Source organism: Sorex fumeus, unplaced genomic scaffold, assembly GCF_029834395.1.
Source record: "Sorex fumeus unplaced genomic scaffold, SorFum_2.1 ptg000111l, whole genome shotgun sequence".
NCBI lineage: Eukaryota > Metazoa > Chordata > Mammalia > Eulipotyphla > Soricidae > Sorex > Sorex fumeus.
In genome coordinates this window covers 2534156-2678334 of record NW_026606168.1, presented here as the reverse complement: position 1 = coordinate 2678334, position 144179 = coordinate 2534156, and positions in this window count along the sequence as shown.

The window sequence follows — 144179 nt, the reverse complement described above, 5'->3', positions numbered from 1 at the left end:
TGTATGTTTGTGTATGTCTTTGATTGTGTGCATGTGTTTGTGTCTATGCATATATCTGTGTGTCTGTGTATATTTGTGTTTATTAGTGCTTGTGTATACGCTGTGCCTGTGTATGTCTTTTTTGTTTACCTGTGTATGTCTGTGTCTATATGTCCATGTATGTATCTTTTTGTGTGTTCATATGTCTGGATGTCTATATATGTGTGTGTGTGTGTGTCTGTGGGTGTGTATGTGATTGCGAGTCTCTCTGTGTCTGTGTCTGCACATCTGTTCATCTGTGCTTATGTATCTGGGTTTGTATATCTGTGTGTGTCTGTGTTTTTTGTATGTCTGTGTGTCAGTATGTTTGTGTGTGCATATGTCTATGTATATGGTGTGTGAGTCTAAGTCTATGTGTAAATCTGTGTATGCACTCTGTGTTTGTATAAATGTCTGAGTGTATGTGTGTATGCTTGTATCTGAGTTTATGTGTCCTTGTGTGGGTTTCTTTGTGCATGTGGGCCTCGGTGTTGTGTGCACATCTGTGTCAGTGTATAAGTCTGTGTTCACACGTGTACTGTGCCTAAATACGTCTGTGTGCATGTGTGTGTAAGTCTGTGTATGTCTGTGTGCATATGTGTGCCTATGTTATGTCTCTGTGTGCGTGTTTATATTGTGTCTGTATGTATGTGTCTGATTGTGTGCATGTGTTTGTGTCTGTGTATATGTCTGTGTGTCTGTAGGTGCAAAAGGGTATGTCTAAATATGTGTGTGTCTCTGGGTATGTGTCTGCACATCTGTTTAGTGCATGTGTATTTGTATATATATGTGTGTATTAGTACATATATATCTATATGTGAGTATGTGTGTCTATATGTCTGTGTGTTCATGTGTCTGTGCACATGTGTGTGTTGTGTGTCTAAGTATATATCTGTGTATCTGTCTGTGGTTGCACATGTGTGTGTTGTGTATATGTCTGTGTGTCTATTCTGTATGTGTGTCTGTTATGTGTGCATGTCTATGCATCTGTGTGTTTATATATCTGTGTGTGTCTGTATATCTCGCTGTGTCTGTGTTTCTACGTATATATCTGTATGTAAACTGTGCTCTTGATGTCTCTGTGGGAGTGCACGTGTTTGACTCTGTATATGTTGTGTATGTTTGTGTGTGATACACAGAATTATACACAGATCCCTACACTGAAGACATACAGATTTATGCACAAAAAGACATACAAACATGCCTGTGTCCTTGTGTGCATGTCTTTGTTGTCTGTGTGTGTGCATGTGTGTAGCTCTATGTGTGCAGGTGTCTGAATGTATAGTGTCTGTGTATATGTCTGCGTGTCTCTATGTGTGTCTGGATGTGTTTCTGTGTGTCTGGATGTCTCTGTCAGTGTGTGCGGATTAGGTCTGTGTCTCATTCTGTGTGTGCATGTCTGCTCTGTGTATCTGCATGTGTCTCTCTATCTGTCTGAGTGTATATATATATATATATATATATATATCTGTGTGTGGTTATGTGTGTGTGTGTCTCTGTATATGTCTGTTGTGTCTGTGTGTCTTTTTGTGCACAAGTGTATGCATCTGTGTATAATTCTGTGTATCTATGTGTCTGTGTATATGTCTATATGTGTATTTGTGTCTGTGTAGAAATGTGTCTGCATATATGTCTGTGAGTATGTGTCTTGCACATCTGTGTGTGGATGTCCATATGTTTCTGTGTATATCAATTTTGTATCTGTGTGTGCATGTTTTGAGCCTGCACATAATTTCATGCTGTGACTGTGCTGCATGTGGGAGGATGTCTGTGTCTGTCTGTGTGAGTCTGTCTGTATCTATGTCTATGTGTGCATGTGTGTGTCTTTCTATAAGTCTCTGTGTGTGTATCTGTGCATGCATTGGGTGTGTCTGTGTATATGTCTGTGTGTGTCTGTGTGTCTGTCTGTGTCTGTCTGTGTCTGTCTAGGTGTTTGCTTATGTGTACATGTCTCTGTGTCTATGGATAGATCGTGTGTCTCTGATTGTCTTTGTATATTTGTTTGTTTCTGTGTGCTTGTGTGTGAACTGTGTCTCTGTATGTCTGTGTGGGTCTCTGTGCATATATGTCTGTTTGTGTGCCTTTGCAAATGTCTGTGTGTCTGTCTCCTTTTTTATATGTGTTTGTGTCTGTCTATGTCTGCATGTCTGTGAATATATCTGTGTGTCTGTTCATGCATCTGTATGTTTGTGCAAATATCTGTGTCTGTCTGTATATGACTTTGTGCTTCTGTGTGTGTATATGCCTTTGTATGTCTCTCTATATGCATGTGGGTGTGTGTCTTCTGTATCTGTGTGTGCATGCATGTTTTCACCTCTTTATGTGCCTGTGTTTGTATGTCTGTGTATGTGTGCTTTTGTGTAAATGTCTGTATGTATCAGTATGTTTGTGTGTGCATATGTGAAGGTCCGTGTGTGGCTATGTACAAGTCTGTGTCTATGTGAGTCCATTGTCTCTGAGTCTATATATATGTTTGTGTCTCTGTATCTGTGTATATGTCCGTGCATGTGTGTCTGTGTAGATGTCTATGTGTATATGTGTGTATGTGTATCTGTGTATATGTCTTGTGTGTATCTTGTGTGCGCATGTCTCTATATGTCTGTGTCTGTGCATATCTATGTCATGTATGCATCGGTGTCAGTGTATGTCTGTGTTTGCTCTTGTAGTACATTGTCTGTAAATATGTCTGTTTGAGTCTGTGCGAGCGTTTGTGTGTCTGTATGTAAATCTATCCATCTTCTCTGTGTGTTTGTGTGCGCATGTGTGTTTCTGTGTGTCTGTGTATATGTCTCTGTGTGTATATGTTTGTGTATGTCTTGTGTGTACATATCCATATGCCTCTATCTGAACGTGTCTGTGAGCATGTAGGTGTCTGTGTATATGTCTGTGTGTATGCAAGGGCATGTCTTTATATATGTGTCTCTGGCTGTATGTCTCTAAATCTGTGTAGTGTTTGTGTATTTGCGTATATATCTGCATGTGAGTCTTTTGTGTACTGTTCATGTGTGTTGTGTGTCTATGTATATATCTGGTGTATCTGTGTGTCTGTCTATATGTCTGTGTGCTTTTGTGTCTGTCTGTGCTTTTGTGTCTGTGTGTGCCTCACTGTGTCAGTGGATGTACATATGTTATGTGTCGTGTATATGTTTGTGTATGTCTAATTCTGTATATATGTCTGTTGAATATAAGCATGCTTATTTCTGTGTCTGTGTATACATGTGTGTCTGTGTATATGCTCGCGTGTCTCTAGGTGTGTGTCTGTATGTCTATCAGTGCCTGTTTGCCTGTGTACATATATTTATTTTCTGTGCATGTACTCATGTGTTTCTGTATGTACGTACATATACAGACACACAGACACACACACCAGTGTAGTATGTGTCTGTGTGTCTGTGTCTGTCTGTCTGTGTGTCAGTGTGTGCACATGCATGAGTGTCTAGATATGTCTGTGTCTGATTCTGTGTGTATGTCTGTCGTGTGCCTGCATACGTGTGTTTGTGTATGTATGTGGTGTTTGTGTGCGTGTTTGTGTGTGTCTGTTTATATATCTGTATGTCTGTCTTTTTCTGTGTAAGTGTAGGCATTTGTGCACAATTCTGTGTATATGTGTTTCTGTATATGTTGTGTGTGTCTGTGTGTGCATCTGTGTCTCTGTATAAGTGTGCATCTGTATGTGCCTGTGTATATGTGCCCGGACACTATGTGTATGGCTGTCTCTATGGCTATGTGTATCTCTGAATATGTCCATTTTTATGTGTGTGAATGTTGCGTGTATAAGTACAAGTTGTGACAGTGCTACATGAGGGTGCCTGTGAATCTGTACCTATGTCTACATATGTGTGTGTCTTTTTATATGTCTCATTGTTGTATCTTTGCAAGCACTGGGTGTGTCTGTGTATACATCTATGTTTGTGTATGCTTGTGTGTGTGCGCATGTCTGTGTGTCTGTATATATGTTTGTGTCTGAGGGTACACGCATCGTGAGTCTGTGTATGAATTCGTGTTATGACTGTGTTGCTTGTGGGTGTCGTCTGTGTGTATGCCTGTGCATCTGTGTGTGCACTGGGTGTTTCAGAGTGTATATATCTGTGTCTCTGTGTGTTTAGCTATATATCTGTGTATATGTGTGTCTGTATACACGCTGCTGTCTTTGTACATGGCTTTGTGTCTTTGTGTCTGTGAATGTGTGAACATGTGTATGTCTGTGTATAGGTATGTGTCTGTGTAAGCATGTGTCTATGTATGTCTCTGTGTGTTTGCACATGTGTGTGTCGCTATGTATATTTCTGTGTGCCTGTGTAGATATCTGTTTCTGTCTGTCTGAATGTGCACATGTTGTGAGTCTGTGTATAAGACCCTGTTGTGACATGTTGCATATGGGTATGATTCTGGGTATATGTCAGAGTCTGTGTGTATCTCTGTGCATATGTGTGTCTCTGCATATGCATGTGCATGTGGATTGGGTGTGTCAGTATTAATTTACTGTGTGTCTGTGTGTCTGCTATATGTCTGTGTGTCTGTATATGACTGTGTGGGCTTGCATTCGCACATGTGTGTGTCTGTGTATGCTTGTGTCTTGTGTCTGTGTCTATGTATATATGTGTGTATCTTTGTGTCTATGTGTCTCAGTCGGTATGTGCACATTTGTCTATGAATGTCTTGTATGTCTGTGTGCGTCTGTGTGTGACAGTATCTATGTGTGTGTCTGCATATGCCTATATCTGTGTGTTGGTATGTTATCTGTGTATAAGACCGAGTTGTGTGTTGCATGTGGGGGTCTGTGTATATGTCTGTGTGAGTTTGTGTGTGATGATGTGTATGGTTTCACCTATGCCTGTCTGTGTATCTTTGTGTGCATTGGGTGTGTCTGTGTAAATATATTTGTGTGTCTGTCTATATATCTCTGTCTGTGCATATCTGTGTATACGTCTATGTGTTTGTGTGTGTGGTCTGCATATCTGACTGTGTGTCTGTATGTCTGTATCATTGTGTCTCTATGTATATATGTGTGAAATTGTGTTCGTGAATATGTCTGTGTGTCTTGTGTGTCTGTGTGTGGCACTGTGTGTGCATGTGTGTCAGTTTACATGTCTATGTGTGTGCACATGTGTGACTGTGTCTATTCCTTTGAATGTCTGTGTATATGTCTGCATGTTGTGAGTACATATAAATCCGTGTTGTGACTGTTGTAGTGGGTGTTTGTCTGTGCCATCTGTCTGAGTCTGTGTGTGTGTCTTTACAGATGACTATGTGTATCTGTGTGTATATTGGGTGTTTCTGTGTGTATATATTTGCATGTCTGTTTGCGTGTGTCTACGTATATGCCCATGTGTGTATGTTAGTGTCACTATGGATGTGACTCTGTATATATGTGGCGTCTATAAGTATGTCTGCGTTCGGGTGTCTATGTGACTCGATCAGTGTATGTGCATGTACGTGTCTGTATACGTGTGCGTCTGTGTGTATTTAGTCAGTGTATATGCCTGTGTGTGTACATGTGTGTGTGTGGCTGTGTACATGTCTTGTGCATCTGTGTGTGCATGTTGTGATTGTGTGTATATGAGTTAGTGTGTGTGTGCGGATCTGTTGTCTGTGTGTGCATGTGGCGAAAGTCCGTGTTGTGACTGTGTTGCATGCAATGTGTCTGTGTATATGTTTATGTGAGTCTGTATCTCTGTGTTCATGTGCTTGTGAAAATATGTGTGCATATATCTGTGTTGTCTATGTGTGATTATGTGTATATATGCTTGAGTGTATGTCTCTGTATGTATGTGTTTATGGCTGTATATGTGTTGTGCTTGTGTATATGTCTGTGTGTGCATGTTGCTGTATCTATATATATGTCTTTTGAGTGTATGTATGCCTGGTGTCTGTGTGTAGGTCTGTGTCATTCTGTGTGTGCACGGGTGTGTCACTATATATGTCTGCATGTGTCTCTTTGTGCATGGGTCTGTATGTTTCTGTACACATGTGTCATGCAATTGTGTATCTTCGTATATGTGTGTATGTATACATATATACATATATATGTCACTTGCTTATGTGCATGTGTTTCTATGTGTACATTTGATTGTGTGTCTGTGAGTCTGTGTGTCCATGTATATATCTGTGTGTGCATGTGGCTGTGTGTTTATGTATATGTGTGTTGCTCTCTGTATACATGTGTCTATGTACATGTCTTTGTGTTTGTGTATATGTCTGTGTCTCTGTTTGTGTGCATGTTTGTCTGAATACACCTGTTTGCGTATACATGTGTTTGCTTCTGTGTTTATCAGTGTCTGTGTATATGTCTCTATGTGTTACGGAATCTGTGTGTGTGCATGTGTCTATGTTTGTGTATATGTGTTGTCTGAGTGTGTGCATGTTTGTATCTGTGTGTGTACCTATGACTGTGTATATGAGTTAGTGTGTGTGCGGATCTGTTGTCTGTGTGTGCATGTGTGTCCGTGTAAATGTCTGTATCCATAGCTTTGTATGTCTTTGTGTCTGTGTCAGTATGTGGATATGTGTGTATCTGTATCTATGTTTGTGTGTTTGTATACACATGTGTCTGTACGTATATGTCTGCGTCTGCACATGTCTGTATGTCTGTGTGTGTGGCTACAATTATGTCTGTATGTCTGTGTATATGTCTGTTTCTGTCTGTGTGTGCACACGTTGTGAGTCTGTTTAAATCCCAATGTGAGTTTGTGCATGTGGGTATAGGTCTGTGTATGTGCTGAGTCTTTGCGTGTGCATCTCTATGCATATGTATTTTCCCATATGCCCCTGTGTATCTGTGTGTGCACTGGGTGTGTCTGTATAAATTTATTGAGTGTCTGTGTGTCTATCTATATGTCTGTGTGGGTCTGTGTGTGCACATATGTGTGTCAGAATATAATTCTGTGAATGTTTGTGTCTAGTGTCTGTGACTATGTACATATGTGTGTCTCTTTGTGTCTATGTGTCCCTGTGTCGGTATGTGCACATTTCTGTGTCTTCAAATGTCTACGGATGTTTGTGTATGCACATCTGTGTGACATATTTATATATGTGACAGTCTGTGTCTATGTCTGTATCCTTGTGTACACATGCTGTCTGTGTGTAAGAACGTGTTGTGTGTTGCATGTGGGTGTGTCTGTGTATATGTCTGGGTGAGTCTGTGTGCAATTATGTGTGTGCTTTCCCATATGCCTGTCTGTGTATCTGTCTGTGCACCGGGGTATCTGTGTAAATTTATTGTCTGTCAATAAATTTAAAAAACTGGGGACATTGGTGGTGGGAAATGTAAACTGGCAGAGGGGCTGGCATTGCAACACTGTATGACTGAAACCCATTCAGCAACAACTTTGTAACTGCATCTCAGGGAGATTCGATAACTCAAAAACAACAACAAATTATCCAGGGGGTGGGTCAGAGCAATAGAACAATTGGTGGGATGCCTTGCAGCGGCAGACTGGGGTTTGATGCCCAGCATCCCACCTGGTCCCCCTTGCACTGCCAGCAGTAATACTGAGTGCAGAGCCACGAGTACCCCCTGAGCATGTACCCCCTGAGCACCGCCGACTGTTCACCCTCTGATAACGCCAAAATAATGATCGAGTGTCGAAGCTGAGAAACCTTGACCTCTGGACAAATAGATTCCCTTAAAATGGGAGTTGGAGGAGAAAATACTTCCACTTGTCCCATTCAAAGATTGACTGAAATATCTTTCATGTTAGCGTCATCGACGTTACGCCTCAATAGGACTTTTCTCTGGTCTGGATTAGACAGAACAACGGTGCATGTTACTAACAACTAAGCTACAGGAAGTTATTTGTTTCTGCTCTCAGAAGTACTCCCAGCTCAGTATTCCTCCTGCGAGGCCCCAGAGCCTCAAAGTCTGAGCTTTCAACGTGCAAAGAGTGCCCAAACCTTGTGAGTCTTCTCCCGGGGCCCAAAGGAACTTCTTCCAGCTCGTAAGAGTCACCAAGCTCCGTTGAAAGTTCTTGATTCGTCCCAAACAGAAAGGTTTCCATTCGGAAGGACCCGTGCACGCCTGTGTCCACTGCAGTGCTGAGTCCAGACGTGGAAACCACCCAAAGGCCCAACCACGGACCAAGGGATGAAGAAGTTGTGAGACATAGACACACAGTGGGACCCGCTCTGCTCTACGAACAAAATCATGCAGCCTGCAGCCCCATGAACGGAGCCATGAGCATCATGCGCAGTCCAGCCAATCCGAGGGACAGGGGCTGACACGGTGATCTCTCATGGCAGGACTTACAGTGACACAGCCAGGGAGCAAGAAGGGCCAAAGGCAACAAGCGGATGAACTGAGCCTGGTCCTTGTGGGAGGGAGGTGGATAACCAGTGCCAGATGTGTGTTGGGATGATCTGCACGCAAAGCACCAGTATCTGCCTGTCAATCACAGAAGCTCAAGCAATTAAATAGGGGGAAAAACATTGGAACAGTAAAAGTTAGTTTTTTCTTTTTTCTTTTGCTTTTTGGGTCACACCTGGCGATGTCAGCTGCATGTAAGGCAAACACCCTACCCGCTGTGCTATCGCTCCAGCCCCGCCCCAGTATTCTTAATGCAAAGGAGGCATCAGATAAAATTTCAAATTTCCAACACAAGACCCAGATAATGGCTTGTGCTGAGAGGTCCAGTGGAATATAAGAAATGTCTTTTCTTGTTTCTGCAGAGAGGAAGCAGCATCATGAATAGCTGAGCCTTGGCACGACTAGAAGAAGACACAGCAGAAACTGGCTAAACAACGTCTGAGATGCTGGAAACTCTGAAGGACTTTTCTCTAGGTTTCTCCATGAAGAAGGAGGAGGGTGATGCATATTTCAATATATAGGGACTTGAGGATTAGTCATAGCACTAATTAAGTACTAGCTTACACCAACAGTTTTAGTTTCATACTTAATTAACATGATTGGAGCTCATAGCATTATCCCAGAATGAAAAATAATATTTTTTAATTATTTTTTTATTTTTTAGGATTAATATTCACACTGCCAATATCACTAAGAATAAACAGGAAGGCTGTTGGTCTTGGCAGGCATTGTGTTCAATGGAAGGTAAAGGATGTAGGTAAAACAAAAAACAACTTCAAGTTAAGGGATGATTTATAGTTCTCCAAAATTACATGTTTCCAAATAAAGAAGGCTAAGTCAGAAACGATATCACTGTCACTGTATCCCTGTCATCCCGTTGTTCATCTATTTGCTTGAGTGGGCACCAACCAGTAATGTCTCTATTCGTCCCTGTCACGTGCTATTGTAGCCTGATGGCATATTGGGGGCTCTTTCAGGGTCAGGGGAATGAGGACCATCACTGTTATTATTTTTGGCATATCGAGTATGCCACTGGGAAGCCTGCCAGGCTCTGCTGTGCGGGTGGGATACTCTCGCTGTGTGGGCGGGATACTCTCGGTAGCTTGCCGGGCTCTACGAGAGGGATGAAGGCTTTTGGGGCAGCCTCTACTCACCTTTACAGGCCAAATAAATAAATCAAGTGAAATACTTTAGATAAAATCTCAGAATACATTATATAATCCCTTTAATAAATGGTTCTACTTTGCATACATTTACAAAATTTTGTCTGGTTAGGAGCATGTCAAAGTTGTCTTGTTTTTATGAATTTCTGTTATCAATGACATATTTTGCCCTAATATAATTTGTGATGTGATAAAAAAGTGGACACAAGAACACAAAAATTTTCCACATATATTACCTAATATACATTTTCTGCTTTTTTGAATAAGGCATGAACAGATAAAAATCCATTATCATTGGGTCAGATAATCTAATGCTTGAGGTGTGGATGCCTTTGATGTGGCTGACTCCTGTCTGATCACTAGCACTTCATGGTCTACTCCACTCTCTCCCAGCATCATGGCTGGGTATAGCCCAGGAGTCTCAAGCACTACCAGGAGAGCCCCGTGAACACTAGCACTGTAGGGTTTGAGCAGCACCACATAATCAGGACCCTCGTATCAGAAATGATATAAAGACATAAATAAATGTCTCCCTAATTTTGAAGAGACTACATTGATTAACGGGCTGGAGCGATAGCGCAGCGGGTAGGGCATTTGCCTTGCACGAGGCCAACCCAGGTTCTATTCCTCCGGCCTCTCTCAGAGAGTCCAGCAAGCTACCAAGAGTATCTTACTCACGCGGCAGAGCCTGGCAAGCTCCCACTGACTTATTTGATATGCCAAAACCAGTGACAGACAAGGCGCACAATGGAGACGTTACTGGTGCCCGCTCAAGCAAATCGATGAGCGGGAGGACAGTGCTACAGTGTTACTTTGATTAAAAACAGGAAGCAGAGTCAGGGAGTGGATCGAACAGTTGGATATGCATCGGGCCCTAGGGCTGACCCTTGATATGGCCTGGTCTTATCCCTGATGGCTGGGCCTCCAAAGACCAACAACACCAACAAATCTTGGAAATCTCGGGTCTAACAGTCTCCTAACACCACCTGTTCCACATCAGGGACTTATCCAGGGTACAACTGGCAGCTTGACTTCATGCAAAGGATCAAATGCTCAAATGTTTAAGGTATAAATATCCATTGGTTCTTATTGATAGCTTCCATGGATAGGCAGAAGCTTTTCCGAACTGTACTGAGAAAGTCAGAGACGTGGCTTGGTGTTTCTATGTAGTTTAGACAGATTTGGACACAGGAAGTCATTTTCTATCAACCAAAGGCATGGGTGAAGGAGTTATTACTTTTCATTTTTATGGTAAGACTGGGTATGCCATTATGCTGCTTTGGCGACTGTTGTGTTTGTTAACTTTCATGTTCTCTGAAACGAGAAACCATTTTGCCCTCAGTAAGCCAGAGAAGACCTTCTACTCCTCCAGGGTCTAAGACTCTCTAATAATATTCCTCAGCCTAATCTGTCTGATCTTTTCTTTCAGAGGTTGATGATTCCAGGAACCCAACCCATTCATTGTCTGGCGCCCATTAAAAACTAAGTTATCATGAGGTTTCACCCCTTGTGCAGTCAGGGTCAGCATCCCTTTGTCAGCTGGAAGAAACTCCAGAAGTTGGATCTTCAACCATTTCCCTTTCAAGATTTGTCACACCCAGGGGCATCCCCTGCCTACCCGCAATGGTGCTCTCCAAGCACAAGCCCTGCTGTGCATCCTGGGGAGCCAATTACCAAGCCTACTTTGGACAGCCTGATACCATCTGGAGAGGAAATTCAGCATAGCACAGGGAAGGCGGTCACTCGGGTGGGCAAGGACAAGGCCCCGCATGGATGCCTGTCCAGCACAGCACAGCCGCGCCCGGGGTCCAGCCTGCTCAGGCCACCGCAGGGACAGGCAGGGCAAGTCTCTTCACAGGCGGAACACCCCTCCAGCTCCCGCTGCTCCTGCCTCTCCCCATCATCCACCATCCTCCCAACCCTAGGTCACTAGGAACCTCTGAGGTCCTTATAAAGATCCGAGCCAGGCGCCCTCTCTCACAGAGCCAGATTCAAACTGTCTATGGTAGAAGACTGGGCTCTCAGTGTTCGTTTCCGTGGCTTGGTTGTGCTCATGACTGCAGGGCTCAGTGCTCGGGGATGGCTCCTGACAGTGCTCCGAGGAGCAGGAGGTGACTGGTGCCAGGAAGCAAATGCTGCCTCCCATGCACCAAGTACCCTCCCAGCCTGTGAGCTTTCACCTTCGGGGCTCCGGTGCCTCGAGTCTAAAAGCCTCCTTAGGGTCCAAGGCGGGAAGCCAGGGAACAAACATTGTTTGGAAGAGCCACAGCATGGGATCGAAGTGCAAGCTCAGGTCTCAATAGCGCGGGCTGTGGCGGCCTCCGATCCAAGCCCCTTTCTTTGAGATGTGCGTTAGCCGATCCTAGGGCTTGGCTCTGTCCATCTCATCATAAACACCCAGACCGCCTTGCTTTTTCCTCCATCCGTCTCTGGCCAGACTCACTTGGGACCTTTCCAGACACTCAGTCTGTCTTTCTAAGGTCTTCTGGGCAATCCTGGAAAAGAAGAAGGGCCATAACTGGCCTCCGAACTGTCTTTTTCAGAGGACAGATGGGCATCTGGCTCTCCAGAACTGGGGAAAATGCACACACACACACACACACACACACACACATACATACACACACACACACATACATACACACACACACACGTAATTTGGTGCCACTGCTGAGCCCTATTGTCAGGGCGTTACCGAGGATTATGGGGCCGAGGAAGGAGACGGAGGGTGTCACATATGGAGTCTTGCTCCCTAGACAGGCATATTTTCTCAGAAGCAGGAATTCACGTTCGAGAAAGCCCTGGTGGGAAGCAGCAGCGGCAGCAGGGACCCAGCCTACCCCCTGCACAGTCCCCCGTGAGGGTGCCCCAATGTCGGGGCAGAGCGCCCCTCAGTCTGCTCCCCCAAAAGTGTGCTCCAGCCCCATCTTCCTGGACACCCCAGAGAAGAAAAGGAACTGAGAAGCCAGGAGCACGAGAAGGAAGAGCCACGGGCCCTGGGCTTCTCCCTCCTGCCCTCTCTCCCGCCACGTCTGCAGGTGAGTACAAAGGTGATGCAATTGAACCAAACCCATCGCTGGTGGCCACGGCCATCATGGCCCGCTGCAAGGCAGCCTTTGGACACAGGGAGATTTCTTGTTTCTTCTTTATTTGTTTTTGTGACACACCTGTTAGAGCTCGGGGCATACTTCTGGCTCTGTGCTCAGGGTGGTGGCTGACGGTGCACAGGGGATCCTGTGGAGTGGCCAGGATGGAATTGGTACAAGGTTTTTGTGCATGCTCTTATTTCCGACAAGGAAAGAGATCTTGCAAAGCAGATATTCCCCGAAAGGACCACATCAGCCAGCAACGCAATGAATAGCCTCTTCGGAAACGGTGCAATGCAGGTTTGTGTGTGCACCTGTAGGGCACCAGTCACCAGTCACCAGCCAGCCGGGATCTTTCAAGAGGGATCTTCACTAAGTGCAACAGTATCCAGGTTGAGATGTAGCAGAGGTGCCTCTGCCAGTGACTGCACCAAGTTCCTGAGCCAGGAGAAAACCAGTTTCCAAACGCCTCGAAGTAGGTAGGTTGTCCAGCAGCAGGCTGGCCAGCTTCTACTGCTTCCCAGGAGTTCCCTTCGCATTGCCTTTTACCCCAAATCGCCAGCAATGAGACTGACGTGTTTGGTGCCTAGATTCGGCAGGAAATCTATTCTGTATCAGCATTTCTAGAGTATCCCCAGGGGATTCTCAAGGGGCCAGAGGGGAAGATCATGAAAGGGGGACAGAAGATGACAGCCCTCTCCCAATCGTGAACGACTTTGTCACTGTGTATCTCACCGTCATTAAATGGGGGAAAATAAAGGATTTAAACAAAATTAAATTTAAAACTAAAATTTGAATTAAACAATTAATTAAAATAAAATTAATTTTAATTAAAAAACTAAAAATAAAAAGCTCACAATAAAAAGTTTTAATTTTAAAAAAGATTTTAAATTTTTGTTTTTTGGGTCACACCTGGCGATGCTCAGGGGTTACTCCTGGCTTTGCACTCTGGAATCTCTCCTGGCAGTGCTCAGGGGACCATATGGGATGCTGGGGATCGAACCCGGTTCGGCTGCGTGCAAGGCAAACACCCTACCCGCTGTGCTATCACTCCAGCCTGAAGATTTTAAAATTTTAAAATTAAGATTTTAAAATAAAAAATTAAAAAGCACTAAATTTTAAAGCGTTAAATTCACATCTAAAAATGACTAGGACCCAAGCATCAGGACAGGGCAGGGTCTGGAAGGAAAGTGGGATGAGGCTGTGGGGGATGGGCAGACAGAGCAGGCCACTGTCCAGGCGTCTGCACTGAGGGGGACTCTCGTGGCCCTGGTGCTGGATGGAAAGAACCCCAGAGGATGCCCTTTCTCTGTCCCTGGTCCCCGAGGGGTACATGGTGCCTCGTGGCCCCCTCCTGGGGTCCCTGCAGCTCAGCCCCAGCCTCCTCTCAGAGCTCAGGGATCTCTCCCGAGGGTGCTGGGGAACCCCGCCAGGTGCCAGGACCCCAGTGGGCTTGGCTGCTGGCACTATCCCACTCTCTGGCCTAGTGTCCGGGTCTCGACAGGATTGAAACGTTGCTGGCTCGGTCCCAACCTTCCATTTATAGAAGCCCCAGGCCAGGCAAATCAGAGGAGACCTACATGAGAGGGTCTGGGCTAAATCTGAAAGGACAGACCTTTAAACTTGGCACCTCTCAGCAGCCTACTTGGATGTGGAACAGGTAATGCGTTGTTTATAGAAAATAATATATCTATGGGCCAGAGACACTGGAGCAGGCAAAGTGCTAGCCTTCCACACAGACAACCCCGTTCCGACCCCCAACGTGTCGCTTATCCCCCAAACGCTGTCCTGTGTGATCCCTGAGCACTGAGCCCGTAGGAAGCCCTGAGCACTGCCAGATGTGTTCCCCATTCCCCAAAGTGCCACGATGAAAATGTGACACAGTGACACTTTGAAAGGCATTTTTAAACAAATGCTCTTCAAACCAACATACTTGTGTTCTGGTTTTCGTTCCTAAACATTGAAAGGACTGACAGGTGCTCTTCATAAATATGGATGCTTTGTTCTTTTTAGAAAGCACATGGACCCTCAGGAATTACTCCTGGTAGTGCTCATATAGGATGTTGGGAATCGAACCCGGGTTGGTCCTGCCTGCTGTGCTATCTATCTAGCGCCCTCTCTTTTTTTCTTTCTCTTTCCTTCCTCCTTCCTCCCTTCCTCCCTCCTTTCTCTATCTCTCTTTCTTTCTTTCTTTCTTTCTTTCTTTCTTTCTTTCTTTCTTTCTTCTTTTCCATTCTCTCTCTTTATCTCACTCTTTTTCCATGTTCCTTGAACCTTGGAAATAATAGAATGAAAGAAGCATCAGGAAAAGGTCACAAGCAGCTTTTGGCAGAAACAGCGCCCCCCAGTGTCCACACGGACAAAGAGCTCATACACGGGCAGTAGGTATCTCAGTCACGCTGACCGCCTGGACACTGAGCCCTGTTCACAGTGACCAGCCGCTGGACGGGTTCCAGAGCGGGGGTGGCTTAGTTCCCTGCCTCACTGCGTCACACCGGCCTGAACGGGAAATGGGCTCGGGGCTCTGCACGTGGGTTTCTGGGGGCACCTGGTGGACATGTCTCAGGCTCTTCCCCCTTCACAGCTCCAGAGCCCAGGAGGGCTGCCTGGGGATTGTTCTGGAAGGTGCAGCTTCATTCCAGAACGCCTCTTTGCAGCTCTGGGCTGCTGGCTTCTGAGGAGCCTGCAGGGTCGGGGAACGCAGGTTCAGGCTGTGGCACAAGCATGAAAGTTCCCCTGACCAGAGGGCAGCAATAGCCGCGAGGTCAAACTGAACAAGTGGGAAAGTTTGAGGGGATGCTGTGTACCCTGTGACCCCCAACAGAGATCCAGTGTCATGAAGGCAGCCTGAACTCCCTCCCTCCCTCCTTCCTTCCATCCCTCCCTCCCTCCCTCTTCCTCTCTCCCTCCCGCCCTTCCTTCCTTCCTTCCTTCCTTCCTTCCTTCCTTCCTTCCTTCCATCCTTCCTTCCTTCCTTCCTTCCTTCTCTTCCTTCCTCTTTTTATTGCTTTAGAAATTTTTTAAAGTTACTTTTATTACACTGCCGTTATCCATAAAGTTATTGCTAACAGTTGCTTCTGGCACACAATATCCAAGCGCCAACCCCGCTGTGCTCCCTCCCTGCACCAAGGCCCTCGCCCTCCCCCCTCCCAGCCCACCTCTAACGACCCCTCATGGATTCCACATTATTGCTCCAACACGACTTAAAGCAGCTGCAATGGGATTATCGTGCGATAAATGTCCAGCCCAGTGCCTTCTCACCAGCCCTGGCCTGAGAAAGCTCCCTGGGGCCAGAACGGAAGGGAAAGAGGTGTTTCCAGCTGGACTGCTCCTTGTGGCAGCAGAAGGAGCTGGGGAGGAAACGGGCCAACACAGAGGCCGGTCCTTCCCGACCAGGCCTTGCCTCGGCCCGACAGTGCCCCCGGCTCCCCGCACACCCACGTGCCTCTGCACAGTCTCCACGGCACAGTCCAGAGTGGCCAAGCTCTGGTCCCGACCATGAGCTTCGGTGTCCCCCAGACAGGACGTGGCACAGGGCTCAGGGTCACAGTGCTTGAGGGCAACAGGGCCCATCAGAGGGCGGCAGGAGCGGGGATCTCTTCCTCTGTCCCCGCTGGGTCTGGTGTGGGCACAGGAGGTTCTCACAGTCCCGGGGAAGTGCTCTGCCTGCGGGACCCCACGAGGAGGATCAACACAGGATCCATTTCTCTCCCTTCTGCGAACAACGATCTGTTTCCCCATTGTGTTGACTTATTTCTCAGGGGGATACAACTGACATTGCTCAGGGCTGACTCCTGGCTCAGTGCTCAGAGGTGAGTCCTGGCTCTGTTTTCAGGGCTCCTTCTGGCTCTGTGCTCATGGATGACTCCTGGTCTGTGCTCTAGATTCCTCCTATCTCTGTCCTAAAGGAAAACTCCTGGGTCTGTGCTCCCTAGACCTAGTTTGGCTTCCCTAGACCTCCACTAGAAAATGGGATGTACTAAAACTTTCCTTCGGGATGAGGGTAGCCAGGTTCAAACACAAGACACCCTGTGACTTTGAATTCTATCTTCAAGGGACACATTGCTACTAAAGATCTGTCTGCCATTGACCTGAAAATCGATTTTAACAAAGCATCCTGTATTGGCTCTAACTGGTGAAGTGAGCCATTACCACAATGTTGAAGAGAACGAATTAATATCTGTTTCGAGTCATGAAAACTGTAAATAAAATTTAAAACTAGGACACAAGGAGAGAATGCTATTGGTTGAAAACTCAAGGAAGATTTGGGTGAGAAAAATCCCCTTGATCAAGTGAGATTTGATCAAGCTGCAAATGAAAGATGTGCTCACATCTGGCAAACAGATGCTAAGGGTGATGGCTAGAAGCAAGCGTAGTAAATGTACTAGCCTCAGGAAGCCCTTCCAAAGTCCACGGCGTGGCATCCAAAACCACCTACAGTGAACCCAGCTTTGCCCAGACTCAAGCAACACTACATGCCAGGAGAATCCACGGGAGAAGCTTAAGGCAGGAGCCAGCCAAGGTGTTTTGGAAAGAGGCAGGTCATGCTTGCTAGCCTGTGCTCAAACTGTCCCTATGGCAACTCCTAGCTCCATCACCGAATTACCCACTGACAGCAGAGGAAAGGATAGATGTGGCCGCGTCTCAAGAAAACTTTACTCACAAGAGCAGCAGGCAGGTTGGGTTTCACAGACAGCAGAGAAAGGAATGGATGTGGCTGTGTCCCAAAAAAACTTATTGACAAGTGGCTGTGTCCCACTTAAACTTATTGACAAGAACAGCCAGCAGTTCAAATTGGATGGGACAGAGACAAGTGGATGTGGCTGTGTCTCAATAAAACTTTATTGACAAGAACAGCAGGCAGTTCAGTTATCACAGACAGCAGAGAAAGGAATGGATATGGCTGTGCCTCAATAAATCCTTATTGACAAGAACAGCAGGCACTTTGACTTTAACACTACAGAGAGGAATAGATGTGGCTGTGTCTGAATAAAACTACTGACAAGAATAGCAGACAGTTTGGATTTGATGGACAATAGAGAAAGTCATCGATACAACTGTGTCCCTACAAAACTTTATCAACAAGAACAGTAGGCAGGTTGGATCTGCCCCAAGCTCTAGTCTGGGGACCAAAGGCAAAAGAAAAGATTGTTGGTGGCTCTTAACACTATGGATGAGCTTTCCACTCAACGGAAGAAACAGCAAGGGCAAGAATTATTTACCGCCATCTCCTCTACCTGGGTAGAATTGGCAGGATGTTGAAAGGTTTAAGATAGGGATTGATACCACCAAACTCCATCATCAATGCAGCTCAGACGAGTCGGTTTTCTGACTTGTGAAATCAACTAGCCGGCTGAACAAGACCTAGATTGTGAAAAGATTAAGATGTCTGCTTACCGGAGACAGATTAGCAATGGAGTCACAAAGGTACCTTCTGTCCTAACACAGGGAATACCGTGCTGATTAAATTGCAGCCAGCCTCGCTGTATTTCATCTTATAAAATGCCCCGTATTCTCCTTTCTGTTAAAAACACATAAAGAACACATAAAACGGGAAGGCTTCTGGGGTGATTATATTTCATGTTTGTGTTCTTTATTCACTACAGAGGAAAAGTAAGATCATAAAGTCTCACCGGATTAATGGGACAGTGTCTGAATTTTTATAGATGTCTCCTAATTCCTTCCCGGAGGCCAGAACTAGCAGATACATTTGTTGATAGGGGATATCATTCATCACATCTCTTGTGGGGTAAGAACTTGCAATTCGATTTACAGCACAGCCCATCACTTTATTCAAAATTGAACAATGAGCAACAGGATGTCAGTTTATTCTTCTTTATGCAACCTATGATAAATATGGACACATTCATTCAGTGACCACTTTCTGCTGGGGAGTCAGCAAGCGTACAAATGTCTACAGCAATTTATTCGTCTGTGGTTCAAACCGTCTTCTCTGAGACACATCCTAACTCCTTCAGTACGATGAACTATTTCAGCTGCTTACTTTGCAAGACAGGACATAGGATATGAGGGGTTAGAATTTGGGGGAAAAAAGAGCTGATTTTGTTACACAGTAGAAACTTGCCATGTACCCAGAAAATCTGAAACATACATCTAAGATTCTGACGATAATGTCAGAAAGGCACATTTATTTGTTTTTAATGTGCTGCCTGGGAAGGTTTCTTAGAACCTAATAATAGTTACTGGGTTCAGAAGAGTGCCTTTAGGGGAAAAGTATATGTAAATAATAATGATTTTCTATTGGTTTTTGGGAGTCGCTGGGGCTATGCCCAGCTGACTCCTGGCTCTGCACTCAGTTCTTACCTGCGGGGGGCTCAGGGGACCGTGCGGGGGCATAATATCATGAGGAGCCGTGCTCAGTCCTGTTCGATCTGATTTTGGCTGTGATTCTGAGGCCGTGAATTAAATAGGAAGGACCCACGATGGCGACTGGGAATTGCTGCTCGCACCCGGTCTGCTTGCAGGGAAGAGGAAGGGGAAGGGGAAGTGGAAGGGGAAGGGGAAAGGGAAGGGGAAGTGGAAGGGGAAGGGGAAGGGGAAGTGGAAGGGGAAGGGGAAGGGGAAGGGGAAGGGGAAGGGGAAGGGGAAGGGGAAGGGGAAGGGGAAGGGGAAGGGGAAGGGGAAGGAGAAGGGGAAGGGGAAGAGGAAGGGGAAGGGGAAGAGGAAGGAAGGCGCTGAACCACCAGTCCCACTACCTGGATGGGAGAGTGCACCACTGCCACCGGGTGGAAGAGGGGAGAATTGCTGCCAGTCAGCCCCCAACAAACAACCCACCGGGCCTCAGGGGCTGGGGGAGAGGCAGGGGGACAGAGAAGGGACCACCAGGACAAAGACAGCTGGAAATGGTGACTCTTTGTGCCAAAAGGATGCAAAGGGACACACAGGATAACTCTCAGTACCTGTATCGCAAACCACAATGCCCAAAGGGGGAAGAAACAGAGACAGAGACGAGACAGAGACAGAGACAGAGAAGGAAAGTGCCTGCCATAGAGACAGGCTGGGGGGAGGGTGGCGGGACAGAAACTGGGGACATTGGTCGTGGGAAATGCAACCTGGCAGAGGGGCTGGCATTGCAATACTGTATGACTGAAACGCAATCAGCAACAACTTTGTAACTGTATCTCAGGGAGATTCGATAATTCAAAAACAACAACAAATTATCCAGAGGGTGGGTCAGAGCAACAGAAAATTTGGTGGGATGCCTTGCAGCGGCAGACTGAGGTTTGATGCCCAGCATCCCACTTGGTCCCCCAAGCACGGCCAGCAGAAACTACTGAGTGCAGAGCCACGAGTACCCCCTGAGCATGTTTCCCCTGAGCACGGCCGACTGTTCACCCTCTGAAAACGACAAAAAAATGATCAGGTGTCAAAGCTGAGAAACCTTGACCTCCGGACAAATAGATTCATTTAAAATGGGAGTTGGAGGAGAAAATTCTTCCACTAATCTCATTCTAAGTCTAACTTAAATATCTTTCATGTAAGCGTCATCGATGTTTCGCCTCAATAGGACATTTCTGTGGTCTGGATTAGACAGAACAACTGTGCATGTTACTAACAACCAAGCTAGAGGAAGTTATTTGTTTCTGCTCTAAGAAGTACTCCCAGCTCAGTATTCCTCCTGCGAGGCCCGAGAGCCTCAAAGTCTGAGCTTTCAACATGCAAAGAAGTGCCCAAACCTAGTGAGTCGTCTCCCAGGGCCCAAAGGAACTTTTTCCAGCTCGCAAGAGTCTCCAAGCTACATTGAAAGGTTTTGATTTGTCCCAAACACAAAGATTTCCATTCGAAAGGACCCATGCACGCCTGTGTCCACTGCAGTGCTAAGTCTAGACGTGGAAACCACCCAAAGGCCCAACCACGGACCAAGGGATGAAGAAGTTGTGAGACATAGACACACAGTGGGACCCGCTCTGCTCTACGAACAAAATCATGCAGCCTGCAGCCCCATGAATGGAGCCATGAGCATCATGCGCAGTCCAGCCAGTCCGAGGGACAGGGGCTGACACGGTGATCTCTCACTGCAGGACTTACAGAGACATAGCCAGGGAGCAAGGAGGGCCAAAGGCAACACGCGGGCAAACTGATGCCGGCCCTTGGGGGAGGGAGGTGGGTACCCAGTGCCAGATGTGTGTCGGGATGATGTGCACGCAAAGCACCATTAATTGCCTTTCAATCACAGAGGCTCAAACAATCAAATGGGGGGTAAAAAACTACATTGAAACAGTCAAAGTTACAGTTTTTTCTTTTTTCTTTTGCTTTTTGGGTCACACCTGGCGATGTCAGCTGCATGCAAAGCAAACGCCCTACCCGCTGTGCTATCGCTCCAGCCCCGCCCCAGTATTCTTAAAGTAAAGGAAGCATCCGATAAAATTTCAAATTTCTAACACAAGACCCAGGTAATGGCTTGTGCTGAGAGGTCCAGTGGAATATAAGAAAAGTCTTTTCTTGTTTCTGCCGAGAGGAAGCAGCATCATGAATAGCTGAGCCTTGGCACGACTAGAAGAAGACACAGCAGAAACTAGTTAAACAATGTCTGAGATGCTGGAAACTCTGAAGGACTTTTCTCTAGGTTTCTCCATGAAGAAGGAGGAAGGTGATGGATATTTCAATATATAGGGACTTGAGGATTAGTCATAGCACTAATTAAGTACTAGTTACATTAACAGTTTTAGTTTCATACTTAATTAACATGATTGGAGCTCATAGCATTATCCCAGAATGAAGAATAATATTTTTTAATTATTTTTTATTTTTTAGGAATAATACTCATACTGCCAATATCCCTAAGAATAAACAGGAAGGCTGTTGGTCTTGGCAGGCATTGTGTTCAATGGAAGGTAAAAGACGTAGGTAAAACAGAAAAAACTTTAAGTTAAGGGATGATTTGTAGTTCTCCAAAATTACATGTTTCCAAATAAAGAAGGCTAAACTCTTTAAAGCCAGAAATGTTATACTTGTCACTGTATCGCTGTCATCCTGTTGTTCATGAATTTGCTTGAGTGGGCACCAGTAATGTCTCTCTTCATCCGTGTCATGTGCTATTGTAGCCCGATGGCATATTGGGGGCTCTTTCAGGGTCAGGGGAATGAGGACCATCATTGTTACTATTTTTGTCATATCGAGTACGCCACGGGGTAGCTTGCCAGGCTCTGCTGTGCAGGCGGGATACTCTCGGTACCTTGCCGGGCTCTCCGAGAGGGATGGAGGCTTTTGGGGCAGCCTCTAATCACCTTTACAGGTGAAAGAAATAAATCAAGTGAAATACTTTAGAGAAAAGGTCAGAATACATTATAAAATCCCTTTAATAAATGGTTCTCGGCAGCTCCGGCCGAAACTCACGCATGACTGAAGACCCACAGAACAAGATAAGCGGAACTCTCTGAGACCATGGACTCCAGGCTCAACGGACCCAGGGACAGAGGTTCTCTGCTTGCTCCCACCAACCGCAGGTGATAAAGGGATTATAATCAGGAGCCCCACCATACCCTGCCTGTCTGCTTCCACCAACCACCCAAGACCCAGGGATCGGAATGCGCACAGAAGACCCACCCTACCCCTACCGGGACCATATAAATACCCCACTGGCAGACCTCCACTACCGACACTACCTCCACTACCCAGCCTTCGCCACACTCCAGGACACTTTCCGGACCCGCGCGGCCGCTTCGCGGCCACGGGACCCATCATAAGACACTAAATACCCATCTTCCGGAATTGCCGTACAATATCTGATAGGGTTCAAATATGGTAACACCTACAAGGGCGATTAGAGGTCGCCCCAAAAACCTTAGGTTATGACAGGCCCTAGAGGTCATTAAGGTCCAGCTCCATATGGGGCTTTGAGAGTATGACCAAAGCATCTGTAACTCCTCACCTATACTCCCTGGGAGACCTGGTCTAGGTTCGGTGACATTAGACTACCATCCTTGAACCTCAGTGGAGAGGTCCCTATCCCATGACCCTGATCATGCCGTTCACTCTGAAGGTGGAAAGAATCAAAGCCTGGGTCCATGCTTCACATGTGAAAACTGCCTCCCCCCTTGAAGACAGGACGACAACGGCCAGTGGTGTGTCCTGCCAACTGGAGCCTCTCCCTCCAAGATAAAACTGAAGAAAGTGATTGAAGGGATCCTAGGGAGTGGCACGGGTTATTCTCTGCTTCTGTTTGCTCAGCTGTGAAGCAAACTCACTATGAGCCCAAATTTTGGCACTGGGTACTTTCTGCCACTATGACGGGTAGAATTATAGCCAATGACACCCAGGAAAGACCGAGACTGCACAGTTTCACCTTGGTCTGTACCAGTTATGGCCCATCCTGGGACTTGTGTTTGTTTAGGGACCTATAACTAGTAATATTCCCCCTGCTGAGCCGATTTTAACCCAGAAATATAGGATAGACTCCCAGCAATTGTACCAAGGGTCAGCTAGAAGACTTGGTTTGTTTGCACATATGACCTCCTAACGTCTGGCTTGTCCCCTTCCTATCTCATTGACTCCAGTACAGGCATATTGTTATGGAAGGGGAGCTGGGAAGGTCAACTTCTGACCCTGATCCCACCCCTCATGGGACCCCTAGTGCTCCTGCTTCTGTTCCTGACTGTGGGCCCCTGTTTCCTGGATGAGTTGGTGGCATGGAGTTTGTGAAAGAACGTGTCAGTACCATTCAGCTTAAGGTACTCAGAAAAGTATTTCCCTCTGAAACAATTGTAGGTGTCAAGATTGACCCTGCTCAACCACAGGCATAAAAGAAAAGGGAGGAATGAGAGACAGAGAAGCAAAGGCAGCGCCATGACAGGCTCTTACAGAAGCCAGAAAAAGCTGGGCGTAGGTTTCAGTTCTGGAATTCCTGCGAATTGGGCACAGATACCTGGAACTGAGTCATGATTTCCCTGAAGCGAGATAGCCTGGGTGAGGTCAATGATGGGTTACCAATCAGGTGCAGGTAGGGAAGCTTCCCTATGTAACTCCAACTTATACCCAATCAGCTAAGTACAAGTAGTAAGAAACCCCTCATACTGCAGCTGAAATGGTAGTCTGCGGAAAGTCCCTGTTCCATGATGCTATGGGAGAAAAGTCCTTCAGTTTTGAGACTCGGGGCCACTCGTTCTGAGAAGGCTGCCATTGTGTCGGTGAGCTTGATGAGGGCCCTAGCTTGAGCTAGCCGAGCTAGCTAATAAAAACACTTTGCTTATTGTATCGCAACTTGTCATCGTGTGAGTGCTCTGGGGAGATCTCGGCCCGGTTTGACACCACCAACAATGAAAATTACACCCACAACACTAACACAACAGCACAACCACGAGCAACACAGATACAACCACCAGCACTGACGACACTGTCACTCCCACAAGCACAGCAAACTCAACAGGAAAGCCAGGAAGAATGCCCAGCCACTGGCATACCTGTGAAACCAAGAATCAGCCTAATGAATGCGAGCACCAAAAAGGAAGGAGAACCCACCCCCACATGCCAAGAAACCAGAAGCAATTTACCGTGTCTTGCCAAGAAAGCGATTGGGCCACTACTTGTCTTCAGTGGGAAAAATCCGTGCATGGGGCTGTAAAGGCACTAGATATGGCCCCACATCCATCCTAGGGGGTGTCTCTCCTTGGCTTGTATGTCTGTCTGAGGCAGGGGAGCCCCAACCCCAATTCCAGAAATTCTGGGCCAGCCAGGCCAGCTGAGCCCACCCTGAGCCCTGAGCACTGAGCACTGAGTGTGGCCGGGCCAGCTGAGCCCAGCCCTGAGCACGGAGTACCGAGTGTTTGGGCGCTCCAGCCCTGCTGAGACTCCGGAGCCTGGTCAGCTGTGGGTGGGCGTGTCTGTGCCTTCAGTCCTGCACCCATGGATGAGGATGCTGCGGGTGCTTTCTCGGGGTGTCCGACCCGGCAGTGGCCTCAGAGTCCATGGCGCGGGACCTCTGTGCCCCCGGGTAGGGGGCAGATGGCGGCTGTCTCCACCTCAGCGCGCCCCCGCACACCTGGAGGAGATGCCCGCGCAGGCGCGTTCACTGCCCCCTGAACATCTTGTCCACACACCGTCTGTGCGTTCACTAGCAGGAGCCTTCAGTGGCCTCTGTCCACGCTGCGGGCCTTTTTCCTCCTGCTAGGGCCCAGCGGGGGCGCTGAGCTGGGAACAGCGCCTCCCCTTGAGCCAAGCGGCTCCCCCTTCCCATCAATGCCAAGATATTCCTGTTCCACTGAGCAGCTGCTCAGGTTTGGGGGGGCAGGTTGGGCTGCGTGACTGGTCTACAGGAAACTCAGCATTAAATGACCTTGCAAACACCCCGCATCCAGGCTGCAAAGCGGGAAGAGGCTGCAGCTGGGAAGAGTTAGGCTGTTCTTCCGGTGCCAGGGTTTGTACCTCCCCAGCGCGGGCTGACGGGGAAGGGGATGGGTGCGCCCTCTGCCCTGCACCCCCATGGATGGCTGCCCTTCCCCACCGCACCCAGCATCCGCATGAACCTTCTCACAACGTCCATGATGTTTGTGGGAACACTAGGAACCCACGTCAGACTCTGCACTGTGTGCTCCTGGCATGTTTCCTTAAGGCGATTGCTTCAGAGATGGTTACCTACCCTACACGCTCTTCTCTATAATCACACACAATAGTAGAGAATTTGATTGTCTAGTATTCACAGCAGGTTTATCCTTTTGTAGCCAAAATAATGGTGTCCCTTCCTTCCTTTCTTCCTTCCTTCCTTCCTTTCTTCCTTCCTTCCTTCCTGCCTGCCTTCCTTCCTTTCTTTCTATCCTTTTTCTTTCTATCTTTCTGTCTTCCTTCTTTCCTTCCTTTCTTCCTCCCTTCCTTCCTTCTTTTCTTCCTTTCTTTCGTACTTTTTTAGTCATGGTGAATTGCAAAGTTACTCATCATTGAATTTCAGGCATAGTATATTCCATTCCAGTCCCACCAGTGCTCACATGCCTCCACCAGTGTCCCCAGTTTCCGTCCTGAGCCTGTCTCTCGTGGACGCACTGTCTGACTCTTTTCAGCACTGCATTCTGCTCCAAGTGAACGCTGCCCCCGCCAATGGCCTATTGTAGCCTGTTCTCCCCTGCCCCAGCCCCTACAACTAGTAAGTTTTCTGCTGGAAACTGGTTCTCATTCTCTGTTTCGGTTGCCTTGTGTTATTCCCCGACTCTGTTTCTTCATATCCTGCACGGTAGGAAGACCATTCATGTCTGTGCTTCTTCCTCTGACGCATTTCACTTTGCCTGAAACTCTCCAGAACCACTGATGTGGTAGCACATGACATGACTTCATCTTTCCTATGACAGAGTAGTACTCCACTGTGTATCAGGGTTCCTCGATCCACTCATCGCTCTTGGGCACTTGGGTTGGTTCCACATTTTGGCTCCTGTGAGTGACTAGTGCTGCAATGAACACAGGAGCGTAGAAGTCTTTTCTGCATTGTGGTTTTGGACCCCCGTATATAACCTACTGCTGGGTCATATGGAAGTGCAATTCCTAGTTGATTGAGAAAGGTCCCTGTTGTCTCCCTAAAAGCCCGGGCCAGTAGACACTGCCCCAGCAGTGTGCACGAGGCTTCCTGTCCCCGCATCCACACCAGCACTGCTTGTTCTGGTTGGTTTGCTTGTTTTTGGCTTTCAGGGTTACACCTGGAGATGCAAGGAATAACCTACATCGGCACTCAGGAATTACTGCTCCTGGTGGTGCTCGGGTTATTCCTGGCTCTACACTCAGGAATTACTCCTGGCGGTGCTCGGAGGACCACATGGTTGTGCAGGGGATTAAACCCTGGTCGGCTAACGCCCTCCCCTGTGCTGTCGTTCCAGGCCCGGTTGCTCTCATTCTTCTGGATGTGTGCCAGTCTCTTGGCATCAGATGACATCTTGTTTTGAGTGGCATCTCCCTGATCATGAGCAATGTTGAGCATTTTCTCACACGCCTTTTGGCTGGTTGTATTTCTTCTTTGAGGAAGTTTCTGCTCATCTCTTCTCTCCAGTTTTTGATGAGGTTGGATTTCTTTTTTCTTGTAAAGTTCTACCAGTGCCTTATATAACTTGGAGATGGATCCTAAGTCAGATGAATGGTTTCCACTTGTCATTGGGCCATTTTATTTTTCTTAAATTTTTATTAGTGAAACACCATGAGGTACAGTTGTAGACTTACAAAGTTGTGTGCTTGGGTTTCAGTTACACAATGATCGAATACCCATCCCTCCACCAGTACCCATACTCCAACACCACCAGTCCCAGTATCCCTCCCTCCCCCATCCCCCCCAACCCACTCCACCTCTGTGGCAGGGCATTCCCTTTTGTTATCTTTCTAATTTTGAGTGCCGTGGTTTGCAAAACAGCCATTGAATGGCAATCTTTTTCAGTCTATAGTCTACTCTCATCACGCATTTTCAGTGGGCCAATTTTGTATTCTGGTCATTGTTTCTTTTGCAGTTCAGAAGCTTCTAAATATATGTATGTATGTATGTATTTAGGTTTTTGGGTCACTCGTGGCGATGCTCAGGGGCTACTCCTGGCTCTGCGTGCAGGGATTACTCCTAGCAGTTCTCGGGGAAATATATAGGATGCTGCGGATCAAACCCCGGTCAGCCATATGCAAGGAAAGCAGCCTATCCCTCCGCTCTGGCCCTAAGGTTCTGAATTTCATGTAGTCCCAATTGTTTCTCTTGATTTGTTTGGCGTGGCCAGTGGTCTTGCCTCATTGAGGATGCCGCTAACTTCAATATAACGGAGATTTCTGCTAATCTTTTCCTCTATATACCTTACGGATTCAGGTCTGATATCCAGGTCTTTAATTCCTATTGATTTTATTTTGTTCACGGCATTAGAAATGGGTGAGTTCATATTTTGACAGTGACTGCCAGCTTTTCCAGTACCACGAGTTTTAGAAGGTTTTCCTTGCTCCGCTTTATGTAACATAGAATTTAAACTGCAGGAAATGAGCGTTTATATAAGTTCATATGAGTGCTTACAAAATAACATTTTATTGTTATCCTATAACTATGAATAATTAGCCCACTATATATTTCCTGTGTGTATGCATACAGCAGGTAGGTTGACATATATATTTAGCACATACTGATACAGATATGCAGAGATGTGTTACTTGAAGGCTTTAGTCTTCTCTCTGTAGAGAGAAACAACGGTCCTCAGACTCACATGAAATATAAAAGGCACTAGAGAGAGAGTATAGCACGGATGGAGGGTGCTCGCCTGTTCCAGTCTCACATCATACACGGCCCCTGGCACTGCCAGGAGTGATACCTGAGCACAGAGCCAAGAGTCAGTCCTCAGAAGGGCCCAAAATAAAAATAACATAAAAACAAGTGCCATATTCCTTAGACTTTGTTGCTGTCTTCACCCATGCTAAACACATCACATTGTCACAAACAGTGTTTGAGCTGGAGAGGGCAGGGTGTCACTCACTCAAGGGATTGGGTCATTGTAGCTTTGGACCACGGCTGGACTTGACAGAGACACTTTGCTTGTTGCAAAACACCCACACCGTCATCCTTCCCTACTAGAAAAAGGTACAACGGCAAGACACACTGAAGTTTGTTATCCGCAAAGAGAAATAGGGTCAACTCGTATTCTTCAACGGGAGGGACCCCAACACGGATGCAAACAAAAACTCCCAGCCGCGTGCGGTGCGCCCCTCAGCAACATCTCAGGCCTGGATTCTCTGGCTGGCCGCCAGCTCCCCCGATGTGCGTCGAGTGTCCACTGAAGCCCGTTCCCATAGGGCCTCACCCACGCCCCGACCCCCCAGAGGGTGGGGAGCCTGGGGAGGCTCAACTCTGCGGGCCCCCACGTCCAGGCACCTCGTGGCCGTGCCCAAGCCCACCCGCCCTCCGCTCTGTGCTCCCGACGGTCCCATGTACGCACATGGTGGGGGGTACGGGGAGGTTCCACCACGCAGAATCCCCGAGCCACGAGTCCTAGGTCACGCGCCACGTCACTAAGAGTATTCCGGAAGGAACACTGGTTCCTAGGGACGTGCCGCACCTGCACCCTCCAGCCTGGACGCTAGTTGCCAAAACAGGACTTGAATTCCTCCTATAGACCAGGCCCAGCTTGGTGCCCTGTGCCTGCGGCTGCCCGCTGGCTCTTGCACCGCAGGCCCGCACCTACCCAGAGCTTGATCACCCCCTTTCTGACCCCTCCACCCACGGTGATTGCCCCCACCTCTGAGGGGGTGGCAGAGACCTGCTGCAGCGGGAATGGGGACCCCAGGATACAAAAAGGGGACCAGGGCTCAGGGAAATGGGATGAACCAGAGGGAGGCAGGCCCAAGGGGGGCATGGCAGCCCAGAAGAGGGGGCGTGGCAGCCCCAGGACAGAATGAGGTGGACCCTAAACCATATCAGGACCCAGAGAGATCACAGAGGGTCCCGTGAAATTCCCTCTATGCTGCGGTCCCCTGAATATCTCCGGGGGCAGTGGCCGGTACTGCCCAAACCCTGCCCAAAATCCTAAGAGGGAATCCAAGGGACCAGACTTCAACGACTCCCGTCTTAAACATGCCTATCCGTTGGGCGCACCCTGCACTGCTCGAAGGATGCAAAGAGTGCACAGAGGCGGCCGCAGAGCGTGAGGGCACAAAATTCCTAGTGGGAAGGGGAAGGCCCAGCACGTGCAGGACCAACGGGTCGAAGCCTGACCCGGTACCAGGTGTGTGAGGCTCCCGGGGAAGATTCCAATTCAGTGGGACCCCTCGCCTGGGCGCTCTGTGCACGAGCCCAAGCCCACACGCCCTCTGCTCTGTGCGCCCGACCGTACCATGCGCGCACATGGCAGGGGGGTCATGGGGAGGTTCCACTGCGCGGGACCCCCGTACCCGGAGTTCTGAGGCCACGCCCGACATCACTAAGTGTATCCAGGAAGGAACGCTGGTTCCTAGGGACGCGCCGCACTGGCACACTCCCACTGGGACGCTAGTCTTGGACGCTAGTCGGCAACATGGGACGGGACGTGAATTCCTCCATCAGACCAGACGCAGCTTGGTTCCCAGCGCCTGGTGCTGCCCGCTGACTGTTCTGCGACAGACCCGCACCTGTCCGCAGCTCAATCACCCCCTTTGAGACCCTTCCGCCCACAGTGAGTGCCCAAGGGGGGGACAGAGTCCTGTAGCTGCGGGGATGGGGGACCAGGGTTCAGGGAATTGGGGCCAGTCCGAGGGAGGGAGGCCCCAAGAGAGGGGGTGTGGTAGCCCCTGGACAGAAGGAGGGAAGCCAAGGGAGGAGGGTGGGGAGCCACAAGGGAGGAGGGTAGGGAGACCCTAGAAAAATGATGGGAATTGCGAGACAGAATGGGGAACAGTGAGGGAGGAAGTTGAGAGTCCCCAGGGAGGAGGGTGAGAGACCAGAGGGAAGACTCCAAGGAGTCCCTAGGGAGGAGAGTGGGAGTCTCGAATGAGAAAGGAGGGAAACCCTAGGGTAGGTAGGTGGGATTCCAGAGGGGAGAGTCCAAGGAGCCCCTAGAAAGGAGGGTGAGAGTTCGAAGGAGGAGGGTGTGGACCCCCTAGGAAGGAGGGCGGGAGTCCAGAGGGAAGACGCCAAGGAGTCTCTAGGGAGGAGGGTGGGAGTCCAAGAGGTGGGTAGAGAAGCCCCTATGGAGGAGGGTGGGAGTCTCCATGGAGGAGGGTGGGAAATCCCAAGGGAGGAAGGTGGGAGTCCAGAGGGAGGAGTCCATGGAGCCCGTAGGGAGGAGGATGGGAGTCCCCAGATAGGAGGTGTCTTCTGGGCTGACAGAACTAGACTTGCATGACCCGAACTCGCTCCCGGGCTCCAGAGATGGGCCCCCAGTCCCACCAGGAGGGACCCCTGAGGAAGACCTGGAGTCAGCCCTGGGCACCATGGGACGTGGCCCCAAAGTTGACCAAACAATAAAATGGTTTTTTTGTGACTCCTGGGGACACCAAAGGTGGATAAAGGGCCCCAAAGGCAGGGAGGGGGTGTGCGTCTCTGGGCTGCCAGGGTCTGAGTGTGGCCTGTGATCTGCAGAGCCCTGACCCGGGATGACGCGGAGACCGTGCGACATGTGGTTCTACCGGGACCTGGGGACGCCGCGACCAGCCCAGGCGCCATGTACACGGGGCTACGGTGGGCCCAGCTCTGTGGGGCATCCTCAGCCCCACGCCCCTTATCCCTACAATCCAGGGCCTTATGTCCACGGCCCGCCGACTTACTACCCATGGCCGGGGCCCAGTGGCCAGCACACAGGGGCCTATGGACATGGCTACTATGGCCAGCGGGTTCACCGCCAGGGTCCCCAGTTAGTACCCTCTGACCAGCATGGATGGCCCGTTCGAAAGGAGGAAGACTGGTGCGAGGCTGTGGTCTACTGTCCACAGAAAGACCCCTGCTTCCAGAGGGGCACGCATCACTGTCAGGCCCTGCTAGACCACAAGACCACTCATGGCCGGGCGGTGACCCCTGCCCCAGCCCAGAAGGGGGCCCCAGTGCCCCAGAAGGAGGCCCCTCCGCCTCCGCTCCCGGTGGCAGTGCCCGCCCCAGCTGCACCCGCAGTCATAGGGTGGCCACAAGCTCCTGACGATGGCCAGGTTGTGTCCACCAAGGACACGCAGGCCTGTCTCAGTGACGTGGAATCGATGGAAGTTGTGTCCTGCGGGAGCAGCATTCAGTCCATGGATGCGGAATCCCAAGGGGAACTACTTTGCGACATGGACGCTGAATCCCAAGGGGAACCGCTCAGCGACATGGAGGTGGATCCAAGCAGTGTCCCCATGACCCAGTCACGCGCTGCGATGGCTGCACCCCAGGGCCAGGCGACCCACATCCAGGCCGCAGGGATATCGCAGCAGCGCTCGAAGAGGAAGAGAAACAACTGTGCAAAGCTACAAGGCCCACAAAGAGACACCAGCCGGGTGCTGGACCGGGCCCCAATGTCACCCAGGGCGCCCCTGTGCCTGTGCCTGCCATGCAGCTCCCTTCGGCGCCGAAGCCCGTGCCCCCAAATATTCCGGGACCAAGTGGCACCCAAGGTGCCCCTGCAGGCATTCCAGCCTTCCGATTCGCACCTCCGCGGCAGCTCGGGCCTCCCAACGTGCCGGGGCTAAGTGGTCCCCAGGGCGGACCAGTGTTACACTTTGCACCCCCGAGGCAGTTTGTGCCTCCCAAGGCACCAGGGCCACGCGGTACCCAGGGGGCACCTATGCTTGCACCCGCCACCCAAATCCCACAGATGTCGCACCCTGTGCCCCGCTATGTGCCCGCACCCCAGCAGGGCTTGAAAAGTGCTGCCACCCAGCAGGGCGGGTACCAGCGGCCACTTGTGGCTCCTGCTACTCTGAAGCCTAGGCCCGCAGCCCAGCAGGGCTCAGCCAGTGGTGCCTCCCGGCTGATGTGGTACCAGCAGCCACTTGTGGCGGCCCCCAACCAGGTCCCACCTGCATGGCATCCTGTGCCCCCCCATGTGCCCGCACCCCCAGAGGGCTCGAAAAGGAGTGCCACCCAACACGCACAGCACCAGCAGGCACTTATCAAACATGCCAACCAGGTCCCACCTACGTGGCACCATGTGCCCCCTCGCGTGACCCAGCAGGGCTCGAGCGCCAGTGTCACCCAGCTGGTGTGGCACCAGCAGTCACTTGTTGCCCCCTATGGGCAGCAGCGTCAGGGTGCCCCAGCCCGGAAGCTTAGGCGATAGGGGTCCCAGAGCTCAGGGGCTGCGGTCCTATGGGGCCCTTATGGCCCGAGGCCTCACGGTCAGACACCCCCACTCAGACACCCTGGGCCCCCCAGTCTGAAAGGTTTCTCAGCACCTCCCATTACCATCCATATTGTTCCAGAAATGACTTGGATCAACTGTCTGTATGAGTCACACGATATAATCTGTTCTTTACCTTAGAAAATATGATAGCATATTTTTTTCTCTAAAATAAAGTTGTTGCAAAGTGTGTGGAGCGTGCACTCTGCTTTTCTCTCCGAGCAGGTGAGCGGGCATCGCCCCGTCGGGGTGAGGAAGGGCAAGGAGGAGCCGGTTGCTCTGCAGTGCTCCCCATTCTGAGCGCTGAGAAGCTCAGCACGTCTCCCCGATCCTCCATGCTGAGGGTACTTGCCCCTTTGTGGTAGCCTCAGCTCTACTCAGCCCCATCCCAGGCCAGGCTCCTCCCCCATCTTAAGCACTACTGTGCTCTCCAGCCAAGCAGCAGAATGGCTGGAGACCAGGGGGAGAGACGGGGCGGGGGCTTGGTGGAGGCACCCGCATGGCAGAGACAGCCCTGGGCTCACTCCCCGTGAGCCCCAAATCTAAACACCTCCAACACTGGTACTGAGACATCGGGGGCGGGGCCAGAGCCTGAGGATAGTGGGCGGGCATTGGTCTGGCACAAGGCCCACCCGGGTTCCACCCCGTACCTGCCCCAAGCCCCCAGGAGTAACTCCCGAGACAACAGTCAGAGGTGACCCTGAGCAACACCGGGGCTGGTGCCAAACTTGAAAGTACTTTGATCAACTCCTAGGGGAGGGGGTGGGAGGGATCAATAGCTGTGTTAAAGCCTCTAGGTCGCAGGCAGCAGACCCTAGGGCCGCCCGCCTCTCCCCGAGGACTGCACAGATTTTTGCTCACCATCAGCAGCCCCCACTGCAGGGGCCGGGCTCACTGGGACAAGGGAGCCGGATTCGGTGTGGAGAAATCAAACCCAGGGGCTGGGAGGGACTCAAGGGGGTGACTGCGCACGGCACAGCCACGGCTCATCCTGACCCTGAAGGAACCTGAGTGACACCTGCGGACGGGACACTTGCCTCCTCCTGAAGCGGCCGGCTCCTCTGGGACAAGTGGCCGGTGGGCCATGGTCCTGCCCTCCGGGACCCCGGCAGAAACACGGCTCTGAGGTGGGGTCACACGGGAAGGTGCATGGGATCAGACGTGGGCTCACACAAGTTGGGACACGGGGGCTCTGAGGTGGGCTCACACAGGGAGGGCTACAGGGCTCTGAGGAAGGGTCACACAGGGACGACACGGGGTCTGAGGAAAGGTCACACAGGGAAATACAGGGAACTCTGAGGAGTCAAACAAGTAGGGACATGGTGATCTGACATACAGTCACAGGGAAGGGATTGGGGCTCTGAGGAGAGCTCACACAAGTAGGTTCTCAGACCTCTGGGGGGGTGTCACAGGGTTCTAGGGATGGGTCACAAAATTAGGTGTACGCACCTCTGAGATTGGGTCACAGAGGGGTAACGGGATGGACAGGAGGCTCCGAGGAAGGGTAACACATGGAGGTACACATGCCTCTTAAGAGGCGTCACATAAGTAGGTACATGGCACTCTGAACCTACTTATGACCACTCCTCATAAGAGTGGTCATAAAGGGATACAAAGCTGAGGATCACAAAGGGATGGTCACGGGGGGACACAAAGGAGGGACACAAAGGGACACAAAGGAGGGACACAAAGTAGAGGGTCACAAGGAGATGGTCACGGGCTGTCACAGGGTAGGGCCACAGGGCTCTTAGGTGGGTCACACAAGTAGGGTCCAGCCCTCAGAGGAAAGGTCACAGAGGGAGAGACAAGGGATTCTGAGAACAGGTCGCATAAGTAGAAATACGGGGCTCTGAGGTGTGGTGTGAGGGGAGGGACACAGAGCTCTGAAATATGGTCACAGAGGACAAACCTGGGCTTCTGGGGAGGGGTCACACAAGGACGGTCACGGAGTCTGAGAAGAGGTCACATGGGCAAGGACACAGGCTCTGAGAATGTGTCACACAGGCAGGGACATGGGACTCTGAGAAAGAGGGACACAGGGCTTTCAACAGGGGTCAAACGGGCAGGGACATGGGTTCGGAGGTGAGGTCACACAAGTATGGGCACGGGTCTCTGAAGAGGGGGCACATAGGGAGGGACATGGGTTCTGAAGTGGGGGTCACACAAGCAGGAACACAGGGCTCTAAGATGGAATCACCCGGCAAGGAAGACAAATGGGTGGGGCGGTGGTCACATGATGACTACATGGGGCTCTGAGGTGTGAGGGTTTATGAGTAGAGTAAGAGGCTCTCAGTTGAAGTCACACAATCAGGGACTCAGGGCTCTGAGCAAGGGTCACACAAGCAGGAAGAGAGGGCTCTGTGGACAGGTCACAGGGCCAGGGCCAGGGTTTCTGAGGAAGGATCACACTAGCAGGGTTAACCGACTCAGTGGGGGTCAGTTGTCAGGGAAACAGGTAGCCTCACAGAACAGATCCATCGGACATTTGTGGGTCAGACGAGCAGGAATGTGGTTCTCTGAAGTAGGGACCCGCAAGCAGGGTCCATGGCTCTGTAGTGTAGTTGCACATGAAGGATCATGGGAATCTGAGGTGTGGTCACACAGGCAGGGACACGGGCTTTTGAGATGGGCTCAAGTTTGGAGGGACACAGGGCTCTGAGGAAGGTTCACACACACTGCAACATAGGGCTCTGAGTTTGGATCACATGGTTGGGGACTCATGATCTGTGGAGGGGGCACACAGGTAAGAACAAGGGTCTCTGAGGGTTGGTCACATGTGTGTGACATAGGCCACTGACATCAGCTCTGACACAGAGATCTAAGTTGAGATCACACAGGCAGGGACACAGAACACAGGGGAGGTTACATGTCTAGGATGTGGGACTCTAAGTTGGGGGTCACACGAGCAGGGACATGCGCTCTGATTACGGGCAAAGATCAGGGTACATAGTTCTGAGGTAGGGTCTCTTATGTAGAGTCATGGGAATCTGAGGTCACATGGGCAGGGACACAGGGCTCTGAGGTCAGTCAAAGTAGTGGAGACATGGAACTCTCGCTGGGGGGGGGGGGGTCCCAAAAGCAAGGCTCTGAGGGGTGGCGACACAAGCTGGGACAGGGCTCTGAGGAGATGTCACACAAGCAGGGACATGGGACACTACAGTGGATCACACGGGCAGGGGCAAATGACTCAGGTGGGCCACATGGCAGGAATATGTGCACTGAGGTGTATTCGCAGAACAGGGACCTCAAAGACAAGCAGGGGTGTGGTACTCTAAAGTGGGGATAAACAAGCAGGGTACACGGCTCTGAGGTGAGGTGACACAAGCAGGGACATATAACTCTGAGGTGAGATCATAAAAGCAGGGACATGGGATTCTCAGTTGTGATTTCACAGGCAAGTCTGTGGGGATCAGAGGTGGCATTGACTGGATCTGAGGTGGATGATCACACTGGTAACAACATGAGGGTTGAGTTCCGATAACACAGGTATGGATCCATGGCTCTGATATGGGGACACAACTGCAAGATACGAGGCTCTGAGGTGGGAGGTCACACGAACAGTGAAAAGGGTCTCTGAGGTAGGATCACATGGGCAGGATCACTGGACTCTGAAGTGAGGTCACACAAACAGAGATAAGAAGGTCTGAAGTGGGGTCACACAAGCAGGGTCATGGGGATCTGAAGTGTGTCACCAAAGGTCATGTTCAAAGGTCCTTGTGCAGGTCGCAGAGGCAAAAACATGGGGTCTGAGGGGTTGTGACAAAGGTAAGGGTACGGGTTTTTGAAGTAAGGTCAGGTAAGGGACAGCAAGGACTAAGGTGGGTCACATCAAAGATAGAGTACAAACCTGTGTCACACAGGAAAAGTCTCTGAGGTCGCAGTCACAAAGTCAGGTACGAGGACTCTGAGTTGCCTGTGGGGAGAGGCCTATGGTGAGACCAATTTCTTTTCTGAGATCATGCTGGAATGCAGGGACATGGACACTGGGTTGAGGTCACAAAGTGGAGACCGGGGGCTCTGGGTCAAATTAGTGATGGTCTTATATAGGGTGAGCAGGGCCATGACAAGAAGCTCTGATGTGGGGTTAAAAGAACAGGGGCATGCTTCTGTTGGCTGTCACCCAAGACAGGACGGCAGATTCTGAGCTAGGGAAGCAGGTAGAGGCCTGGGTTCGGTCACAGTAACACACACAGGACAGGGTCACACAAGTGGGACAAGGGTTTGTGAGGTGGGGCACACTGACAGACGTGCGTCCCTGGGAGTGTCCGACCAGCAGCGATAGGGACTCTGGCAGGGCTCACCCATGCAGGAATAAGGGCTTTTTGAGAAAGAGTTCAGGATTGGGGTGTGTGTCTGTGTGAACGTATGCACAAAGGAAAGAGTTCAGGATGTTTGCGGGATTGCATGTTGCAGCGCCCAGGGAGGTGTGTTTCTGTGTATGTACAATGGAAAGAGTTCAGGATTGGTTTGTGAGTTTGTGTGTGTGTGTGTGTGCGCACGCGCGCACAATGGAAAGCCTTCAGGATTGTCCCAGGTTGGAAGTTTGCAGGATTGCATGGTGAAGTGCCCTGGGGACGGTGTGTGTGTTTGTCTGTGTGTTTGTGTGTGCAGTAAACACAATGGAAAGAGTTCAGGATTTGCTGCAGATGGGCAGTTTGCAGGGTTGCATGGTGTAGCACTGTATCTACAAAGATTATGTAGATACAGCCTCACCCTGGCCAGGCCTGGGGGTCAGGGGCCTCTGTTTCAAATCTGCTAAAGCATCAACGTTTCTATCAACACAGTAATATCAAGCTTTAGAACTGCTGCCCCCAATGACCCCTGTGCTGTTGGCAAACTGGGATGCATTCCTTTGGGATCTTCGGGAATTCGGATCTCTGCAGGTGTTACTTGTTTTGGCATCTGGAATTCTGATCTCAGCAGATGTTATTTTTCTCTACCCTCTCTCCAATCCACCCCAAAGTTCCATAAAAATCTAGGGAAAATAATAAAATAAGAACGGGGAGGGGGGGCAAGTACCTTGGGCCTTATTCGTGTTTCTGGTCAAGGAATAAAGATTATAAAAATTGGCACCAATATAGCCATAGCAGATGCATCCTCAGGGGTCAGTTACGGGTCTGTTGTAGCTTTGTGTCTCTCGTGACACTATTGGGTCCAGGTGAGAGAGGAGAAAGTAAATGTTCCCTGCAAAGGTGTGTGTGTGTGTATATATGTGTGTGGAAGGGGCAAGGAGTTGGCAGCTGGGGGCTTCCCAGAGAGTCTTAGTTATTAATTGGGCAGCCTGGGGATGACATTTCCCTTGGGGATGACATTCCCCTGGGGATGACACTCCCCTGGGGATGACAGCTTGAAGCAAAAGATATCAGTTTCAGAAACGTGCCTATGTGTCTCTGTTTATATAAGTGAGTGACTCTGTGTGTGTGTTGTCTGTGAATATGTCTTATTTTTGTGTGTCTAACTATATGTCTGTGCATATGGGTGTACTGTCGATGTGAGCAGTCTGTGTCACTGAATGAATGTATATCTGTGTATAAATATCTGTGTGTATCTGCATGTGTCTGTGTGTCCATATAAATATCTGTGTCTGTGTTCCTTTGTGTACGTCTGTAGGTCTTTGTACGTGTGTTTCTGTGTAAATGTCAGTGTGTGTGCCTATGTTTCTATGGTTTCTATGGTTAGCCTTGTCTGTGTGTCAGTGTATAAATCTGTGTGTATATTTGTGTGTGTCAGAATCCGTGTGTATATATGTCTGATGTCTATGCTAATGTGTCTGTGTGTGCATGTAGGTGTGCTGTGTGTATGATTGTTTCTCTGTGTATAAATGTATGTGTGTCTGTGTATGTTTGTGCATATATCTGTGTCTTGTGTTTACACCATGTGTGTCTGTGTATATATCGGCATGTCTCTGTATGTGTGCATGTGTGTCTGAGTCTGTGTATTTTTCTGTTCTATGTGTGTCTAAATTTGTAAATGTGTATTTCTGTGTTTACATTTGTGTGTCTCTGCATGTGGGTGTTTATGCATTAGTTTTGTGTGTCTGTGTTGGTATACATTCGTTTATAAGGCGTGCATGGTGTATGTGTCTAGTTGATAGTGTCTGTGTTTCTATGTATATATCTGTGTGTCTCTGTATATGACTGTTTGTATAAGTGTCTGTGTCTATATGTGTTTGTATCTATCTGAGTGTATAGCACAGCGGGTAGGGCATTTGCCTTGCACGCTGCCGACCCAGGGTCGATTCCTTCGCCCCTCTTGGCGACCCCGGCAAGCTACCGAGAGCATCTCACCCACATGGCAAAGCCAGGCAAGCTGCCCATGACATATTCGGTATGCCAAAGACAGTAACAACAGGTCTCACAATGGAGGCGTTACTGGTGCCCGCTCAAGCAAATCGATGAACAATGGGAGGAGAGTGCAGTGGCTGTGTGTGTGTACATGTGTGTCTCTCTGCCTGTGTGGATATGCATCTGTGTGTGTCTGAGTGTGCTATTGATGTCTGTGTTTCATGACTGGGTACATGTGTATCTGTATCTATATGTGTGTTTGTGTGTACATGGGTGTGAGTCTGTGTATATGTCTGTGTTGTGTGTGAATATGTGTCTGTTATAAGTCTGAGTTTGCCTATGTCTGTGTGCACATATTTGTGTCTGTGTGTATATGTGTCTGTGTGTGTTAGTGTAACTGTATGTGCGTGTTTTTGTGTCTGTATTTTTGTGTGTCTCTCTGTCTGCATGTGTTTGTGTATATTCTGTGTATACATGTCTGTGTTCACATGTGTGTGCCGCTGAATATGTATTGTATAAGTGTGTCTATGATGTACTTGTGCATATGCCTCTGTGTGTCTGTGTGTGAATATCCATATATACATACATACAGACATATCCGTATCTGCTTATATATCCATATATCTGTGTGAGTCTCTGTGTATACAAGTGTGTATGTCTGTGTATAATTCTGTGTCTCTGTGTGCATGTATGTGTCTATGTATCTGTCTGTTTCTACGTCTATTTGTGTGTCTGCATGTATCTCTGTATGTGTGTCTCTTTTGTGTGCATGTGCATTTGTTGTATGTCAGCATTATTGTGTGCATACAGTGTCTATGAGTTTCTGTATGTATCTGTGTCTCTCTTTACATATGCATCTGTGTATTTGTCTGTGTGGGTGTCTGTATGTCTGTGCATGAGTGTATGTCTGTGAATACGTGTCTCATTGGGTGTGGGACTGTACAGCTGTGTGTGTGTGAACACATGGGTGTGTTTCTGTGTGTAAGTCTGTATGTGCATCATGTGTCTCTGTGTGTCTATCTATTTGTCTATGGGTTCATGTGTCTCTGCTCCTATGTGTCTGTGTATGTTTGTGTCTCTGTACGTCAGTGTGCACATACGTCCACATATGTCTGTGTTATATATCTGTTTCTCTGTGTCTGTGTCTATGTCTCTCTGTATATGCGCATGTGTGTGACTTTATGTAGACATCTTTGTTGTGTCTGTGCGTGTGTGGGTGTGTCTGTGTGTGACTGTGAATGTGTATATGCTTGTGCCTGTGTATGTCTGTGTGTCTCCGTGAATGTGTCTATGATTGTGGAAGTGTATGTCTGTGTGTATTTGTGTGTGTGCGTATCTGCGTTGTGTATATACTATGTGTGACTGTGTGAATTTGTCTATCTGTGTGTGTCTGTTTATGTCTGTGTATGTCTAGGTGAGCATGTGCGTGTGCACTGTGTGTGTTTCTATATATGTCTGTATTGTTTCTCTGTGCTCATGTATTTTACGTGGAAGTCTGTGTCTCTGGACGTGTGTGGGGAATGGTTTTCTGTGCATATGTCTGTGTGACTACCTGTTTGTGTGTCTGTGTACATAAGTGTATGAGTCTGTGTGTGTGTCTGTGTCCACTTGTGTATTTGTAACTTTGAATCTCTAGAAGTATGTGTGTTGTTGTGTGTGTCTGAGTGTCTGAGATTCTGTATTTATGTCGGTGTAAGTGTATGTACGTGTCTGTGTGTGCATGTCTGTGTCTCTTTGTGTGCACGCGTGCTCCGGGTGTGTCTTAGGATGTCTGTATCTCTGCGTGTGAGCGTGTCTGTATGTGACTGTGTCTGTGTCTATAACCGATTGTGTCTACCTTATGTCTGTTCGTGTCTGTTTGGGCATAGGTTGTATGTCTATGTATACATTTATGTGTGTCTATGTGTGATTGTGTCTGCACAAGTTATGTATACATTATGTGTCTCTTTGTATCTGTGTACATGTTTGATTGTGTTGTGTGTCTGTTTATGTCACTGTGTGTATATGTCTGTGTGTATATATGTCTTTATACCTGTGTGCATGTGTATACGCCTGTTTGTGTCTTTGTGTTGCACTAGATGTGTCCTGTGTATGTTTGTGTATCTATCTCTGTGTATATTTGTGTGTATATGTCTGTCTATATGTGCATGTGTGAGCATGTCTGTACATCTGTATGTCTCCGTGTGCACAGGTAGATCAGAGTCTATATCTGTGTATGTACCTGTCTGGGTTTGTGTAAATCTCTGTTTGTGTATCTTCGTGTGTCTGTGTACATGTCTGAGTGTGTCTGTGTATATATGTATCTGTGTATATTTCTGTGTGCACATGTGTATATGTCGTTCAAGTCTGTCTGTGTGCATAGGGGTTTGTGACTGTTGTATCTCTGTGAATACAGTCCATGTCTCTATGTATGTGTGTTTGTGTATATATATTTAGTGTCTGTGTGTGCATGTGCGTGACTATCTGTGTATGTCTCTGTGTGTCTGTGTGTCTACCTATGTATGTGTCTTTGTATGTTTGCTGTCTGTGTGTTCTGGGTATATGTCTATGTGTATGATATGTGCATGTCTGAGTGTATGTTTTCCTGTGTTCGTATGTTTACTATATGTGTATGTCTATATGCGTCTCTACATATGTCAGTTTACCTCTGTGTGTGCACCTGTGTTTGTGTGTCTCTCAGTGTGTGCATGTATTTCTGTGTGTATGTGTGTCTCTGTATGTCTTTGTATGTCTCCATTTATGTGTATGTGATTTGTGTCTGTGCATATATCTGTGTGTATCTCTGTGCGTCACTGTGTATACGTCTATGTGTCTCTGTATATGTATTTGTGTGGCAGTGTGTGCGTGTGTTTGTTGGTATTTGTGTGTATATGTGTCTGTGCATGTCGTCACCTGTCTCCATTTATGTGTATGTGATTTGTGTCTGTGCATATATCTGTGTGTATCTCTGTGCGTCAGTGTGTATACGTCTATGTGTTTAAGTGTCTGTGTTTACGTGTCTGTTTGCATTTATCTGTGTGTCTCTGTGTATACGATTCTGTCTCTATGTGCATGTGTGTATGCCTGTGTGTGCCAATAAATCTGTGTGTCTGTGTGCGCTCGTGTGTTGACACATGTGTCCGCGTATATTTATATGTCTCTGGGTATGTATGCACATGCAAGTGTATTTGTGTGCATGTGTGTCTGTACGTTTATGTGTGTATGTGTGTTTGTATATCTGTGTGTAGAAGTATGTCTATATGTCTGTGTGTCTCTATATATGTCCGTTTGTATCTCCACGTCTTTGTTTGTGTACGTGTCTGTGCATATTTTTGTGTATGTCTATATGTCTGTGTCTGTGTCCTTGCTTGTGTGTGTTTGTCTATGTCTGTTATATATGTGTGGCTGTGTCTGTGCACACGTGTGTCTGTGTGTCTGCATGTGAACAGTGTTTGAGTCTGTCCATATGTCTGTGTGTCTGTATTTGCATTTGTATATATGTCCATGTGTGTCTGTGTGTGCATCTGTATATCTGTGTTTGTGCATGTGTCTGTTTTGGCTTGTGGATGAGTGTCTGTATGTTTGTGTATGTCTGTGTCTGTATTTTCATTCTTGTGTATGTCTCCCTCTCTGTGTCTGCCTATGAGTGTCTGTATTTATGTCTGTGTGTACGTCTCTGTGTATGTGTAAATGTCTCCGTGTATGTATGTCTGTGTGTCTGTGTTCATCTGAGTATATGTCTTTATGTCTATATAGGTGCATGTGTGTGCCTGTGTGTCTGTGTATACATATGTTTGTGTGTCTGTGTGTGTGCAAGTGAGACTCAGTCTGTTTCTATGTGTGTAAGTGTGCTATTTGGGTATGCCTACATCTGTGTTCATGTGTGTGTCTGTGTCTCTGTGTGTATGCACGTGCATGTGCCTGTGTATATGATTGTGTGTCAGTATGTGTCAGTCTTTGTGGACATATGTGTTCATGTTTCTGTGTGTGTGTGTTTTTGTGTATACATCTGTGTCGATATATCTCTGTGTGCGGGTGGATCTGTGTGTGTATATTTTTTTCCTGTGACTGTGTGCATGCGTTTGTTTATATCTTTGTGTGCGTGTGTCTAGGTCTATGTGTTTGCATATGTGTACGTCTGTGTATATACCTGTGTGTAGCAATCTATGTCTGTGAATATGCCAGCGTGCGTGTCTGTGTCTGCATGTGACAGTGTGTTGGGATACAGGTCTGTATGTGCCTGTGTGTCTATCTTTATGCTATGTTTGTCTTAATATCTGTGTTTATGTCCGTGCACCTGTGCATATGTACATGAGTTTTTGTGTGCTTGTGTATATGCATGTGTGTCTTTGTTTCTGTGTATATGTTTGTGTGTACATTGTGTCCCCTGTGTCAACATTTCTCCGTGTGCCCGTGTATATGTTTGTGTGTACATTGTGTATTCTATGTGAACATTTCTCTGTGTGTCTGTGCCTATGTGTGTGTTCAAGACTGTGCATGTGTCTCTGTATAAGTCTGTATGTGTGGTATTGGTTGTGTGTTTGTGCATGTCTATTTTTGTCCAGGTGTGCAGGTGTGTGTCTGTGTGTCTGTCTATGATCATGTATGTGTCTGTGGATATGTGTGTTTCTTTGTATATGTCTATGTCTGTGTGTCTCTGTGTTTAAGTGTGTGTCTGTGTCCGTATATGTCTGCGTAAGTGTGTGTATCCTGAACTGTGCGTCTGTGTATATGTGTGTATATGTGTGTCTGCGTGTGCATTTGTGTGTCTGTATGTCTGTTCTGTGTATACATGCATATCTTTCTGTCCGTGTATGCATGTTTGTGTGTCTTTGTATATATCTCTGTCAGAGTGTGCCTGTGTACATGTCTGTTGTGTATGTTTCTTCCAAATATGTGTCTTTCTCTCTGCTCTGTGAATCTATGTGCACGTGTGTGTACCTGTGTCTATGTTTGTATTAGTATGTTGTGTGTGCATTGGGTACGAGTCTCTGTATATATCTGTTTCTCTGTGTTTCTTAGTGTATGTCTAGGTCTCTGTCTGTGCTGTGTATATGTCTCTGAGTGTGCCTGACTGTCTTTGTGTATATCTTTGTGTGTATATAAAAATATGTGCATGTGTGCTTCTCTGTTATATCTATACGTCACTGTGTCTGTCTGCATGTGTGTGTCTGAATATGTCTGTGTCTCCTTGTGTGTATGTTTATATGTATCTGTGTGTATGCATGTGTGTCTGTGCATGTCAGTGTGTGTACATTTCAACAAGTATATGTCTATGTGCTTATGTAAATATGTGTATATTTGTGTGCGCACGTGTGCATTTCTCTGTTGTGTATGTGTCTGGGTGTATATGCCTCTGCATCTCTGTGTCTATATCTGTACGTGCGTGTAAGTGTGTCAGTGTGTGCATCTGTCTGTGTTTTTGTGCATTTGTGTGTCTGTGTATATATCTGTGTATGTGTGTGTATCTGCATGTCGTGTGCTTCTATATACTGTAAACATCTGTTTCTCTATATGTGTGTCTGTGCCTGAGCTTATGTCTATGTTTGCATATCTGCATGTTTGAGTGTCTGTGTATATGAATGTGTGTATGTCTATGTATATATCTCTCACTATATGTCCGTATCTCTGTGTCTGTGATTGTTTCTGTGTGTGCGCCTGTATATGTCTGTGATTATATGTGTGTATATGTGTGCATGTATGTGCATCTATATGTCTGTGTATGTCTGTGTATATCTCTCTGTGTCTATATCGGTCTGTCATTGTGTGTCTGTGTTCTATGCAAAATCGGTGTCTCTGTATGTGTGTGTGTCTGTATGCCAATTCTGTGTGTTTATGCATATGTCTGTGTGCTTGTGTGTGTGTTGTGTGTATCTGTGTGGCAGCCTGTGTCTCTGTATCATTGTATCTCTATATTTTTCTGTGTCTTTGTGTCTGTGTATATGTCTGTGTGAGTCTGTGTCTGTATCTCCCTGTGATTCTGCATGTGTCTTGGTATATGCCTTATGTGTGCGTGCATTGGTTTGCCTGTGTATATATGTTTGTGTGTCTTTGTGTGTCTACCTATATGTCTGAGTGTCTATGTATCTCTAGATTTCTCACTGTGTCTGTCTTTTATGTCTGTGTGTGCATACATATGTCTCTGTACATGTCTTTGAACCTATGTATAAATCTGCGTATCTATGTGTGAGTCTGTGTCTCTATTTCTGTGTCTCAGTGCGTGCGCATGTGTGTGGCCCTGCGTGTCTATGGCACAGCGCCAGCAGCCGGCGGACGGGGGCGCTCACCTCCGGCAGGGGGCACGGCCGCTGAGCGATTGGCCCGCTGCCAGGGACAATGGGCAAGCCGGTCGCAGGGGCTCGTTTCCCGGTTCCGCTCAGTCCAGCAGCAGAGCCCAGCAGCGGAGACCCCAACGCCTTTGCACAGCTGCAAGCAGCACAAAGTCTCGCGGGCCGGCCCCTCCTGGCCACGCCCCCGGCACCACCCCTTTTCAGTTCTGGACCTATCCGAGGAGGCGCGTGGCGTGGGGAGGCGGGGCCTCGCGGAGGGTCATCCGGCCTCGTCTTTTGCGCAGGCCCAGAAGCCGGCCACAAGGGGGCGGGGCAGGGAAGCGATCCGAGCTCCTATTGGCGGGACGGAGCGCGGGAGCTGCGATGGGCGTGCAGTGAGAACCCAGCACAAAGTCTCGAGGCCGGCCCCTCCTGGCCACGCCCCCTGTCACCACCCCTTTTCCCTTCTGGACCTATCCGAGGAGGCGCTCGGTGTGGGGAGGCGGGGCCTCGCGGAGGGTTGGCCAGGCCCCGCCTTCCGCGCTCCGCCCTTTAGACCAGCCGCAAGGGGCCGGGTACGAAAGGGATCCGAGCGCCTATTGGCCGGGCGGAGCACGTGAGCTGGGCGGGGCGCTCTTGAGTGTGGCTCCGCCGCCCCGGCCGTTTTCCTTGAGGAAAGGGACTTGGGATAGGGCTGGGGCCATAGCACAGCGGGTAGGGTGCTTGTTCTTGCACATGGCCAACAAGGGTTCAGTCCCTGGTACCCTACTTGGTTCCCTGATCTCGCCAGGTGGGATCCCTGAGCACAGAGCCAGGAGTAAGTAAGCCCTGAGCACGGCTAGATGTGACGGCTAATAATAATAAATTCAGGACACACGGCTTCAGAAGGCTCAAATAGGTCGGGTCAGGTTTGGTCCCTGGCCCTATTCAATGCAAGGAGTGGTCCCGTCACACCCGTCCTCAAGCCTAGAGTCGAGTATCCTTGCCCCAAACAGCAAAATAAAGAGGAAGCAAAGTGTTAATATTGTAAGGAGGAGAGGAGGGAGGGAGGGAGAGAGAGATGGAGATAGATATATATATATAGAGAGAGAGAGAGAGGGAGGGAGACAGATATATATAGAGAGAGAGAGGGAGGAAGGAGAGAGAGAGGGGGGGGGGCGCTGCAGAAGGTGGTGGTGGGAGGGAACCTGGGGACACTGGTTCCGGAAATGTGCATTGGCGGAAGGATGCATGTTGGAACACTGTATGACTGAAACCCAATCAGGAACAGCTTTGTAAGGGTCTCTCTGACAGTGATGTAATTATTTTAAATCCTTAAAAAAGGAAAGACAAGAAAATATTAACACAGAAGGCTTCACCTGTAACAACCTGTAGTCATCTCTTATACAAGGCTTATACAAGGCATCTCTTAAAGGCTCCAGTGTGAGACACAACAATCTTCACAAACTTTTTCCCTAAGGAAATCATTTTTGATCACTGTTAGTGAATTTTTCATAATAACCGATACGAAATAAATTATGTAGGGCCTTCTATGGGGGCAGGCTTGGATGGTGGTTGGAAACTTGGGAGATAATGGGGTGGGAAGGTGTACTGGTGGTGGGATTGCTGTTGGAATACTGACTCTAAGAAACCATTGTGAGTAGCTTTATAAAAATAAAATAGAATGGAATAGGAAACTGCCACGGCTTGGCACTTGCGGGGAGACTGCCAGCTGGCTGTGGGCCACATGCCCCCCTCTGCTCCTCGGGATTCACTGAGTTCTCCCGTGCTCACTGTCTCGAACGCCTTTGTCAGCTCCCAGGGTCTCACATGTGGGGAGCCAGGCAGCAGCCATACTGTGTGGAATAAGTGGCCATCTAGCAGCAACTCCCTGCAGCTGCCTAGCTGACGTCAAAGCTGGGACACTGCGTGTTTGTCTCCTTGTCTCTCTCCAACACCCACCCCCACTGGACAGAGCTCAAGGGTGCCTTCGAAGTACTCCATAGTACCCTGCCCTTCAGTTCTTCTCACTTCCTCTCGGCCCTGAACTCATCCTCCGCTTCTTTTCTTCTTCCTGCCATCACCTCCTCCTCGCCTGTTTTCTCCCTACTCCTCCTCTCCAACTCCTCCTTTTGACTCCCTACCTCCAACTCCTCCACCTGTTCTGATGTTGCCTCTTTTCTTTTTCTCACTCTGCCTCCCCGTCTGCTGCTCTTCATTCTTCGACTTGCCTTGTCCACAAACTCATCCTCCCCTTCTTTTCTCCTTCCCGCCACCACCTCCTCCTCCGCTTGTTTTCTCCCTCCTCCTCCTCCTCCTCCTCCTCCAACTCCTCCTTTTGGCTCTGTACCTCCAGATCCTCCTCTTGTTCTGACATCCTCCTTTTCTCTTTTACACCACTCAGTTTCCATTTTCTCCTGCTTTCCAGTTCTTGTACTTACCCTCATTCTCAAACGCCTCCTCCTCTTCTCTCTTCTTTCCTCCACCACCTCCACCGCCAGTTTTCTCCCTCTTCGTCCTCCTCCTCCATCATCATCTTTTGGGTCTTTACCTCCTAGTCCTCCTCCTACTGAGGCATTCTTTTTTACCACCTCGCCTCCTCTAGGTTGACCTCTTTTCTTCCCCTTACCTCTACTCCTCTTCCACCACCCCGTCCTCCGCCTGTTTTCTTCATCTACTATGCTCTTCCGCCTCCATCGTTCTAACACCTTAGTGTTTCCTCCATTTCCGTCTCCTCTCCTACTTCCGCACCGTCTTTTCTTCCTTCAGGGTCAACTTCTCCCCATATGTTCCTGTCCCTCCCCCTCACAGATTCCATTCACAAATCCAAATCCCAATTCCCACGTGTGCCCCTTCTTCTCAGGTCCCTTTCACCTTCTGGCAAAGTTCTCCTCATCATTGTGGTCCTGCTCTTCTTTTGTTCTTCCCAACACCACCTCCTCCTCTGCCTTCTTTCTTCTTCTTCCCTCCTCCTCCTCCTCCTCCTCCTCACATCCTCCTTTTTCCTCCGTTCCTCCAGTCCTCTTGTTCTGATGTTACCCATGCTCCATTTTCAACTGCAGCCCCCATAGTCCGCAGTCATTCAGTTCTCAATTCCTCTTTTCCTAGAACTCATCTTTCTCTTCTCTTCTTTTTCCCGCCACCACCTCCTCCACCTGTTTTCTCCCTCCTCCTCCTCCAACTCCTCCTCGTGGTTCCAAACCTCCTCGTCCTTGACAGGTTCTTTTTTTTCTTTTTTGGGCCACACCTGGCGATGCTAAGGGGTTACTCCTGGCACATGCATTCAGAATTATTCCTGGTGGTGCTCAGGGGACCCTATGAAATGCTGGGAATCGAACCCGGGTCGGCCGCGTGCAAGGCAGATGCCCTACCCGCTGTGCTATCTCTCAGCCCCTTTGAGGGGTTCTTTTTCACTGCCTTGACTCCTCTCTGCCGTCTTCTTTTCTTCGACTTACCTCTCCTCAAACTCGTCCTATTCTTTTCTTCTTCCCTCCACCACCCCATCCTCTGCCCATTTTCTTCATCTCCTATGCTCCTGCACCTTCTCCGGATCTAACTTCTTTGTGTTTCCTCCATTTCCGTCTCCTCTTCTACTTCCGGTTCATATTTTCTTCTTCCACGGTCTCACTCTCCCCACACATTCCATCTTTCCCCGTCACAAATTCAATGCACAAGTTCAAATGTCTGTTCCCACAGACACTCCTTCTGATGTCCCCTTCATCTTCTTCTGACATATTTCTCCTCGACGTTGTCCTGCTCTACTTTTCTTCTTCCCGCCATCACCTACTCCTCCACCTGTTTTCTCCTTCCTCCTTCTCCAACTCCTTCTTTTGGCTCCGTACCTCCAATTCTGCCTCCTGTTCTTCTGTTGCCTCCTTTCTTTTTCACCACTCTGCCTCCACTGCCTGCTGTGGGTACAAGTAGGTGTGTTTGTCCATATGTGTGTATCTGTGTATATGTCTGGTATGTACAGGTGTATTTTAGTGTTTCTGTATATGTCTGTATATATCTTTGTGTGTCTTTGTGACCGGATGTGTGTGTATATGTCGGGGTTTTTGTGAGTCTACGTCTTTGTGTCTCTGTGTACACGAAGTATCTCTGTATATGTATATTGTCTAGCGTGTGCATGTGTGTCCGCATGTGTGCATATTCCTGAGTGTATATGTCTGTGTTATGTGTGTGAAAATGATCTGTGTGTATCTGTGTATTTATACATCTGTGTGCATCTGTGTGTCTGAACATATGTTCATGTGTGTCTGTGTGATTGAGACCTTGCATCTATGTATATATCTGTGTCACTATGTGTCTGCCTTTATGTCTGTATGTGAGCGTGTGTGTCTCTGTCTATGTGAGTTATGTCCGTTTGTGCATGTGTGTGTGCCTGTGTATGTCTAGGTGTATCTGTGTGTATATCTACGTGTTTCTCAATAAATATCTGTGTGTCTGTACATGTCTATGTATCTGTTAGTGTGTATGCCTGTATGTGCCGGCGAGTGCATCTGTTGTATGTCTGTGTGAGCATGTGTGTTTCTGTGTGCATATGTCTGTGTGTCTATGTATATATCATGTCCCTGTGTATCTGTATGTTATGCACATGTGTCTCTGTATTGTCTGTTGTCTCTGTGTGCATTTGGTGTGTGTGTATCTGTGTTTGGCTGTGTATACTTCTGTGTGTATGCTATTGTATCTGTGTATGCCTGTGAGCCTGTGTATAAATCTGTGAGTCTGTGTCTGCATGTGTGTGACCTTGTATGTGCCGATGTACATATCTGTTGCCTTTGTGTGTATGTCTATGTATCTGTGTCTTTTATGTATATGTCTATGTGTGCATGTCTCTGTCTATGTATGTGTGCATCTGTGTGTGTCTGTGTATGACTCTCTGTGTGTGCCCATGTGTGCGTGTCTCTGTTGTATATACCCATGTTTCTGTATGTGACTGTGCACGCATTTCTGTGTGTACGTCTCTGTGTGTGTGTGTCTCTGTAATTGTCTGTGTTGTCTGTGGGCATGTGTTTCTGTATATACGCCTATGCGTCTCTGAATACTTCTGTGTGTCTCTGTTTCTGTCTATATGTCTGTGTTTTGACAATTGTGTATCAGATGATCACTTGACTTCCTGTTAATTGTTGATATGCTCGAGCGGGCACCAGTAACGTCTCCATTTGTCCCTGTCGTGTGCTAGTGTGGCCCCATGGCGTCTGAGCATAGCTGTTTTGATTCGTCTTTGGGAGACATGAATAGCGTTCTCATCCTGTTTGCGTAGGGCCCAGGTCTCTGAGGTGTATGTTAATGCAGGAAGAAGAGTGGAATCTAAGAGATGTGCCCGAAACCAGAGGTTCTTTGTCCTCTTAGCTATTTCTAAGACAATTGTGTTTGTCTGTGTAAATGTCTGTTAGTCTCTCTGTGTGTATGTGTATACTTGTGTATATATCTGAGTATCTGTTTATATGGCTGTTTGTGTCTGTGCGATGCATGTGTGTCTGTGTGTTTGTCTGTGTGTACGTGTGTCTGTACATATAACTTTGTATGTCTTCATGTATATGTATGTGGGTTTTGTCTGTGCATGTCTGTAAGTATCTTTGTGTGTCAGTGTGTATACATCTTTGTGTCCCTGTCTATGTATTTGTGTACATGTCCACATGTGTCTGCCTATGGATCTGTTCTGTCTCTTTGTATGTCTGTATATATGTCTATATGCAAAAGGGTGTGTGTGCAAATGGGTGTCTGTGTATGCCTGTGTGTATCTGTGTCTTCAAGTGTTTGTGCGAATGGGAGTATATTTATGTGCATATGTGTGTATCTATATATCTGTCTCTCTCATTTGTATATGTCTGTGTTGTATATGTGCATGTTTGTGTGTGTTTTGTGTTATTGTTTGCATGTATGTCTGTGTCTATTTGATTATGCCTGTGTGTGCATGTCTATTTATATATCTGTGAGTCTCTGTGTGTGTCTCTGTGTGTGCATGTCTGTGTGTCTGTGTTTTTCTGTATATATGTGTAACCTAGAATTACTCCCGTGTCCCCCACTAAAAGAAAATACAACCACCTCTTGAGGAAAAAGAGACGTTTCTACCTATCTTCTGAATCAAGTTAGGAGAAGAAAGATTCGTTCAGGGGACCCAAAGGATCGGGGCTGCCGTGACAAGGAAATGGCTGCCTCTTTTCTAAACACTCTGGCATGAGGTGAGTCTGCAGTTGGGGGAGAAAGCAGGGAGACTCTGGCACACAGACCTCACTGCAAGGAAGGGACACTCAGCTCACAGCTTATAGAGCAGCTTAGAAGACGCAGTCAAGTATCTGGATCGGGACTAGGGCGGCAGCTGCAGGAGAGTGGGGAAGGCGTCTGTCTGTCCTACATGCAGCAGACCCAGGTTCAATCCCCGACAACACCCAGGACCCCCTCCTCACCAAGAGTGACTCCTGAGGAGAGCCAGCACTAAGCCCTGACCACCACCATGTATGAGCCAAAAACCTGAAATATTAATAATAATATTAAAATGTAGGAATGAGTGAAGGCACCGTGGGTAGGGTGTTTGCCTTGCACACTGCTGACCCAGGTTTGATTCCTCCTTCCCTCTTGGAGAGCCCGGCAAGCTACCAAAAGTATCGCAACCACATGCCAGAGCCTGGCAAGCTCACAGTGGCATATTCGATATGCGAAAAGCAGTAACAACATATCGCAAAATGGAGATGTTACTGGTGCCCGTTCAAACAAATCGATGAACAACGGGACAACAGTGTGACAGTGCAAATTTTAAATATTAAAATGTGCAAATTATTCTTTAAAATCAATGTGTAAGATTCTAAAATGGAGCCTAAATTCAGACTAGTCTCTCTTGTTTATATTTCTGGGTGTGAGTGTGTATACACCTTGGTATGTGTTTGTTTATGTCTGTTTGTATGTCTGTGTGTACATGTGTACCTGTGTGAGTCTCGGTGTATGTGCACATATGAGATTGTGTATATATCTGTGTAAGTGCATGTGTTTGTACCTTTGTATTTGTCTGTGTAAATGTTCGTGTTTTGTCTGTGTGTGTGTGCATGTTGCGCAAAGGATTCAGCAACATCGATCATATCCACACGATAACCAAGCTCATTGAGGTTTCTCGGGAGTTCAAGATGCCACGTTCATTGATTTAAAGAAGGCCTTTGATTCTGTTGAGACAGAAGAGGTCATTGAAGCCCTAGCCAATCAGGGCATTCAAACCCAATACATCAAGATCCCCCGTGAGCTGTATTGCGGATTCACTACCAGAATCTCACCATTCTACAAAGAAGTTGATGTCAAGAGAGGGGTTTGGCAGGGTGATACCATTTCACCGAAACTCTTCAGTGCCACCCTCGAGAACATCATGCGATGACTTGAATGGGAAGAAATGGGAGTGAAGATAGATGGTCGGCAACTACACCACCTCCGCTTTGCTGATGACATTGTTTTAATAACACCAAACATCAGCCAAGCGGCACAAATGCTGGCCGACTTTGACCGTGAGTGTGAAAAAGTTGGACTACAGCTGAATCTTACGAAGACAATGTTTATGAGAAATAGCCTCGTTCCTGATGCCCCATTCGCTCTCAATGGAACGACCAACTCTGAATGCAACACCTATATGTACCTAGGTCGAGAAGTCAACATGACAAATGACCTGGCACCCGAGCTGCGCAGGAGAAAGAGAGTGGCTTGGAAAGCCTTCAAGAACGTCGAAGAAACAGCTAAGAGGATGAAGAACCTCCGGCTCTGGGCACATCTCTTTGATTCCACTGTTCTTCCTGAAATAACATATGCCTCAGAGACCTGGGCCCTACGCAAACAAGATGAGAACACTATTCAGGTCTCCCAAAGAAGAATAGAAAGAGCTATGCTTGGAATATCACGTTTCACTCAAATGAGAGAAAGAATCCGGAGTTCCGACAACCGTCTATGATCAAGAATCAGGGACGCTGTCTCATTTGCCAAGGTGTCAAAAATCAGATGGTCTGGTCACGTAATGAGATTTAAAGACGACCACTGGACTAGAGCTGTTACCGACTGGATTCCACGGGATGTCAAAAGACCGCGTGGACGCCCACCTACCAGATGGTCAGACTTCTTCATCAAGATCGTGAACCATCGGTTTGAGGCTCTTCATGTTCCCAGAGCGAACAGATGCCATTGGGCTACACTAGCACGTGACAGGGACAAATGGAGATGTTACTGGCGCCCGCTCGAGCAAATCGATGAGCAATGGGAAGTTAAGTGATTTAAGTGAAGTGTGTGCATGTCGGTATATTTCTGTGAATATGTCTGTGTGTGTCAAGAGTCCATGTGTATATATCTGTTGCTGGTGTATATTTGTGTCTGTATGTATATGTGTACATGTGTGTTTCTATATGTCTGTGTTTCTCTGTGTCTGCATGTGTGTCTGAGGATGTATTTGGGTCTGTGTGTTTACAGTATTTTTCTGTCAATATGTCTGCATGTACGTGTATACATCTGTGTCTGTCTGTGTATACGCTTGTGACTTTTATGTTGCCTGTGTGTGTGACTCTGTGTCTATGTATATGACCCTATCTGTCTCTGTTTATATCTGTATGTCTTTATACATATCTATTTGTGTCTGTTTGCAGTGTGTCCGTGTATATGTCTGTGTGTATGTGATATGTCTTTGTATGTCTGTGTGTGTGCAAGTGGGTTTGTCTGTGAAAACGTATGTGTGTCTATATGCCTGTTTGTGCACACACGCCATATGTCTCTCTGTGTATGTCTCCATGTGTGCATGTGTGTGTTCTCTGTGTATATGTCTGTGTGTATGTCTGCTTGTGTGCATTGTGTGTGTCAGCGTGACTGTACTCTGTATCTGTGTAGATGCCTGTGCATGTCTCTGTGTGTCTTTGTATATGTCTCGGAGTGCCTGTGCATGTGCATGTGTGTGGATCTGTTTGGGTCTGTGTATGTTTGTGTATGTCTTTGATTGTGTGCATGTGTTTGTGTCTATGCATATATCTGTGTGTCTGTGTATATTTGTGTTTATTAGTGCTTGTGTATACACTGTGCCTGTGTATGTCTTTTTTTGTGTACCTGTGTATGTCTGTGTCTATATGTCCATGTATGTATCTTTATGTGTGTTCATATGTCTGGATGTCTATATATGTGTGTGTGTGTGTGTCTGTGGGTGTGTATGTGATTGCGAGTCTCTCTGTGTCTGTGTCTGCACATCTGTTCATCTGTGCTTATGTATCTGGGTTTGTATATCTGTGTGTCTGTGTTTTTTGTATGTCTGTGTGTCAGTATGTTTGTGTGTGCATATGTCTATGTATATGGTGTGTGAGTCTAAGTCTATGTGTCAATCTGTGTATGCACTCTGTGTTTGTAAAAATGTCTAAGTGTATGTGTGTATGCTTGTATCTGAGTTTATGTGTCCTTGTGTGGGTTTCTGTGTGCATGTGGGTCTCGGTGTTGTGTGCACATCTGTGTCAGTGTATAAGTCTGTGTTCACACGTGCACTGTGCCTAAATACGTCTGTGTGCATGTGTGTGTAAGCCTGTGTATGTCTATGTGCATATGTGTGCCTATGTTATGTCTCTGTGTGCGTGTGTATATTGTGTGTATATGTCTGTATGTATGTGTCTGATTGTGTGCATGTGTTTGTGTCTGTGTATATGTCTGTGTGTCTGTAGGTGCACAAGGGTATGTCTAAATATGTGTGTGTCTCTGGGTATGTGTCTGCACATCTGTTTAGTGCATGTGTATTTGTATATATATGTGTGTATTAGTACATATATATCTATATATGAGTATGTGTGTCTATATGTCTGTGTGTTCATGTGTCAGTGCACATGTGTGTGTTGTGTGTCTAAGTATATATCTGTGTATATGTCTGTGGTTGCACATGTGTGTTATGTATATGTCTGTGTGTCTATTCTGTATGTGTGTCTGTTATGTGTGCATGTCTATGCATCTGTGTGTTTATATATCTGTGTGTGTCTGTATATCTCGCTGTGTCTGTGTTTCTATGTATATATCTGTATGTAAACTGTGCTCTTGATGTCTCCGTGGGAGTGCACGTGTTTGACTCTGTATATGTTGTGTATGTTTGTGTGTGATACACAGAATTATACACAGATGCCTACACTGAATACATACAAATTTATGCACAAAAAGACATACAAACATGTCTGTGTGCTTGTGTGCATGTCTTTGTTGTCTGTGTGTGTGCATGTGTGTAGCTCTATGTGTGCAGGTGTCTAAGAGTAGAGTGTCTGTGTATATGCCTGCGTGTCTCTATGTGTGTGTGGGTGTGTTTCTGTGTGTCTGGATGTCTCTGTCAGTGTGTGCACATGCGTGTGTGTGCAGATTAGGTCTGTGTCTCATTCTGTGTGTGCATGTCTGCTCTATGTATCTGCATGTGTCTCTGTATCTGTCTTAGTGTATATATATATCTGTGTGTCGTTATGTGTGTGTGTGTCTCTGTATATGTCTGTTGTGTCTGTGTGTCTTTTTGTGCACAAGTGTATGCATCTGTGTATAATTCTGTGTATCTATGTGTCTGTGTATATGTCTATATGTGTATTTGTGTCTGTGTAGAAATGTGTCTGCATATATGTCTGTGAGTATGTGTCTTGCACATCTGTGTGTGGATGTCCATATGTTTCTGTGTATATCAATTTTGTATCTGTGTGTGCATGTTTTGAGCCTGCACATAATTTCATGCTGTGACTGTGCTGCATGTGGGAGGATGTCTGTGTCTGTCTGTGTGAGTCTGTCTGTATCTCTGTCTATGTGTGCATGTGTGTGTCTTTCTATAAGTCTCTGTGTGTGTATCTGTGCATGCATTGGGTGTGTCTGTGTATATGTCTGTGTGTGTCTGTGTGTCTGTCTGTGTCTGTCTGTGTCTGTCTAGGTGTTTGCTTATGTGTGCATGTCTCTGTGTCTATGGATAGATCTGTGTGTCTCTGATTGTCTTTGTATATTTGTTTGTTTCTGTGTGCTTGTGTGTGAACTGTGTCTCTGTATGTCTGTGTGGGTCTCTGTGCATATATGTCTGTTTGTGTGCCTTTGCAAATGTCTGTGTGTCTGTCTCCTTTTTTATATGTGTTTGTGTCTGTCTATGTCTGCATGTCTGTGAATATATCTGTGTGTCTGTTCATGCATCTGTGTGTTTGTGCAAATATCTGTGTCTGTCTGTATATGACTTTGTGCTTCTGTGTGTGTGTATATGCCTTTGTATGTCTCTCTATATGCATGTGGGTGTGTGTCTTCTGTATCTGTGTGTGCATGCATGTTTTCACCTGTTTATGTGTCTGTGTTTGTATGTCTGTGTATATGTCTGTGTGTGTGCATGTGTGTCTGTGTAGATGTCTATGGGTATATGTGCGTATGTGTATCTGTGTATATGTCTTGTGTGTATCTTGTGTGCGCATGTCTCTATATGTCTGTGTCTGTGCATATCTATGTCATGTATGCATCGGTGTCAGTGTATGTCTGTGTTTGCTCTTGTAGTACATTGTCTGTAAATATGTCTGTTTGAGTCTGTGCGAGCATTTGTGTGTCTGTATGTAAATCTATCCATCTTCTCTGTGTGTTTATGTGCGCATGTGTGTTTCTGTGTGTCTGTGTATATGTCTCTGTGTGTATATGTTTGTGTAGGTCTTGTGTGTACATATCCATGTGCCTCTATCTGAACGTGTCTGTGAGCATGTAGGTGTCTGTGTATATGTCTGTGTGTATGCAAGGGCATGTCTTTATATATGTGTCTCTGGCTGTATGTCTCTAAATCTGTGTAGTGTTTGTGTATTTGCGTATATATCTGCATGTGAGTCTTTTGTGTACTGCTCATGTGTGTTGTGTGTCTATGTATATATCTTGTGTATCTGTGTGTCTGTCTATATGTCTGTGTGCTTTTGTGTCTGTCTGTGCTTTTGTGTCTGTGTGTGCCTCACTGTGTCAGTGGGTGTACATATGTTATGTGTCGTATATATGTTTGTGTATGTCTAATTCTGTATATATGTCTGTTGAATATAAGCATGCTTATTTCTGTGTCTGTGTATACATGTGTGTCTGTGTATATGCTCGCGTGTCTCTAGGTGTGTGTCTGTATGTCTATCAGTGCCTGTTTGCCTGTGTACATATATTTATTGTCTGTGCATGTACTCATGTGTTTCTGTATGTACGTACATATACAGACACACAGACACACACACCAGTGTAGTATGTGTCTGTGTGTCTGTGTCTGTCTGTCTGTCTGTGTGTCAGTGTGTGCACATGCATGAGTGTCTAGATATGTCTGTGTGTCTGATTCTGTGTGTATGTCTGTCATGTGCCTGCATACGTGTGTTTGTGTATGTATGTGGTGTTTGTGTGCGTGTTTCTGTGTGTCTGTTTATATATCTGTATGTCTGTCTTTTTCTGTGTAAGTGTAGGCATTTGTGCATAATTCTGTGTATATGTGTTTCTGTATATGTTGTGTGTGTCTGTGTGTGCATCTGTGTCTCTGTATAAGTGTGCATCTGTATATGTCTGTGTATATGTGCCCGCACACTATGTGTATGGCTGTCTCTATGGCTATGTGTATCTCTGAATATGTCAATTTTTATGTGTGTGAATGTTGCGTGTATAAGTACAAGTTGTGACAGTGCTACATGAGGGTGCCTGTGAATCTGTACCTGTGTCTACATATGTGTGTGTCTTTTTATATGTCTCATTGTTGTATCTTTGCAAGCACTGGGTGTGTCTGTGTATACATCTATGTTTGTGTATGCTTGTGTGTGTGCGCATGTCTGTGTGTCTGTATATATGTTTGTGTCTGAGGGTACACGCATCGTGAGTCTGTGTATGAATTCGTGTTATGACTGTGTTGCTTGTGGGTGTTGTCTGTGTGTATGCCTGTGCATCTGTGTGTGCACTGGGTGTTTCAGAGTGTATATATCTGTGTCTCTGTGTGTTTAGCTATATATCTGTGTATATGTGTGTCTGTATACACGCTGCTGTCTTTGTACATGGCTTTGTGTCTTTGTGTCTGTGAATGTGTGAACATGTGTATGTCTGTGTATAGGTATGTGTCTGTGTAAGCATGTGTCTATGTATGTCTCTGTGTGTTTGCACATGTGTGTGTCGCTATGTATATTTCTGTGTGCCTGTGTAGATATCTGTTTCTGTCTGTCTGAATGTGCACATGTTGTGAGTCTGTGCATAAGACCCTGTTGTGACATGTTGCATATGGGTATGATTCTGGGTATATGTCTGAGTCTGTGTGTATCTCTGTGCATATGTGTCTCTCTGCATATGCATGTGCATGCAGATTGGGTGTGTCAGTATTAATTTACTGTGTGTCTGTGTGTCTGCTATATGTCTGTGTGTCTGTATATGACTGTGTGGGCTTGCATTCGCACATGTGTGTGTCTGTGTATGCTTGTGTCTTGTGTCTGTGTCTATGTATATATGTGTGTATCTTTGTGTCTATGTGTCTCAGTCGGTATGTGCACATTTGTCTATGAATGTCTTGTATGTCTGTGTGCGTCTGTGTGTGACAGTATCTATGTGTGTGTCTGCATATGCCTATATCGGTGTGTTGGTATGTTATCTGTGTATAAGACCGAGTTGTGTGTTGCATGTGGGTGTCTGTGTATATGTCTGTGTGAGTTTGTTTGTGATGATGTGTATGGTTTCACCTATGCCTGTCTGTGTATCTTTGTGTGCATTGGGTGTGTCTGTGTATATATATTTGTGTGTCTGTCTATATATCTCTGTCTGTGCATATCTGTGTATACGTCTATGTGCTTGTGTGTGTGGTCTGCATATATGACTGTGTGTCTGTATGTCTGTATCATTGTGTCTCTATGTATATATGTGTGAATTTGTGTTCGTGAATATGTCTGTGTGTCTTGTGTGTCTATGTGTGGCACTGTGTGTGCATGTGTGTCAGTTTACATGTCTATGTGTGTGCACATGTGTGACTGTGTCTATTTCTTTGAATGTCTGTGTATATGTCTGCATGTTGTGAGTACATATAAATCCGTGTTGTGACTGTTGTAGTGGGTGTGTGTCTGTGCCATCTGTCTGAGTCTGTGTGTGTGTCTTTACAGATGACTATGTGTATCTGTGTGTATATTGGGTGTTTCTGTGTGTATATATTTGCATGTCTGTTTCCGTGTGTCTACGTATATGCCCATGTGTGTATGTTAGTGTCACTGTGGATGTGACTCTGTATATATGTGGCGTCTATAAGTATGTCTGCGTTCGGGTGTCTATGTGACTCGATCAGTGTATGTGCATGTATGTGTCTGTATACGTGTGTGTCTGTGTGTATTTAGTCAGTGTATATGTCTGTGTGTGTACGTGTGTGTGTGGCTGTGTACATGTCTTGTGCATCTGTGTGTGCATGTTGAGATTGTGTGTATATGAGTTAGTGTGTGTGCGGATCTGTTGTCTGTGTGTGCATGTGGCGAAAGTTCGTGTTGTGACTGTGTTGCATGCAATGTGTCTGTGTATATGTTTATGTGAGTCTGTATCTCTTTGTTCACGTGCTTGTGAAAATATGTGTGCATATATCTGTGTTGTCTGTGTGTGATTATGTGTATATATGCTTGAGTGTATGTCTCTGTATGTATGTGTTTATGGCTATATATGTGTTGTGCTTGTGTATATGTCTGTGTGTGCATGTTGCTGTATCTATATATATGTCTTTTGAGTGTGTGTATGCCTGGTGTCTGTGTGTATGTCTGTGTCATTCTGTGTGTGCACGTGTGTGTCTCTATATATGTCTGCATGTGTCTCTTTGTGCATGGGTCTGTATGTTTCTGTCCACATGTGTCATGCAATTGTGTATCTTCGTATATGTGTGTATGTATGCATATATACATATATATGTCACTTGCTTATGTGCATGTGTTTCTATGTGTACATTTGATTGTGTGTCTGTGAGTCTGTGTGTCCATGTATAAATCTGTGTGTGCATGTGGCTGTGTGTTTTTGTATATGTGTGTTGCTCTCTGTATACATGTGTCTATGTACATGTCTTTGTGTTTGTGTATATGTCTGTGTCTCTGTTTGTGTGCATGTCTGTCTGAGTAAACCTGTTTGTGTATACATGTGTTTGCTTCTGTGTTTCTCAGTGTCTGTGTATATGTCTCTATGTGTTACGGTATCTGTGTGTGTGCATGTGTCTATGTTTGTGTATATGTGCTGTCTGAGTGTGTGCATGTTTGTATCTGTGTGTGTATCTATGTCTGTGTATATGAGTTAGTGTGTGTGCGGATCTGTTGTCTGTGTGTGCATGTGTGTCCGTGTAAATGTCTGTATCCATAGCTTTGTATGTCTTTTTGTCTGTGTCAGTATGTGGATATGTGTGTATCTGTATCTATGTTTGTGTGTTTGTATACACATGTGTCTGTACGTATATGTCTGCGTCTGCACATGTCTGAATGTCTTTGTGTGTGGCTACGATTATGTCTGTATGTCTGTGTATATGTCTGTTTCTGTCTGTGTGTGCACACGTTGTGAGTCTGTTTAAATCCCAATGTGAGTTGGTGCATGTGGGTATAGGTCTGTGTATGTGCTGAGTCTTTGCGTGTGCATCTCTATGCATATGTATTTTCCCATATGCCCCTGTGTATCTGTGTGTGCACTGGGTGTGTCTGTATAAATTTATTGAGTGTCTGTGTGTCTATCTATAAGTCTGTGTGGGTCTGTGTGTGCACATATGTGTGTCAGAGTATAATTCTGTGAATGTTTGTGTCTAGTGTCTGTGACTATGTATATATGTGTTTCTCTTTGTGTCTATGTGTCCCTGTGTCGGTATGTGCACATTTCTGTGTCTTCAAATGTCTACGGATGTTTGTGTATGCACATCTGTGTGACATATTTATATATGTGACAGTCTGTGTCTATGTCTGTATCCTTGTGTACACATGTTGTCTGGGTGTAAGAACGTGTTGTGTGTTGCATGTGGGTGTGTCTGTGTATATGTCTGGGTGAGTCTGTGTGCAATTATGTGTGTGCTTTCCCATATGCCTGTCTGTGTATCTGTCTGTGCACCGGGGTATCTGTATAAATTTATTGTCTGTCAATAAATTTTAAAAAACTGGGGACATTGGTGGTGGGAAATGTAAACTGGCAGAGGGGATGGCATTGCAACACTGTATGACTGAAACCCAATCAGCAACAACTTTTTAACTGCATCTCAGGGAGACTCGATAACTCAAAAACAACAACAAATTATCCAGGGGGTGGGTCAGAGCAATAGAACAATTGGTGGGATGCCTTGCAGCGGCAGACTGGGGTTTGATGCCCAGCCTCCCACTTGGTCCCCCTTGCACTGCCAGCAGTAATACTGAGTGCAGAGCCACGAGTACCCCCTGAGCATGTACCCCCTAAGGACCGCCGACTGTTCACCCTCTGATAACGCCAAAAAAATGATCGAGTGTCGAAGCTGAGAAACCTTGACCTCCGGACAAATAGATTCCCTTAAAATGGGAGTTGGAGGAGAAAATACTTCCACTTATCTCATTCAAAGTTTGACTGAAATATCTTTCATGTAAGCGTCATCGATGTTACGCCTCAATAGGACATTTCTTTGGTCTGGATTAGACAGAACAACTGTGGATGTTACTAACAACTAAGCTACAAGAAGTTATTTGTTTCTGCTCTCAGAAGTACTCGCAGCTCAGTATTCCTCCTGCGAGGTCCCAGAGCCTCAAAGTCTGAGCTTTCAACATGCAAAGAGTGCCCAAACCTTGTGAGTCTTCTCCCGGGGCCCAAAGGAACTTCTTCCAGCTCGTAAGAATCTCCAAGCTACGTTGAAAGGTCTTGATTCATCCCAAACACAAAGGTTTCCATTCGAAAGGACCCGTGCACGCCTGTGTCCCCTGCAGTGCTGAGTCCAGACGTGGAAACCACCCAAAGGCCCAACCACGGACCAAGGGATGAAGAAGTTGTGAGACATAGACACACAGTGGGACCCGCTCTGCTCTACGAACAAAATCATGCAGCCTGCAGCCCCATGAATGGAGCCATGAGCATCATGCGCAGTCCAGCCAGTCCGAGGGACAGGGGCTGACACGGTGATCTCTCATGGCAGGACTTACAGTGACACAGCCAGGGAGCAAGAAGGGCCAAAGGCAACAAGCAGGTGAACTGAGCCTGGTCCTTGTGGGAGGGAGGTGTGTAACCAGTGCCAGATGTGTGTTGGGATGATCTGCACGCAAAGCACCATTATCTGCCTGTCAATCACAGAAGCCCAAGCAAGTATAAAGGGGGAAAAACATTGGAACAGTAAAAGTTAGTTTTTTCTTTTTTCTTTTGCTTTTTGGGTCACACCTGGCGATGTCAGCTGCATGCAAGGCAAACGCCCTACCTGCTGTGCTATCGCTCCAGCCCCGCCTCAGTATTCTTAATGCAAAGGAGGCATCAGATAAAATTTCAAATTTCCAACACATCCCAGGTAATGCCTTGTGCTGAGAGGTCCAGTGGAATATAAGAAATGTCTTTTCTTGTTTCTGCAGAGAGGAAGCAGCATCATGAATAGCTGAGCCTTGGCACGACTAGAAGAAGACACGGCAGAAACTGGCTAAACAACGTCTGAGATGCTGGAAACTCTGAAGGACTTTTCTCTAGGTTTCTCCATGAAGAAGGAGGAGGGTGATGCATATTTCAATATATAGGGACTTGAGAATTAGTCATAGCACTAATTAAGTACTAGCTTACATCAACAGTTTTAGTTTCATACTTAATTAACATGATTGGAGCTCCTAGCATTATCCCAGAATGAAAAATATTATTTTTTAATTATTTTTTATTTTTTAGGATTAATATTCATACTGCCAATATCACTAAGAATAAACAGGAAGGCTGTTGGTCTTGGCAGGCATTGTGTTCAATGGAAGGTAAGGGATGTAGGTAAAACAAAAAAACAACTTCATGTTAAGGGATGATTTATAGTTCTCCAAAATTACATGTTTCCTAATAAAGAAGGCTAAGTCAGAAACGATATCACTGTCACTGTATCGCTGTCATCCCGTTGTTCATCAATTTGCTTGAGTGGGCAGCAACCAGTAATGTCTCTATTCGTCCCTGTCACGTGCTATTGTAGTCTGATGGCATATTGGGGGCTCTTTCAGGGTCAGGGGAATGAGGACCATCATTGTTATTATTTTTGGCATATCGAGTACGCCACTGGGTAGCCTGCCAGGCTCTGCTGTGCGGGTGGGATACTCTCGCTGTGCGGGCGGGATACTCTCGGTAGCTTGCCGGGCTCTACGAGAGGGATGGAGGTTTTTGGGGCAGCCTCTACTCACCTTTACAGACAAAATAAATAAATCAAGTGAAATACTTTAGATAAAATCTCAGAATACATTATATAATCCCCTTAATAAATGGTTCTACTTTGCATACTTTTTACAAAATTTTGTCTGGTTGGGAACATGTCAAAGTTGTCTTGTTTTTATGAATTTCTGTTATCAATGACATATTTTGCCCTAATATAATTTGTGATGTGATAAAAAATGGACACAAGAACACAAAAATTTTCCACATATATTATCTAATATACATTCTCTGCTTTTTTGAATAAGGCATGAACAGATAAAAATCCATTATCATTGGGTCAGATAATCTAATGCTTGAGGTGTGGATGCCTTTGATGTGGCTGACTCCTGTCTGATCACTAGCACTTCATGGTCTACTCCACTCTCTCCCAGCATCATGGCTGGGTATAGCCCAGGAGTCTCAAGCACTGCCAGGAGAGCCCCGTAAACACTAGCACTGTAGGGTTTGAGCAGCACCACATAATCAGGACACTTGTATCAGAAATGATATAAAGACATAAATAAATGTCTCCATAATTTTGAAGAGACTATATTGATTAACGGGCTGGAGCGATAGCACAGCGGGTAGGGCATTTGCCTTGCACGAGGCCAACCCAGGTTCTATTCCTCCGGCCTCTCTCAGAGAGTCCAGCAAGCTACCAAGAGTATCTTGCCCACGCGGCAGAACCTGGCAAGCTCCCACTGGCTTATTTGATATGCCAAAACCAGTGACAGACAAGGCGCACAATGGAGACGTTACTGGTGCCCGCTCAAGCAAATCGATGAGCGGGAGGACAGTGCTACAGTGTTACTTTGATTAAAAACAGGAAGCAGAGTCAGGGAGTGGATCGAACAGTTGGTTATGCATCGGACCCTAGGGCTGACCCTTGATATGGCCTGGTTTATCCCTGATGGCTGGGCCTCCAAAGACCAACAACACCAACAAATCTTGGAAATCTCGGGTCTATCAGCCTCCTAACACCACCTGTTCCACATCAGGGACTTATCCAGGGTACAACTGGCAGCTTGACTTCATGCAAAGGATCAAATGCTCAAATGTTTAAGGTATAAATATCCATTGGTTCTTATTGATAGCTTCCATGGATAGGCAGAAGCTTTTCCGATCTGTACTGAGAAAGTCAGAGACGTGGCTTGGTGTTTCTATGTAGTTTAGACAGATTTGGACACAGGAAGTCATTTTCTATCAACCAAAGGCATGGGTGAAGGAGTTATTACTTTTCATTTTTATGGTAATACTGGGTATGACATTATGCTGCTTTGGCGACTGTTGTGTTTGATAGCTTTCATGTTCTCTGAAATGAGAAACCATTTTGCCCTCAGTAAGCCAGAGAAGACCTTCTACTCCTCCAGGTTCTAAGACTCTCTAATAATATTCCTCAGCCTAATCTGTCTGATTTTTTCTTTCAGAGGTTGATGATTCCAGGAACCCAACCCATTCATTGTCTGGCGCCCATTAAAAACTAAGTTATCATGAGGTTTCACCCCTTTTGCAGTCAGGGTCAGCATCCCTTTGTCAGCAGGAAGAAACTCCAGAAGTTGGATCTTCAACCATTTCCCTTTCAAGATTTGTTACACCCAGCGGCCTCCCCTGCCTACCCGCAATGGTGCTCTCCAAGCACAAGCCCTGCTGTGCATCCTGGGGAGCCAATCACCAAGCCTAGTATGGACAGCCTGATACCATCTGGAGAGGAAATTCAGCATAGCACAGGGAAGGCGGTCACTCGGGTGGGCAAGGACAAGGCCCCGCATGGATGCCTGTCCAGCACAGCACAGCCGCGCCCGGGGTCCAGCCTGCTCAGGCCACCGCAGGGACACGCAGGGCAAGTCTCTTCACAGGCGGAACACCCCTCCAGCTCCCGCTGCTCCTGCCTCTCCCACTCATCCACAATCCTCCCAACCCTAGGTCACTAGGAACCTCTGAGGTCCTTATAAAGATCCGAGCCAGGCGCCCTCTCTCACAGAGCCAGATTCAATCTGTCTATGGTAGAAGACTGGGCCCTCAGTGTTCGTTTCCGTGGCTTGGTTTTGCTCATGACTGCAGGGCTCAGTGCTCGGGGATGGCTCCTGAACGTGCTCTGAGGAGCAGGAGATGACTGGTGCCAGGAAGCAAATGCTGCCTCCCATGCAACAAATACCCTCCCAGCCTGTGAGCTTTCACCTTCGGGACTCCGGTGCCTCGAGGCAAAAAGCCTCCTTAGGGTCCAAGGCGGGAAACCAGGGAACAAACATTGTTTGGAAGAGCCACAGCATAGGATCGAAGTGCAAGCTCAGGTCTCAATAGCGCGGGCTGTGGCGGCCTCCGATCCAAGCCCCTTTCTTTGAGATGTGCGTTAGCCGATCCTAGGGCTTGGCTCTATCCATCTCATCATAAACACCCAGACCTCCTTGCTTTTTCCTCCATCAGTCTCTGGCCAGACTCACTTGGGACCTTTCCAGACACTCAGTCTGTCTTTCTAAGGTCTTCTGGGCAATCCTGGAAAAGAAGAAGGGCCATAACTGGCCTCCGAACTGTCTTTTTCAGAGGACAGATGGGCATCTGGCTCTCCAGAACTGGCGGAAATGCACACACACACACACACACACATACACACACACACACACACACACACACACACACGTAATTTGGTGCCACTGCTAACCCCTGTTGTCAGGGTGTTACCGAGGATTATGGGGCCCAGGAAGGAGACGGAGGGTGTCACATATGGAGTCTTGCTCCCTAGACTGGCATATTTTCTCAGAAGCAGGAATTCACGTTCGAGAAAGCCCTGGTTGGAAGCAGCAGCGGCAGCCGGGACCCAGCCTACACCCTGCACAGTCCCCCGTGAGGGTGCCCCAATGTCGGGGCAGAGCGCCCCTCAGTCTGCTCCCCCAAAAGTGTGCTCCAGCCCCGTCTTCCTGGACACCCCAGAGAAGAAAAGGAACTGAGAAGCCAGGAGCACGAGAAGGAAGAGCCACGGGCCCTGGGCTTCTCCCTCCTGCCCTCTCTCCCGCCACGTCTGCAGGTGAGTACAAAGGTGATGCAACTGAACCAAACCCATTGCTGGTGGCTACGGCCATCATGGCCCGCTGCAAGGCAGCCTTTGGACACAGGGAGATTTCTTGTTTCTTCTTTATTTGTTTTTGTGACACACCTGTTAGAGCTCGCGGCATACTTCTGTCTCTGTGCTCAGGGTGGTGGCTGACGGTGCACAGGGGATCCTGTGGAGTGGCCGGGATGGAATTGGTACAAGGTTTTTGTGCATGCTCTTACTTCCGACAAGGAAAGAGATCTTGCAAAGCAGATATTCCCCGAAAGGACCACATCAGCCAGCAACGCAATGAATAGCCTCTTCGGAAACGGTGCAATGCAGGTTTGTGTGTGCACCTGTAGGGCACCAGTCACCAGTCACCAGCCAGCCGGGATCTTTCAAGAGGGATCTTCACTAAGTGCAACAGTATCCAGGTTGCGATGTAGCAGAGGTGCCTCTGCCAGTGACTGCACCAAGATCCTGAACCAGGAGAAAACCACTTTTCAAATGCCTCGAAGTAGGTAGGTTGTCCAGCAGCAGGCTGGCCAGCTTCTACTGCTTTCCAGGAGTTCCCTTCGCATTGCCTTTTACCCCAAATCGCCAGCAATGAGACTGACGTGTTTGGTTCCTAGATTCGGCAGGAAATCTAGTCTGTATCAGCATCTCTAGAGTAATCCCAGGGGATTCTCAAGGGTCCAGAGGGGAAGATCATGAAAGGGGGACAGAAGATGACAGCCCTCCCCCAATCGTGAACGACTTTGTCACTGTGTATCTCACCATCATTATATGGGGGAAAAAAAAGGATTTAAACAAAATTAAATTTAAAACTAAAATTTGAATTAAACAATTAATTAAAATAAAATTAATTTTAATTAAAAAACTAAAAATTGAAAGCTCACAATAAAAAGTTTTAATTTTAAAAAAGATTTTAAATTTTTGTTTTTTGGGTCACACCCGGCGATGCTCAGGGGTTACTCCTGGCTTTGCACTCAGGAATCTCTCCTGGCAGTGCTCAGGGGACCATATGGGATGCTGGGGATCGAACCCGGGTCGGCCGCGTGCAAGGCAAACATCCTACCCGCTGTGCTATCACTCCAGCCTGAAGATTTTAAAATTTTAAAATTAAGATTTTAAAATAAAAAATTAAAAAGCACTAAATTTTAAAGAGTTAAATTCACATCTAAAAATGACTAGGACCCAAGCATCAGGACAGGGCAGGGTCTGGAAGGAAAGTGGGATGAGGCTGTGGGGGATGGGCAGACAGAGCAGGCCACTGTCCAGGCGTCTGCACTGAGGGGGACTCTCGTGGCGCTGGTGCTGGATGGAAAGAACCCCAGAGGATGCCCTTTCTCTGTCCCTGGTCCCCGAGGGGCACATGGTGCCTCGTGGCCCCCTCCTGGGGTCCCTGCAGCTCAGCCCCAGCCTCCTCTCAGAGCTCAGGGATCTCTCCCGAGGGTGCTGGGGAACCCCGCAAGGTGCCAGGACCCCAGTGGGCTTGGCTGCTGGCACTATCCCACTCTCTGGCCTAGTGTCCGGGTCTCGACAGGATTGAAACGTTGCTGGCTCGGTCCCAACCTTCCATTTATAGAAGCCCCAGGCCAGGCAAATCAGTGGAGACCTACACGAGAGGGTCTGGGCTAAATCTGAAAGGACAGACCTTTAAACTTGGCACCTCTCAGCAGCCTACTTGGATGTGGAACAGGTAATGCCTTGTTTACAGAAAATAATATATCTATGGGCCAGAGACACTGGAGCAGGCAAAGTGCTAGCCTTCCACACAGGCAACCCCGTTCCGACCCCCAACGTGTCGCTTATCCCCCAAATGCTGTCCTGTGTGATCCCTGAGCACTGAGCCAGGAGGAAGCCCTGAGCACTGCCAGATGTGTTCCCCATTCCCCAAAGTGCCACGATGAAAATGTGACACAGTGACACTTTGAAAGGCATTTTTAAACAAATGCTCTTCAAACCAACATACTTGTGTTCTGGTTTTCGTTCCTAAACATTGAAAGGACTGACAGGTGCTCTTCATAAATATGGATGCTTTGTTCTGTTTAGAAAGCGCATTGACTCTCAGGAATTACTCCTGGTAGTGCTCATATAGGATGTTGGGAATCGAACCCGAGGGTTGGTCCTACCTGCTGTGCTATCTCTCTAGCGCCCTCTATTTCTTTTCTTTCTCTTTCCTTCCTCCTTCCTCCCTTCCTCCCTCCTTTCTCTATCTCTCTTTCTCTCTCTTTCTTTCTTTCTTTCTTTCTTTCTTTTCCATTCTCTCTCTTTCTCTCACTCTTTTTCCATGTTCCTTGAACCTTGGAAATAATAGAATGAAAGAAGCATCAGGAAAAGGTCACAGGCAGCTTTTGGCAGAAACAGCGCCCCCCAGTGTCCACACGGACAAACAGCTCATACACGGGCAGGAGGTACTGCAGTCATACTGAGCGCCTGGACACCGAGCCCTGTTCGCAGTGACCAGCCGCTGGACGTGTTCCAGAGCGGGGGTGGCTTAGTTCCCTACCTCACTCTGTCACACCAGCCTGAACGGGAAATGGGCTCGGGGCTCTGCTCGTGGGTTTCTGGGGGCACCTGGTGGACATGTCTCAGGCTCTTCCCCCTTCACAACTCCAGGGCCCAGGAGGGCTGCCTGGGGATTGTTCTGGAAGGTGCAGCTCCCTTCCGGAACCCCTCTTTGCAGCTCTGGGCTGCTGGCTTCTGAGGAGCCTGCAGGGTCGGGGAACGCAGGTTCAGGCTGTGGCACAAGCATGAAAGTTCCCCTGACCAGAGGGCAGCAATAGCCGCGAGGTCAAACTGAACAAGTGGGAAAGTTTGAGGGGATGTTGTGTGCCCTGTGACCCCCAACAGAGATCCAGTGTCATGAAGGCAGCCTGAACTCCCTCCCTCCCTCCTTCCCTCCCTCCCTCCCTCCCTCCCTCCCTCCCTCCCTTCCTCCCTCCCTCCGTCCCTCCGTCCCTCCCCATTCCTCTCTCCCTCCCGCTCTTCCTTCCTTCCTTCCTTCCTTCCTTCCTTCCTTCCTTCCTTCCTTCCTTCTCTTCCTTCCTCTTTTTATTGCTTTAGACATTTTTAAAGTTACTTTTATTACTGTGTCTGGCATATCGAATACTCTCGGTAGCTTGCCGGGCTCTCCAAGAGGGGCGGAGGAATCGAACTCGGGTCGGCCATGTTGGCCGCTTGTAAGGCAAACGCCCTACCCGCTGTGCTATCGCTCCAGCCAGAAATTCCACGTTAGAAAAAACAACAATGTGTAGTCAGAGATATTAAGCTGGGAGGGGCGCTTCCCATGCTGACCCTGATTGATATTCAGCATCTCACATGGAACCTAAAGAACTTAAAATAAAAAGAATTCTAGAGTGCTGCTCCTTAAGGAAGCCCCGAGATTACATATTTGTGCCCAATATACAACCAAAAATACGCAAAGTAAATTTTCAGTTGCAAACCGCAACCACCCCTAGAACCCCACCCAAGGGATGGTCTGGAAATCAAGGCTACTAATGAATAGTGACTGAGGGCTACAGTGTCATTTGCCATCAGGGAGCTGCCCCTCAAAAATGAACAGTCCTTTTATAGTTTTGGATGCACCACAGGCGATATGGACGAGAAACTTCTAACTGCACTCAGGCACCCATCCTGGTTGAGCTTGGAGATCGATCTTGGGTGGGCCAGATGCAAAGCAAACGCCCTAACCGCTGTGCTATCTCTCAGGTCCTCTAAGTGAACCTGCAGCTTCTACAGCAGTGAGGTTGGGGCCAAAGCATCCAAGACAGGGCCCAGCACAGTCCCGAGCTGGGAGCGTAGGGACGGCCCAGCGCCCGCCCCATCCACTCGGCCCCGCGCCCACCTGCCACCATCCCACGCCGGAGCTGCAGGGGATCCCCAGAACCACGCACTCACACCCGCGACCCCTGAGCCCCAGCACAGCCCCCACTGCACTCACCAAAGCTCCGAGTCCCCCACAAAACCCCGCCGGGCGGCAGGAACCAGGAACCATGTGGATATCAGTTGAAAAAGCTTAAAAGTGTCCTTAGAGCTGGCTTGGCTCCACCCCTCAGTGCAGAAACTGGGAGGCGCGGTGCGGGGTGCTCACGGGGGGCCGCTAGTGTCCCGCCACGAAACCGGCCTTCACAGACAACTTCCACGACGGACAGACAGCCTCTTCTCCCTTCACCTGCTTAACAAATGGAGGCCTGATCCAGCATCTTACACCCAAACTTGTAAATGCCCTGCTGTGACGTCACATGCCAGGACATTGTCATAACCAGGGAGCAGGGGATAATCAGCAAGTACCTTTCATTTACTGTACTAGTGTCACAGGAAGCTTTCACATATAATAGGATTATTTCCTTCCTTCCTGTACTTTTGTATCTATCCCCCACCTACTTGTTGAAACTAAAATTGCTTTTCCTAAAGGCCCTGTTCTGACGCCGGCCATTGTTATCATGGAAGTGATTGATCCAACATAACTTTTATATTTACTAAAGCTTGAGGGAACATGAAAGCCTTCCTATATTCCTTACCTACAGGATTTTCTCCAGGATTGTCTTTAAAGTTGCAGGTGAGAATAATTCACTTTCCACATTCTTACATAAATATACATATATTCTTACATACATAAATATGTATATTTATATATAGCTTCTCTCCAGTGTGAATTCTCCTATGCATAAGGCCCGAGGATCCAGGAAAGTCCTTCCCAAACTCCTGACAGATATAATTTTTCACTGCAAAATGACTTTTCACATGCGCAGTAAGGGCTGGAGACAAATTGAACACCTTTCCACATTCCTTACACTTATGAGATTTCTCTCCACTGTGAATTTTCCTGTTCAGAAAGCTATGCCAATTGCATCAAAATCTTCCTGCAGTCATTTCATATATAAGGCCTCAATCCAGGATAAATTTTTCTCACACACCAAAGCTTGAGGATTGAGTAAAAATCTTCCCACACCCCTACATATGTCTTCTTCGAGAATGAATTTTCCTATGTTTAATAAGGAGTTATGGGAAAGTGAAGGCTTTGCAAAGGTCATAACAAACGTAAGGTTTGTCTCCTATATGAAAATTTCAGTGTCACAAAAGGATTGTGAAATAAGCAAAGGCCTTGCCACACTCCTTACATATGTACGTGAATTCACTGCAATGTGCGTTTTCTTTTGGACAAAAAAGTTTGAATAGCAAGTGAAGACCCTCCCAGAGTAGTGACACGAATAGTTCAGCGGGTAGGGCGTTCGCCTTACAAGCGGCCAACATGGCCGACCCGAGTTCGATTCCTCCGCCCCTCTCGGAGAGCCCGGCAAGCTACCGAGAGTATTCGATATGCCAGACACAGTAACAACAAAGTCTCCAATGGAGACGTTACTGGGCCCGCTCGAGCAAATCGACGATCAACGGGAGGGCCTTTACCTTTACCTTACCTTTTTTACTTTTATTACACTGCCGTTATCCATAAAGTTATTGCTAACAGTTGCTTCTAGCACACAATATCCAAGCGCCAACCCTGCTGTGCTCCCTCCCTGCACCAAGGCCCTAGCCCTCCCCCCTCCCAGCCCACCTCTAACGACCCCTCATGGATTCCACATTATTGCTCCAACACGACTTAAAGCAGCTGCAATGGGATTATCGGGAGATAAATGTCCAGCCCAGTGGCTTCTCACCAGCCCCGGCCTGAGAAAGCTCCCTGGGGCCAGAACGGAAGGGAAAGAGGTGTTTCCGGCTGGACTGCGACTTGTGGCAGCAGAAGGAGCTGGGGAGGAAACGGGCCAACACAGAGGCCGGTCCTTCCCGACCAGGCCTTGCCTCGGACCGACAGTGACCCCGGCTCCCCGCACGCCCACGTGCCTCTGCACAGTCTCCACGGCACAGTCCAGTGTGGCCAAGCCCTGGTCCCGACCATGGGCTTCGGTGTCCCCCAGACAGGACGTGGCACAGGGCTCAGGGTCACAGTGCTTGAGGGCCACAGGGCCCATCACAGGGCGGCAGGAGCGGGGATCTCTTCCTCTGTCCCCGCTGGGTCTGGTGTGGGCACAGGAGGTGCTCACAGTCCCGGGGAAGTGCTCTGCCTGCGGGACCCCACGAGGAGGATCAACACAGGATCCATTTCTCTCCCTTCTGCGAACAACGATCTGTTTCCCCATTGTGTTGACTTATCTCTCAGGGGGATACAACTGACAGTGCTCAGGGCTGACACCTAGCTCAGTGCTCAGGGGTGAGTCCTGGCTCTGTTTTCAGGGCTCCTTCTGGCTCTGTGCTCATGGATGACTCCTGGTCTGTGCTCTAGATTCCTCCTATCTCTGTCCTAAAGGAAAACTCCTGGGACTGTGCTCCCTAGACCTAGGTTGGCTTCCCTAGACCTCCACTAGAAAATGGGATGTACTAAAACTTTCCTTCGGGATGAGGGTAGCCAGGTTCAAACACAAGACACCCTGTGACTTTGAATTCTATCTTCAAGGGACACATTGCTACTAAAGATCTGTCTGCCATTGACCTGAAAATCGATTTTAAGAAAGCATCCTGTATTGGCTCTAACTGGTGAAGTGAGCCATTACCACAATGTTGAAGAGAACAAATTAATATCTGTTTCGAGTCATGAAAACTGTAAATAAAATTTAAAACTAGGACACAAGGAGAGAGTTCTATTGGTTGAAAACTCAAGGAAGATTGGGGTGGGAAAAATCCCCTTGATCAAGTGAAATTTGATCAAGCTGCAAATGAAAGATGTGCTCACATCTGGCAAACAGATGCTAAGGGTGATGGCTAGAAGCAAGCGTAGTAAATGTACTAGCATCAGGAAGCCCTTCCAAAGTCCACGGCGTGGCATCCAAAACCACCTACAGTGAACCCAGCTTTGCCCAGACTCAAGCAACCCCACCTGCCAGGAGAATCCACGGGAGAAGCTTAAGGCAGGAGACAGACAAGGTGTTTTGGAAAGAGACAGGACATGCTTGCTAGCCTGTGCTCAAACTGTCCCTATGGCAACTCCCAGCTCCATCACCGAATTACCCACTGACAGCAGAGGAAACGATAGATGTGGCCGCGTCTCAAGAAAACTTTACTCACAAGAGCAGCAGGCAGGTTGGGTTTCACAGACAGCAGAGAAAGGAATGGATGTGGCTGTGTCCCAATAAAACTTACTGACAAGTGGCTGTGTCCCTCTTAAACTTATTGACAAGAACAGCCAGCAGTTCAAATTGGATGGGACAGAGACAAGTGGATGTGGCTGTGTCTCAATAAAACTTTATTGACAAGAACAGCAGGCAGTTCAGATATCACAGACAGCAGAGAAAGGAATGGATATGGCTGTGCCTCAATAAATCTTTATTGACAAGAACAGCAGGCACTTTGACTTTAACAGTACAGAGAGGAATAGATGTGGCTGTGTCTGAATAAAACTACTGACAAGAATAGCAGACAGTTTGGATTTGACGGACAATAGAGAAAGTCATGGATGCAACTGTGTCCCTAAAAAACTTTATCAACAAGAACAGTAGGTAGGTTGGATCTGCCCCAAGCCCTAGTCTGGGGACCAAAGGCAAAAGAAAAGATTGTTGGTGGCTCTTAACACTATGGATGAGCTTTCCACTCAAAGGAAGAAACAGCAAGGGCAAGAATTATTTACCGCCATCTCCTCTACCTGGGTAGAATTGGCAGGATGTTGAAAGGTTTAAGATAGGGATTGATACCACCAAACTCCATCATCAATGCAGCTCAGACGAGTCAGTTTTCTGACTTGTGAAATCAACTAGCCGGCTGAACAAGACCTAGATTGTGAAAAGATTAAGATGTCTGCTTACTGGAGGCAGATTAGCAATGGAGTCACAAAGGTACCTTCTGTCCTAACACAGGGAATACCGTGCTGATTAAATTGCAGCCAGCCTCGCTGTATTTCATCTTATAAAATGCCCCGTATTCTCCTTTCTGTTAAAAACACATAAAGAACACATAAAACGGGAAGGCTTCTGGGGTGATTATCTTTCACGTTTGTGTTCTTTATTCACTACAGAGGAAAAGTAAGATCATAAAGTCTCACCGGATTAATGGGACAGTGTCTGAATTTTTATAGATGTCTCCTAATTCCTTCCCGGAGGCCAGAACTAGAAGATACATTTGTTGAAAGGGGATATCATTCATCACATCTCTTGTGGGGTAAGAACTTGCAATTCGATACAGCACAGCCCATCACTTTATTCAAAATTGAACAATGAGCAACAGGATGTCAGTTTATTCTTCTTTATGCAACCTATGATAAATATGGACACATTCATTCAGTGACCACTTTCTGCTGGGGAGTCAGCAAGCGTACAAATGTCTACAGCAATTTATTCGTCTGTGGTTCAAACCGTCTTCTCTGAGACACATCCTAACTCCTTCAGTACGATGAACTATTTCAGCTGCTTACTTTGCAAGACAGGACATAGGATATTAGGGATTAGAATTTGGGGGAAAAAAGAGCTGATTTTGTTACACAGTAGAAACTTGCCATGTACCCAGAAAATCTGAAACATACATCTAAGATTCTGACGATAATGTCAGAAAGGCACATTTATTTGTTTTTAATGTGCTGCCTGGGAAGGTTTCTTAGAACCTAATAATAGTTACTGGGTTCAGAAGAGTGCCTTTAGGGGAAAAGTATATGTAAATAATAATGATTTTCTATTGGTTTTTGGGAGTCGCTGGGGCTATGCCCAGCTGACTCCTGGCTCTGCACTCAGGTCTTACCTGCGGGGGGCTCAGGGGACCGTGCGGGGGCATAATATCATGAGGAGCCGTGCTCAGTTCTGTTCGATCTGATTTTGGCTGTGATTCTGAGACCGTGAATTAAATAGGAAGGACCCATGACGGCGACAGGGAATTGCTGCTCGCACCCGGTCTGCTTGCAGGGAAGGGGAAGGGGAAGGGGAAGGGGAAGGGGAAGCGGAAGGGGAAGGGGAAGGGGAAGGGGAAGGGGAAGGGAAAGGGGAAGGGGAAGGGGAAGGGGAAGGGGAAGGGGAAGGGGAAGGGGAAGGGGAAGGGAGGCGCGGAACCACCAGTCCCACTACCTGGATGGGAGAGTGCACCACTGCCACCGGGTGGAAGAGGGGAGAATTGCTGCCAGCCAGCCCCCAAAAAACAACCCACCGGGCCTCAGGGGCTGGGGGAGAGGCAGGGGGACAGAGAAGGGACCACCAGGACAAAGACAGCTGGAAATGGTGACTCTGGACAAGAGCTTTGTGCCGAAAGGAGGCAAAGGGACACACAGGATAACTCTCAGTACCTGTATCGCAAACCATAATGCCCAAAGGGGGAAGAAACAGAGACAGAGACGAGACAGAGACAGAGACAGATACAGAGACAGCGATAGAGAAGGAAAGTGCCTGCCATAGAGCCAGGCTGGGGGGAGGGTGGCGGGACAGAAACTGGGGACATTGGTCGTGGGAAATGTAACCTGGCAGAGGGGCTGGCATTGCAATACTGTATGACTGAAACCCAATCAGTGACAACTTTGTAACTGTATCTCAGGGAGATTCGATAATTCAAAAACAACAACAAATTATTCAGAGGGTGGGTCAGAGCAACAGAACATTTGGTGGGATGCCTTGCAGCGGTAGACTGAGGTTTGATGCCCAGCATCCCACTTGGTCCCCCAAGCACGGCCAGCAGAAACTACTGAGTGCAGAGCCACGAGTACCCCCTGAGCGTTTTCCCCCTGAGCACCGCCGACTGTTCACCCTCTGAAAACGCCAAAAAAATGATCGAGTGTCAAAGCTGAGAAACCTTGACCTCCGGACAAATAGATTCATTTAAAATGGGAGTTGGAGGAGAAAATTCTTCCACTAATCTCATTCAAAGTCTGACTTAAATATCTTTCAATGTAAGCGTCATCGATGTTTCGCCTCAATAGGACATTTCTGTGGTCTGGATTAGACAGAACAACTGTGCATGTTACTAACAACCAAGCTAGAGGAAGTTATTTGTTTCTGCTCTAAGAAGTACTCCCAGCTCAGAATTCCTCCTGCGAGGCCCGAGAGCCTCAAAGTCTGAGCTTTCAACATGCAAAGAAGTGCCCAAACCTAGTGAGTCCTCTCCCAGGGCCCAAAGGAACTTTTTCCAGCTCGCAAGAGTCTCCAAGCTACATTGAAAGGTTTCGATTTGTCCCAAACACAAAGGTTTCCATTCTAAAGGACCCGTGCACGCCTGTGTCCACTGCAGTGCTGAGTCCAGACGTGGAAACCACCCAAAGGCCCAACCACGGACCAAGGAATGAAGAAGTTGTGAGACATAGACACACAGTGGGACCCGCTCTGCTCTACGAACAAAATCATGCAGCCTGCAGCCCCATGAATGGAGCCATGAGCATCATGCGCAGTCCAGCCAATCCGAGGGACAGGGGCTGACACGGTGCTCTCTCCCTGCAGGACTTACAGAGACATAGCCAGGGAGCAAGCAGGGTCAAAGGCAACACGCGGGCAAACTGAGTCCGGCCCTTGGGGGAGGGAGGTGGGTACCCAGTGCCAGATGTGTGTCGGGATGATGTGCACGCAAAGCACCATTAACTGCCTTTCAATCACAGAGGCTCAAACAATCAAATGGGGGGTAAAAAACTACATTGAAACAGTCAAAGTTACAGTTTATTCTTTTTTCTTTTGCTTTTTGGGTCACACGTGGCGATGTCAGCTGCATGCAAGGCAAACGCCCTACCCGCTGTGCTATCGCTCCAGCCCCGCCCCAGTATTCTTAATGCAAAGGAGGCATCAGATAAAATTTCAAATTTCCAACACAAGACCCAGGTAATGGCTTGTGCTGAGAGGTCCAGTGGAATATAAGAAATGTCTTTTCTTGTTTCTGCAGAGAGGAAGCAGCATCATGAAAAGCTGAGCCTTAGCACGACCAGAAGAAGACACAGCAGAAACTGGCTAAACAACGTCTGATATGCTGGAAACTCTGAAGGACTTTTCTCTAGGTTTCTCCATGAAGAAGGAGGAGGGTGATGCATATTTCAATATATAGGGACTTGAGGATTAGTCATAGCACTAATTAAGTACTAGCTTACATTAACAGTTTTAGTTTCATACTTAATTAACAGGATTGGAGCTCATAGCATTATCCCAAAATGAAGAATAATATTTTTTAATTATTTTTTATTTTTTAGGAATAATACTCATACTGCCAATATCACTAAGAATAAACAGGAAGGCTGTTTGTCTTGGCAGGCATTGTGTTCAATGGAAGGTAAAAGACGTAGGTAAAACAGAAAAACAACTTTAAGTTAAGGGATGATTTGTAGTTCTCCAAAATTACATGTTTCCAAATAAAGAAAGCTAAACTCTTTAAAGTCAGAAATGTTATCCTTGTCACTGTATCGCTGTCATCCCGTTGTTCATGAATTTGCTTGAGTGGGCACCAGTAATGTCTCTCTTCATCCGTGTCATGTGCTATTGTAGCCCGATGGCATATTGGGGGCTCTTTCAGGGTCAGGGGAATGAGGACCATCATTGTTACTATTTTTGTCATATCGAGTACGCCACGGGGTAGCTTGCCAGGCTCTGCTGTGCAGGCAGGATACTCTCCGTACCTTGCCGGGCTCTCCGAGAGGGATGGAGGCTTTTAGGGAAGCCTCTAATCACCTTTACAGGTGAAAGAAGTAAATCAAGTGAAATACTTTAGATAAAATGTCAGAATACATTATATAATCCCTTTAATAAATGGTTCTCGGAAGCTCCGGCCGAAACTCACGCATGACTGAAAACCCACAGAAAAAGATAAGCGGAACTCTCTGAGACCTTGGACTCCAGGCTCAACGGACCCAGGGACAGAGGTTCTCTGCTTGCTCCCACCAACCGCAGGTGACAAAGGGATTATAATCAGGAGCCCCACCATACCCTACCTGTCTGCTTCCACCAACCACCCAAGACCCAGGGATCGGAATGCGCACAGAAGACCCACCCTACCCCTACCGGGACCATATAAATGCCCCACTGGCAGACCTCCACTACCGACACTACCTCCACTACCCAGCCGTCGCCACACTCCAGGACACTTTCTGGACCCGCGAGGCCGCTTCGCGGCCACGGGACCCATCATAAGACACTAAATACCCATCTTCCGGAATTGCCGTACAATATCTGACAGGGTTCAAATATGGTAACACCTACAAGGGCGATTAGAGGTCGCTCCAAAAACCTTAGGTTATGACAGGCCCTAGAGGTCATTCAGGTCCAGCTCCATATGGGGCTTTGAGAGTATGACCAAAGCATCGGTAACTCCTCACCTATACTCACTGGGAGACCTGGTCTAGGTTCGGTGACATTAGACTGCCATCCTTGAACCTCAGTGGAGAGGTCCCTATCCCATGACCCTGATCATGCCGTTCACTCTGAAGGTGGAAAGAATCAAAGCCTGGGTCCATGCTTCACATTTGAAAACTGCCTCCCCCCTTGAAGACAGGACGACAACGGCCAGTGGTGTGTCCTGCCAACTGGAGCCTCTCCCTCCAAGATAAAACTGAAGAAAGTGATTGAAGGGATCCTAGGGAGTGGCACGGGTTATTCTCTGCTTCTGTTTGCTCAGCTGTGAAGCAAACTCACTATGAGCCCAAATTTTGGCACTGGGTACTTTCTGCCACTATGACGGGTAGAATTATAGCCAATGACACCCAGGAAAGACGGAGACTGCACAGTTTCACCTTGGTCTGTACCAGTTATGGCCCATCCTGGGACTTGTGTTTGTTTAGGGACCTATAACTTGTAAGATTCCCCCTGCTGAGCCGATTTTAACCCAGAAATATAGGAAAGACTCCCAGCAATTGTACCAAGGGTTAGCTAGAAGACTTGGTTTGTTTGCACATATGACCTCCTAACGTCTGGCTTGTCCCCTTCCTATCTCATTGACTCCGGTACAGGCATATTGTTATGGAAGGGGAGCTGGGAAGGTCAACTTCTCACCCTGATCCCACCCCTCATGGGACCCCTAGTGCTCCTGCTTCTGTTCCTGACTGTGGGCCCCTATTTCCTGGATGAGTTGGTGGCAATGAGTTTGTGAAAGAACGTGTCAGTACCATTCAGCTTAAGGTACTCAGAAAAGTATTTCCCTCTGAAACAATTGTAGGGGTCAAGAAGGACCCTGCTCAACCACGGGCATAAAAGAAAAGGGAGGAATGAGAGACAGAGAAGCAAATGCAGCGCCATGACAGGCTCTTACAGAAGCCAGAAAAAGCTGGGCATAGGTTTCAGTTCTGGAATTCCTGCGAATTGGGCACAGATACCTGGAACTGAGTCATGATTTCCCTGAAGCGAGATAGCCTGGGTGAGGTCAATGATGGGTTACCAATCAGGTGCAGGTAGGGAAGCTTCCCTATGTAACTCCAACTTATACCCAATCAGCTAAGTACAAGTAGTGAGAAACCCCTCATACTGCAGCTGAAATGGTAGTCTGCAGAAAGTCCCTGTTCCATGATGCTATGGGAGAAAAGTCCTTCAGTTTTGAGACTCGGGGCCACTCGTTCTGAGAAGGCTGCCACTGTGTCGGTGAGCTTGATGAGGGCCCTAGCTTGAGCTAGCCGAGCTAGCTAATAAAAACCCTTTGCTTATTGTATCGCAACTTGTCTTTGTGTGAGTGCTCTGGGGAGATCTCGGCCCGGTTTGACACCACCAACAATGAAAATTACACCCACAACACTAACACAACAGCACAACCACGAGCAACACAGATACAACCACCAGCACTGTTGACACTGTCACACCCACAAGCACAGCAAACTCAACAGGAAAGCCAGGAAGAATGCCCAGCCACTGGCATACCTGTGAAACCAAGAATCAGCCTAATGAATGCGAGCACCAAAAAGGAAGGAAAACCCACCCCCACACGCCAAGAAACCAGAAGCAATTTTACCGTGTCTTGCCAAGAAAGCGATTGGGCCATTACTTGTCTTCAGTGGGAAAAATCCGTGCATGGGGCTGTAAAGGCACTAGATATGGCCCCACATCCATCCTAGGGCATCTCTCTCCTTGGCTTGTATGTCTGTCTGAGGCAGGGGAGCCCCAACCCCAATTCCAGAAATTCTGGGCCAGCCAGGCCAGCTGAGCCCACCCTGAGCCCTGAGCACTGAGTACCGAGTGTGGCCGGGCCAGCTGAGCCCAGCCCTGAGCACGGAGTACCGAGTGTTTGGGGGCTCCAGCCCTGCTGAGACTCCGGAGCCTGGTCAGCTGTGGGTGGGCGTGTCTGTGCCTTCAGTCCTGCACCCATGGATGAGGATGCTGCGGGTGCTTTCTCGGGGTGTCCGACCCGGCAGTGGCCTCAGAGTCCATGGCGCGGGACCTCTGTGCCCCTGGGTAGGGGGCAGATGGCGGCTGTCTCCACCTCAGCACGCCCCCGCACACCTGGAGGAGATGCCCGCGCAGGCGCGTTCACTGCCCCCTGAACATCGTGTCCACACACCGTCTGTGCGTCCACCAGCAGGAGCCTTCAGTGGCCGCTGTCCACGCTGCGGGCCTTTTTCCTCCTGCTAGGGCCCAGCGGGGGCGCTGAGCTGGGAACAGCGCCCGCCCTTCAGCCAAGCGGCTCCCCCTTCCCACCAATGCCAAGATATTCCTGTTCCACTGAGCAGCTGCTCAGGTTTGGGGGGGGCAGGTTGGGCTGCGTGACTGGTCTGCAGGAAACTCAGCATTAAATGACCTTGCAAACGCCCCGCATCCAGGCTGCAAAGCGGGAAGAGGCTGCAGCTGGGAAGAGTTAGGCTGTTCTTCCGGTGCCAGGGGTTGTACCTCCCCAGCGCGGGCTGACGGGGAAGGGGATGGGTGCGCCCTCTGCCCTGCACCCCCGTCGATGGCTGCCCTTCCCCACCGCACCCACCATCCACATGAACCTTCTCACAACGTCCATGATGGTTGTGGGAACACTGGGAACCCACGTCAGACTCTGCACTGGGTGCTCCTGGCATGTGTCCTTAAGGCGATTGCTTCAGAGTTGGTTACCTACACTACACGCTCTTCTCTATAATCACACACAATAGTAGAGAATTTGATTGTCTAGTATTCACAGTAGGTTTATCCTTTTGTAGCCAAAATGATGGTGTCCCTTCCTTCCTTCCTTTCTTCCTTCCTCCCTTCCTTCCTTCCTTCCTTCCTTCCTTCCTTCCTTCCTGCCTGCCTGCCTGCCTGCCTTCCTTCCTTTCTTTCTTTCCTTTTTCTTTCTGTCTTTCTGTCTTCCTTCCTTCCTTCCTTCCTTCCTTCCTTCTTTTCTTCCTTTCTTTCGTACTTTTTTAGTCATGGTGAATTGCAAAGTTACTCATCATTGAATTTAAGGCATAGGATATTCCATTCCAGTCCCACCAGTGCTCACATGCCTCCACCAGTGTCCCCAGTTTCTGTCCTGAGCCTGTCTCTCGTGGACGCACTGTCTGCCTCTTTTCAGCACTGCATTCTGCTCCAAGTGACCGCTGCCCCCGCCAATGGCCTATTGTATCCTGTTCTCCCCTGTCCCAGCCCCTACAACTAGCACGTTTTCTGCTGGAAATTGGTTCTCATTCTCTGTTTCGGTTGCCTTGTGTTATTCCCCGACTCTGTTTCTTCATATCCTGCACGGTAGGAAGAACATTCCTGTCTGTGCTTCTTCCTCTGACGCATTTCACTTTGCCTGAAATTCTCCAGAACCACTGATGTGGTAGCACATGACATGACTTCATCTTTCCTATGACTGAGTAGTATTCCACTGTGTATCAGGGTTCCTCGATCCACTCATCGGCTCTTGGGCACTTGGGTTGGTTCCACATTTTTGCTCCTGTGAGTGACTAGTGCTGCAATGAACACAGGAGCGTAGAAGTCTTTTCTGCATTGTGGTTTTGGACCCCAGTATATAACCTACTGCTGGGTCATATGGAAGTGCAAATCCTAGTTGATTGAGAAAGGTCCCTGTTGTCTCCCTAAAAGCCTGGGCCAGTAGACACTGCCCCAGCAGTGAGCACGAGGCTTCCTGTCCCCGCATCCACACCAGCACTGCTTGTTCTGGTTGGTTTGCTTGTTTTTGGCTTTCAGGGATACACCTGGAGATACAAGGAATAACCTACATCGGCACTCAGGAATTACTGCTCCTGGTGGTGCTCGGGTTATTCCTGGCTCTACACTCAGGAATTACTCCTGGCGGTGCTCGGAGGACCACATGGTTGTGCAGGGGATTAAACCCTGGTCGGCCAACGCCCTCCCCTGTGCTGTCGTTCCAGGCCCGGTTGCTCTCATTCTTCTGGATGTGTGCCAGTCTCTCGGCATCAGATGACATCTTGTTTTGAGTGGCATCTCCCTGATCATGAGCAATGTTGAGCATTTTCTCACACGCCTTTTGGCTGGTTGTATTTCTTCTTTGAGGAAGTTTCTGCTCATCTCTTCTCTCCAGTTTTTGATGAGCTTGGATTTCTTTTTTCTTGTAAAGTTCTACCAGTGCCTTATATATCTTGGAGATTGATCCTAAGTCAGTTGAATGGTTTCCACTTGTCATTGGGCCATTTTATTTTTCTTAAGTTTTTATTAGTGAAACACCATGAGGTACAATTGTAGACTTACAAAGTTGTGTGCTTGGGTTTCAGTTATACAATGATCGAATACCCATCCCTCCACCAGTGCCCATACTCCAACACAACCAGTCCCAGTATCCTTCCCTCCCCCATCCCCTCAACCCACTCCACCTCTGTGGCAGGGCATTCCCTTTTGTTATCTTTCTCATTTTGAGTGCCGTGGTTTTCAAAAGAGCCATTGAATGGCAATCTTTTACGGTCTATAGTCTACTCTCATCACGCATTTTCTGTGGGCCAATTTTGTATTCTGGTCATTGTTTCTTTTGCAGTTCAGAAGCTTCTAAATATATGTATGTATGTATGTATTTAGGTTTTTGGGTCACTCCTGGCGATGCTCAGGGGCTACTCCTGGCTCTGCGTGCAGGGATTACTCCTAGCAGTTCTCGGGGAAATATATAGGATGCTGCGGATCAAACCCCGGTCAGCCATATGCAAGGAAAGCAGCCTATCCCTCCGCTCTGGCCCTAAGGTTCTGAATTTCATGTAGTCCCAATTGTTTCTCTTGATTTGTTTGGCGTGGCCAGTGGTCTTGCCTCATTGAGGATGCCGCTAACTTCAATATAACGGAGATTTCTGCTAATCTTTTCCTCTATATACCTTACGGATTCAGGTCTAATATCCAGGTCTTTAATTCCTATTGATTTTATTTTGTTCACGGCATTAGAAATGGGTGAGTTCATATTTTGACAGTGACTGCCAGCTTTTCCAGTACCACGAGTTTTAGAAGGTTTTCCTTGCTCCGCTTTATGTAACATAGAATGTAAACAGCAGGAAATGAGCGTTTATATAAGTTTATATGAGTGCTTACAAAATAACATTTTATTGTTATCCTATAACTATGAATAATTAGCCCACTATATATTTCCTGTGTGTATGCATACAGCAGGTAGGTTGACATATATATTTAGCACATACTGTTACAGATATGCAGAGATGTGTTACTTGAAGGCTTTAGTCTTCTCTCTGTAGAGAGAAACAACGGTCCTCAGACACACATGAAATATAAAAGGCACTAGAGAGAGAGTATAGCACGGATGGAGGGTGCTCGCCTGTTCCAGTCTCACATCATACACGGCCCCTGGCACTGCCAGGAGTGATACCTGAGCACAGAGCCAAGTGTCAGTCCTCAGAAGGGCCCAAAATAAAAATAACATAAAAAATAAGTGCCATATTGCTTAAACTTTGTTGCTGTCTTCACCCATGCTAAACACATCACATTGTCACAAACAGTGTTTGAGCTGGAGAGGGCATGGTGTCACTCACTCAAGGGATTGGGTCATTGTAGCTTTGGGCCACGGCTGGACTTGACAGAGACACTTTGCTTGTTGCAAAACACCCACACCGTCATCCTTCCCTACTAGAAAAAGGTACAACGGCAAGACACACTGAAGTTTGTTATCCGCAAAGAGAAATAGGGTCAACTCGTATTCTTTAACGGGAGGGACCCCAACACGGATGCAAACAAAAACTCCCAGCTGCGTGTGCTGCGCCCCTCAGCAACATCTCAGGCCTGGATTCTCTGGCTGGCCGCCAGCTCCCCCGATGAGCCCCGAGTGTCCACTGAAGCCCGTTCCCATAGGGCCTCACCCACGCCCCGACCCCCCAGAGGGTGGGGAGCCCGGGGAGGCTCAACTCTGCGGGCCCCCACGTCCAGGCACCTCGTGGCCGTGCCCAAGCCCACCCGCCCTCCGCTCTGTGCTCCCGACGGTCCCATGTGCGCACATGGTGGGGGGTGCGGGGAGGTTCCACCACGCAGAATCCCCGAGCCCTGAGTCCTAGGTCACGCGCCACATCAATAAGAGTATTCCGGAAGGAACACTGGTTCCTAGGGACGTGCCGCACCTGCACCCTCCAGCCTGGACGCTAGTTGCCAAAACAGGACTTGAATTCCTCCTACAGACCAGGCCCAGCTTGGTGCCCTGCACCTGCGGCTGCCCGCTGGCTCTTGCAACGCAGGCCCGCACCCACCCACAGCTTAATCACCCCCTTTCTGACCCGTCTGCCCACGGTGATTGCTCCCACCTCTGAGGGGGTGGCAGAGACCTGCTGCAGCGGGAATGGGGACCCCAGGATACAAAAAGGGGACCAGGGCTCAGGGAAATGAGATGAACCAGAGGGAGGCAGGCCCAAGGTGGGCATGGAAGCCCAGAAGAGGGGGCGTGGCAGCCCCAAGACAGAATGAGGTGGACCCTAAACCATATCAGGACTCAGAGAGATCACAGAGGGTCCTGTGCAATTCCCTCTATGCTGCGGTCCCCTGAATATCTCCGGGGGCAGTGGCCGGTACTGCCCAAACCCTGCCCAAAATCCTAAGAGGGAATCCAAGGGACCCGACTTCAAGGACCCCCGTCTTAAACATGCCTGTCCGTTGGGCGCACCCTGCACTGCTCGAAGGATGCAAAGATTGCGCAGAGGCAGCCGCAGAGCGTGAGGGCACAAAGTTCCTCGTGGGGAGGGGAAGGCCCAGCACGTGCAGGACCAACGGGTCGAAGCCTGACCCGGTACCAGGTGTGTGAGGCTCCCGGGGAAGATTCAAATTCAGTGGGACCCCTCGCCTGGGCGCTCTGTGCACGAGCCCAAGCCCACACGCCCTCTGCTCTGTGCGCCCGACCGTACCATGTGCGCACATGGCAGGGGGGGCATTGGGAGGTTCCACTGCGCGGGACCCCCGTACCCAGAGTTCTGAGGCCACGTCCTACATCACTAAGGGTATCCAGGAAGGAACGCTGGTTCCTAGGGACGCGCCGCACTGGCACACTCCCACTGGGACGCTAATCTTGGACGCTAGTCGGCAACACAGGACGGGACGTGAATTCCTCCGTCAGACCAGACGCAGCTTGGTTCCCAGCGCCTGGGGCTGCCCGCTGACTATTCTGCGACAGACCCGCACCTGTCCGCAGCTCGATCACCCCCTTTGAGACCCTTCCGCCTACGGTGAGTGCCCAAGTGGGGGGACAGAAACCTGGGGTTGCGGGGATGGGGGACCAGGGGTCAGGGAAACGGGGCCAGCCCGAGGGAGGGAGGCCCCAGGGGAGGGGTTGTGGTAGCCCCTGGACAGAAGGAGGGAAGCCAAGGGAGGAGGGTGGGGAGCCATAAGGGAGGAGGGTGGAGATCCCCTAGAAAAATGATGGGAATTGCCAGAGAGAATGGGGAACAGTGAGGGAGGAAGTTGAGAGTCCCCAGGGAGGAGGGTGAGAGACCAGAGGGAAGACTCCAAGGAGTCCCTAGGGAGGAGAGTGGGAGTCTCGAATGAGAAAGGAGGAAAACCCTAGGGTAGGTAGGTGGGATTCCAGAGGGGAGAGTCCAAGGAGCCCCTAGGAAGGAGGGTGAGAGTTCGAGGGAGGAGGGTGTGGAGCCCCTAGGAATGAGGGCGGGAGTCCAGAGGGAAGACGCCAAGGAGTCTCTAGGGAGGAGGGTGGGAGTCCAAGAGGGGGGTAGAGAAGCCCCTATGGAGGAGGGTGGGAGTCTCCAGGGAGGAGGGTGGGAAATCCCAAGGGAGGAAGGTGGGAGTCCAGAGGGAGGAGTCCAGGGAGCCCGCAGGGAGGAGGATGGGAGTCCCCAGATAGGAGGTGTTTTCTGGGCTGACAGCACTAGATTGCATGACCCGAACTCGCTCCCGGGCTCCAGAGATGGGCCCCCAGACCCACTAGGAGGGACTCCTGAGGAAGACCTGGGGTCAGCCCTGGGCACCATGTGGCGTGGCCCTAAAGTTGACCAAACAATAAAATGGTTTTTGTGTGACCCCTGGGGACCCCAAAGGTGCATAAAGGGCCCCAATGGCAGGGAGGGGGTGTGCGTCTCTGGGCTGCCAGGGTCTGAGTGTGGCCTGTGATCTGCAGAGACCTGACCCGGGATGACGCGGAGACCGTGCGACATGTGGTTCTACCAGATCCTGGGGACGGCGCGACCAGCCCAGGCGCCATGCACACGGGGCTACGGTGGGCCCAGCTCTGTGGGGCATCCTCAGCCCCACGCCCCTTATCCCTACAATCCAGGGCCTTATGTCCACGGCCCGCCGACTTACTACCCATGGCCGGGGCCCAGTGGCCAGCCCACAGGGGCCTATGGACATGGCTACTATGACCAGCGGGCTCGCCGCCAGGGTCCCCAGTTAGTACCCTCTAACCAGCATGGATGGCCCGTTCGAAAGGAGGAAGACTGGTGCGAGGCTGTGGTCTACTGTCCACGGAAAGACCCCTGCTTCCAGAGGGGCACGCATCACTGTCAGGCCCTGCTAGGCCACAAGACCACTCATGGCTGGGCGGTGACCCCCGCCCCAGTCCAGAAGGGGGCCCCAGTGCCCCAGAAGGAGGCCCCTCCTCCTCAGCTCCCGGTGGCAGTGCCCGCCCCAGCTGCACCCGCAGTCATAGGGTGGCCACAAGCCCCTGACGATGGCCAGGTTTTGTCCACCAAGGACACGCAGGCCTGTCTCAGTGACATGGAATCGATGGAAGTTGTGTCCTGCGGGAGCAGCATTCATTCCATGGATGCGGAATCCCAAGGGGAACCACTCAGCGACATGGTCGCTGAATCCAAAGGGGAACCACTCAGCGACATGGAGGTGGATCCACCCAGTGTCCCCATGACCCAGCCACGCGCTGCGATGGCTGCACCCCAGGGCCAGGCGACCCGCATCCAGGCCGCAGGGATATCGCAGCAGCGCTCGAAGAGGAAGAGAAACAACCGTGCGAAGCTACAAGGCCCACAAAGTAAGAGACACCAGCCGGGCGCTGGACCGGGCCCCAATGTCAGCCAGGGCGCCCCTGTGCCTGTGCCTGCCATGCAGCTCCCTTCGGCGCCGAAGCCCGTGCCCCCCAATGTTCCGGGACCAAGTGGCACCCAAGGTGCCCCTGCACGCATGCCAGCCTTCCGATTCGCACCTCCGCGGCAGCTCGGGCCTCCCAACGTGCCGGGGCTAAGTGGTCCCCAGGGCGGACCAGTGTTCCACTTTGCACCCCCGAGGCAGCTTGTGCCTCCCAAGGCACCAGGGCCACGCGGTACCCAGGGGCCACCTGTGCCTGCACCCGCCACCCAGATCCCACAGGTGTCGCACCCTGTGCCCCGCTATGTGCCCGCACCCCAGCAGGGCTTGAAAAGTGCTGCCACCCAGCAGGGCGGGTACCAGCGGCCACTTGTGGCTCCTGCTACTCTGAAGCCTAGGCCCGCAGCCCAGCAGGGCTCAGCCAGTGATGCCACCCGGCTGATGTGGTACCAGCAGCCACTTGTGGCGGCCCCCAACCAGGTCCCACCTGCATGGCATCCTGTGCCCCCCCATGTGCCCGCACCCCCACAGGGTTCGAAAAGGAGTGCCACCCAACACGCACAGCACCAGCAGGCACGTATCAATCATACCAACCAGGTCCCACCTGCGTGGCACCGTGTGCCCCCTCGGGTGACCCAGCAGGGTTCGAGCGCCAGTGTCACACAGCTGGTGTGGCACCAGCGGTCACTTGTTGCCCCCTATGGGCAGCAGCGTCAGGGTGCCCCAGCCCGGAAGCTTAGGCGATGGGGGTCCCAGAGCTCAGGGGCTGCGGTACTATGGGGCCCTTATGGCCCGAGGCCTCACGGTCAGACACCCCCACTCAGATACCCTTGGGCCCCCAGTCTGAAAGGTTTCTCAGCACCTCCCATTACATCTATATTGTTCCAGAAATGACTTGGATCAACTGCTCTGTATGGGTCACACGATATAATCTGTTCTTTACCTTAGAATATATGATAGCATATTTTTTTCTCTAAAATAAAGTTGTTGCAACGTGTGTGGAGCCTGCACTGTGCTTTTCTCTCCGAGCAGGTGAGCGGGCATCGCCCCGTCGGGGTGAGGAAGGGCAAGGAGGAGCTGGTTGCTCTGCAGTGCTCCCCATTCTGAGCGCTGAGAAGCTCAGCGCGTCTCCCCGCTCCTACATGCTGAGGGTACTTGCCCCTTGGTGGTAACCTCAGCTATACTCAGCCCCGTCCCAGGCCAGACTCCTCTCCCATCTTAAGCACCACTGTGCTCTCCAGCCATGCAGCAGAATGGCCTTGGACCAGGGGGAGAGACGGGGCGGGGGCTTGATGGAGGCACCCGCATGGCAGAGACAGCCCTGGGCTCACTCCCCGTGAGCCCCAAATCCAAACACCTCCAACCCTGGGATTGAGACATCGGGGGCGAGGCCAGAGACTGAGGATAGTGGGCGGGCATTGGTCTGGCACAAGGCCCACCCATTTCCACCCCGTACCTGCCCCCAGCCCCCAGGAGTAACTCCCGAGAGAACAGTCAGACGTGACCCTGAGCAACACCGAGGCTGGTGCCAAACTTGAAAGTACTTCGATCACCTCCTAGGGGAGGGGGTGGGAGGGATCAGTAGCTGTGTTAAAGCCTCTAGTCCACAGGCAGCAGACCCCAGGACCGCCCTCCTCTCCCCGAGGACTGCACAGATTTTTGCTCACCGTCAGCAGCCCCCACTGCAGGGGCCGGGCTGACTGGAACTTGGGAGCCGGATTCGGCAAGGAGAAATCAAACCCAGGGGCTGGGAGAGACGCAAGGGGGTGACTGAGCACGGCACAGCCATGGCTCATCCTGAACCTGACGGAACCTGAGCGACTCCTGCGGACGGGACACTTGCCTCCTCCTGAAGCGGCCGGCTCCTCTGGGACAAGTGGAAGGTGGGCCATGGTCCTGCCCTCCGGGACTCAGGCAGGGACACGGCTCTGAGGTGGGGTCACACGGGAAGGGGCATGGGATCAGATGTGGGCTCACACAAGTAGGGACACGGGGGCTCTGAGGTGGGCTCACACGGGGAGGGCTATAGGGCTCTGAGGAAGGGTCACACAGGGACGACACAGGGCTCTGAGGAAGGGTCACACAGGGAAATACAGGGAACTCTGTGGAGTCAAACAAGTAGGGACATGGTGCTCTGACATACAGTCACAGGGAAGGGATTGGGGCTCTGAGGAGAGCTCACACAAGTAGGTTCTCGGACCTCTGGGGCCGCTGTCACAGGGTTCTAGAGAGGGGCCACAAAATTAGGTGTATGAACCTCTGAGATTGGGTCACACAGGGAGCACCACAGGGCTCTCAAGGGGTAACGGGATGGACAGGAGGCTCAGATGAAGCATAACACAAGGAGGTACACATGCCTCTTAAGAGGGGTCACATAAGTAGGTACATGGGACTCTTTACCTATTTATGACCACTCCTCATAAGAGTGGTCATAAAGGGATACAAAGCTGAGGATCACAAAGGGATGGTCACGGGGGGACACAAAGGGACACAAAGGAGGGACACAAAGCAGAGGGTCACAAGGAGTTGCTCACGTGATGTCACAGGGTAGGGCCACAGTGCTCTTAGTTGGGTCACACAAGTACGGCCCAGCACTCGGAGGAGAGGTCACAGAGGGAGAGACAAGGGGTTCTGAGAACAGGTCACATAAGTAGAAATACGTGGCTCTGAGGTGTGGTGACAGGGGAGGGACACAGAGCTCTGAAATATGGTCACAGAGGACAAACCTGGGCTTCTGGGGAGGGGTCACACAAGGACGGTCACGGAGTCTGAGAAGAGGTCACCTGGGGAAGGACATAGGCTCTGAGAAGTTGTCACACAGGCAGGGACATGGGACTCTGAGAAAGAGGGACACGGGGCTTTCAACAGGGGTCAAACGGGCAGGGACAGGGGTTCGGAGGTGAGGTCACACAAGTATGGGCATGGGTCTCTGAAGAGGGCCACATAGGGAGGGACATGGGTTCTGAAGTGGGGGTGACACAAGCAGGGACACAGGGTTCTAAGATGGAATCACCCAGCAAGGAAAAGAAATGGGTGGGGCGGTCACATGATGAGTACATGGGGCTCTGAGGATGGAGGGTTTATGAGTAGAGTAAGAGGCTCTCAGTTGAAGTCACACAATCAGGGACTCGGGGCTCTGAGCAAGGGTCACACAAGCAGGGCGAGAGGGCTCTGGGGACAGGTCACAGGGCCAGGGCCAGGGTTTCTGAGGAAGGATCACACTAGCAGGGTTAACCGACTCAGTGGGGGTCAGTTGTCAGGAAAACAGGGCATCGAGTTAGCCTCATAGAACAGATCCATCGGACATTTGTGGGTCAGACTAGCAGGAATGTGGCTCTCTGAAGTAGGGACCCTCAAGCAGGGTCCATGGCTCTGTAGTGTAGACGCACATGAAGGGTCATGGGAATCTGAGGTGTGGTCACACAGGAAGGGACACGGGCTTTTGAGATGGGCTCAAGTTTGGAGGGACACAGGGCTCTGAGGAAGGTTCACACACACTGGAACATAGGGTTCTGAGGTTGGATCACATGGTTGGGGACTCATGATCCGTGGAGGGGGCACACAGGTAAGAACAAGGGTCTCTGAGGGGTGGTTAGATGTGTGGGACATAGGCCACTGACATCAGCTCTGACACAGAGATCTAAGTTGAGATCACACAGGCAGGAACACAGAACACAGGGGAGGTTACATGTCTAGGATATGGGACTCTAAGTGGGGGGTCACACAAGCAGGGACATGCGCTCTGATTACGGGCAAAGATTAGGGTACATAGTTCTGAGGTAGGGTCTCTTATGTAGAGTCATGGGAATCTGAGGTCACATGGGCAGGGACACAGGGCTCTGAGGTCAGTCAAAGTAGTGGAGACATGGAACTCTCGCTGGGGGGGGTCACAAAAGCAAGGCTCTGAGGGGTGGCGACACAAGCTGGGACAGGGCTCTGAGGAGATGTCACACAAGCAGGGACACGGGACACTGCAGTGGATCACACGGGCAGGGGAAATGACTCAGGTGGGCCACATGGCAGGAATATGTGCACTGAGGTGTATTCGCAGAACAGGGACCTCAAAGACAAGCAGGGGCGTGGTACTCTAAAGCAGGGATAAACAAGCAGGGTACACAGCTCTGAGGTGAGGTGACACAAGCAGGGACATACAACTCTGAGGTGAGGTCATAAAAGTAGGGACATGGGATGCTCAGTTGTGATTTCACAGGCAAGGTTGTGGGGATCGGAGGTGGCATTGACTGGATCTGAGGTGGATGATCACACTGGTAACAACATGAGGGTTGAGTTCCGATCACACAGGTATGGATACAAGGCTCTGATATGGGGACACAACTTCAAGATTCGAGGCTCTGAGGGGGGAGGTCACACGAGCAGGGAAAAGGGTCTCTGAGGTATAATCACATGGGCAGGATCACTGGACTCTGAGGTGAGGTCACACAAAAAGAGATAAGAAGGTCTGAAGTGGGGTCACACAAGCAGGGTCATGGGGATCTGAGGTGTGTCACAAAAGGTCATGCCCAAAGGTCCTTCTGGAGGTCACAGAGGCAAAAACATGGGGTCTGAGGGGTTGTGACAAAGGTAAGGGCACGAGATTTTGAGGTAAGGTCAGGTAAGGGACAGCAAGGACTAAGGTGGGTCACATCAAAGTTAGAGTACAAATGTGTGACACACAGGAAAAGTCTCTGAGGTCGCGGTCACAAAGTCAGGTACGAGGACTCTGAGTTGCCTGTGGGGAGAGGCCTATGGTGAGACCAATTTCTTTTCTGAGATCACGCTGGAATGCAGGGACATGGACACTGAGTTGAGGTCACAAAGTGGAGACCGAGGGCTCTGTTTCAAATTAGTGTTGGTCTTACATAGGGTGAGCAGGGCCATGACAAGAAGCTCTGAGGTGGGGTTAAAAGAACAGGGGCATGCTTCTGTTGGCTGTCACCCAAGACAGGACGGCAGATTCTGAGCTAGGGAAGCAGGCAGAGGCCTGGGTTCGGTCACAGTAACACACACAGGACAGGGTCACACAAGTGGGACAAAGGTTTGTGAGGTGGGGCAAACTGACAGACGTGCGTCCCTGGTTGTGTCCGACCAGCAGCGATAGGGACTCTGGCAGGGCTCACCCACGCAGGAATAAGGGCTTTTGTGATGACGGTGACAGGGACTGAAGAGGGTCACACAGACACGGAGAGGGACTCTGACATGGGGTCACAATTGCTGGTCTGCAAGATCGTAGGTGGGTAACAGTTCTTCTCTGGGCATCACAGGCAACTCTAAAGTGGACAAAGAAGCCGGGACAAGCAACACGGATTGAATCACAAACATAAGGGACAGTGGGATGTGACGTGAGGTCACACAAGCAGGGATGGAGGGGACTGTGAGGTGATGTTATACAGAGGGCTCTGAGGTGAGGTAACACAGGCAGAAACCTGGGCTCTGAGGTGAAGTCACACAGGCAAGGAGAGGGGGATACGAGGTGAGGTCACACTGGCAAGGACCAGGTCTCTGAAGCAGGTCAGTGCAAGAGACAACGGCTCTCATGTGGGGGGTCTTTGTGGGGTCACAGAGTCAGGAACAAGTAGGTCTTAAGTGAGGTCACAAAGGCATACACCGGGACATCTGAGGTGGGGTCCCTTGTACTCAGGTGGGGGGCACTGAGGTCAGCTCATGCAGGCAAGAGTAGTGACTCTGTTGTGGCCTCACAGGCAGGGGTTGGGGCGTTGGTGTGGGGTCAAAGAGGCAGGACAGGGAGCTTTTAATTGAGGTCACACAGGCAGGGAAAAGGGACAGTGATGTGGGGCCACACAGCAGGGACACGGGTGTCTGAGGTGGGGAAGCACACTGGGCACGATGCGGTTCCCAAGACAAGGGAACACAGTCCTGGGGCTGCTCCACACAAGGCAAGCGCCCAACCCCCTGGGCTGGCTCAGGAGGGACTTGCGAAGGGCCATTGTCAACAGCCATTCAAACTGCAAACTCTGATACTTGCAGGCTGCACAGAACTGTATTGCAAGAGACCAAAAGAGGAGTACCCCACAAACTGACAGGAGGAAGGTGTGGATGGATCACGGTGGAAGCTGGCCTAAGGCTCCCTCAGGGAAGTTTCTGATACAAGTAATCAATGCGCCAAGTTGCCTTGCAGTGGGAAAGACTCCGAGCTTTTTCTTGACAGGGACAAGACCGTGTTCTTTAAAAAAAGTCTTTTTGACCGCAGAGATAATACAGCTGGGAGAGTGTTTGCCTTGCATGAGGTAACCTGGGTTCAGTCCCTGGCATTCCATCTGGAACCCTGAGCACCTCTAGGAATGATTCCTGAGGGCAGATCCAGGAGTCAGCCCTGAGTACCACTGGGTGCCACCCCAAATGAAAAACAAACAAAAAAATTGACAGACATTAACTCAGAAGGTGACCTTCTTTGGAAATAGGGTACCCAGTTCTCTTCAACAGCCTGGGAGTTCCTCTGACCAGTCATGGGTGTTGGCATCTGTGCGGTGTAGGTCTATGTGTGTGTGTTCTGACATTCTCAACCTCAAGGTAAAGGAATGGCATGTCTGTTATACTCTCTTTGTTATAAATACAGGTATTTCCTAAATTCTTGCTGATGAGAAACTACTTATTCTATATTAAAATATTGTTTTTTCCTCCAATTCTTCCCAGTAATACAATGGACACCCAAAACCATGCAACGTAGGACCCCAGGAAAGAGAACAGAGGAGTGTGGGGCCCAAAAGAGAGAGAGACAGAGAGAGAGAGAGAGAGCACAGGCTTACAGTACGTTCCTTGCAGAAAGCTGATGCTACTTCAATCCCCAGCGCCACAGGCTCCCCCAAGCAGCCTGGGGTACAGTCCTGGAGGCTGGGAGTACCATATGTTGTAACCTTGGAGAACCCCCTAAGCCTCGCTCGGTGGTCTGGGTCATCCTTGGTACTGCAGGGCACGAGCCGTTACTACAGCCCCTTGTATTGAACTACTGGTCCACTTGGCAGAAAATCTCTGGGAAGGGGCCCCTGGGGCTTCTGAGTATAGTTCAGGAGGTTCCCCCACCCCACACCAACCTCCCACACAATAAGAACTGGCCACACCGCACTGCAAAACCGCCTTCACTATGTGAGGTACCGTCCTCCGCTCTTGCCAATTTGACACACTGCAATTACTGCAATTACTCTTCTTGGTATTTTACTAACAGGGCAAAAGGCTCCTGTTCTTTTTGAGCCTGATTCACAAGCCAGTGGCTAGCTGAGGAGCTGGACCACCACCTTTGCAGTTGGCGCAATGGTCTGAATGATATTGCCATCACCAGCAGACGCACAAATAAGGCCACATTCTGTGGCATGGGCCCAACCTGTGGCCCCTACCTGCCCCACCATCTCAGAAGCCAAAGGGAATGTCATGAGAAGCACCCCAGGGTGCTGAGTCATTTTCCCCAGATCTCTTTCAATGCACTTCCTCTGCAGGAGCCCACATGAGACTTCTGCCTCACAGGGGCACCTTGAAGTCATCTCACTTGGCTCAGCCTCAGCCTGTGGGTGTGTGGGGGCGGGAAGGGGAATATGCTTTGGGGAGGCACTAGGGATGGGGGAATATCAAGATGCAGAATCCAATAATGTCAAAGGAGACATATACATATTGAAATGTAAATTTGCGCCAGCTTTAGTGAAGTGGTGCAAGAAAAGAACGAAGGAGGGTCCAGAGTGATAGTATAGCGGGTAAGTGCCTTGCATGTGACCAACTGGGGTTTGATTCCTGGCATCCCATGTGGTCCCCCGAGTCCACCAGGAGTGATTCCTGAGCACTGAGGCAGGAGTAAGTGCTGAGCACGGCCACCAAAGTGGAACAAAATTTAACAAACCTACCCTGCTGTGCTGAATTCACAGGGACCCTCAGCAGCACTGAACGGAAGACAGCAGGGTGAGGCAGCTGTCAGATGCTCGGGACACACCCCGGTCTGGAAAGGTCTGGGGCAGATGTGGGGCTGGCGAGTCTCTGCGAGGCCTCTGGAAAGGGTGCGACACAGTTACCCAGACCGGCACTGTGGTTGGCTCAGAACGCCCAGGCACAGCCTTGTCACGGCGCAAGTCCTGGTTCTTTGTCCCTTTGTCCACAAACTGAAGGCTCAGAAACAGCACATGAGGGTTTTGACTGGAGTTCCAGAAGCTTAGGAGCCCAAGCTCAAGGTACTAGTAAGGGGTGTTCGCTGAGAGCCCTGGCTTGGCCAGCTGCTGGCCCTCACCCGTGGCAGGGGCTAAAGAGCTCCCTGGCTCTCTTCTGTTCTCTCTGTTGTTGTTCTGAGGCCATACCCAGCAGTACACAAGGGTTACTCTGGGCAGTCTAGGGGATTGAACCCTGATAAGGCAAGTGCCTCACCCCTGTGCTCTCTCTCCAGCCCCTCACTGGGTTTCCTTCCAAAGAACACGAATCCATTCATGGGGCCGCCAGGCTCGTGATCGCATCACGCTCCTAGCACATTCCCTCGATGATTTCACTGAAACTGAAGAATTTGGGGCCGAGCATTCATGGAGTCGCTGAGCACATTGCTGGCTATTGAATCGCCACTTTGTTTTGTTGGAGCCGATGGACCCCGAGGGCCAAGCTGGGAGAGGGTTCTCTGGGGAGTGAGTCTGCCTGGCATCCACGAGACCTCGACTGGGACCCCAGTGCCGTGGCCTACACCAAGCGCATGCTGACAGTGCTCAAAACCCAGCCCTCTACACTCTTTCCAGCCAGCGCAGTGGAACACCAGCAACCAAGGGCTATAATCCCGGGGGGAGGGGGCATGGCCCAAGTGACAGACATTGCAGCAAGCCCTGTCAACATCACAAACAGAATGCATGGGAGTGCCACAAGGAAACAGGGTCGCTGGAATACATATGCAAGCACCTTGCCTGTGCCCAACACCTCCCACTCCCGTCACAAAGAGAACAGGGGGCTAGCATAGATCGGGCAGCAGGAGGGCTCTGACTGACTTTGCACACAGCCAACGGGTTTCCATTCCAGGAGCCCCAGAGGTCCCCCAAACATCCCTGAGTGCAGAGTCAGGAGGGACGTTTGAGCATTCCTAGCTGTAGCCCAAAAACAAAACAAAATGAAACAAATAGGAAGAGAAAAAAAATAAAAAGAGTAACAGAGAGAAGTGGCAGGGGCAAAGGCACCACAGTATCTCGCCTCTACGGCAAAGCCAGGAAAGCTACCCGTGACGTATTCGATATGCCAAACACAGTCACAACAAGTCTCAAAATGGAGACGTTACTGGGCCCGCCAAGCAAATTGATGAACGGGAGGACAGCTAATAAATAATTTAGAAAGTGTTAGACATTATCAGACTAATGACTGAGCATTGCTAGGTGTGCCTAAGTATCTCAGCTGGAATGAGGTTCTCTGACGTATGCATTTGACAGTAATAAAGAGGAAACACACTTTAAGAAGTCTTAAATTTAAGCCAGAATAGAGGGCTCCGTGGGCGTGGGCAAATGTTTTGCATTGCCAAGTCCAGGGTCTATGACCACACCACCCTGAAGGCACCAATTTCATCTGGTCTCAGAAGCGAAGCCCAGGGTTCGAGTCCTGGCATCACGTGGTCCTCTGGGTCCACCGGGTGTGACTCAAATCCGGCCTCAAAATACTAACTGAAGTGGGGTCACACGAGTAGGGTCATGGGGATCTGAAGTGTGTCACCAAAGGTCATGTTCAAAGGTCATTGTGGAGGTCACAGAGGCAAAAACATGGGGTCTGAGGGGTTGTGACAAAGGTAAGGGCACGGGTTTTTGAAGTAAGGTCAGGTAAGGGACAGCAAGGACTAAGGTGGGTCACATCAAAGATAGAGTACAAACCTGTGTCACACAGGAAAAGTCTCTGAGGTCGCGGTCACAAAGTCAGGTACGAGGACTCTGAGTTGCCTGTGGAGAGAGGCCTATGGTGAGACCAATTTCTTTTCTGAGATCATGGTGGAATGCAGGGACATGGACACTGGGTTGAGGTCACAAAGTGGAGACCGGGGGCTCTGGGTCAAATTAGTGATGGTCTTATATAGGGTGAGCAGGGCCATGACAAGAAGCTCTGATGTGGGGTTAAAAGAACAGGGACATGCTTCTGTTGGCTGTCACCCAAGAGAGGACGGCAGATTCTGAGCTAGGGAAGCAGGCAGAGGCCTGGGTTCGGTCACAGTAACACACACAGGACAGGGTCACACAAGTGGGACAAGGGTTTGTGAGGTGGGGCACACTGACAGACGTGCGTCCCTGGGAGGGTCAGACCAGCAGCGATAGGGACTGGCAGGGCTCACCCACGCAGGAATAAGGGCTTTTTGAGAAAGAGTTCAGGATTGGGGTGTGTGCATGTATGCACGTATGCACAAAGTAAAGAGTTCAGGATGTTTGCGGGATTGCATGGTGCAGCGCCCAGGGAGGTGTGTTTCTGTGTATGTACCATGGAAAGAGTTCAGGATTGGTTTGTGAGTGTGTGTGTGTGTGTGCGCACGCGCGCACAATGGAAAGCCTTCAGGATTGTCCCAGGATGGAAGTTTGCAGGATTGCATGGTGAAGTGCCCTGGGGACGGTGTGTGTGTTTGTGTGTGTGTTTGTGTGTGCAGTAAACACAATGGAAAGAGTTCAGGATTTGCTGCAGATGGGCAGTTTGCAGGGTTGCATGGTGCAGCACTGTATCTACAAAGATTATGTAGATACAGCCTCACCCTGGCCAGGCCTGGGGGTCAGGGGCCTCTGTTTCAAATCTGCTAAAGCATCAACATTTCTATCAAGACAGTAATATCAAGCTTTAAGACTGCTGCCCCCAATAACCCCTGTGCTGTTGGCAAACTGGGATGCATTCCTTTGGGATCTTCGGGAATTCGGATTTCTGCAGGTGTTACCTGTTTTGGCATCTGGAATTCTGATCTCAGCAGATGTTATTTTTCTCTACGCTCTCTCCAACCCCCCCCCCAAAGTTCCATAAAAATCAAGGTAAAATAATAAAATAAGAACGGGGAGGGGAGGCAAGTACCTTGGGCCTTATTCGTGTTTCTGATCAAGGAATAAAGATTATAAAAATTGGCACCAATATAGCCATAGCACATGCATCCTCAGGGGTCAGTTACGGGTCTGTTGTAGCTTTGTGTCTCTCGTGACACTATTGGGTCCAGGTGAGAGAGGAGAAAGAAAATGTTCCCTGCAAAGGTGTGTGTGTGTGTGTGTGTGTGTATGTGTGTATGTGTGTGGAAGGGGCAAGGAGTTGGCAGCTGGGGGCTTCCCAGAGAGTCTTAGTTATTAATTGGGCAGCCTGGGGATGACATTCCCCTGGGGATGACATTCCCCTGGGGATGACACTCCCCTGGGGATGACAGCTTGAAGCAAAAGATATCAGTTTCAGAAACGTGCCTATGTGTCTCTGTTTATATAAGTGAGTGCCTCTGTGTGTGTGTTGTCTGTGAATATGTCTTATTTTTGTGTGTCTAACTATATGTCTGTGCATATGGGTGTACTGTCGATGTGAGCAGTCTGTGTCACTGAATGAATGTATATCTGTGTATAAATATCTGTGTGTATCTGCATGTGTCTGTGTGTCCATATAAATATCTGTGTCTGTGTTCCTTTGTGTACATCTGTAGGTCTTTGTACGTGTGTGTCTGTGTAAATGTCAGTGTGTGTGCCTATGTTTCTATGGTTTCTATGGTTAGCTCTGTCTGTGTGTCAGTGTATAAGTCTGTGTGTATATTTGTGTGTGTCAGAGTCCGTGTGTATATATGTCTGATGTCTATGCTAATGTGTCTGTGTGTGCATGTAGGTGTGCTGTGTGTATGATTGTTTCTCTGTGTATAAATGTATGTGTGTCTGTGTATGTTTGTGCATATATTTGTGTCTTGTGTTTACACCATGTGTGTCTGTGTATATATCGGCATGTCTCTGTATGTGTGCATGTGTGTCTGAGTCTGTATATTTGTCTGTTCTATGTGTGTCTAAATTTGTAAATGTGTATTTCTGTGTTTACATTTGTGTGTCTCTGCATGTGGGTGTTTATGCATTTGTTTTGTGTGTCTGTGTTGGTATACATTCGTTTATAAGGCGTGCATGGTGTATGTGTCTAGTTGATAGTGTCTGTGTTTCTATGTATATATCTGTGTGTCTCTGTATATGACTGTTTGTATAAGTGTCTGTGTCTATATGTGTTTGTATCTATCTGAGTGTATAGCACAGCGGGTAGGGCATTTGCCTTGCACGCTGCCGACCCAGGGTCGATTCTTTTGCCCCTCTTGGAGACCCTGGCAACCTACCGAGAGCATCTCACCCACACGGCAAAGCCAGGCAACCTGCCCATGACATATTCGGTATGCCAAAGACAGTAACAACAGGTCTCACAATGGAGGCGTTACTGGTGCCCGCTCAAGCAAATCGATGAACAATGGGAGGAGAGTGCAGTGGCTGTGTGTGTGTACATGTGTGTCTCTCTGCATGTGTGGATATGCATCTGTGTGTGTCTGAGTGTGCTATTGATGTCTGTGTTTCATGACTGGGCACATGTGTATCTGTATCTATATGTGTGTTTGTGTGTACATGGATGTGAGTCTGTGTATATGTCTGTGTTGTGTGTGAATATGTGTCTGTTATAAGTCTGAGTTTGCCTATGTCTGTGTGCACATATTTGTGTCTGTGTGTATATGTGTCTGTGTGTGTTGGTGTAACTGTATGTGCGTGTTTTTGTGTCTGAATTTTTGTGTGTCTCTCTGTGTGCATGTGTTTGTGTATATTCTGTGTGTACATGTCTGTGTTCACATGTGTGTGCCGCTGAATATGTATTGTATCAGTGTGTCTATGATGTACTTGTGCATATGCCTCTGTGTGTCTGTGTGTGTGTGTATCTGCTTATATATCCATATGTCTGTTTGAGTCTCTGTGTATACACGTGTGTATATCTGTGTATATTTCTGTGTCTCTGTGTGCATGTATGTGTCTATGTATCTGTTTCTACGTCTATTTGTGTGTCTGCGTGTATCTCTGTATGTGTGTCTCTTTTGTGTGCATGTGCATTTGTTGTATGTCAGCATTATTGTGTGCATACAGTGTCTATGAGTTTCTGTATGTATCTGTGTCTCTCTTCACATATGCATCTGTGTATATGTCTGTGTAGGTGTCTATATGTCTGTGCATGAGTGTATGTCTGCGAATACGTGTCTCATTGGGTGTGGGACTGTACAGCTGTGTGTGTGTGCACACATGGGTGTGTTTCTGTGTGTAAGTCTGTATGTGCATCATCTGTCTCTGTGTGTCTATCTATATGTCTATGGGTTCATGTGTCTCTGCTCCTATGTGTCTGTGTATGTTTGTGTCTCTGTACGTCAGTGTGCACATACGTCCGCATATGTCTGTGTTATATATCTGTTTCTCTGTGTCTGTGTCTATGTCTCTCTGTATATGTGCATGTGTGTGAGTTTATGTAGACATCTTTGTTGTGTCTGTGCGTGTGTGGGTGTGTCTGTGTGTGACTGTGAATGTGTATATGCTTGTGCCTGTGTATGTCTGTGTGTCTCCGTGAATGTGTCTATGATTGTGCCAGTGTATGTCTGTGTGTCTCCGTGAATGTGTCTATGATTGTGCCAGTGTATGTCTGTGTGTATTTGTGTGTGTGCGTATCTGTGCTGTGTATATACTATGTGTGACTGTGTGAATTTGTCTATCTGCGTGTGTCTGTTTATGTCTGTGTATGTTTAGGTGAGCATGTGCGTGTGCACTGTGTGTGTTTCTATATATGTCTGTATTGTTTCTCTGTGCTCATGTATTTTACGTGGAAGTCTGTGCCTCTGGACGTGTGTGGGGAATGTTTTTCTGTGCATATGTCTGTGTGACTACCTGTTTGTGTTTCTGTGTACATAAGTGTATGAGTCTGTGTGTGTGTCTGTGTCCACTTGTGTATTTGTAACTTTGAATCTCTAGAAGTATGTGTGTTGATGTGTGTGTCTGAGTGTCTGAGATTCTGTATTTATGTCGGTGTAAGTGTATGTACGTGTCTGTGTGTGCATGTCTGTGTCTCTTTGTGTGCACGCTTGCTCCGGGTGTGTCTGAGGATGTCTGTATCTCTGTGTGCGAGCGTGTCTGTATGTGACTGTGTCTGTGTCTATAACCGATTGTGTCTACCTTATGTCTGTTCGTGTCTGTTTGGGCATAGGTTGTATGTCTGTGTATACATTTATGTGTGTCTATGTGTGATTGTGTCTGCACGTGTTATGTATATACTATGTGTCTCTTTGTATCTGTGTACATGTTTGATTGTGTTGTGTGTCTGTTTATGTCACTGTGTGTATATGTCTGTGTGTATATATGTCTTTAAGCCTGTGTACATGTGTATACGCCTGTTTGTGTCTTTGTGTTGCACTAGATGTGTCCTGTGTATGTTTGTGTATCTATCTCTGTGTATATTTGTGTGTATATGTGTGTCTATATGTGTATGTGTGAGCCTGTCTGTACATCTGTAAGTCTTTGTGTGCACAGGTAGATCAGAGTCTATATCTGCGTATGTATCTGTCTGCGTTTGTGTAAATCTCTGTTCGTGTATCTTCGTGTGTCTGTGTACATGTCTGAGTGTGTCTGTGTATATATGTATCTGTGTATATTTCTGTGTGCACATGTGTATATGTCGTTCAAGTCTGTCTGTGTGCATAGGGGTTTGTGACTGTTGTATCTCTGTGAATACAGTCCATGTCTCTATGTATGTGTGTTTGTGTATATATATTTAGTGTCTGTGTGTGCATGTGCGTGACTATCTGTGTATGTCTCTGTGTGTCTGTGTGTCTACCTATGTATGTGTCTTTGTATGTTTGCTGTCTGTGTGTTCTGGGTATATGTCTATGTGTGTGATATGTGCATGTCTGAGTGTATGTTTTCCTGTGTTCGTATGTTTACTATATGTGTATGTCTATATGCGTCTCTCCATATGTCAGTGTACCTCTGTGTGTGCACCTGTGTTTGTGTGTTTCTCAGTGTGTGCATGTATTTCCGTGTGTATGTGTGTCTCTGCATGTCTTTGTATGTCTCCATTTATGTGTATGTGATTTGTGTCTGTGCATATATCTGTGTGTATCTCTGTGCGTCACTGTGTATACGACTATGTGTCTCTGTATATGTATTTGTGTGGCAGTGTGTGCGTGTGAGTGTTGGTATTTGTGTGTATATGTGTCTGTGCATGTCGTCGCATGTCTCCATTTATGTGTATGTGATTTGTGTCTGTGCATATATCTGTGTGTATCTCTGTGCGTCAGTGCGTACACGTCTATGTGTTTAAGTGTCTGTGTTTATGTGTCTGTTTGCAGTTATCTGTGTGTCTCTGTGTATACGATTCTATCTCTATGTGCATGTGTGTATGCCTGTGTGTGCCAATAAATCTGTGTGTCTGTGTGCGCTCGTGTGTTGACACATGTGTCCGCGTATATTTATATGTCTCTGGGTATGTATGCACATGCAAATGTATTTGTGTGCATGTGTGTCTGTACGTTGATGTGTGTATGTGTGTTTGTATATCTGTGTGTATAAGTATGTCTATATGTCTGTGTGTCTCTATATATGTCCGTTTGTATCTCCACGTCTTTGTTTGTATACGTGTCTGTGCATATTTTTGTGTATGTCTATATGTCTGTGTCTGTGTACTTGCTTGTGGGTGTTTGTCTATGTCTGTTATATATGTGTGCATGTGTCTGTGCACACGTGTTTCTGTGTGCCTGCATGTGAACAGTGTTTGAGTCTGTGCATATGTCTGTGTGTCTGTATTTGCATTTGTATATATGTCCATGTGTGTCTGTGTGTGCATCTGTATATCTGTGTTTGTGCATGTGTCTGTTTTGGCTTGTGGATGAGTGTCTGTATGTTTGTGTATGTCTGTGTCTGTATTTTCATTCTTGTGTATGTCTCCCTCTCTGTGTCTGCCTATGAGTGTCTGTAATTATGTCTGTGTGTACGTCTCTGTATATGTGTAAATATCTCCGTGTATGTATGTCTTTGTGTCTGTGTTCATCTGAGTATATGTCTTTATGTCTATGTAGGTGCATATGTGTGCCTGTGTGTCTGTGTATATATGTTTGTGTGTCTACCTATATGTCTGAGTGTCTATGTATCTGTAGATTTCTCACTGTGTCTGTCTTTTATATCTGTGTGTGCATACATATGTCTCTGTACATGTCTTTGAAACTATGTATAAATCTGCCTATCTATGTGTGAGTCTGTGTCTCTATTTCTGTGTCTCAGTGCGTGCGCATGTGTGTGGCCCTGCGTGTCTATGGCACAGCGCCAGCAGCCGGCGGGCGTGGGCGCTCACCTCCAGCAGGGGGCACGGCCGCTGAGCGATTGGCCCGCTGCCAGGGACAAGGGGCTCCTTTCCGGGTTCCGCTCAGTCCAGCAGCGGAGCCCAGCAGCGGAGACCCCAATGCCTTAGCACAGCGGAACGCAGCACAAAGTCTCGCGGGCCGGCCCCTCCTGGCCACGCCCCCGGCACCACCCCTTTTCCCTTCTGGACCTATCCGAGGAGGCGCGTGGCACGGGGAGGCGGGGCCTCGCGGAGGGTCGCCGGGCCCGTCTTTCGCGCAGGCCCGGAAGCCGGCCACAAGGGGGCGGGGCAGGGAAGCGATCCGAGCTCCTATTGGCGGGACGGAGCGCGGGAGCTGCGATGGGCGTGCAGCGAGAACCCAGCACAAAGTCTCGCGGCCGGCCCCTCCTGGCCACGCCCACTGTCGCCACCCCTTTTCCCTTCTGGACCTATCCGAGGAGGCGCTCGGCGTCGGGAGGCGGGGCCTCGCGGAGGGTTGGATCGGCCCCGCCTTCCGCCCGCTCGGCCACGGAGACGGCCGCAAGGGGGCGGGTACGAAAGGGATCCGAGCGCCTATTGGCCGGGCGGAGCACGCGAGCTGCGAGGGGCGGGGCGCTCTTGAGTGCAGCCCCCTGCCCCGGCCGTTTTCCTTGAGGAAAGGGACTTGGGGTAGGGCTTAAAGCGCAGCCAGGGTGGGCTCCGGGCGGTCGCGGGAAGGCGGCCACGGCGCCCCTAGCCCCAGCGCCCCCAGCCCCGGCTCCCCTTGAACACGTCAGCCCGGCCCTGGAGTCGGCGACGTGAGTGCTGTGAATGCAAGTGTGGAAGGAAACACCGTTCCACAAAGGCTGTTGCTCCACAGCTCTAGTAGGAAGCCCTTGAGTTGTGTCTTGCAGAGCGGAGCTGAGAGGTGGGAGAGAACGGCTGAAAGTGCTATGCCGGTGGACAGCCTGAGCCAAACCTGGCACCCGAGGGCAGCAGGGGACCTAGCTGACAAGAAGGGCAGGTCCAGGGTCACACTCCTGACTAGGAATTGCAGCTTTGCAGCTTCTGGGCTTGGATACTCCACTTCCAGTTTCCACTAATAGCAGCATCTGTCTCATCAGGTGGTGCTGAGCATTAATACCTATTACATCTTCATCGAGATTGCACCCAGAGCTTCCTGCTTGTTAAACATGTACTGTCAGCTGGGGCTAGAGAGATAGTACAAGGGTCAAGACACTTGCTGTCTGGCGTGCAGCTGAATCTCTGGCACCTCACAGGGTCCCCCGAGCACAACCAGGAGTGATCCCTGAGTGCAGAGCCAGAAGTAAACCCTGAGCACTGATTGAGGTGGCCCCCAAGAAAACAAATATCTGTCTCTGAGGGCTGGGCTCATGGGTCGATAGCAGAGCACTCCTTGCACCTCACGCTTTGCATGCAGGAAGACTGGATCGGATCCCCAATGCAGGGAGTCCTGAAGGACCGAGATGCGAGGAGACACAAGCAACCAGGTGTGTCCCCCAAACCCAAACTAACGCTCATAGCGACATTAGTTAGCCCCTGCTCTTCTATTTCTGGTGGGTGGTTGTTGCCATTGGGCTCCATTCTAAGGGAGATGAGAGGAATCGTGGAAAACAGAGCTGGAAACAGGTTGAACTCGGGCCTCCAAGGATCTTCCAAGTGAAGAGGCTGTGATTGTTCGCATCCTCGCCTTTGGGGAGCACCAGAGGGGGGTGGACAGGGGGAGACCCATGACCTCGTGGGCAGTGGGAGGAAGAGTAGATAGGGAAGGACGTGGGTAGGGACCGAGAATATAAGGAGCATGGAGGGGAGGGTTCCAGGAGCAAAGGCAAAGAGTTGATGAGTTTGGGGAGAATTCCACACAAAAGGAGGGAGAGGAGCGTGCAGGAGTCCTGGTGTCTTGCGTCTCTGGAACCTGTCTGTGGGAGCCAGTTGCTCCTGACGCTTCACTGATTCTAAGCTCTTTGCTGTCTGTATATCCACTTTGATTGCATCTTGAAGGAGTGCAAGGGAGGCGCTATTTAAAGTCAGGAGACAGGCTGGGGCCATAGCACAGCGGGTAGGGCGCTTGCACATGGCCAACAAGGGTTCAGTCCCTGGTACCCTACTTGGTTCCCTGATCTCGCCAGGCGGGATCCCTGAGCACAGAGCCAGGAGTAAGTAAGTCCTGAGCACGGCTAGATGTGACTGCTAATAATAATAAATTCAGGACACACGGCTTCAGAAGGCTCAAATAGGTCGGGTCAGGTTTGGTACCTGGCCCTACTCAATGCAAGGAGTGCTCCCGTCACACCCGTCCTCAAGCATAGAGTGGAGTATCCTTGCCCCATACATCAAAATAAAGAGGAAGCAAAGTGTTAATATTGTAAGGAGGAGAGGAGGGAGGGAGGGAGAGAGAGATAGATATATATATATATGTATATATAGAGAGGGAGACAGATATATATATAGAGAGAGAGGGAGGAAGGAGAGAGAGACAGAGGCGGGGGGCTGCAGAAGGTGGTGGCGGGAGGGATCCTGGGGACACTGGTGCCGGGAAATGTGCATTGGGGGAAGGATGCATGTTGGAACACTGTATGACTGAAACCCAATCAGGAACAGCTTTGTAAGGGTCTCCCTGACAGTGAAGTAATTATTTTAAATCCTTAAAAAGGAAAGACAAGAAACTATTAACACAGAAGGCTTCACCTGTAACAACCTGTAGTCATCTCTTATACAAGGCTTATACAAGGCATCTCTTAAAGGCTCCAGTGTAAGACACAACAATCTTCACACACTTTTTCCCTAAGGAAATCATTTTTGATCACTGTTAGTGAATTTTTCATAATAAACGATACGAAATAAATTACTTAGGGCCTGCTATGGGGGAAGACTTGGATGGGGGTTGGAAACTTGGGACATAATGGGGTGGGAAGGTGTACTGGTGGTGGGATTGCTGTTGGAATACTGACTCTAAGAAACCATTGTGAGTAGCTTTATAAGAATAAAATAGAATGGAATAGAAAACTGCCACGGCTTGGCAGTTGCGAGGAGACTGCCAGCTGGCTGTGGGCCACATGCCCCCCTCTGCTCCTCGGGATTCACTGAGTTCTCCCGTGCTCACTGTCACGAACGCCTTTGTCAGCTCCCAGGGTCTCACATGTGGGGAGCCAGGCAGCAGCCATACTTTGTGGAATAAGTGGCCATCTATCAGCAACTCCCTGCAGCTGCCCGGCTGACGTCAAAGCTGGGACACTGCGTGTCTGTCTCCTTGTCTCTCTCCAACACCCACCCCCACTGGACAGAGCTCAAGGGTACCTTCGAAGTACTCCATAGTCCCCTGCCCTTCAGTTCTTCTCACTTCCTCTCGGCCCTGAACTCATCCTCCCCTTCTTTTCTTCTTCCTGCAACCACCTCCTCCTCGCCTGTTTTTTCCCTCCTCCTCCTCTCCAACTCCTCCTTTTGGCTCCCTACCTCCAACTCCGCCTCCTGTCCTGATGTTGCCTCTTTTCTTTTTCCCACTCTGCCTCCCCGTCTGCTGCTCTTCATTCTTCGACTTGCCTCGTCCACAAACTCATCCTCCCCTTCTTTTCTCCTTCCCGCCACCACCTCCTCCTCCGCTTGTTTTCTCACTCCTCCTCCTCCTCCTCCTCCTCCTCCTCCTCCTCCTCCTCCAATTCCTCCTTTTGGCTCTGTACCTCCAGATCCTCCTCTTGTTCTGACATCCTCCTTTTCTCTTTTACACCACTCAGTTTCCATTGTCTCCTGCTTTCCGGTTCTTGTACTTACCCTCATTCTCAAACGCCTCCTCCTCTTCTCTCTTCTTTCCTCCACCACCTCCACCGCCAGTTTTCTCCCTCTTCGTCCTCCTCCTCCATCATCATCTTTTGGGTCTTTACCTCCTAGTCCTCCTCTTACTGAGGGATTCTTTTTCACCGCCTCGCCTCCTCTAGGTTGACATCTTTTCTTCCCCTTACCTCTACTCTTCTTCCACCACCCTGTCCTCCGCCTGTTTTCTTCATCTACTATGCTCTTCCGCCTCCATCGTTCTAACACCTTTGTGTTTCCTCCATTTCCGTCTCCTCTCCTACTTCCGCACCGTCTTTTCTTCCTTCAGGGTCAACTTCTCCCCATATGTTCCTGTCCCTCCCCCTCACAGATTCCATTCACAAATCCAAATCCCAATTCCCACATGCGCCCCTTCTTCTCAGGTCCCTTTAACCTTCTGGCAAAGTTCTCCTCATCATTGTTGTCCTGCTCTTCTTTTCTTCTTCCCAACACCACCTCCTCCGCCTTCTTTCTTCTTCTTCCCTCCTCCTCCTCCTCCTCCTCACATCCTCCTTTTTCCTCCGTACCTCCAGTCCTCTTGTTCTGATGTTACCCATATTCCATTTTCAACTGCAGCCCCCATAGTCCGCAGCCATTCAGTTCTCAATTCCTCTTGTCCTAGAACTCATCTTTCTCTTCTCTTCTTTTTCCCGCCACCACCTCCTCCACCCATTTTCTACCTCCTCCTCCTCCTCCTCCAACTCCTCCTCTTGGTTCCAAACCTCCTCGTCCTTGACAGGTTCTTTTTTTTTTCTTTTTTGGGCCACATCTGGCAATGCTAAGGGGTTACTCCTGGCTCATGCATTCAGGAATTACTCCTGGTGGTGCTCAGGGGACCTATGAAATGCTGGGAATCGAACCCGGGTCGGCCGCATGCAAGGCAGATGCCCTACCCGCTGTGCTATCTCTCAGCCCCTTTGAGGGGTTCTTTTTCACTCCCTTGACTCCTCTCTGCCGTCTTCTTTTCTTCGACTTACCTCTCCTCAAACTCGTCCTCTTCTTTTCTTCTTCCCTCCACCACCCCATCCTCTGCCCATTTTCTTCATCTCCTATGCTCCTCCACCTTCTCCGGATCTAACTTCTTTGTGTTTCCTCCATTTCCGTCTCCTCTTCTACTTCCGGTTCATCTTTTCTTCTTCCACGGTCTCACTCTTCCCACACATTCCATCCCTCCCCGTCACAAATTCAATGCACAAGTTCACATGTCTCTTCCCACAGACACTCCTTCCGATGTCCCCTTCATCTTCTTCTGACATATTTCTCCTCGACGTTGTCCTGCTCTACTTGTCTTCTTCCCGCCATCACCTCCTCCTCCACCTGTTTTCTCCTTCCTCCTCCTCCAACTCCTTCTTTTGGCTCCGTACCTCCAATTCCACGTCCTGTTCTTCTGTTGCCTCCTTTCTTTTTCACCACTCTGCCTCCACTGCCTGCTGTGGGTACAAGTAGGTGTGTTTGTCCATAGGTGTGTATCTGTGTATATCTCTGGTATGTACAGGTGTATTTTAGTGTTTCTGTATATGTCTGTATATATCTTTCTGTGTCTTTGTGACCGGACGTGTGTGTATATGTCGGGGTGTTTGTGAGTCTACGTCTTTGTGTCTCTGTGTACACGAAGTATCTCTGTATATGTGTTTTGTCTAGCGTGTGCATGTGTGTCCGCATGTGTGCATATTCCTGTGTGTATATGTCTGTGTTATGTGTGTGAAAATGATCTGTGTGTATCTGTGTATTTATACATCTGTGTGCATCTGTGTGTCTAAACATATATTCATGTGTGTCTGTGTGATTGAGACCTTGCATCTATGTATATATCTGTGACACTATGTGTCTGCCTTTATGTCTGTATGTGAGCGTGTGTGTCTCTGTCTATGTGAGTTATGTCCGTTTGTGCATGTGTGTGTGCCTGTGTATGTCTTGGTGTATCTGTGTGTATATCTACGTGTTTCTCAGTAAATGTCTGTGTGACTGTACATGTCTATGTATCTGTTAGTGTGTATGCCTGTATGTGCCGGCGAGTGCATCTGTTGTATGTCTGTGTGAGCATGTGTGTTTCTGTGTGCATATGTCTGTGTGTCTATGTATATATCATGTCCCTGTGTATCTGTATGTTATGCACATGTGTCTCTGTATTGTCTGTTGTCTCTGTGTGCATTTGGTGTGTGTGTATCTGTGTTTAGCTGTGTATATTTCTGTGTGTATGCTTTTGTATCTGTGTATGCCTGTGAGTCTGTGTATAAATCTGTGAGTCTGTGTCTGCATGTGTGTGACCTTGTATGTGCCGATGTATATATCTGTTGCCTTTGTGTGTATGTCTATGTATCTGTGTCTTTTATGTATATGTCTATGTGTGCATGTCTCTGTCTATGTATGTGTGCATCTGTGTGTGTCTGTGTAGAGTGTCTGTGTGTGCCCATGTGTGCGTGTCTCTGTTGTATATACCCATGTTTCTGTATGTGACTTTGCACGCATTTCTGTGTGTACGTCTATGTGTGTGTGTGTCTCTGTAATTGTCTGTGTTGTCTGTGTGCATGTGTTTCTGTATATATGCCTATGCGTCTCTGAGTACTTCTGTGTGTCTCTGTTTCTGTCTATATGTCTGTGTTTTGACAATTGTGTATCACATGATCACTTGACTTCCTGCTAATTGTCGATTTGCTCGAGCGGGCACCAGTAACGTCTCCATTTGTCCCTGTCGTGTGCTAGTGTGGCCCAATGGCGTCTGAGCATAGCTGTTTTGATTCGTCTTTGGGAGACATGAATAGCGTTCTCATCCTGTTTGCGTAGGCCCAGGTCTCTGAGGTGTATGTTATTGCAAGAAGAAGAGTGGAATCTAAGAGATGTGCCCGAAACCAGAGGTTCTTTGTCCTCTTAGCTATTTCTAAGACAATTGTGTTTGTCTGTGTAAATGTCTGTTAGTCTCTCTGTGTGTATGTGTATACTTGTGTATATATCAGAGTATCTGTTTATATGGCTGTTCGTGTCTGTGCGATGCATGTGTGTCTGTGTGTTTGTCTGTGTGTACGTGTGTCTGTACATATGTCTTTGTATGTCTTCATGTATATGTATGTGGGTTTTGTCTGTGCATGTCTGTAAGTATCTTTGTGTGTCAGTGTGTATACATCTTTGTGTCCCTGTCTATGTATTTGTGTACATGTCCACATGTGTCTGCCTATGGATCTGTTCTGTCTCTTTGTATGTCTGTATATATGTCTATATGCAAAATGGTGTTTGTGCATATGGGTGTCTGTGTATGCCTGTGTGTATCTGTGTCTTCAAGTGTTTGTGCGAATGGGAGTATATTTATGTGCATATGTGTGTATCTATATATCTGTCTCTCTCTTTTGTATATGTCTGTGTTGTATATGTGCATGTTTGTGTGTGTTTTGTGTTATTGTTTGCATGTATGTCTGTGTCTATTTGATTATGCCTGTGTGTGCATGTCTATTTATATATCTGTGAGTCTCTGTGTGTGTCTCTGTGTGTGCATGTCTGTGTGTCTGTGTTTTTCTGTATATATGTGTAACCTAGAATTACTCCCATGTCCCCCACTAAAAGAAAATACAACCACCTCTTGAGGAAAAAGAGACGTTTCTACCTATCTTCTGAATCAAGTTAGGAGAAAAAATATTCGTTCAGAGGACCCAAAGGATCAGGGCTGCCGTGACAAGGAAATGGCTGCCTCTTTTCTAAACACTCTGGCATGAGGTGAGTCTGCAGTTGGGGGAGAAAGCAGGGAGACTCTGGCACACAGACCTCACTGCAAGGAAGGGACACTCAGCTCACAGCTTATAGAGCAGCTTAGAAGACGCAGTCAAGTATACGGTTCGGGACTAGGGCCGGAGCTGCAGGAGAGTGGGGAAGGCGTCTGTCTGTCCTACATGCAGCAGACCCAGGTTCAATCCGCGACAACCCCCAGGACCCCCTCCTCACCAAGAGTGACTCCTGAGGAGACCCAGCACTAAGCCCTGACCACCACCATGTATGAGCCAAAAACCTGAAATATTAATAATAATATTAAAATGTAGGAATGAGCGAAGGCACCGTGGGTAGCGTGTTTGCCTTGCACACTGCTGACCCAGGTTGGATTCGCCCTTCCCTCTTGGAGAGCCCGGCAAGCTACCAAAAGTACTCACTACCAGGATCTCACCATTCTACAAAGAAGTGATCGTTGATGTCAAGAGAGGGGTTCGGCAGGGTGATACCATTTCACCGAAACTCTTCAGTGCCACCCTGGAGAACATCATGCGATGACTTGAATGTGAAGAAATGGGAGTGAAGATAGATGGTCGGCAACTACACCACCTCCGCTTTGCTGATGACATTGTTTTAATAACACCAAACATCAGCCAAGCGGCACAAATGCTGGCCGACTTTGACCGTGAGTGTGGAAAAGTTGGACTACAGCTGAATCTTACGAAGACAATGTTTATGAGAAACAGCCTCGTTCCTGATGCCCCATTCGCTCTCACTGGAACGACCAACTCCGAATGCAACAGCTATGTGTACCTAGGTCGAGAAGTCAACATGACAAATGACCTGGCACCCGAGCTGCGCAGGAGAAAGAGAGTGGCTTGGAAAGCCTTCAAGAACGTGGAAGAAACAGCTAAGAGGACGAAGAACCTCCGGCTCCGGGCACATCTCTTTGATTCCACTGTTCTTCCTGCATTAACATATGCCTCAGAGACCTGGGCCCTACGCAAACAAGATGCAAACACTATTCAGGTCTCCCAAAGAAGAATAGAAAGAGCTATGCTTGGAATATCACGTTTCACTCAAATGAGAGAAAGAATCCGGAGTTCCGACAACCGTCGATGATCAAGAATCAGGGACGCTGTCTCATTTGCCAAGGTGTCAAAAATCAGATGGGCTGGTCACGTAATGAGATTTTAAGACGACCGCTAGACTAGAGCTGTTATCGACTGGATTCCACAGGATGTCAAAAGACCACGTGGCCGCCCACCTAGCAGATGGTCAGACTTCTTCATCAAGATCGTGAACCATCGGTTTGAGGCTCTTCATGTTCCCAGAGCGAACAGATGCCATTGGGCTACACTAGCACGCGACAGGGACAAATGGAGATGTTACTGGCGCCCGCTCGAGCAAATCGACGAGCAATGGGAAGTTAAGTGATTTAAGTGAAGTGTGTGCATGTCGGTATATTTCTGTGAATATGTCTGTGTGTGTCAAGAGTCCATGTGTATATATCTGTTGCTGGTGTATATTTGTGTCTGCATGTATATGTGTACATGTGTGTTTCTATATGTCTGTGTTTCTCTGTGTCTGCATGTGTGTCTGAGGATGTATTTGGGTCTGTGTGTTTATAGTATTTTTCTGTGAATATGTCTGCATTTACGTGTATATATCTGTGTCTGTCTGTGTATACGCTTGTGACTTTTATGTTGCCTGTGTGTGTGACTCTGTGTCTATGTATATGACCCTATCTGTCTCTGTTTATATCTGTATGTCTGTATACATATCCATTTGTGTCTGTTTGCAGTGTGTCCGTGTATATGTCTGTGTGTATGTGATATGTCTTTGTATGTCTGTGTGTGTGCAAGTGGCTTTGTCTGTGAAAATGTATGTGTGTCTTTATGCCTGTTTGTGCACACACGCCATATGTCTCTCTGTGTATGTCTCCATGTGTGTGTTCTCTGTGTATATATCTGTGTGTATGTCTGTTTGTGCGCATTGTGTGTGTCAGCGTGACTGTACTCTGCATCTGTGTAGATGCCTGTGCATGTCTCTGTGTGTCTTTGTATATGTCTCTGAGTGCCTGTGCATGTGCATGTGTGTGGATCTGTTTGGGTCTGTGTATGTTTGTGTATGTCTCTGATTGTGTGCATGTGTTTGTGTCTATACATATATCTGTGTGTCTGTGTATATTTGTGTTTATTAGTGCTTGTGTATACGCTGTGCCTGTGTATGTCTTTTTTTGTGTACCTGTGTATGTCTGTGTCTATATGTCCATGTATGTATCTTTATGTGTGTTCATATGTCTGGATGTCTATATATGTGTGTGTGTGTGTCTGTGGGTGTGTATGTGATTGCGAGTCTCTCTGTGTCTGTGTCTGCACATCTGTTCATCTGTGCTTATGTATCCGGGTTTGTATATCTGTGTGTGTCTGTGTTTTTTGTATGTCTGTGTGTCAGTATGTTTGTGTGTGCATATGTCTATGTATATGGTGTGTGAGTCTAAGTCTATGTGTATATCTGTGTATGCACTCTGTGTTTGTATAAATGTCTAAGTGTATGTGTGTATGCTTGTATCTGAGTTTATGTGTCTTTGTGTGGGTTTCTGTGTGCATGTGGGTCTCGGTGTTGTGTGCACATCTGTGTCAGTGTATAAGTCTGTGTTCACACGTGTACTGTGCCTAAATACGTCTGTGTGCATGTGTGTGTAAGTCTGTGTATGTCTTTGTGCATATGTGTGCCTATGTTATGTCTCTGTGTGCGTGTGTATATTGTGTCTGTATGTATGTGTCTGATTGTGTGCATGTGTTTGTGTCTGTGTATATGTCTGTGTGTCTGTAGGTGCTCAAGGGTATGTCTAAATATGTGTGTGTCTCTGGGTATGTGTCTGCACATCTGTTTAGTGCATGTGTATTTGTATATATATATGTGTGTATTAGTACATATATATATGAGTATGTGTGTCTATATGTCTGTGTGTTCATGTGTCTGTGCACATGTGTGTGTTGTGTGTCTAAGTATATATCTGTGTATCTGTCTGTGGTTGCACATGTGTGTGTTGTTTATATGTCTGTGTGTCTATTCTGTATGTGTGTCTGTTATGTGTGCATGTCTATGCATCGGTGTGTTTATATATCTGTATGTGTCTGTATATCTCGCTGTGTCTGTGTTTCTACGTATATATCTGTATGTAAACTGTGCTCTTGATGTCTCTGTGGGAGTGCACGTGTTTGACTCTGTATATGTTGTGTATGTTTGTGTGTGATACACAGAATTATACACAGATGCCTACACTGAAGACATACAGATTTATGCACAAAAAGACATTCAAACATGTCTGTGTGCTTGTGTGCATGTCTTTGTTGTCTGAGTGTGTACATGTGTGTAGCTCTATGTGTGCAGGTGTCTAAGTGTATAGTGTCTGTGTATATGTCTGCGTGTCTCTATGTGTGTCTGGGTGTGTTTCTGTGTGTCTGGATGTCTCTGTCAGTGTGTGCACATGCGTGTGTGTGCGGATTAGGTCTGTGTCTCATTCTGTGTGTGCATGTCTGCTCTGTGTATCTGCATGTGTCTCTGTATCTGTCTGAGTGTATATATATATATATATCTGTGTGTGGTTATGTGTGTGTGTGTCTCTGTATATGTCTGTCTTGTCTGTGTGTCTTTTTGTGCACAAGTGTATGCATCTGTGTATAATTCTGTGTATCTATGTGTCTGTGTATATGTCTATATGTGTATTTGTGTCTGTGTAGAAATGTGTCTGCATATATGTCTGTGAGTGTGTGTCTTGCACATCTGTGTGTGGATGTCCATATGTTTCTGTGTATATCAATTTTGTATCTGTGTGTGCATGTTTTGAGCCTGCACATAATTTCATGCTGTGACTGTGCTGCATGTGGGAGGATGTCTGTGTCTGTCTGTGCGATTCTGTCTGTATCTATGTCTATGTGTGCATGTGTGTGTCTTTCTATAAGTCTCTGTGTGTGTATCTGTGCATGCATTGGGTGTGTCTGTGTATATGTCTGTGTGTGTCTGTGTGTCTGTCTGTGTCTGTCTGTGTCTGTCTAGGTGTTTGCTTATGTGTGCATGTCTCTGTGTCTATGGATAGATCTGTGTGTCTCTGATTGTCTTTGTATATTTGTTGTTTCTGTGTGCTTGTGTGTGAACTGTGTCTCTGTATGTCTGTGTGGGTCTCTGTGCATATATGTCTGTTTGTGTGCCTTTGCAAATGTCTGTGTGTCTGTCTCCTTTTTTATATGTGTTTGTGTCTGTCTATGTCTGCATGTCTGTGAATATATCTGTGTGTCTGTTCATGCATCTGTGTGTTTGTGCAAATATCTGTGTCTGTCTGTATATGACTTTGTGCTTCTGTGTGTGTATGCCTTTGTATGTCTCTCTATATGCATGTGGGTGTGTGTCTTCTGTATCTGTGTGTGCATGCATGTTTTCACCTGTTTATGTGCCTGTGTTTGTATGTCTGTGTATGTGTGCTTTTGTGTAAATGTCTGTATGTATCAGTATGTTTGTGTGTGCATATGTGAAGGTCCGTGTGTGGCTATGTACAAGTCTGTGTCTATGTGAGTCCATTGTCTCTGAGTCTATATACATGTTTGTGTCTCTGTATCTGTGTGTATGTCCGTGTGTGCGTGCATGTGTGTCTGTGTAGATGTCTATGTTTATATGTGCGTATGTGTATCTGTGTATATGTCTTGTGTGTATCTTGTGTGCGCATGTCTCTATATGTCTGTGTCTGTGCATATCTATGTCATGTATGCATCGGTGTCAGTGTATGTCTGTGTTTGCTCTTGTAGTACATTGTCTGTAAATATGTCTGTTTGAGTCTGTGCGAGCATTTGTGTGTCTGTATGTAAATCTATCCATCTTCTCTGTGTGTTTGTGTGCACATGTGTGTTTCTGTGTGTCTGTGTATATGTCTCTGTGTGTATATGTTTGTGTATGTCTTGTGTGTACATATCCATGTGCCTCTATCTGAACGTGTCTGTGAGCATGTAGGTGTCTGTGTATATGTCTGTGTGTGTGCAAGGGCATGTCTTTATATATGTGTCTCTGGCTGTATGTCTCTAAATCTGTGTAGTGTTTGTGTATTTGCGTATATATCTGCATGTGAGTCTTTTGTGTACTGCTCATGTGTGTTGTGTGTCTATGTATATATCTGGTGTATCTGTGTGTCTGTCTATATGTCTGTGTGCTTTTGTGTCTGTCTGTGCTTTTGTGTCTGTGTGTGCCTCACTGTGTCAGTGGGTGTACATATGTTATGTGTCGTGTATATGTTTGTGTATGTCTAATTCTGTATATATGTCTGTTGAATATAAGCATGCTTATTTCTGTGTCTGTGTATACATGTGTGTCTGTGTATATGCTCGCGTGTCTCTAGGTGTGTGTCTGTATGTCTATCAGTGCCTGTTTGCCTGTGTACATATATTTATTGTCTGTGCATGTACTCATGTGTTTCTGTATGTACGTACATATACAGACACACAGACACACACGCCAGTGTAGTATGTGTCTGTGTGTCTGTGTCTGTCTGTCTGTCGATGTGTCAGTGTGTGCACATGCATGAGTGTCTAGATATGTCTGTGTCTGATTCTGTGTGTATGTCTGTCGTGTGCCTGCATACGTGTGTTTGTGTATGTATGTGGTGTTTGTGTGCGTGTTTGTGTGTGTCTGTTTATATATCTGTATGCCTGTCTTTTTCTGTGTAAGTGTAGGCATTTTTGCATAATTCTGTGTATATGTGTTTCTGTATATGTTGTGTGTGTGTGTGTGTGCATCTGTGTCTCTGTATAAGTGTGCATCTGTATATGTCTGTGTATATGTGCCCGCACACTATGTGTATGGCTGTCTCTATGGCTATGTGTATCTCTGAATATGTCAATTTTTATGTATCTTTGCAAGCACTGGGTGTGTCTGTGTATACATCTATGTTTGTGTATGCTTGTGTGTGTGCGCATGTCTGTGTGTCTGTATATATGTTTGTGTCTGAGGGTACACGCATCGTGAGTCTGTGTATGAATTCGTGTTATGACTGTGTTGCTTGTGGGTGTCGTCTGTGTGTATGCCTGTGCATCTGTGTGTGCACTGGGTGTTTCAGAGTGTATATATCTGTGTCTCTGTGTGTTTAGCTATATATCTGTGTATATGTGTGTCTGTATACACGCTGCTGTCTTTGTACATGGCTTTGTGTCTTTGTGTCTGTCAATGTGTGAACATGTGTATGTCTGTGTATAGGTATGTGTCTGTGTAAGCATGTGTCTATGTATGTCTCTGTGTGTTTGCACATGTGTGTGTCGCTATGTATATTTCTGTGTGCCTGTGTAGATATCTGTTTCTGTCTGTCTGAATGTGCACATGTTGTGAGTCTGTGTATAAGACCCTGTTGTGACATGTTGCATATGGGTATGATTCTGGGTATATGTCTGAGTCTGTGTGTATCTCTGTGCATATGTGTGTCTATGCTTATGCATGTGCATGCGGATTGGGTGTGTCAGTATTAATTTACTGTGTGTCTGTGTGTCTGCTATATGTCTGTGTGTCTGTATATGACTGTGTGGGCTTGCATTCGCACATGTGTGTGTCTGTGTATGCTTGTGTCTTGTGTCTGTGTCTATGTATATATGTGTGTATCTTTGTGTCTATGTGTCTCAGTCGGTATGTGCACATTTGTCTATGAATGTCTTGTATGTCTGTGTGCGTCTGTGTGTGACAGTATCTATGTGTGTGTCTGCATATGGCTATATCGGTGTGTTGGTAAGTTATCTGTGTATAAGACCGAGTTGTGTGTTGCATGTGGGTGTCTGTGTATATGTCTGTGTGAGTTTGTGTGTGATGATGTGTATGGTTTCACCTATGCCTCTCTGTGTATCTTTGTGAGCATTGGGTGTGTCTGTGTATATATATTTGTGTGTCTGTCTATATATCTCTGTCTGTGCATATGTGTGTATACGTCTATGTGCTTGTGTGTGTGGTCTGCATATATGACTGTGTGTCTGTATGTCTGTATCATTGTGTCTCTATGTATATATGTGTGAATTTGTGTTCGTGAATATGTCTGTGTGTCTTGTGTGTCTATGTGTGGCACTGTGTGTGCATGTGTGTCAGTTTACACGTCTATGTGTGTGCACATGTGTGACTGTGTCTATTCCTTTGAATGTCTGTGTATATGTCTGCATGTTGTGAGTACATATAAATCCGTGTTGTGACTGTTGTAGTGGGTGTGTGTCTGTGCCATCTGTCTGAGTCTGTGTGTGTGTCTTTACAGATGACTATGTGTATCTGTGTGTATATTGGGTGTTTCTGTGTGTATATATTTGCATGTCTGTTTCCGTGTGTCTACGTATATGGCCATGTGTGTATGTTAGTGTCACTGTGGATGTGACTCTGTATATATGTGGCATCTATAAGTATGTCTGCGTTCGGGTGTCTATGTGACTCGATCAGTGTATGTGCATGTATGTGTCTGTATACGTGTGTGTCTGTGTGTATTTAGTCAGTGTATATGTCTGTGTGTGTACGTGTGTGTGTGGCTGTGTACATGTCTTGTGCATCTGTGTGTGCATGTTGTGATTGTGTGTATATGAGTTAGTGTGTGTGTGGATCTGTTGTCTGTGTGTGCATGTGGTGAAAGTTCGTGTTGTGACTGTGTTGCATGCAATGTGTCTGTGTATATGTTTATGTGAGTCTGTATCTCTGTGTTCATGTGCTTGTGAAAATATGTGTGCATATATCTGTGTTGTCTGCGTGTGATTACGTGTATATATGCTTGAGTGTATGTCTCTGTATGTATGTCTTTATGGCTATATATGTGTTGTGCTTGTGTATATGTCTGTGTGTGCATGTTGCTGTATCTATATATATGTCTTTTGAGTGTGTGTATGCCTGGTGTCTGTGTGTATGTCTGTGTCATTCTGTGTGTGCATGTGTGTGTCTCTAAATATGTCTGTATGTGTCTCTTTGTGCATGGGTCTGTATGTTTCTGTACACATGTGTCATGCAATTGTGTATCTTCGTATATGTGTGTATGTATACATATATACATATATATGTCACTTGCTTATGTGCATGTGTTTCTATGTGTACATTTGATTGTGTGTCTGTGAGTCTGTGTGTCCATGTATATATCTGTGTGTGCATGTGGCTGTGTGTTTATGTATATGTGTGTTGCTCTCTGTATACATGTGTCTATGTACATGTCTTTGTGTTTGTGTATATGCCTGTGTCTCTGTTTGTGTGCATGTCTGTCTGAATACACCTGTTTGCGTATACATGTGTTTGCTTCTGTGTTTCTCAGTGTCTGTGTATATGTCTCTATGTGTTATGGTATCTGTGTGTGTGCATGTGTCTATGTTTGTGTATATGTGTTGTCTGAGTGTGTGCATGTTTGTATCTGTGTGTGTATCTATGTCTGTGTATATGAGTTAGTGTATGTGCGTATCTGTTGTCTGTGTGTGCATGTGTGTCCGTGTAAATGTCTGTATCCATAGCTTTGTATGTCTTTGTGTCTGTGTCAGTATGTGAATATGTGTGTATCTGTATCTATGTTTGTGTGTTTGTATACACATGTGTCTGTACGTATATGTCTGCGTCTGCACATGTCTGTATGTGTGTGTGGCTACGATTATGTCTGTATGTCTGTGTATATGTCTGTTTCTGTCTGTGTGTGCACACGTTGTGAGTCTGTTTAAATCCCAATGTGAGTTGGTGCATGTGGGTATAGGTCTGTGTATGTGCTGAGTCTTTGCGTGTGCATCTCTATGCATATGTGTTTTCCCATATGCCACTGTGTATCTGTGTGTGCACTGGGTGTGTCTGTATAAATTTATTGAGTGTCTGTGTGTCTATCTATAAGTCTGTGTGGGTCTGTGTGTGCACATATGTGTGTCAGAATACAATTCTGTGAATGTTTGTGTCTAGTGTCTGTGACTATGTATATATGTGTGTCTCTTTGTGTCTATGTGTCCCTGTGTCGGTATGTGCATATTTCTGTGTCTTCAAATGTCTACGGATGTTTGTGTATGCACATCTGTGTGACATATTTATATATGTGACAGTCTGTGTCTATGTCTGTATCCTTGTGTACACATGTTGTCTGTGTGTAAGAACGTGTTGTGTGTTGCATGTGGGTGTGTCTGTGTATATGTCGGGGTGAGTCTGTGTGCAATTATATGTGTGTTTTCCCATATGCCTGTCTGTGTATCTGTCTGTGCACCGGGGTATCTGTATAAATTTATTGTCTGTCAATAAATTTAAAAAAACTGGGGACATTGGTGGTGGGAAATGTAAACTGGCAGAGGGGATGGCATTGCAACACTGTATGACTGAAACCCAATCAGCAACAACTTTTTAACTGCATCTCAGGGAGACTCGATAACTCAAAAACAACAACAAATTATCCAGGGGGTGGGTCAGAGCAATAGAACAATTGGTGGGATGCCTTGCAGCGGCAGACTGGGGTTTGATGCCCAGCCTCCCACTTGGTCCCCCTTGCACTGCCAGCAGTAATACTGAGTGCAGAGCCACGAGTACCCCCTGAGCATGTACCCCCTAAGGACCGCCGACTGTTCACCCTCTGATAACGCCAAAAAAATGATCGAGTGTCGAAGCTGAGAAACCTTGACCTCCGGACAAATAGATTCCCTTAAAATGGGAGTTGGAGGAGAAAATACTTCCACTTATCTCATTCAAAGTTTGACTGAAATATCTTTCATGTAAGCGTCATCGATATTACGCCTCAATAGGACATTTCTGTGGTCTGGATTAGACAGAACAACTGTGCATGTTACTAACAACTAAGCTACAGGAAGTTATTTGTTTCTGCTCTCAGAAGTACTCCCAGCTCAGTATTCCTCCTGCCAGGCCCCAGAGCCTCAAAGTCTGAGCTTTCAACATGCAAAGAGTGCCCAAACCTTGTGAGTCTTCTCCCGGGGCCCAAAGAAACTTCTTCCAGCTCGTAAGAGTCTCCAAGCTACGTTGAAAGGTCTTGATTCGTCCCAAACACAAAGGTTTCCATTCGAAAGGACCCGTGCCCGCCTGTCTCCACTGCAGTGCTGAGTCCAGACGTGGAAACCACCCAAAGGCCCAACCACGGACCAAGGGATGAAGAAGTTGTGAGACATAGACACACAGTGGGACCTGCTCTGCTCTACGAACAAAATCATGCAGCCTGCAGCCCCATGAATGGAGCCATGAGTATCATGCGCAGTCCAGCCAGTCCGAGGGACAGGGGCTGACACGGTGATCTCTCACGGCAGGACTTACAGTGACACAGCCAGGGAGCAAGAAGGGCCAAAGGCAACAAGCGGGCGAACTGAGCCTGGTCCTTGTGGGAGGGAGGTGGGTAACCAGTGCCAGATATGTGTTGGGATGATCTGCACGCAAAGCAACAGTATCTGCCTGTCAATCACAGAAGCTCAAGCAATTAAATAGGGGGAAAAACATTGGAACAGTAAAAGTTAGTTTTTTCTTTATTCTTTTGCTTTTTGGGTCACACCTGGCGATGTCAGCTGCATGCAAGGCAAACGCCCTACCCGCTGTGCTATCGCTCCAGCCCCGCCCCAGTATTCTTAATGCAAAGGAGGCATCAGATAAAATTTCAAATTTCTAACACAAGACCCAGGTAATGGCTTGTGCTGAGAGGTCCAGTGGAATATAAGAAATGTCTTTTCTTGTTTCTGCAGAGAGGAAGCAGCATCATGAATAGCTGAGCCTTGGCACGACTAGAAGAAGACACAGCAGAAACTGGCTAAACAACGTCTGAGATGCTGGAAACTCTGAAGGACTTTTCTCTAGGTTTCTCCATGAAGAAGGAGGAGGGTGATGCATATTTCAATATATAGGGACTTGAGGATTAGTCATAGCACTAATTAAGTACTAGCTTACATTAACAGTTTTAGTTCCATGCTTAATTAACATGATTGGAGCTCATAGCATTATCCCAGAATGAAGAATAATATTTTTTAATTATTTTTTTATTTTTGAGGAATAATATTCATACTGCCAATATCCCTAAGAATAAACAGGAAGGCTGTTTGTCTTGGCAGGCATTGTGTTCAATGGAAGGTAAAAGACGTAGGTAAAACAGAAAAACAACTTTAAGTTAAGGGATGATTTGTAGTTCTCCAAAATTACATGTTTCCAAATAAAGAAGGCTAAACTCTTTAAAGTCAGAAATGTTATCCTTGTCACTGTATCGCTGTCATCCCGTTGTTCATGAATTTGCTTGAGTGGGCACCAGTAATGTCTCTCTTCATCCGTGTCATGTGCTATTGTAGCCCGAAGGCATATTGGGGGTTCTTTCAGGGTCAGGGGAATGAGGACCATCATTGTTACTATTTTTGTCATATCGAGTACTCCACGGGGTAGCTTGCCAGGCTCTGCTGTGCAGGCAGGATACTCTCGGTACCTTGCCGGGCTCTCCGAGAGGGATGGAGGATTTTGGGGCAGCCTCTAATCACCTTTATAGGTGAAAGAAATAAATCAAGTGAAATACTTTAGATAAAATGTCAGAATACATTATATAATCCCTTTAGTAAATGGTTCTCGGCAGCTCCGGCCGAAACTCACGCATGACTGAAGACCCACAGAACAAGATTAGCGGAACTCTCTGATACCTTGGACTCCAGGCTCATCGGACCCAGGGACAGAGGTTCTCTGCTTGCTACCACCAACCACAGGTTACAAAGGGATTATAATCAGGAGCCCCGCCATACCCTGCCTGTCTGCTTCCGCCAACCACCCAAGACCCAGGGATCGGAATGCGCACAGAAGACCCACCCTACCCCTACCAGGACCATATAAATACCCCACTGGCATACCTCCACTACAGACACTACCTCCACTACCCAGCCGTCGCCACACTCCAGGACGCTTTCCGGACCCGCACGGCCGCTTCGCGGCCACGGAACACATCATAAGACACTAAATACCCATCTTCTGGAATTGCTGTACAATATCTGATAGGGTTGAAATGTGGTAACACCTATGAGGGTGATTAGAGGTCGCCCCAAAAGCCTTAGGTTATGACAGGCCCTAGAGGTCATTCAGGTCCAGCTCCATATGGGGCTTTGAGATTATGACCAAAGCATCGGTAACTCCTCACCTATACTCACTGCGAGACCTGGTCTAGGTTTGGTGACATTAGACTGCCATCCTTGAACCTCAGTGGAGAGGTCCCTATCCCATGACCCTGATCATGCCGTTCACTCTGAAGGTGGAAAGAATCAAAGCCTGGGTCCATGCTTCACATTTGAAAACTGCCTCCCCCCTTGAAGACAGGACGACAATGGCCTGTGGTGTGTCCTGCCAACTGGAGCCTCTCCCTCCAAGATAAAACTGAAGAAAGTGATTGAAGGGATCCTAGGGAGTGGCACGGGTTATTCTCTGCTTCTGTTTGCTCAGCTGTGAAGCAAACTCACTATGAGCCCAAATTTTGGCACTGGGTACTTTCTGCCACTATGACGGGTAGAATTATAGCCAATGACACCCAGGAAAGACAGAGACTGCACAGTTTCACCTTGGTCTGTACCAGTTATGGCCCATCCTGGGACTTGTGTTTGTTTAGGGACCTATAACTTGTAAGATTCCCCCTGCTGAGCCGATTTTAACCCAGAAATATAGGAAAGACTCCCAGCAATTGTACCAAGGGTCAGCTAGAAGACTTGGTTTGTTTGCACATATGACCAAACGTCTGGCTTGTCCCTTTCCTATCTCATTGACTCCGGTACAGGCATATTGTTATGGAAGGGGAGCTGGGAAGGTCAACTTCTCACCCTGATCCCACCCCTCATGGGACCCCTAGTGCTCCTGCTTCTGTTCCTGACTGTGGGCCCCTGTTTCCTGGATGAGTTGGTGGCATGGAGTTTGTGAAAGAACGTGTCAGTACCTTTCAGCTTAAGGTACTCAGAAAAGTATTTCCCACTGAAACAATTGTAGGGGTCAAGATTGACCCTGCTCAACCACGGGCATAAAAGAAAAGGGAGGAATGAGAGACAGAGAAGCAAAGGCAGCGCCATGACAGGCTCTTACAGAAGCCAGAAAAAGCTGGGCATATGTTTCAGTTCTGGAATTCCTGCGAATTGGGCAAAGATACCTGGAACTGAGTCATGATTTCCCTGAAGCGAGATAGCCTGGGTGAGGTCAATGATGGGTTACCAATCAGGTGCAGGTAGGGAAGCTTCCCTATGTAACTCCAACTTATACCCATTCAGCTATGTACAAGTAGTGAGAAACCCCTCATACTGCAGCTGAAATTGTAGTCTGCGGAAAGTCCCTGTTCCATGATGCTATGGGAGAAAAGTCCTTCAGTTTTGAGACTCGGGGCCAGTCGTTCTGAGAAGGCTGCCACTGTGTCGGTGAGCTTGATGAGGGCCCTAGCTTGAGCTAGCCGAGCTAGCTAATAAAAACCCTTTGCTTATTGTATCGCAACTTGTCTTCGTGTGAGTGCTCTGGGGAGATCTCGGCCCGGTTTGACACCACCAACAATGAAAATTACACCCACAATACTAACACAACAGCACAACCACGAGCAACACAGATACAAACACCAGCACTGACGACACTGTCACACCCACAAGCACAGCAAACTCAACAGGAAAGCCAGGAAGAATGCCCAGCCACTGGCATACCTGTGAAACCAAGAATCAGCCTAATGAATGCGAGCACCAAAAAGGAAGGAAAACCCACCCCCACACGCCAAGAAACCACAAGCAATTTTACCGTGTCTTGCCCAGAAAGCGATTGGGCCATTACTTGTCTTCAGTGGGAAAAATCCGTGCATGGGGCTGTAAAGGCACTAGATATGGGCCCACATCCATCCTAGGGGGTCTCTCTCCTCGGCTTGTATGTCTATCTGAGGCAGGGGAGCCCCAACCCCAATTCCAGAAATTCTGGGCCAGCCAGGCCAGCTGAGCCCACCCTGAGCCCTGAGCACTGAGTACCGAGTGTGGCCGGGCCAGCTGAGCCCAGCCCTGAGCACGGAGTACCGAGTGTTTGGGGGCTCCAGCCCTGCTGAGACTCCGGAGCCTTGTCAGCTGTGGGTGGGCGTGTCTGTGCCTTCAGTCCTGCACCCATGGATGAGGATGCTGCGGGTGCTTTCTCGGGGTGTCCAACCCGGCAGTGGCCTCAGAATCCATGGCGCGGGACCTCTGTGCCCCCGGGTAGGGGGCAGATGGCGGCTGTCTCCACCTCAGCGCGCCCCCGCACACCTGGAGGAGATGCCCGCGCAGGCGCATTCACTGCCCCCTGAACATCGTGTCCACACACCGTCTGCGTGTCCACCAACAGGAGCCTTCAGTGGGCGCTGTCCACGCTGCGGGCCTTTTTCCTCCTGCTAGGGCCCAGCGGGGGCGCTGAGCCGGGAACAGCGCCTGCCCTTCAGCCAAGCGGCTCCCCCTTCCCATCAATGCCAAGATATTCCTGTTCCACTGAGCAGCTGCTCAGGTTTGGGGGGCAGGTTGGGCTGCATGACTGGTCTGCAGGAAACTCAGCATTAAATGACCTTGCAAACGCCCTGCATCCAGGCTGCAAAGCGGGAAGAGGCTGCAGCTGGGAAGAGTTAGGCTGTTCTTCCGGTGCCAGGGGTTGTACCTCCCCAGCTCGGGCTGACGGGGAAGGGGATGGGAGTGCCCTCTGCCCTGCACCCCCGTCGATGGCTGCCCTTCCCCACCGCACCCACCATCCACATGAACCTTCTCACAACGTCCATGATGGTTGTGGGAACACTGGGAACCCACGTCAGACTCTGCACTGGGTGCTCCTGGCATGTGTCCTTAAGGCGATTGCTTCAGAGAAGGTTACCTACCCTACACGCTCTTCTCTATAATCACACACAATAGTAGAGAATTTGATTGTCTAGTATTCACAGCAGTTTATCCTTTTGTAGCCAAAATGATGGTGTCCCTTCCTTCCTTCCTTCCTTCCTTCCTTCCTTCCTTCCTTCCTTCCTTCCTGCCTGCCTGCCTGCCTGCCTGCCTGCCTGCCTTCCTTCCTTCCTTCCTTCCTTCCTTTCTTTCCTTCTTTCTTTCTGTCTTTCTGTCTTCCTTCCTTCCTTCCTTCCTTCCTTCCTTCGTTCCTTCCTTCTTTTCTTCCTTTCTTTCGTACTTTTTTAGTCATGGTGATTTGCAAAGTTACTCATCATTGAATTTCAGGCATAGGATATTCCATTCCAGTCCCACCAGTGCTCACATGCCTCCACCAGTGTCCCCAGTTTCCATCCTGAGCCTGTCTCTCGTGGACGCACTGTCTGCCACTTTTCAGAACTGCATTCTGCTCCAAGTGACCGCTGCCCCGGCCAATGGCCTATTGTAGCCTGTTCTCCCCTGCCCCAGCCCCTACAACTAGCAAGTTTTCTGCTGGAGACTGGTTCTCATTCTCTGTTTCGGTTGCCTTGTTTTATTCCCCGACTCTGTTTCTTCATATTCTGCATGGTAGGAAGACCATTCATGTCTGTGCTTCTTCCTCTGACGCATTTCACTTTGCCTGAAACTCTCCAGAACCACTGTTATGGTAGCACATGACATGACTTCATCTTTCCTATGACTGAGTATTATTCCACTGTGTATCAGGGTTCCTCGATCCACTCATCGGCTCTTGGGCACTTGGGTTGGTTCCACATTTTGGCTCCTGTGAGTGACTAGTGCTGCAATGAACACAGGAGCGTAGAAGTCTTTTCTGCATTGTGGTTTTGGAACCCAGTATATAACCTACTGCTGGGTCATATGGAAGTGCAATTCCTAGTTGATTAAGAAAGGTCCCTGTTGTCTCCCTAAAAGCCCGGGCCAGTAGACACTGCCCCAGCAGTGAGCACGAGGCTTCCTGTCCCCACATCCACACCAGCACTGCTTGTTCTGGTTGGTTTGCTTGTTTTTGGCTTTCAGGGTTACACCTGGAGATGCAAGGAATAACCTACATCGGCACTCAGGAATTACTGCTCCTGGTGGTGCTCGGGTTATTCCTGGCTCTACACTCAGGAATTACTCCTGGCGGTGCTCGGAGGACCACAGGGTTGTGCAGGGGATTAAACCCTGGTCGGCCAACGCCCTCCCCTGTGCTGTCGTACCAGGCCCGGTTGCTCTCGTTCTTCTGGATGTGTGCCAGTCTCTTGGCATCAGATGACATCTTGTTTTGAGTGGCATCTCCCTGATCATGAGCAATGTTGAGCATTTCGCACACGCCTTTTGGCTGGTTATAATTCTTCTTTGAGGAAGTTTCTGCTCATCTCTTCTCTCCAGTTTTTGATGAGGTTGGATTTCTTTTTTCTTGTACAGTTCTACCAGTGCCTTATATAACTTGGAGATAGATCCTAAGTAAGATGAATGGTTTACACTTGTCATTGGGCCATTTTATTTTTCTTAAATTTTTATTAGTGAAACACCATGAGGTACAGTTGTAGACTTACAAAGTTTTGTGCTTGGGTTTCTGTTATACAATGATCGAATACCCATCCCTCCACCAGTGCCCATACTCCAACACCACCAGTCCCAGTATCCCTCCCTCCCCCATCCCCCCAACCCAGTCCACCTCTGTGGAAGGGCATTCCCTTTTGTTGTCTTTCTCATTTTGAGTGCCGTGGTTTGCAAAAGAGCCATTGAATGGCAATCTTTTTCGGTCTATAGTCTGCTCTCATCACGCATTTTCAGTGGGCCAATTTTGTATTCTGGTCATTGTTTCTTTTGCAGTTCAGAAGCTTCTAAATGTATCTACGTATGTACGTATGTATGTATTTAGGTTTTTGGGTCACACGTGGCGATGCTCAGGGGCTACTCCTGGCTCTGCGTGCAGGGATTACTCCTCGCAGTTCTCGGGGAAATATATAGGATGCTGCGGATCAAACCCCGGTCAACCATATGCAAGGAAAGCAGCCTATCCCTCCTCTCTGGCCCTAAGGTTCTGAATTTCATGTAGTCCCAATTGTTCCTCTTGATTTGTTTGGCGTGGCCAGTGGTCTTGCCTCATTGAGGATGCCGCTAACTTCAATATAACGGAGATTTCTGCTAATCTTTTCCTCTATATACCTTACGGATTCAGGTCTGATATCCAGGTCTTTAATTCCTATTGATTTTATTTTGTGCACGGCATTAGAAATGGGTGAGTTCATATTTTGACAGTGACTGCCAGCTTTTCCAGTACCACGAGTTTTAGAAGGTTTTCCTTGCTCCGCTTTATGTAACATAGAGTTTAAACAGCAGGAAATGAGCGTTTATATAAGTTTATATGAGTGTTTACAAAATAACATTTTATTGTTATCCTATAACTATGAATAATTAGCCCACTATATATTTCCTGTGTGTATGCATACAGCAGGTAGGTTGACATATATATTTAGCACATACTGATAGGGATACACAGAGATGTGTTACTTGAAGGCTTTAGTCTTCTCTCTATAGAGAGAAACAATGGTTCTCAGACTCACATGAAATATAAGAGGCACTAGAGAGAGAGTATAGCATGGATGGAGGGTGCTCGCCTGTTCCAGTCTCATATCATACACGGCCCCCTGGCACTGCCAGGAGTGATACCTGAGCACAGAGCCAAGAGTCAGTCCTCAGAAGGGCCCAAAATAAAAATAACATAAAAAATAAGTGCCATATTTCTTAGAGTTTGTTGCTGTCTTCACCCATGCTAAACACATCACATTGTCACAAACAGTGTTTGAGTTGGAGAGGGCAGGGTGTCACTCACTCAAGGGATTGGGTCATTGTAGCTTTGGACCACGGCTGGACTTGACAGAGACACTTTGCTTGTTGCAAAACACCCACACCGTCATCCTTCCCTACTAGAAAAAGGTACAACGGCAAGACACACTGAAGTTTGTTATCCGCAAAGTGAAATAGGGTCAACTCGTATTCTTCAAAGGGAGGGACCCCAACACGGATGCAAACAAAAACTTCCAGCCGCGTGCGGTGCGCCCCTCAGCAACATCTCAGGCCTGGATTCCCTGGCTGGAGGCCAGCTCCCCCGATGAGACCCGAGTGTCCACTGAAGCCCGTTCCCATAGGGCCTCACCCACGCCCCGACCCCTCAGAGGGTGGGGAGCACGGGGAAGCTCAACTCTGCGGGCCCCCACGTCCAGGCACCTCGTGGTCGTGCCCAAGCCCACCCGCCCTCCGCTCTGTGCTCCCGACGGTCCCATGTGCACACATGGTGGGGAGTGCGGGGAGGTTCCACCACGCAGAATCCCCGAGCCCCGAGTCCTAGGTCACGCGCCACGTCAATAAGAGTATTCCGGAAGGAACACTGGTTCCTAGGGACGCGCCGCACCTGCACCCTCCAGCCTGGACGCTAGTTGCCAAAACAGGACTTGAATTCCTCCTACAGACCAGGCCCAGCTTGGTGCCCTGCACCTGCGGCTGCCCGCTGGCTCTTGCACCGCAGGCCCGCACACACCCACAGCTTGATCACCCCCTTTCTGACCCCTCTGCCCTCGGTGATTGCCCCCACCTCTGAGGGGGTGGCAGAGACCTGCTGCAGCGGGAATGGGGACCCCACGATACAAAAAGGGGACCAGGGCTCAGGGAAATGGGATGAACCAGAGGGAGGCAGGCCCAAGGGGGGCGTGGCAGCCCAGAAGAGGGGGCGTGGCAGCCCCAGGACAGAATGAGGTGGACCCTAAATCATATCAGGACTCAGAGAGATCACAGAGGGTCCCGTGCAATTCCCTCTATGCTGCGGTCCCCTGAATATCTCCGGGGGCAATGGCCGGTACTGCCCAAACCCTGCCCAAAATCCTAAGAGGGAATCCAAGGGACCCGACTTCAAGGACTCCCGACTTAAACATGCCTATCCGTTGGGCACACTTTACACTGCTCGAAGGATGTAAAGAGTGCGCAGAGGCGGCCGCAGATCGTGAGGGCACAAAGTTCCTAGTGGGAAGGGAAAGACCCAGCACGTGCAGGACCAACGGGTCGAAGCCTGACCAGGTACCAGGTGTGTGAGACTCCCAGGGAAGATTCCAATTCAGTGGGACCCCTCGCCTGGGCGCTCTGTGCACAAGCCCAAGCCCACACGCCCTCTGCTCTGTGCGCCCGACCGTACCATGCGCACACATGGCAGGGGGGCATGGGGAGGTTCCACTGCGCGGGACCCCCGTACCCGGAGTTCTGAGGCCACGCCCTACATCACTAAGGGTATCCAGGAAGGAACGCTGGTTCCTAGGGACGCGCCACACTGGCACACTCCCACTGGGACGCTAGTCTTGGACGCTAGTCGGCAACACGGGATGGGACGTGAATTCCTCCGTCAGACCAGACGAAGCTTGGTTCCCAGCGCCTGGGGCTGCCCGCTGACTGTTCCGCGACAGACCCGCACCTGTCCGCAGCTCAATCACCCCCTTTGAGACCCTTCCGCCCACGGTGAGTGCCCAAGGGGGGGACAGAGACCTGGGGCTTCGGGGATGGGGGACCAGGGGTCAGGGAAACGGGGCCAGCCCGAGGGAGGGAGGCCCCAGGGGAGGGAGTGTGGTAGCCCCTGGACAGAAGGAGGGAAGCCAAGGGAGGAGGGTGGGAAGACACAGGGAGGAGGGTGGGGAGCCCCTAGAAAGATGATGGGAATTGCCAGAGAGAATGGGGCACAGTGAGGGAGGATGTTGAGAGTCCCCAGGGAGGACGGTGAGAGACCAGAGGGAAGACTCCAAGGAGTCCCTAAGGAGGAGAGTGGGAGTCTCGAATGAGAAAGGAGGGAAACCCTAGGGTAGGTAGGTGGGATTCCAGAGGGGAGAGTCCAAGGAGCCCCTAGGAAGGAGGGTGAGAGTTCGAGGGAGGAGGGTGTGGAGCCCCTAGGAAGGAGGGCGGGAGTCCAGAGGGAAGACGCCAAGGAGTCTCTAGGGAGGAGGGTGGGAGTCCAAGAGGGGGGTAGAGAAGCCCCTATGGAGGAGGGTGGGAGTCTCCAGGGAGGAGGGTGGGAAATCCCAAGGGAGGAAGTTGGGAGTCCAGAGGGAGGAGTCCAGGGAGCCCGTAGGGAGGAGGATGGGAGTCCCCAGATAGGAGGTGTCTTCTGGGCTGACAGCACTAGACTTGCATGACCCGAACTCGCTCCCGGGCTCCAGAGATGGGCCCCCAGACCCACCAGGAGGGACCCCTGAGGAAGACCTGGAGTCAGCCCTGGGCACCATGGGGTGTGGCCCCAAAGTTGACCAAACAATAAAATGGTTTTTGTGTGACCCCTGGGGACCCCAGAGGTGCATAAAGGGCCCCAATGGCAGGGAGGGGGTGTGCGTCTCTGGGCTGCCAGGGTCTGAGTGTGGCCTGTGATCTGCAGAGCCCTGACCCGGGATGACGCGGAGACCGTGCGACATGTGGTTCTACCAGGACCTGGGGACGCCGCGACCAGCCCAGGCGCCATGCACACGGGGCTACGGTGGGCCCAGCTCTGTGGGGCATCCTCAGCCCCACACCACTTATCCCTACAATCCAGGGCCTTATGTCCACGGCCCGCCGACTTACTACCCATGGCCGGGGCCCAGTGGCCAGCCCACAGGGGCCTATGGACATGGCTACTATGACCAGCGGGCTCGCCGCCAGGGTCCCCAGTTACTACCCTCTGACCAGCATGGATGGCCCGTTCGAAAGGAGGAAGACTGGTGCGAGGCTGTGGTCTACTGTCCACGGAAAGACCCCTGCTTCCAGAGGGGCACGCATCACTGTCAGGGCCTGCTAGGCCACAAGACCCCTCATGGCCAGGCGGTGACCCCCGCCCCAGCCCAGAAGGGGGCCCCAGTGCCCCAGAAGGAGGACCCTCCGCCTCCGCTCCCGGTAGCAGTGCCCGCCCCAGCTGCACCCGCAGTCATAGGGTGGGCACAAGCCCCTGACGATGGCCAGGTTTTGTCCACCAAGGACACGCAGGCCTGTCTCAGTGACGTGGAATTGATGGAAGTTGTGTCCTGCGGGAGCAGCATTCAGTCCATGGATGCGGAATCCCATGGGGAACCACTCAGCGACATGGACGCTGAATCCCAAGGGGAACCACTCAGCGACATGGAGGTGGATCCACCCAGTATCCCCATGACCCAGCCACACGCTGCGATGGCTGCACCCCAGGGCCAGGCGACCCGCATCCAGGCCGCAGGGATATCGCAGCAGCGCTCGAAGAGGAAGAGAAACAACCGTGCGAAGCTACAAGGCCCACAAATTAAGAGACACCAGCCGGGCGCTGAACCGGGCCGCAATGTCACCCAGGGCGCCCCTGTGCCTGTGCCTGCCATGCAGCTCCCTTCGGCGCCGAAGCCCGTGCCCCCCAATGTTCCGGGACCAAGTGGCACCCAAGGTGCCCCTGCACGCATGCCAGCCTTCCGATTCGCACCTCCGCGGCAGCTCGGGCCTCCCAACGTGCCGGGGCTAAGTGGTCCCCAGGGCGGACCAGTGTTCCACTTTGCACCCCCGAGGCAGCTTGTGCCTCCCAAGGCACCAGGGCCACGCGGTACCCAGGGGCCACCTGTGCCTGCACCCGCCACCCAGATCCCACAGGTGTCGCACCCTGTGCCCCGCTATGTGCCCGCACCCCAGCAGGGCTTGAAAAGTGCTTCCACCCAGCAGGGCGGGTACCAGAGGCCACTTGTGGCTCCTGCTACTCTGAAGCCTAGGCCCGCATCCCAGCAGGGCTCAGCCAGTGGTGCCACCGGCTGATGTGGTACCAGCAGCCACTTGTGGCGGCCCCCAACCAGGTCCAACCTGCATGGCATCCTGTGCACCCCTATGTGCCCGCACCCCCTCAGGGCTTGAAAAGGAGTGCCACCCAACATGCACAACACCAGCAGGCACTTATCAATCATGCCAACCAGGTCCCACCTGCATGGCACCGTGTGCCCCCTCGCGTGACCCAGCAGGGCTCGAGCGCCACTGCCACTCAGCTGGTGTGGCACCAGCAGTCACTTGTCCCCTATGGGCAGCAGCGTCAGGGTGCCCCAGCCCGGAAGCTTAGGCGATAGGGGTCCCAGAGCTCAGGAGCAGCGGTCCTATGGGGCCCTTATGGCCCGAGACCTCACGGTCAGACACCCCCACTCAGACACCCTGGGCCCCCCCAGTCTGAAAGGTTTCTCAGCACCTCCCATTACCATCCATATTGTTCCAGAAATGACTTGGATCAACTGCTCTGTATGAGTCACACGATATAATCTGTTCTTTACCTTAGAAAATATGATAGCATATTTTTTTCTCAAAAAATAAAGTTGTTGCAACGTGTGTGGAGCGTGCACTCTGCTTTTCTCTCCGAGCAGGTGAGCGGGCATCGCCCCGTCGGGATGAGGAAGGGCAAGGAGGAGCCGGTTACTCTGCAGTGCTCCCCATTCTGAGCGCTGAGAAGCTCAGCGCGTCTCCCCGCTCCTCCATGCTGAGGGTACTTGCCCCTTGGTGGTAGCCTCAGCTCTACTCAGCCCCATCCCAGGCCAGGCTCCTCCCCCATCTTAAGCACCACTGTGCTCTCCAGCCAAGCAGCAGAATGACTGAGGACCAGGGGGAGAGACGGGGCGGGGGCTTGGTGGAGGCACCCGCATAGCAGATACAGCCCTGGGCTCACTCCCCGTGAGCCCCAAATCCAAACACCTCCAACACTGGATTTGAGACATCGGGGGCGGCGCCAGAGCCTGAGGATAGTGGGCGGGCATTGGTCTGGCAGAAGGCCCACCCGGGTTCCACCCCCGTACCTACCCCCAGCCCCCAGGAGTAACTCCCGAGAGAACAGTCAGAGGTGACCCTGAGCAACACCTGGGCTGGTGCCAAACTTGAAAGTACTTTGATCAACTCCTAGGGGAGGGGGTGGGAGGGATCAGTAGCTGTGTTAAAGCCTCCAGGCCGCAGGCAGCAGACCCCAGGGCCGCCCGCCTCTCCCCGAGGACTGCACAGATTTTTGCTCACCGTCAGCAGCCCCCACTGCAGGGGCCGGGCTGACTGGGACCCGGGAGCCGGATTCGGCGTGGAGAAATCAAACCCAGGGGCTGGGAGGGACTCAAGGGGGTGACTGAGCATGGCACAGCCACGGCTCATCCTGACCCTGACGGAACCTGAGTTACACCTGCGGACGGGACACTTGCCTCCTCCTGAAGCGGCCGGCTCCTCTGGGACAAGTGGCCGGTGGGCCATGGTCCTGCCCTCCGGGACCCGCGCAGGGACACGGCTCTGAGGTGGGGTCACACGGGAAGGGGCATGGGCTCAGACGTGGGCTCACACAAGTAGGGACACGGGGGCTCTGAGGTGGGCTCACACAGGGAGGGCTATAGGGCTCTGAGGAAGGGTCACACAGGGACGACACGGGGCTCTGAGGAAGGGTCACAAAGGGAAATACAGGGAACTCTGAGGAGTCAAACAAGTAGGGACATGGTGCTCTGACATACAGTCACAGGGAAGGGATTGGGGCTCTGAGGAGAGCTCACACAAGTAGGTTCTCGGACGTCTGGGGGGGTATCACAGGGTTCTAGGGAGGGGTCACAAAATTAGGTGTACGCACCTCTGAGATTGGGTCACACAGGGGTAACGGGATGAACAGGAGGCTCCGAGGAAGGGTAACACATGGAGGTACACATGCCTCTTAAGAGGTGTCACATAAGTAGGTACATGGGACTCTGAACCTACTTATGACCACTACTCATAAGAGTGGTCATAAAGGGATACAAAGCTGAGGATCACAAAGGGATGGTCACAGGGGGACACAAAGGGACACAAAGGAGGGACACAAAGGGACACAAAGGAGGGACACAAAGTAGAGGGTCATAAGGAGATGGTCACGGGCTGTCACAGGGTAGGGCCACAGGGCTCTTAGGTGGGTCACACAAGTAGGGTCAAGACCTCAGGGGAGAGGTCACAGAGGGAGAGACAAGGGGTTCTGAGAACAGGTCGCATAAGTAGAAATACGGGGCTCTGAGGTGTGGTGTGAGGGGAGGGACACAGAGCTCTGAAATATGGTCACAGAGGACAAACCTGGGCTTCTGGGGAGGGGTCACACAAGGACGGTCACGGAGTCTGAGAAGAGGTCACATGGGCAAGGACACAGGCTCTGAGAAGGTGTCACACAGGCAGGGACATGGGACTCTGAGAAAGAGGGACACGGGGCTTTCAACAGGGGTCAAATGGGCAGGGACAGGGGTTCGGAGGTGAGGTCACACAAGTATGGGCACGGGTCTCTGAAGAGGGGGCACATAGGGAGGGACATGGGTTCTGAAGTGGGGGTCACACAAGCAGGGACACAGGGCTCTAAGATGGAATCACCCGGCAAGGAAGACAAATGGGTGGGGGGGGTCACATGATGAGTACATGGGGCTCTGAGGATGGAGGGTTTATGAGTAGAGTAAGAGGCTCTCAGTTGAAGTCACACAATCAGGGACTCGGGGCTCTGAGCAAGAGTCACACAAGCAGGAAGAGAGGGCTCTGCGGACAGGTCACAGGGCCAGGGCCAGGGTTTCTGAGGAAGGATCACACTAGCAGGGTTATCCGACTCAGTGTGGGTCAGTTGTCAGGGAAACAGGTAGCCTCACAGAACAGATCCATCGGACATTTGTGGGTCAGACAAGCAGGAATGTGGTTCTCTGAATTAGGGACCCTCAAGCAGGGTCCATGGCTCTGAAGTGTAGTCGCACATGAAAGGTCATGGGAATCTGAGGTGTGGTCACACAGGCAGGGACACGGGCTTTTGAGATGGGCTCAAGTTTGGAGGGACACAGGGCTCTGAGGAAAGTTCACCCACACTGGAACATAGGGCTCTGAGTTTGGATCACATGGTTGGGGACTCATGATCTGTGGAGGGGGCACACAGGTAAGAACAAGGGTCTCTGAGGGGTGGTCACATGTGTGGGACATAGGCCACTGACATCAGCTCTGACACAGAGATCTAAGTTGAGATCACACAGGCAGGGACACAGAACACAGGGGAGGTTACATGTCTAGGATGTGGGACTCTAAGTGGGGGGTCACACAAGCAGGGACATGCGCTCTGATTACGGGCAAAGATCAGGTTACATAGTTCTGAGGTAGGGTCTCTTATGTAGAGTCATGGGAATCTGAGGTCACATGGGCAGGGACACAGGGCTCTGAGGTCAGTCAAAGTAGTGGAGACATGGAACTCTCGCTGAGGAGGTGTCCCAAAAGCAAGGCTCTGAGGGGTGGCGACACAAGCTGGGACAGGGCTCTGAGGAGATGTCACACAAGCAGGGACATGGGACACTACAGTGGATCACACGGGCAGGGGCAAATGACTCAGGTGGGCCACATGGCAGGAATATGTGCACTGAGGTGTATTCGCAGAACAGGGACCTCAAAGACAAGCAGGGGCGTGGTACTCTAAAGTGGGGATAAACAAGCAGGGTACACGGCTCTGAGGTGAGGTGACACAAGCAGGGACATATAACTCTGAGGTGAGGTCATAAAAGTAGGGACATGGGATGCTCAGTTGTGATTTCACAGGCAAGGCTGTGGGGATCAGAGGTGGCATTGACTGGATCTGAGGTGGATGATCACACTGGTAACAACATGAGGGTTGAGTTCCGATAACACAGGTATGGATCCAAGGCTCTGATATGGGGACACAACTGCAAGATACGAGGCTCTGAGGTGGGAGGTCACACGAACAGTGAAAAGGGTCTCTGAGGTAGGATCACATGGGCAGGATCACTGGACTCTGTGGTGAGGTCACACAAACAGAGATAAGAAGGTCTGAAGTGGGGTCACACAAGCAGGGTCATGGGGATCTGAAGTGTGTCACAAAAGGTCATGCTCAAAGGTCCTTGTGGAGGTCACAGAGGCAAAACCATGGGGTCTGAGGGGTTGTGACAATGGTACGGGCACGGGTTTTTGAGGTAAGATCAGGTAAGGGGCAGCAAGGACTAAGGTGGGTCACATCAAAGGTAGAGTACAAACCTGTGTCACACAGGAAAAGTCTCTGAAGTTGCGGTCACAAAGTCAGGTACGAGGACTTTGAGTTGCCTGTGGGGAGAGGCCTATGGTGAGACCAGTTTCTTTTCTGAGATCATGCTGGAATGCAGGGACATGCACACTGAGTTGAGGTCACGAAGTGGAGACCGGGGACTCTGGGTCAAATTAGTGATGGTCTTACATAGGGTGAGCAGGGCCATGACAAAAAGCTCTGATGTGGGGTTATAAGAACAGGGGCATGCTTCTGTTGGCTGTCACCCAAAACAGGACGGCAGATTCTGAGCTAGGGAAGCAGGCAGAGGCCTGGGTTCGGTCACAATAACACACACAGGACAGGGTCACACAAGTGGGACAAGGGTTTGTGAGGTGGGGCACACTGACAGACGTGCGTCCCTGGGAGGGTCAGAAAAGCAGCGATAGGGACTGGCAGGGCTAACCCACGCAGGAATAAGGGCTTTTTGAGAAAGAGTTCAGGATTGGGGTGTGTGCATGTATGCACGTATGCACAAAGGAAAGAGTTCAGGATGTTTGCGGGATTGCATGGTGCAGGCCCAGGAGGTTTGTTTCTGTGTACGTACAATGGAAAGAGTTCAGGATTGGTTTGTGTGTGTGTGTGTGTGTGTGTGTGTGTGTGTGTGTGCGCACGCGCGCACAATGGAAAGCCTTCAGGATTGTCCCAGGATGGAAGTTTGCAGGATTGCATGGTGAAGTGCCCTGGGGACGGTGTGTGTGTTTGTGTGTGTGTTTGTGTGTGCAGGTAAACACAATGGAAAGAGTTCAGGATTTGCTGCAGATGGGCAGTTTGCAGGGTTGCATGGTGCAGCACTGTATCTACAAAGATTATGTAGATACAGCCTCACCCTGGCCAGGCCTGGGGGTCAGGGGCCTCTGTTTCATATGTGCTAAAGCATCAACGTTTCTATCAAGACAGTAATATCAAGCTTTAGGACTGCTGCCCCCAATGACCCCTGTGCTTTTGGCAAACTGGGATGCATTCCTTTGGGATCTTCGGGAATTCGGATCTCTGCAGGTGTTACTTGTTTTGGCTTCTGGAATTCTGATCTCAGCAGATGTTATTTTTCTCTACCCTCTCTCCAACCTTCCCCAAAGTTCCATAAAAATCTAGGGAAAGTAATAAAATAAGAACGGGGAGGGGGGGCAAGTACCTTGTGCCTTATTCATGTTTCTGGTCAAGGAATAAAGATTATAAAAATTGGCACCAATATAGCCATAGCAGAAGCATCCTCAGGGGTCAGTTACGGGTCTGTTGTAGCTTTGTGTCTCTCGTGACACTATTGGGTCCAGGTGAGAGAGGAGAAAGAAAATGTTCCCTGCAAAGGTGTGTGTGTGTGTGTGTATGTGTGTATGTGTGTGGAAGGGGCAAGGAGTTGGCAGCTGGGGGCTTCCCAGAGAGTCTTAGTTATTAATTGGGCAGCCTGGGGATGACATTCCCCTGGGGATGACATTCCCCTGGGGATGACACTCCCCTGGGGATGACAGCTTGTAGCAAAAGATATCAGTTTCAGAAACGTGCCTATGTGTCTCTATTTATATAAGTGAGTGTCTCTGTGTGTGTGTTGTCTGTGAATATGTCTTATTTTTGTGTGTCTAACTATATGTCTGTGCATATGGGTGTACTGTCGATGTGAGCAGTCTGTGTCGCTGAATGAATGTAGATCTGTGTATAAATATCTGTGTGTATCTGCATGTGTCTGTGTGTCCATATAAATATCTGTGTCTGTGTTCCTTTGTGTACGTCTGTAGGTCTTTGTACGTGTGTGTCTGTGTAAATGTCAGTGTGTGTGCCTATGTTTCTATGGTTTCTATGGTTAGCTCTGTCTGTGTGTCAGTGTATAAGTCTGTGTGTATATTTGTGTGTGTCAGAGTCCGTGTGTATATATGTCTGATGTCTATTCTAATGTGTCTGTGTGTGCATGTAGGTGTGCTGTGTGTATGATTGTTTCTCTGTGTATAAATGTATGTGTGTCTGTGTATATGTTTGTGCATATATCTGTGTCTTGTGTTTACACCATGTGTGTCTGTGTATATATCGGCACGTCTCTGTATGTGTGCATGTGTGTCTGAGTCTGTGTATTTGTCTGTTCTATGTGTGTCTAAATTTTTTAAATGTGTATTTCTGTGTTTACATTTGTGTGTCTCTGCATGTGGGTGTTTATGCATTTTTTTGTGTGTCTGTGTTGGTATACATTCGTTTATAAGGCGTGCATGGTGTATGTGTCTAGTTGATAGTGTCTGTGTTTCTATGTATATATCTGTGTGTCTCTGTATATGACTGTTTGTATAAGTGTCTGTGTCTATATGTGTTTGTATCTATCTGAGTGTATAGCACAGCGGGTAGGGCATTTGCCTTGCACGCTGCCGACCCAGGGTCGATTCCTTTGCCCCTCTTGGAGACCCCGGCAAGCTACCGAGAGCATCTCACCCGCACGGCAAAGTCAGGCAAGCTGCCCATGACATATTCGGTATGCCAAAGACAGTAACAACAGGTCTCACAATGGAGGCGTTACTGGTGCCCGCTCAAGCAAATCGATGAACAATGGGAGGAGAGTGCAGTGGCTGTGTGTGTGTACATGTGTGTCTCTCTGCATGTGTGGATATGCATATGTGTGTGTCTGAGTGTGCTATTGATGTCTGTGTTTCATGACTGGGCACATGTGTATCTGTATCTATATGTGTGTTTGTGTGTACATGGGTGTGAGTCTGTGTATATGTCTGTGTTGGGTGTGAATATGTGTCTGTTATAAGTCTGAGTTTGCCTATGTCTGTGTGCACATATTTGTGTCTGTGTGTATATGTGTCTGTGTGTGTTGGTGTAACTGTATGTGTGTGTTTTTGTGTCTGTATTTTTGTGTGTCTCTCTGTGTGCATGTGTTTGTGTATATTCTGTGTGTACATGTCTGTGTTCACATGTGTGTGCCACTGAATTGTATTGTATCAGTGTGTCTATGATGTACTTGTGCATATGCCTCTGTGTGTCTGTGTGTGCGTGGATCTGCTTATATATATGTCTGTGTGAGTCTCTGTGTATACAAGTGTGTATGTCTGTGTATATTTCTGTGTCTCTGTGTGCATGTATGTGTCTATCTATCTGACTGTTTCTACGTCTACTTGTGTGTCTGCGTGTATCTCTGTATGTGTGTCTCTTTTGTGTGCATGTGCATTTGTTTTATATCAGCATTATTGTGTGCATACAGTGTCTATGAGTTTCTGTATGTATCTGTGTCTCTCTTCACATATGCATCTGTGTATATGTCTGTGTGGGTGTCTGTATGTCTGTGCATGAGTGTATGTCTGTGAATACGTGTCTCATTGGGTGTGGGATTGTACAGCTGTGTGTGTGCACAATTGGGTGTGTTTTTGTGTGTAAGTCTGTATGTGCATCATGTGTCTCTGTGTGTCTATCTAAATGTCTATGGGTTCATGTGTCTCTACTCCTATGTGTCTGTGTATGTTTGTGTCTCTGTATGTCAGTGTGCACATACGTCCGCATATGTCTGTGTTATATATCAGTTTCTCTGTGTCTGTGTCTATGTCTCTCTGTATATGCGCATGTGTGTGACTTTATGTAGACATCTTTGTTGTGTCTGTGCGTGTGTGGGTGTGTCTGTGTGTGACTGTGAATGTGTATATGCTTGTGCCTGTGTATGTCTGTGTGTCTCCGTGAATGTGTCTATGTTGTGCCAGTGTATGTCTGTGTGTATTTGTGTGTGTGCGTATCTGCGTTGTGTATATACTGTGTGTGACTGTGTGTATCTGTGTATCTGTGTGTCTGTTTATGTCTGTGTATGTCTAGGTGAGCATGTGTGTGTGCACTGTGTGTGTTTCTATATATGTCTGTATTGTTTCTCTGTGCTCATGTATTTTACGTGGAAGTCTGTGTCTCTGGACGTGTGTGGGGAATGTTTTTCTGTGCATATGTCTGTGTGACTACCTGTTTGTGTGTCTATGTACATAAGTGTATGAGTCTGTGTGTGTGTCTGTGTGCACTTGTGCATTTGTAACTTTGAATCTCTAGAAGTATGTGTGTTGATGTGTGTGTCTGAGTGTCTGAGATTCTGTATTTATGTCGGTGTAAGTGTATGTACGTCTCTGTGTGTGCATGTCTGTGTCTCTGTGTGCACGCATGCTCCGGGTGTGTCTGAGGATGTCTGTGTCTCTGTGTGTGAGTGTGTCTGTATGTGACTGTGTCTGTGTCTATAACCGATTGTGTCTACCTTATGTCTGTTCGTGTCTGTTTGGGCATAGGTTGTATGTCTGTGTATACATTTATGTGTGTCTATGTGTGATTGTGTCTGCACGTGTTATGTATATATTATGTGTCTCTTTGTATCTGTGTACATGTTTGATTGTGTTGTGTGTCTGTTTATGTCACTGTGTGTATATGTCTGTGTGTATATATGTCTGTATGCCTGTGTGCATGTGTATACGCCTTTTTGTGTCTTTGTGTTGCACTAGATGTGTCCTGTGTATGATTGTGTATATATCTCTGTGTATATTTGTGTGTATATGTGTGTCTATATGTGCATGTGTGAGCCTGTCTGTACATCTGTATGCCTTCGAGTGCACAGGTAGAACAGAGTCTATATCTGTGTATGTATCTGTCTGGGTTTGTGTAAATCTCTGTTCGTGTATCTTCGTGTGTCTGTGTACATGTCTGAGTGTGTCTGTGTGTATATATGTATCTGTGTATATTTCTGTGTGCACATGTGTATATGTCGTTCAAGTCTATCTGTGTGCATAGGGGTTTGTGACTGTTGTATCTCTGTGAATACAGTCCATGTCTCTATGTATGTGTGTTTGTGGATATATATTTAGTGTCTGTGTGTGCATGTGTGTGACTATGTATGTCTCTGTGTGTCTGTGTGTCTACCTATGTATGTGTCTTTGTATGTGTGCTGTCTGTGTGTTCTGGGTATATGTCTATGTGCATGATATGTGCATGTCTGAGTGTATGTTTGCCTGTGTTCGTATGTTTACTATATGTGTATGTCTATATGCGTCTCTCCATATGTCAGTGTACCTCTGTGTGTGCACCTGTGTTTGTGTGTCTCTCAGTGTGTGCATGTATTTCTGTGTGTATGTGTGTCTCTGCATGTCTTTGTATGTCTCCATTTATGTGTATGTGATTTGTATCTGTGCATATATCTGTGTGTATCTCTGTGCGTCACTGTGTATACGTCTATGTGTCTCTGTATATGTATTTGTGTGGCAGTGTGTTCGTGTGTGTGTTGGTATTTGTGTGTATATGTGTCTGTGCATGTCGTCGCATGTCTCCATTTATGTGTATGTGATTTGTGTCTGTGCATATATCTGTGTGTATCTCTGTGCGTCAGTGTGTATACGTCTATGTGTTTAAGTGCCTGTGTTTATGTGTCTGTTTGCAGTTATCTGTGTGTCTCTGTGTATACGATTCTGTCTCTATGTGCATGTGTGTATGCCTGTGTGTGCCAATAAATCTGTGTGTCTGTGTGCGCACGTGTGTTGACACATGTGTCCGCGTATATTTATATGTCTCTGGGTATGTATGCACATGCAAGTGTATTTGTGTGCATGTGTGTCTGTACGTTGATGTGTGTATGTGTGTTTGTATATCTGTGTGTATAAGTATGTCTATATGTCTGTGTGTGTCTATATATGTCCATTTGTACCTCCACGTCTTTGTTTGTATAAGTGTCTGTGCATATTTTTGTGTATGTCTATATGTCTGTGTCTGTGTACTTGCTTGTGGGTGTTTGTCTATGTCTGTTATATATGTGTGCATGTGTCTGTGCACACGTGTGTCTGTGTGCCTGCATGTGAACAGTGTTTGAGTCTGTGCATATGTCTGTGTGTCTGTATTTGCATTTGTATATAGGTCCATGTGTGTCTGTGTGTGCATCTGTATATCTGTGTTTGTGCATGTGTCTGTTTTGGCTTGTGGATGAGTGTCTGTATGTTTGTGTATGTCTGTGTCTGTATTTTCATTCTTGTGTATGTCTCCCTCTCTGTGTCTGCCTATGCGTGTCTGTATTTATGTCTCTGTGTACGTCTCTGTGTATGTGTAAATGTCTCCGTGTATGTATGTCTGTGTGTCTGTGTTCATCTGAGTATATGTCTTTATGTCTATGTAGGTGCATATGTGTGCCTGTGTGTCTGTGTATACATATGTTTGTGTGTCTGTGTGTGTGCAAGTGAGACTCAGTCTCTTTCTATGTTTGTAAGTGTGCTATTTGGGTATGCCTACATCTGTGTTCATGTGTGTGTCTGTGTCTCTGTGTGTATGTACGTGCATGTGCCTGTGTATATGATTGTGTGTCGGTATGTGTCAGTCTTTGTGGGCATATGTGTTCATGTTTCTGCGTGTGTGGGTTTTTGTGTATACATCTGTGTCGATATATCTCTGTGTGCAGGTGGATCTGTGTGTGTATATTTTTTTTCCTGTGACTGTGTGCATGTGTTTGTTTATATCTTTGTGTGCGTGTGTCTAGGTCTATGTGTTTGCATATGTGTACGTCTGTGTATATACCTGTGTGTACCAATCTGTGTCTGTGAATATGCCAGCGTGCGTGTCTGTGTCTGCATGTGACAGTGTGTTGGGATACAGGTCTGTATGTGCCTGTGTGTCTATCTTTATGCTATGTTTGTCTTAATATCTGTTTTTATGTCCGTGCACCTGTGCATATGTACATGAGTTTTTGTGGGCTTGTGTATATGCATGTGTGTCTTTGTTTCTGTGTATATGTTTGTGTGTACATTGTGTCCCCTGTATTGACATTTCTCCGTGTGCCCGTGTATATGTTTGTGTGTACATTGTGTATTCTATGTGAACATTTCTCTGTGTGTCTGTGCCTATGTGTGTGTTCAAGAGTGTGCATGTGTCTCTGTATAAGTCTGCATGTGTGGTATTGGTTGTGTGTTTGTGCATGTCTATTTTTGTCCAGGTGTGCAGGTGTGTGTCTGTGTGTCTGTCTATGATCATGTATGTGTCTGTGGATATGTGTGTTTCTTTGTCTATGTCTGTGTGTCTCTGTGTTTAGGTGTGTTTCTGTGTCTGTACATGTCTGGGTAAGTGTGTGTATCCTGAACTGTGCGTCTGTGTATATGTGTGTATATGTGTGTC